At 40.6% G+C, this 144,179-nt stretch overlaps 3 protein-coding genes and 2 pseudogenes across 7 annotated transcripts in view; 2 read left to right on the top strand and 3 right to left on the bottom strand.

The window, feature by feature from the left end:
• Positions 1–1,848: 1,848 nt before the first annotated feature.
• LOC100757569 lies at positions 1,849–2,992 on the bottom strand (annotated as a pseudogene).
• A 14,907-nt stretch (positions 2,993–17,899) lies between these two features.
• Positions 17,900–19,327, top strand: LOC100764142 (annotated as a pseudogene).
• A 5,260-nt stretch (positions 19,328–24,587) lies between these two features.
• On the top strand, positions 24,588–93,513 carry Nrg4 (neuregulin 4). Of its 4 annotated transcripts, none has more exons than XM_027415041.2 (8): positions 24,588–24,838; positions 24,987–25,093; positions 25,689–25,755; positions 27,447–27,540; positions 67,238–67,384; positions 75,037–75,116; positions 82,749–82,837; positions 92,318–93,513. In XM_027415041.2, exons 3-7 carry the CDS (start codon positions 25,746–25,748, stop codon positions 82,763–82,765), a joined length of 348 nt encoding a protein of 115 aa, XP_027270842.1. In that variant the 5' UTR covers positions 24,588–24,838; positions 24,987–25,093; positions 25,689–25,745; the 3' UTR covers positions 82,766–82,837; positions 92,318–93,513. The 4 variants fall into 4 exon arrangements, with proteins under 4 accessions (XP_027270842.1, XP_027270844.1, XP_027270841.1 ...); XM_027415043.2 differs by having other exon boundaries at positions 24,589–24,838; positions 24,993–25,093; positions 82,749–82,827; XM_027415040.2 differs by having other exon boundaries at positions 24,589–24,838; positions 82,749–82,827.
• Fbxo22 (F-box protein 22) lies at positions 90,213–105,161 on the bottom strand. 2 transcript variants are annotated; one of them, XM_027415039.2, is made up of 7 exons: positions 104,930–105,158; positions 104,629–104,767; positions 100,801–100,888; positions 99,645–99,740; positions 95,277–95,441; positions 92,691–92,856; positions 90,213–91,166 (listed from the first exon to the last, which is right to left on the bottom strand). In XM_027415039.2, exons 1-7 carry the CDS (start codon positions 105,073–105,075, stop codon positions 90,749–90,751), a joined length of 1,218 nt encoding a protein of 405 aa, XP_027270840.1. In that variant the 5' UTR covers positions 105,076–105,158; the 3' UTR covers positions 90,213–90,748. The 2 variants fall into 2 exon arrangements, with proteins under 2 accessions (XP_027270840.1, XP_035299604.1); XM_035443713.1 differs by lacking the exon at positions 95,277–95,441 and having other exon boundaries at positions 104,930–105,161.
• A 1,546-nt stretch (positions 105,162–106,707) lies between these two features.
• Positions 106,708–144,179, bottom strand: part of Ube2q2 (ubiquitin conjugating enzyme E2 Q2) — a 64,541-nt gene continuing 27,069 nt past the window's right edge. Inside the window, exons 5-14 of the mRNA XM_027415114.1 lie at positions 143,310–143,366; positions 132,139–132,279; positions 128,503–128,587; positions 126,976–127,036; positions 126,229–126,319; positions 121,856–121,914; positions 118,964–119,012; positions 118,469–118,564; positions 110,925–110,991; positions 106,708–108,434 (exon numbers count right to left, since the gene is read on the bottom strand). Of these exons, the coding sequence (XP_027270915.1) occupies positions 108,403–108,434; positions 110,925–110,991; positions 118,469–118,564; positions 118,964–119,012; positions 121,856–121,914; positions 126,229–126,319; positions 126,976–127,036; positions 128,503–128,587; positions 132,139–132,279; positions 143,310–143,366 (738 nt within the window). The 3' untranslated portion in view covers positions 106,708–108,402. The remainder of the gene's footprint in view (positions 108,435–110,924; positions 110,992–118,468; positions 118,565–118,963; positions 119,013–121,855; positions 121,915–126,228; positions 126,320–126,975; positions 127,037–128,502; positions 128,588–132,138; positions 132,280–143,309; positions 143,367–144,179) is intronic.

Below are 144,179 nucleotides of genomic sequence, written 5' to 3'. Positions count from 1 at the left end.
AGAACTTGCTGCTCTTGCAGAGGACCAGGGTTCAGTTTCTAGCACTCACATGGCTTCTGACAACTGTCTGTAACTCCAGTTCTCCAAGGGATACAATGCTGTCTTCTGACTTCATCAGGCACCACACACACAGAGTAGGTATACATATATGTAGTCGAAAAACTCATATACATAAAAATTGTGTTTTTAAAACAGAACTGCTGTGGAATAATCCTGTCACTGTGAATATATTACTCTCATTGATTAATAAAGAACTGACTGGCTGGTAGCCAGGCAGGAAGTATAGGTGGGACAGCCAAACTGAGAATGCTGGGAGGAAGGCAGAGTCAGAGAGGATGCTGGAGATGCAAAGGGATTAGGATGTGTAGAAAATGAGGTAACACACCACAAGCCACTTGCCAGAAGGTAGATAAGAAATACAAGTTAATTTAAAATGTAAGAGTTAGCTAGTAACAAGCTTGAGCTATTAGTCAGGCATTTACAATTAATATTACGTTTCTGAGTGATTAATTGGGGGTGGCCATGGCACAGGAAAACTCTACCTACACAGATCTTGAGAAATTTTTCAATAATCTGAAATTTGTTTTATAAATAAAACCTTATGAAAATGACATGTCAGTGAGTTAGATGAGGTCTGTTTATGCAACACTTTGTCCCTTTTGGTTATGAGCCTATCATTTAACAGCTGAGCCATCTCTCATGACCCATTTAAAATAATTTTGTAGGAAAAGTGATGCCCAATCACTGCTTGACTTAAGTCTACTCTTCTTTATACCTCCTCCCCCACTCAATCATTCAGGGCTGAAAATCAAACCCAGGATTTCATGCACACTAGTTAAGCACTCTACCTACTGAGCTACATCCTCAGCCTGATTTGTTGATTTCTGAGTATTAGCAAATAATTGTAATTGTAACTAAAATTTGTTAAACATAAGGTAAAATGAACTTGCCAAATTCTAATTGCTACATATGAAACTTTGGTCTCTGTTTTAAGTGGACTGCCTGTGAATGGACTTTAAAAAAAAAAATATATAGGTTCTCTTGAGAGAAATGGGAACTAAGATATATTGCATATTTGAAATTTTAAAGAATTTTGTACATTCTAAACTTGGCCTAGTGGTGCATACCTGTAATTCTGTCATTTGGGAGGCTAAGGCTAGAAGATCCCTATGAGTTTGATGCAAGGGAGGGGGATGGAGGGGGATGGGGTGAGAAAGAGGGAGAGGGATGGGGTGGGGAGGACTAACTGGGAAAGAGATGGGCTTCTGAAACCTCAAGCCCACCCCCAGTGACACACTGCCTCCAACAAGGCCACACCTCCTCCAACAAGGCCACACCTCCTCCAACAAGGCCACACCTCCTCCAACAAGGCCACACCTCCTCCAACAAGGCCACACCTCCTAATCCTTCCCAAAGAGTTCTACTAACTAGGAGCCAAACATTCAAATATATGAGCCTATAGGGGCCATTCTCACTCAAACCACATAGGATCATTGTCTAATCTTTTGTTAAAAAATAAGTGGTACACACTGTTAACCCCTGTATTTCAAGTTTGGAAATACATATTTGCAAGCAGCAGTACAACAGTATTCATGAAGAAGGCATAATCTCCAAGCTTTATGAAAACATCTTTGCTACCAATACATTTCTAAATACAAAACTTACCAACTGTGTAGCTAGAGAAATTCACTTTCAAAGCAGATAGAATTCAGTCTGTAGGTGTGAATGGTATAAACGACAGTCTTTTTTTGTTGTTGTTTTTTTGTTTTGTTTCGTTTTTTAGTCCCCCTGCAAAAGCTTGGAACAGGAGGTCCCACAAAGGAGCCAGAGTTGTATTATGGCATTCAGTTAGGCCAGAGCTGGGAATACCTCCAGGTCATTTACATCAGGGCCAGAAGCACTTGACTTATCAGTCCTGCTGCCGTAGTTTGGATGCCACCATGCCCACATCTACCACGTCCTCCCTTGCCACAACATCATGGGTGGCCTAGGTCTCTGAAATTGATCTCTAGTTGAGACATTATATCGTTTGCTGGCTTCCAGAAATGGTGGTCCCTAACCGAATCTTCATCATGAGCCTCTTTATGCTCTGATTTATGCACAACAAATCCCTGTTTTCCATTGTCCATCAGCACCATCATTTGGTTTTCAGATATTCTACCTTTCTTCAGTCTTTATTTTGAATAGCTTTGCACTCATCCAAAGTCATCTCTTTTGGACCCTCCTCCTTAACCTCTTCTAGTCATTCTTATTTCAGTGTCTGCCACCAGGTGCCCTTCACCTTCATGAGTTTCCTCAGTCACATTTGATTGATCCAAATCGGTCAATTTGTCTTTGACAGCTCCCCAGTTGTGAGACCCACGGTCTCCATGTTCACCCTCATGCTTCAGGCCAGATCTCTCACTTGTGCTATGCCTATCAATTCACACTTGCCACGAGAATCAAATCGACTGCCTCGGCCCATTCCACGCCCACAGCCTCCTCGACCTCTTCCGAGACCGCCTCAGCCTCAGATAGGCCATTCAACAATTGGCCTATCAACTGAGAATTCACCTCCTTCACTCTTTTCTCCAAGTGGCTTTTCAAATCTTTTGTTCTGAGGTGGTCACCTTTTCAGTCTCCTGTCAGTTATTTTCCCTTCACCCTGAAGTTGTTGATCAGGTCTTCTTTCAACGTGGCCCTATTCCTCCCTTCTTAAGGGCCACCTGCTGCTGTGTCCCCTCCTTTTTGTCAGTCACACTGACACTGGGGGTAATGGGTTATTATGGTTTTTATGGGACTCTATGCAGCTGTTTGCCAGCCACCTTGGAGTTGGTCTGGGTCACAGCCCCTGCTGCACTCTTTGGCCCCAGGATCTCCACCACCACTCCAGCCAGTTTCTTTTTTTTCTTGTTCTCTGCTGCCTTCAGTACCCCAAAGGGTCCAATCTGTTGTCAAGTAGCTGGTTGAATCAGTTGGTGACCACACAGCCTTTCTGTAGGTGCCCAGACATGATGGTGACCCGATGGCACGTTTCTCCTCATTACAGTGGACCAGGCCTAGCCAAAAGCTCCTGCTTCAGCCCTTCCCACACGATTCATTGTCTAGTCTTCAACTATATTATTTACATTTGATTGACATTTAGTAGATGAAAGATTATCTCCTTGACCAAACTCTATCCTTTTTCTGAGCCTGTGTCTCATCTGTGCCTCAACCTAGGACCATACAGTTTGGGAAAAAAAACAAAAACAGTGACATTATCCTAACACCTCAGGGGCCATGTCTCTAAGACGCCACTAGCCACCTTCCCCCACAAAATTTCATGAAAAAAAAAAAAAAACAATGGGCTGGAGAGATGGTTCAGAGGTTAAGAGCACTGACTGCTCTTCCAGAGGTCCTGAGTTCAATTCCCAGCAACCACATGGTGGCTCACAACCATCTGCATGAGATCTGGTGCCTTCTTCTGGCATGCAGGCAGAACACTGTATACATAATAAATAAGATCTTAAAAAACAAAACAAAACAAAACCCTAAGGGATACCAAAGGAATCTCTTGCTACACAGCCCATACCTGAAGGAAGAACCCTTAAGGACCTTATTCTTTGGCTTCTGTAGGGAGATGGCAGGCTGACGTCACCAGTTGGCAAACTCAAACGAACTCTGATTTCTATAATTTTCACTCCTGAGACTTTATTGAGCTTCTGCCACCTCTTCTCTGTTTCTTCCCCTTCTCTTTAAAATCTTTTGTCGTTCCCTCCATATAATCAAAGTTCAGCTCAGTTCAGACCAGAGTCCTTCTCGATGCAGTGCTATGTAATTGATTAAAACCTAGTCTTACTGTTAAAGTGGGGTCTGACTTAAAAAAAAAAAAGGATGTGATTATCAAATTAAGACGATAGATTAAGAGGTAATACATAGTGGTACAGTTATGGTCTACTTGAGTAGCACATTTTACTCCTTAAAGACTCTGTAGCTGGGCATTGGTGGCGCACGCCTTTAATCCCAGCACTCAGGAGGCAGAGGCAGGTGGCTCTCTGTGAGTTCGAGGCCAGCCTTGTCTCCAGAGCCAGTTGCTGGATAGGCTCCAAAGCTACACAGAGAAACCCTGTCTCAAAAAACCAAAAAAAAAAAAAACAAAAAACAAAAAAAAGACTCTGTGACCTTTAGCAATTAATCATGGTGTGTGTGTGTGTGTGTGTGTGTGTGTGTGTGTGTGTGTGTGTGTGTGTGTGTCCTCACTTGTAAATTAGGTATTAATCTCATTATTCCTATCTCAGAATGTACTTTCTGTGCTTAGCCCACTACTAATTACATGATAGGCATTCATAGGCTGGATTTCCTTTGCGTGCTTTATTACTTCCCAGGGCTTTGCTTTTGAACCTCTCATTTACTTGAGGGAACTACACCAATCCACGAAGAGAATTTCTCTTTCTCCCACTTGATATTTTCAAAGTTCAAGTTCTACTTCACCTTGAGTTTCGTTAAGTGGCAATCCTTATATCTTCCTTCAAAACTGGACTCCCGTGGGGACAGAAGGCCACACCCACCACTACTGGAAGAAAAGAAAACAGACAGTGCACAGTCCTTTACTTACACTCAGGCTTTCTCACAATGCAGGCTTGCCTTCTACAGTAGACTGCAGAGCAGCTCCAATGTCTTTAGGAAATGCAACATATTTAATGAACAATAGGTCTTTAGTCATCTTTTAAAAGTGAGTCCTGAATTGAACTGTCTCTCATGTAAAGGTTTGGAAAAGGTTCTCTATTGTTACAGCAAAACATTCTTGTTAAAGACCAGCTTGAGCAGAAATGAGGAGAGAACAGTACAGTGGGTTGCTAACCCCAAGTTACTTTTGTAGCCACCAAAGCAGAGAGGCTTCCTTGCCATGCCAGCTAAAACTGGTCTGTTTGGGATTTAGCTGTTATCCTCCTCCTGATGCCTCAGAAAGTCAGATAAAAGCAATTTAATTTCTGTTTGCAGACATAGAGTTCTGGCCCATTCAGTTGTCTACTGGCTGTAGAACCAGATCTAAACCCCAAACAGTGACCTATTAGTGTTACTTAGCAGTCTGAACATGTTATCAAAATAGACATTGATTTCCACGTGTTTGAACCTCAAAAGCATACCTTATTGGGCTTAGAGGTTTAAAGCCCATCAAAAGGCCACCAGGGAGAACACACTATCAAAGTTCAAGCCACTGCTTAAAGTGAGCACTGACTAGTTACATTGCTCTACCAAAATAATAGCGCGTTACATACACGTGCATATAAAAACCCAAGTGCCAGTAGTTGATAAGCATTGCTATCTAAAAGCAACTAGAAGAGAGAGAAAAAAGTAGTTCTTGACATTCTAAAGCAAAACCCAATGAACCATGTTGAGCTATATAATACAGACAAGGTTGGAAACTGTAGACTTCATTATAATCCTTTCCATCTATGTGACTTTGCGTTGTATCCCAGTCCTTCATAAAATAATGAGCAATATACAAAAGTGGATATGATAATGCACTTTGAAGGAAAAATTAACTCATTACTTCTCTTATGTTTATTTTATTTAGTTTTTGAGACAGGGTCTCACACTGTCTCCCAGGCTGGCATGGAACTTGTGGTGATCCTCCTGTCTCACTCCCCAAAGTATTGGGATTGTGAGGTATGAGCCACCATACCTGGCTTCCATGACCTCTTTGTAAAATATCTTGTCTGTGACTTAGCAGTTCTTTAAGACCTTGGTGGGATGACTTTGCTAGTATGTTTTATCTTTCTGGAAACTGTATGTGTCTTCCATATTTCTTAGTGTTTTACAAATGGTAGCCATTTGGGTTATAAAAGTCTGCTCCCAAAGGCAACCATAATTATTGTCCTTGTTAGGGGTTCTATACTTCCATGAAACACTTTGACCAAAAAGCAAGTTGGGAAGGAGAGAGTTTATTTAGTGTATACTTCCACATTGGTGCTCAGCACCAAAGGAAGTCAGGACAGGAACTCAAACAGAGCAGGAACCTGGAGGCGCAGGAGCTGATGCAGAAGACAAGGAGAGGTGCTGCTTACTGACATGCTCAGCCTGCTTTTTTATAGAACCCAAGACCACCAGGCCAGGGATGGCAACACCCCACAATGGGCTGGGCCCTCCCCCATCAATCACTAATTGAGAAAATGCCTTACAGCTGGATCTCATGAAGGCATTTCCTCAACCGAGGCTCCTTCCTCTCTGAAGACTCTAGCTTGTGTCAAGCTGACTCAAAACTAGCCAGTACAATTCTGTTTCCATTACCATTATTAATTTTTCCCATTCTTGGGAATGCCAGATAAATTGAATCATTTGCTTGGTTATGAATGATATCATTGGCTTAGCATTATATCTTAAAGATTCATCCATGCTCTATTCTTCATAATTTAATTTTTGAAATTATATTACATCATTTCCCTCTTCCTCTTTCCTCCCTCAAGTCACCCCCTTGCTCACTCTTCTTATTCATGACCTCTCTTTATCTTCAGTTGTTTTACACACACACACACACACACACACACACACACACACACACACACACACAGGTATGCTCATACACATATATCCCTAAATATATAAATACAACATATACAGTCTGTATACAGTTACGTGTGTGTGTGTGTGTGTGTGTGTGTGTGTGTGTGTGTGTGTGTGTGCATTTTCTTGGGGCTGATTGGATAACCAATGCATGGAGGAAGGGGACACCCTTCCCTGAAGAAGACCAATTCTCCTGCTCTCAGTATTCCCAGTTGCCCATAGCAATTTGTCTAGGGTTGAGACCCTGAAAGCTTCCCCCCTTCTATGTTAGTATATCCATTGGTGTCTCATTGTTAAGGTCTAGTTCAGGCAGCCATATTGATGAAGTATCATGGGTGTGGCCCTTCTGACATTTCTAGGAGATTCTGGGGCCCAGCCTCAGCTTAGGTTCAGGTCCTGAAACAGATAAGGGGCATTGGCGCAAGGAACAGTTCTGACCACTCAAGATGTCTTTGTGTATACTTTTTTATTTACTCTTTTAAATTTCATTTTACATTTCAACCATAGTTCTCCCTCCCACCCTCCTTCCCCACTCACTTCCCCCGCCAGCCCACCCCCAGTCCACTCCTCCTCACGGGTAAGGGCTCCCATAAGGAGTCAACATAGTCTGGCATAATAGGTTGGGTCAGGTCCAAGACTGTCTCCATGCATTAAGGCTGAGCATGGCATCTCACCATACAGAATGGGCTCTAACAAGCTAGTTCATGTAGCAGGTTTGTATCATGGTCCTACGGCCAAGGGCTCCTCAGATAGTCCAAGCTCCACAGCTGTCTCCCACATACAGAGGGCCTAGTTCAGTCCCCTGGAGTCTCCACAGCTGTCGGTGTAGAGTTCATGAGTTTCCACGAGCTTGGTTCAGCTGTCTGTAGATTTCTCCATCATGATCTTGACCTCCCTTGCTCATATATTCCCTCCTCCCTCCTTCGACTGGATTCCCAGAGCTCAGCCTGGTGCTTGGTTGTGGATGTCTGTATCTGGTTCCATCAGTTTCTGGATGAAGGCTCCCAGTCTTCTCTGTGCAGTAGATGTCTGTGTGTCCTTGTTTATACTTTTAACAAAGTTTTTTTTTTTTTCTACCAGGCTTACATGAACAGTTTTATTATTGGCTTCTATTTTTTTTTTAGTTTTAAGAAATACATCATATTTTAATACATTGTAATCACTATAAAACTCCCTATTGTCCCCCTTTGTGCTTCCCCAAATATACTCCCACCCCACAACCTAATTCTAAACACAGAGTTTAGCATTTTTGCAGGGTGTCTTAGTTAGGGTTTCTATTGCTGTTAGGAAACACTATGACCATGGCAACTCTTACAAAGGAAACCGTTTAATCAGAGAGGGGGCTTACAGTTCAGAGCTTTAGTCCATTGTCATCATGGGGTGTCAAGGCATTGTGCAGGGAGACATAGTGCTGGAGAAGTCACTGAGGGTTCTACATGCTGCAGGCTTCAGGAAAAGGTCTCGGTGTCACACTGAGGGAAGCTTAAGAAAAAGAGACCTCAAAGCCTGCCTCACAGTGACACACTTCCTCCAGTAAGGCCTCACCTACTTCAATAAGGCCACACATCCTAATAGTGCACCTCCCTTTGGGGGACATTTTCTTTTAAACTGCCACACAGGGTTAACTAAATATCAAGCCAGACACATCCTGCTCTTACAGCACTATGGCAGCTGGCAGCTACTTGCGGTTACAAAGTTAAAAGGTGATGGACATGGGTACACTACTTTAAGGACAACAATATTTAAACCCAGGCAGTTCTTTCATATCTACAAGATATGCGTTTATACAGTTCCCTTTTCTACAAGAGGGTCCCTCATCTCAATCTCGCTATAAAAGGCAGACTTTGACAAAGCACTCTTTTCCCATCTCACTATACCATACTTCTTCCACAAATATAAGCTCCTGTATATGGTAAAAATTGTGCTATCCATCCCATATTTTAATGCATTGCATTTTTTCCCATTGGATCATACCAAATCCTACCATTGATTCCATATGCTTGGTGTCCAGGGAACTTACGCTCAACAGTTGGCACTATGTGTATTCCTGAGGCTTTCCCTCTATTCTATGTGTGTGTGTATATATATATATATATATATATATATATATATATATATATGCATGCCTCACTCTCCTTTCCAGAATTGTGAAGCATGGTTAATGTTCCAAGAGTTGTTTTCTCATATGTACCTGTTACTTCCTACCACTACAGTTCTGAATCTCTTTCTCCACAAGGTGGTTCTATCTGTTTTTTCCTTAGGACAATTATGAAAACAAGACCCATTAATCTTAGCTGCCTCTGTTGAGTCAGGAAAGTTCTCAGGATTAGGAGTTGTAGTCAGTCATTCCAGATAAGAAACTTGAAAAGATTAGCCTCCTGCTGCTTCTCAGGTGGAAATATTTGAGAAAGAATATAATTTCCATGGAAAATTACAGCTGTTGCTTGCGTGACTGACAAAGTGAAACTAACAACCACCAAAGGAATTAACAATATAATGAGAGAAAAGGGCCTGCAAACTGCATGAATTCAGTGTCACAATTTGTTTATTTGTTCGCCTGTTAATTGACATTTGGATTTTTCCAGTTTGGCTATTGTGAATAATAGTGTCCAGACTGTCCATTTACACTTTTTACTGTTTTCTTTCTTCTTTCTTTCTTTCTTTCTTTTTTTCTTTTTTTTTTTTTTTTTTTTTTTTTTTTTTTTTTTTTTTTTTTTTTTTTTTGAGACAGGGTTTCTCTGTGTAGTTTTGGCTGTCCTGGAACTCATTCTGTAGACCAGGCTGACTTTGAACTCAGATGTTCCTGTCTCCACCTCTTAGGTTCTGGGGTGAAAGTTGTGCACCACCACCTGTCTAGGCTTTTTTTTTTTTTTTTTAATGCAGACTTACTTTTTTAAAAAAAATTTCCCTTGGGTAAGCATATGGGAATGCAATAATTGGCTCATATACCAGGCTCATTAGTTACCTAGTGTTGCATAAGAAATACTCAGAGGTTGAAAACAACCAAAATGTATAGTCTCACAGTTTCATTAGATCAGGAATCTTGGAAAGACTCAGCCAGTTAGTTCCAGTTTAGGGCCAGTCAGGGGTCAGTAGGGAGCATTAGCCTCTCTTTCCTAACTCTCCTTGCTGTCAATCATGTCCTGACAATGCATGTGGCTTTCTCCGGAGTAAAACAGGCCAAGAGAAGACAAAGAACCCAGGAAGGAAGCCATTATCTTTAAAATACAGTCTTGGAAATACATCTGATTATGCTGCCATGTTCTGGCCTTCAGAAGTCTGTTAATAAATCCAAGCCACATTCAAAGGGAAAGGATTGTACAGGGTGTGAATGCTAGCAAGTAGAACCCACTAGGCTCAATCTTTTTTCTTTTTTTTAGGGGGGCAGGGTTTGAGACAGGGTTTCTCTATGGCTTTGGAGGCTGTCCTGGAACTAGCTCTTGTATACCAGGCTGGCCTTGAACTCGCAGAGATTCGCCTGCCTCTGCCTCTGCCTCTGCCTCTGCCTCTGCCTCCCGGGTGCTGGGATTAAAGCCCGGCATCGAGGCTCCATCTTGAAGGCTTTCTCCCATAGTAGTTATTTGCTTAAATTTCTAAGAAGCTATAGTGCTCTATTGACACTCCCATTAAGAAGGAGAACTGATTCCATGTCCTTATGCTCATTTGATACGGACAGACACTTACAGGCTGTGCAGCCTAACAGAGCTGTGGACTTCATTGTAGCTTTAAAGTCACCATTGACTGATGGCTATGGTTTTTGAGCATTTTTCCATGTGCTTATTAACCAGCTGTTCATATATCTTCCTTGGTAAAATGACTTCAGGTTTTTCCCATTTTAAAGTTGAGCCATCTTAATACTGCAGTTTGGGAACTCATTATACATATATGTTAGATATGAGTGCTTGGTTAGATAGTTCAGAAGAAATACTCTTCTCCCAATCTGTGACATGACTTTTTTTTTTTTTTTTTGTCTTAATGCTTCTATACAGAGAGCAGCAGTTTTTGTTTTGATCAAATCCAACTTACTCTTTTCTTCATAGTTCACGGCTTTTGTTTATTTTTGAGGTGCTATCTTGCTACTAGGTAGCCCAGGCTGGCCCCAGTGTGCAGTCTTCCTGTTTGTACCTCCTGCATGCTGGGTATTAGAGGTGCCAGTATACTCGGCCAGTTCATCTTCTGTTCGTTCATTGTTTCGGTTTTTCTGTTTTCACTTATTTATTTGTATATGTGGGGGGCAGTGCCTGTGCCACAGTGCGTATGTAGAAGTCTGAAGCAACGTGTAGAAGTTGAGCCTCTCCTTCCCACTATGTGGGTTCCGGAGAGGAAGATCAGGTCATCGTCAGGCTTGGCGACCAGCACCTTCATCCTCTGAGCCATCTTATTTGGCCCTCTCTGTGGCTTTTCTATCCGAACAATCTGTCCATTGTTGAAAGTGGGGGAAAGTTCCAGCCTGTCATCACATTAATCTTTCACTATATATAGCCAATATGAAAAATGAAAGAAGGACTGGGACAAGATCTCTGCTGGGAAAGTGCTTACTGCACAAAATAAAATTGCTGAGCCCACGTGAACAGGTGGGTGTGGTAATGTGCCATTTAGTTGTTACAATGGGAAGGCGGAGACAGACAGAACCCCGGCGATTGCTGTCAGTCAGCCAAGCTGAACTGATGAGTTCCAGAAGCAGACATAAGCTGGCTTGTGGACTATACCTACATGTATACACGTGTGTGTGCCTACTTCCACATACACATGCAGTTGCATGCACTAACATGTATGCAAATATACCGAAAGAGAGACGTAATAAATTGCATATGCAATGAAAATAATAACAAATATGCCACAAAATTGACAATGGTGGAATGGACCAATCTCATGAAGGATACAATCTGACTCACAGGGGAAGGAATGATTTGAATATGTCTCTGTTGAGGAAACTGCCCCAGTGGTTCATAACCATCCAAAAATAGAAAGGAACCAGCCATAGGTGACTCACTGGTGATTTCTGCCAAGCATTAAGAAGGAAACAATACTAATTCTCTACAAAAGAAGCAAAATGCTTCCTAATTCATTCTGAGGTCCTTAGAACCCTATAGCAAAAGCCAAGCATGTTTCCAGATAAGAAAAACTCTGTCCCATATCTCTCATGAACAGAGATGCAAACCCCCTCTCCATGTAATGAAGTCTAATGATGCATAAATAGAAACACACATTACAACCAATGGAATTTATCCCAGTTATATCAGACTGGTTCTCCTTCTACAATGAATTGCTGTGATCTGTAACATCAACTGACTAATAGGAAAATTGATCAATAAATACATTTGAAAAAATTCAACATCCATTCACAAGAAAGACATAACAAAAGCAGAGAGGGCGTTTTTCAGCCTATAAAGACCAGTTAACACCGTTTAAATGGTGAGAAAGCAGAAAGCTTTCTGCTGATTCAGGGATATGAAAAGATCCATTTTTACCTCTTTTCAACACAGTACTGGACATGCTAGCTGATGCATTAAGAGGAAAAAGGAAAAATTAAAATACATGAATTGAGAAGGAAGAGTTAGCCATCCTTGTGCACAGAATGATTCTTTGTAGGTATTCCAAAAGAAACAACAAAATCTTCACCTAGTAAGCAATTATAGCGAGCTTACAGGACACAAGGTTAGTCTATAAAAGCCAATCACCCTCCTATTTACTGGCATTGGACAAATATGAATAGAACTGGAAATTAAAGGGAAAACACTAACATTAACTCCCCCAAATAATTACACAGGCATAAGTAACAAAATACACATAAGATTGTATGATAAAACTCCAAAATCTAATGGGAAAACACAGGAAGAACTAATAGAAAGATTCAGTTTGTTGAGATTTCATTTCTTACCAACCCAACCTACAGATTCAATGCAAACCCATTCAGAATTCCTAATCAGTTATTCTTATGGCATTGCTAAATTGGTTCTGAATTCTAATGGAGAGGTGAGGGACCTCAAGAGTGTAGCCAGCACCAAAGCAGGACAATATTGGATTTACACCACCTAATTTCAAAACTTATTATTTGCACATGTAATCAAGACGTCATGGCTTACGTGAATAAACCCATAAATTGATCAGCAGTGGGGAAGAGAAAATCCAGAAATGGACCAATGTACAGATAGTCAACTGACATTTGACAAAGGAGCATAAGCAACACAATACAGAAAAGACATACAGGTGGGGGTTGGGAGGGAGGTGTGAGAGTCTCTAAGCCCAGAACTCAGGAGACCAAGGGAGTGCAGCCACCCTGGGCTATATGACAAAGCACTGTTAGCCCAGCGAATATGAATATGACACGAATACGAATTTGAATAGGACCAAGCACTGTTTCATCAAATGGTGCTGGAACAGCTATCCTTCCATGTGTTAGAAGGAGAAGGAGAAGAAAGAAGAGGGAGGAGGAGGAAGAGAGGAGGAAGGCAGGGGGAAGGAGGAAGAGGAAAGGAGAAAGGAAGAAGAAAAACAACCCAGACACAAATCACAGGTCATACACATCCTACACACACACACACACAGACACACACAGACGCACACACACACACACACACACACACACATCCTTCACACACACACACACACACACACACACACACACACACACACACATCCTTCACACACACACACACACACACAAACACACACACACACACACACACACACACACATACACATCCTTCACACACACACACACAAAACTAAAACTAAAAATGGATCGCACACATAATATACAAAACTGTAAAAATTCTAGAAGACAACACTGAAAAACTAGAAATGACCTTGAACCTGGTGGCAGCTTTTTAATACTGCAGCAGAGGCATGGTGCATGAAAGAAATATTAATAAGCTGGATTCCTTTGAAATTAAAATTTTCCAGGAGATGAACAAGAGAAGGAGATGATAAAACACAGACTAGGAGAAAACATTTGCCACCGACGTATCTGATAAAGACCTAAAATATAAAAAGAACTCTTAAAATTTAACATTAAGAAAGGCTGAGCAATGGCTCAGAGGCTGAGAGCACTTACTGTTCTACCAGAGGGCTCAAGTTCAATTCCCAGCACCCACAGGGCAGCTCACAACCATCCATACCTCCAGTTCCAGAGGACCCAACTCCCTCTTCTGACATCCGCAGACACCAGGCGTGCATGTGGCACACAGACATACATACAGACCAAAAACCACTCACACGCATAAAATGTAAGTTAAGAGTAAGAAAACAATCTAATTTTCCAAAATGATCAAAAGTTCTGAACAGATACATTGTGCAAGTGGCAAAGAACATGAAAATTGTCCCACATCACCAGGGAAAACTCAGAGAGGTTATTACCGTAGACACATAGAACAGCCAGGGGTCCAAAATGCTGACAACAGGAAATGCTGTAGCAGATGTGGAGCAGCAGGGCCTCTGACTGCTGCTGTGTGACACACGTAGTAATTCTAGCACCGGAGAGGTGGAGGAAGGCCAATCAAAGGTTTGAAATTACCGTGGGTTAGAGAATGAGCCCTAAATATGTCTTCTCCATAATTCAGTAGTTAAACTAGATCAGTTTTTGACTACTGAAAGATTTTGTTCTTGCTACTCAAAATGAACACACTGTTTTAATATTAAATCTTATATGTCATAGATATGTTACTAATGGAGATGTCAAAATACTGCAGATGTGTGTTCATCTTTACTAAATCAGATGGAGGATCTTCACACATTGTAGGCAAGAGGTGCTATGCGCCGAGGCTCAGCATTGTTCCGATGCATCCCTCCTTTGGAGATTCATCCATTCGTGTGGACAGAATTTATCAGTCTGTTCTTACTTTCAGTATTGCATTCTCAGCTCTACTTTTGGATCCTTGTACATAAATTTAATGTCCCATGGTTATTTTTAACTGACAACATAATTTAAATGATCTAATCTTTGTTTGTACTTAGTACCAGATGCTGAAGGATCTACAAAAGAAATAAAACACTTTCTAATCCAAAGAAAGTAGTCTTAAGTAGAGAAACATGAAAAGTTGAGCAGCAATATATGGGTGGTCATACAAAGCCGTCTATATACACTGTACATTTGTGAATTATGCAAGGCGCTTTTGCTCACTGATGCAGGATTTTGTTACAGAAATATTGAAAGGCTCTCAAACTCCTGTCAGTTTACATATTAATAAAAATAAAATCTCCAATAACATTTGCATTTAATAGAAATCAGAGATTGTGGGCTACTGTGGTGGTTTCAATGATAATGACCCCCCCAAGGCTTTTATGTTTGAATACTTGGTCCCTTGTTAGTGGAACTGTTTAGGAAAAAAATTAGGTGTATTCTTGTTGGAGGTGTGTCACTGGAGGATGGGCCTACACCAGGCCCATTCTTTCTCTCTCTACCTGCTACCTATGGATCAGACTGTAAAGCTCTCAGATACTTCTCCAGCATCAGGCCTCTTTGCTCTCCACCATGATGGTCATGGACTAACCCTCTAAAACTGTAAGCAAGCCCCCAATTAAATGCTTTCTATTTTAAGGTTGCTTTGGTCACAGTGTCTCTTTACAGCAATAGAACCGTAATTGAGACTGCTAGGGAGATAGAATAGTGCCTGCCATGCAAACATGGGGACATGAGCTCTACCCTCACAACTCACATTTCAAAAGACAAAAAGCCAGGCTTGGTGACACACACACTGTCATCTCAGTGCTGGGGAAACAGAGACAGGTGACTCAGAGGCTTGCTTGGCAGCCAGCCTAGCATAATCAACCAGCCCCATGTTGATGAGAGACCCTGTCTCAAAGAATAAGGTGGGTAGTACCTCAGGCACAAACACCCACCTTAGGTTGATCTCTGACCTCTACATGGCCATCTACACATAATAGAAATTAGCACGTATTTCTTTATCTCCTGTAGTTGTCATCTTGACTTTTTCTATTTCTGTTATTCATAACATTTACTATATGATCTGTTTTTTTTGTTCTTTCCTAGTATTTTGAAATTAGAGAATTGAAAAAAAATTCTAGCAATCAAAAGATTCTATTCTGTAACCATCAGAAGCAAAGAATGTTGGGAAATAGTTTCCTGGTTCTGATGGGCTAATGAGGTATATTAGCTGTGATCTTGTTTCAACTTAACACGTCACTAACATAAACTAGGGGAACATGGAAATGATTACACTTAAAACACCAATAAAAAAAGGAAAGGGAAGTTTAAAGTTACCTGCTAGCTGCTACCTGTGCCTTTTACCAGTATTCTGGAAGATGGAAAAAATAATGTTAGCACCTTGAAAACCAAGCTCAGGGTGTGCTATCAGAAGACTAGTCTGGTACCTTAGCGTCTTTCATTCACCAGAAAATTCAGCTTCAGTTTTACCTGGCAAGGCCTGGACAAAAGTAACAGGACTGAATGCATTTGGAGTATGGCAGTTGAAGACAGCAAGTGAACCAGCTGTGAAAACAGTCCCCATCTGTATCTTTTCCTTTGAAAAACAAGCTATGAGGGGAGCAATCCGCTTCAAGGAGAAAAACTCTGTTCCTGAAGAAATTTAATGAAATTGGACCTTCCAAATGTGATTATTTGCTCTAAATAAAGGGCCAGCAAAATTCCGGTAAGCCGTTGGATAGTAAATATTTTAAAACCATATAAGCTTAGTTCTATCCTAATTCACGTTGCTATAACAAAATGAAAGTGGCACGGATATGGCTACATACTAGATAATGGCACTTCAGTCAATATTGCACCACACACACAGTGATGGATATGCTGAGTAGCCAAACGCATAGTCGGGTATAGCTCTGTGATCTCACAAGGATGAGACCAGTGACATGCAGCTCTCAGAAGGGATGCCTGCTAGAAAGCAACACATGGCACTGTTCCCCACAGCTCTGGAGACTTGGAAATCCAGTGTCAAAGAGCAAGTGAGACCGTCTGCTCTCTGCTTCTGTTGTAGAGCCTTGTTTCTGAGTCCTCCAAAGAAGAGGAACCTAGTGTCCTCTCGAGAAGGAACAGAAAGTGACAAGTCTGGGTACTATATGAGGTGAGGCCTCTTACAAAAAAATAAATTTTTAGAAGTGCATGCACATGAAGATATCTATGGAGACCAGGAGAGGGCATTGGAACTATTGGAACTGGAGATAAAGACAGCTGTATACTTCCCTACAGTGGGCGCTGGGAGCTGAACTCTGGTCCTCTGTCAGAAGAGTAAACACTGAGCCATCTCTCCAGCCCAAATTCTCTTTTATGACTTTGGTCCCATTCATGAGGGAGGATCCCCTTTGACTCAATCACCTTGTAGAAGTCTAGCATCTTGACATGGTGCCATTGGGGATTAAGGTTCACATAAATTTTTAAGGGGATATAATCTTTCAAACAATAGCATCTTGTATGACATATTTCTGTGATTTTTCAGTGCTTATAGTTCTTAAAATATTTTTAAACTGTCAGGTATTTCTGCTTGGACTTATATACCAGGCTGCCCTTCTCACATAGTATATCCCTACAGTCACAGCACTTTGGAGGCCTAGGCCAGGAGGATTGCCACAAGTCTAAGGCCAGCTTAGACTACATAGCTCAGGCCAACTTCAACTAGGTGAGGCCTTGTCTCATGAAACAAACTCACCCCCAGACCGCATCTACCCCCCCACACACATTATACATATATACATATATATGATGCTCTTGATGAAGCATCATACAAAAGCAATCTGGCCTAGGGTATGTAATGGATTTACATCTGCTGTAAGAGACGTTTCCTTTCTTTGTGTCATCTGATAGCCAGGCTGTCTGTCAGCGGCTCCTAGCCAGCTATTCCCAAAAGCAAGGCTGCCAGTCGGATGTTCTGCCCAGGTACAGGGCGTACAGAATGCTATTGCCATCAGGGTGTGAGGTCTGCTGGGAAGCAGATGTACTTTCGCAATATCAGCGGAATCTGATCTGGAAGAGCCAACCAAGCACAAACAAACATGAGCAGTCAAGGATTCTCAAATAGTCAAGGCAAAGCAACTTGGATTAAAGAAGATCCAGATAACTAGTACTGGTCCTGGAAGTTAAGAAATGAAGGGAACCAAACAGACCTAGAAATATTTTCTTTTAAAAAATATTTTGTTTTTAATTACATGTATTGTGGGTATATCCATGTTGAGTGTCACTGCAGCTGGAGTTACAGGTGGTTATCAATGCCCAGTATGGATGCTGGGACTTGCACTCTGGTCCTCTGGAAGAGCAGCCATCCCTCCAGTCCTAAAGATGTTTTTAACTGGTATATTGGGAGAAATTAGATAAGTTATTGCATCCCTTAATAACAGATATGGGGTGCTGGAGCCTGTGTCTGTGTCGCCCATACCAGACCACGTGGCTGTTCGCCTGACGCTGCTCATCGTGCATTAGCAGTCCCAAAAAGTTCAAAGTCCAAGATGGCAACCCTCAAGGACCAGCTGATTGTGAATCTACTTAAGGAAGAACAGACCCCCCCCCCAGAACAAGATTACGGTTGTTGGGGTTGATGCTGTTGGCATGGCTTGTGCCATCAGTATCCTCATGAAGGACTTAGCAGATGAGCTTGCCCTTGTTGATGTCATGGAAGACAAGCTGAAGGGGGAAATGATGGATCTCCAGCATGGCAGCCTTTTCCTCAGAACACCAAAAATTGTCTCTGGCAAAGACTATAATGTGACTGCAAACTCCAAGCTGGTCATTGTCACAGCAGGGGCCCGTCAGCAAGAGGGAGAGAGCCGACTCAATCTGGTCTAGCGAAACGTGAACATCTTCAAGTTCATCATTCCCAACGTTGTGAAATACAGTCCAGACTGCAAGCTGCTTATTGTTTCAAACCCAGTGGATATCTTGACCTACGTGGCTTGGAAAATAAGTGGCTTTCCCAAAAACCGAGTTATTGGGAGTGGCTGCAATCTGGATTCTGCTCGATTCCGTTATCTGATGGGAGAAAGGTTGGGTGTTCACCCACTAAGCTGTCATAGATGGGTCTTAGGGGAGCATGGAGACTCCAGTGTGCCTGTGTAGAGTGGAGTGAATGTCGCTGGTGTCTCCCTGAAGAATCTGAATCCAGAGCTGGGCACTGATACCGACAAGGAGCAGTGGAAGGAGGTTCACAAGCAGGTGGTTGACAGTGCCTATGAGGTGATCAAACTGAAGGGTTATACATCCTGGGCCATTGGCCTGTCTGTGGCTGACTTGACTGAGAGCATAATGAAAAATCTTAGGCGGGTGCATCCCATTTCTACCATGATTAAGGGTCTCTATGGAATCCAGGATGATGTCTTCCTCAGTGTTCCTTGTGTCCTGGGACAAAATGGAATCTCAGATGTTGTGAAGGTGACTAACTTCTGAAGAGGAGGCCCGCTTGAAGAGTGCAGATACACTATGGGGGATCCAGAAAGAGCTGCAGTTCTGAAGTCCTCAGATACCCTAATGCTTCACTGTCCAGGTTGCAGCAGGGTTTCTATGGCGACCACACACATCTATCTACTCATCTGAACTGTAGTTAGTGTGGTCATGTTAAGGTAGCCTGGAGAAATCCTCACTTCCCACAGCTCTACCCTGATGCTAAGTGGTACTTGTGTAGCGGTGACCTCGTTGGTGTGACAGTCCCACTGTCTCCAAAACACACTGCCAATTATCTGCAGGCTTCAATTAGCCGTTAGCCTGTGTCTGCTCTGCACCCTTTACCAAACTTGCCTAGGCCAATGAGTTCCCAGTTAGTCACAACCTGGCTCCAGTGTGTAAGTCCATCATGCATATCTTGTGCATAACTGTTCTAAAGGATATTATTTTGTGTATTATGTTTCTGTAGTGTACTTTGAAATATTGTATAAGAAATAAGATCTGCATATGGATGATGCAACCAACTACCCAAGTGTCATGCCAATGAAAACACCAAATCTTGAACGGTGAAAAAAAATAACAGATAGGGGATCGACATGCAAACAAAGAGATCTTTATTGATATATTCCTAAGTCAAAGGCAAGAATACAACAAGGTACAGCTGAAAAACAGTTGAAACTTTGTCTAAAAGTGGGTCATGTAACAAAACGTAGATGTAATGGAGATAAACCTAGAATTCCCCAAGTCTAAGCTACATAGTACTACTGGAGAGGGAATAAACTAGCAAAACCCATAATGGATGGATTTTTGAAACTTAAGGAACACAAGCTGTGGTAGGATATTGTTTTAAGGTATGTGACTTTTGTTTATGCTGCATTTGTTTAACTCTGTAAAGCTGTGATTCTTTGCCTGTCTAAAACACCTGATGGTCGTAATAAAGAGCTGAACAGCCAATAGCAAGGCAGGAGCAAGGATAGGCAAGGCTGGCAGGCAGAGAGTATAAACAGAAGAAACAAGGAAGGAGAGAGGAACAGCAAGAGAACAGGAGGAGGAGGGCATGAGGGACGAGCCACCTAGACGGCCACCGAGTAAGAAGAAAAGTAAGGTATACAGAAGTAAGAAAGATAAAAGCCCAGAGGGGAAGGGTAGATGGATTAATTATAGTTAAGAAAAGCTGGCTAGAAACAGGCCACGCTAAGGCCAGGCATTCATAATTAAGAGTAAGCCTCTTTGTATGATTTATTTTGGAGCTGGGTGGTGGACCCCCCAAAAGCTAAAAAAGTAAAACCTCACACTACAACAAGCCCTCAGCCAGGAAGGACACACATGTCTATCTAGCACTAGAAAACTTTCCCAAGGATAAGTTTAGGTAACGTTCTCATGAAATTTTGGAACCTTCAGCAGAAATAAAAGACCTCACATACTCAGGGTAACTTACAAGGTTTTAAGGATTGAACAGTCAGGACACTCTGGTCTTCATTGCTGGATTCTGAAAGATAATGTACAGTATCCAAATTGGGAATTGTTTTTTCAATGTACATTGATATGACCAGCTGAGTGCTATTACATATAAAGAGAAAAGAAATGTCGTTCATCAGGCAGAAACCCAAAGCGTGTACTGAGTCCTGGTATAGGAAGTTAGGTGATGAGTTCCAACCAAAACGAGAGTGGACAAAATGGGAGACAGGGCATCTAGGAAACAGGAATCAATCCAGGGAAGAGAAGCTTTGAAATGGCAACCTGGTTGTTCAGTAGCAATTCTAGAGGACAGCCACTCAGATACAAGGGCAGGGGGAGAGTTCTGCAAGAGAGAATGTCTAAGGAAATGATAGGGAAATGCATCAAATAAACAGCATGGTTAAGAGGCTAATTGTGATGTTAAAATTAATCATATTACTCTTTAATTTCCTACCTATAAGAAGTTAAAGGTAGAGTGATTTTTAAGCCATCTTCAAGAGGGTGAGAGAAAGGTGTATTATCCCTGCATGCCTCATGAATCTGTCCACGAATACTAATTAGATAGTCTGAATAATAGAAGTACTTTTTTTTATTGTTTCCCAACTTTTAGAATAAGTCAGAGGCAAAATATAAAATAGTTTATTAGGACTATAGATCAGAATGTAAATGTTAAAATTATAATATAAGAATTAAGACCCAGGTTGGTGAAACCCACAGAAACAGCTGACCTGAACATCGGGAGCTCTTGGTCCCCAGACTGATAGCTGGAATACCAGCATGGGACTGATCCAGACCCCAAGAACATGGGTTTCAGTGAGAAAACCTTGGAAATCTACGGGACCTCCCGTAGTAGTTCAGTACTTATCCCTAGCATTGGTGTGGACTCTGGGAGCCCATTCCACATAGAAGAATACTCCCTGAGCCAAGACACACGGGTGTAGGCCTAGGGCCCTATCCAAAAGGATACGATAGACTCTGATGACACCCTATAGAAGGCCTCACCATCCAGAGGGAGCAGAAAGGATATGTGATAGGTAGGGTTTTAGTTGTGGGGTGGTAGGGGAGGAGTGGGAGGGAGAGGGAACTGGGATTGTCATGTAAAACAATCTTGTTTCTAATTCAAATTAAAAAATCTGCAAAAAAAAAAAAGAAAGAAAAGAAAAAAAAAAGAAATTAAGACACAGTCAATAAAGAAGGGGAAATGAGACCGGGCAGAAGTACCATTAGTTATAACACACAGTAAGAAGCCAGCTTGTGAGGCTGGAGAGATGGCTCAGAAGTGAAGAGCACTGCTCTTGCAGAGGACCCAGGTTCAATTCCCAGAACCCACATGGTGACCACATTCATGATCACAACCACCATCCAGATTCCAGGGTGATCCTATGCTCTCTTCTGGCCACTACAGACACCAGGCACACATGTGGTATGTACACATACCTGCAGGGAAGACATTCATATGTATAATGAATTTCAAAAGTCAGATTGTACACCGACCCTGGCTTATGAAGATGTAGAGCTGTATTTGGCCACCCTTACCTGGTGGGTTCCATGCTTGCCTGGGCTCTACAACCAGTGGGCTGGATCACCTATGGATCCATGATACTCAGGAAAAGTTACATCTGTGTTGATCTTATAGAGGCTTATTTCTTGTTATTATTTCTTGAGTAAAATCCTGTTCCCTCTATCTATATAGCATTGGCATTGTTTTGGGTTAGGTATCATAAGTCATCTGGAAAAGATTAAAATATACAAAAAAGTTTCACATTGGAAATAATGCCCACTCGAGTGCCCATGGATTTTGTGGTCTTTGTAAGAAGTTCTGGCCCCAATCCCTGGCAAATACCAAGGGACCACCTATCTCATTTGAAATTACAAGTATAGCCAAGAGGAGAAATAATGCAACTTACTAAATGTTGAAATGAAGAAAGGGTAAAGAAGTATGGGATAGTGTTAAGAGACTATGTCCATGGCAGGGACACAGACCTTGTCTAGAGTAATAGATATAGAAATAAGGAATATTTGCATACTGAATCATGGAGATAAACCAGAAATCTGCTAGGAAGAGCTCGCTTCTGGGGAGAGGGGCGATGGCTTTTCTCATGTTCTTCTGTTTCCTTGGGCCTCCTCCAACCACCAATGCTTCAGTGTGGTGTTTCACAGGAGATGGTCCCTGGCCTCTGTGTCACACAACATGTGCTTAATAAATGGCTTCAAGGCTGGGCATTGGTGGAGCACGCCTTTAATCCCAGCACTCAGGAGGCAGAGGCAGGCGGATCTCTGTGAGTTCGAGGCCAGCCTGGTCTCCAGAGCGAGTGCCAGGATAGACTCCAAAGCTACACAGAGAAACCCTGTCTCGGAAAAAAAAAAAAAAGTAATGAGTGTTAATCGTAGATTAACCCATACAAAATTATCTTTGTTCTAAGTAAAAATCTTACTTATGTGAGTTTTTGTGTCAGCTTTCTGTTGCTGTGGAAAAACACAAGAGAAGTAAAATAAAGGGGTGATTTATTTTGGCTCATAGCCTTGGTACATAGTTAGTTGGCTCTGCTGCTTTTGGGCTTGTGGGAGACAGAGCATCACCTCAAAGAACATGGAGCAAAAGCTCTTCATGATGTCCAGAAAACAGGATAGGCCAGGGGCCCTATGTCCCAGCAAAGGGCCCATCTAAAATGACCTAACTTCCTCCACTAGCTCCCACCTCCTAAAGGTCTGCTACCTCTCAGTGGTGCCATCAGATGGAGACCAAACCACCCAACACATAAATGCTGGTTAGGAGGGACATTTAAGATCCAAACCACAATAACGAATGAACCAAAGACTCTGTTAAGTTACTTGTTTTATGTTTGTGACCAATAGGTGGTATGCATTTGTTAAAAGATTGTTACCACTCGCCACACTTGTTCACAGGTAACTGTAGAAATTGTTCTTAAGTACCAGGGCTTCCATTCAGTAAAATGCTAGATTGAAAATCTTATTTTCTAAAACAGAATCACATTCATTCAGGTAGCTCACATCTGCAAACCCAGAGTTTGGTAGGCTAAGTTAAGAGGACTATAAATGGTAAGTAAGCCTGGGCCACACAGCAAGACTCTGTCTTAAGTAGTGAAATAAGGAATCACATGGCTCTCCTTGTTATTTCTAGTGTATAAAAGATACTCAGAAAAAAAAGATGCTCAGTACAGATTGTTGTGAAATGTCTCTTAATAAATGCATCTTGAATGGCTTAAGGTCACATGATTTCCCACATGTACTTTTAGTGCTCATTCCTATTTTAACTATTATATTGACATATGAAACTGTTGACAACATGGTAGTTTCCTAATTCAAATAAGAAAGGATATTTTTCATCGTCTCATTTTCAGTCTCAAATACTATATGCTAAAATGATCTATGTGTGTGTATATATATACATACATATATTAGTGACTATAGCTATAAAATTTATATTTATATGTATATAGTATATAGTTTATATATACACATATATGTAGTTACTATAGCTATAAAATTCCCTTTGAATGTGGGAGATAGTATGTAACAATAAAAATAATTCTGTAGTCAAAAGTGTATTTTATATATATATATTATATATATATATATATATATGAGAACAAATGTGTTTATTTCTGTGTTTTATACCCATGAAGTAATGATCTTGTCTAAATTGTGATTTTAAATAATATAACCCATCAAAATACTTTAGATAATTATATGAAAGGAGCACCCACACTTCATGTAGACAGATTTATAGATTAACATTTTAAAACACGATTTTTGGAACTTAACTTTTCTTAGTGGATGTGTGGCTTAGGGATCTCTATAGGAAGGAGGCAGGAAGATTGTAAGAGCCAGAGGTGATGGATGACCACAAGGAAACACAATGGGACTTACACAAGTCCAAGGAGATTATAGCAGCACACACAAATGGCTTTGTCACAGTTCTTGGGTGGCTTCTGTTATCAGACCCATTAGCTGCATCATTTCAGGTTGGCACCATAGGTGTGAGCTCTGTGACAACTGCTGTTTTCTTCAGTTTCATAAGTCCAAGTCATTGCACATAGATTTCTACATAGTTTATAAGGAAATTCTTTTTTAAGCCCTTTAGTTTCATATCAAAATGCTGTTTCTCCACAAGCTTCCAAAGCACTTGTGAGTTATCAAGACATGCAGAGATTAGTGAAGACTCTAGAGAATGTGGCTTATTTCCTAACTCTGGAGCTTGAACTGCACGGTAGGGGTGCCACTGAGTGCAGCTCCTTTTCTGAGAGAAATCCTGCCTGTTTGCAGTTTGGAAACATGTGGGAGTGGTTCCCTCGGCTGCTTGCTCCTGACCTCTGTGCACACCTTGGTCTGCCTTGACCTCGCCCACACTGAAACCACATAAATCAGATTTTTGACATGGTGTAAAGTGCAAGTCACTGCTGCCGAAGCTCTCAGTGTTCAAAAACTTGGGAAATGCTGCATGTCTAGCTAGCAAAATTTACTTTTTGTATGGGAATATAAATTTTTGTTGAGGTAAGCCCTGTTCATTTGGGGGGGTGGTCAGAATGAGCTGGTGATATACTTTGACTGTGTTTATGTGTTCGTTCTTGATTGTTCTCTCTCTCTCTCTCTCTCTCTCTCTCTCTCTCTCTCTCTCTCTCTCTCTCTCTCTCTGTAAAAGAAATAGGTGTAGGAAAAACTTGAATATTGTACCTGTTCTTATATGAAACAGTAGATTAAACTTTCCACTGCAGTCTGTGGACTACATCACAAGCTGGCAATCACAACGTAAGTACGGATGCTTCGCCTCTTCAGCTCTTTTTTTTTTTTTTTAATGCTTTTGTTTTCGTTATAATAGCAAATGTCACACACCAGCATGTCACCCGCCTTGCCAAATGTCAGACACTGTTTTAAAGAAGGGCATCTGTCAATTGATTGACAGGTGGAATGTGTGACCTCTACTAAACTTGGAAGTGCTCTTATAAAAGTTTTAAAGTTGTGACAGAGGTGCAAACATTTTAAATGATCTTTGACCGTTTTCAGCAAGTTGAAAAACTGGGAGGCTATGGGTTCTCCTGGGACATTGGCTTTCTGAGAGGCTTCAGGGAAAAGCACAGATGGCCCTTCAGATGACTCAGCTGAGCACGCAGCTGCATGTCTTCGTGCATATTTGGCAACACCAAAGCATTTCTCCAAAGCTAACCTTTTACTATTGATCTTTGTTTCCTCTGTCCAGTGTTACATGTGTAACTAAGGCTCTCACATTCTGTCATGCACATTTTCTTTTCAACATTTGGAGTTTTGCTGTTTGAACATTTGACACTTTATAATGCCCTTAATACAGGATAATTTCCCCTAAAATACAAATTTTGAATTCTTTTAGGTACTGTCTTTCAACCCTAATCCTTTTCACCAAGAATGAAGCTATTTAAAAACTAAGATGCCAACAGGTAATTTCTTGTAAGTTCATACTTTTTGTCTATGTGTGAGTTTTATTTAGCAATAAGACAACAAATGTATATTAATATAAAGCAATATTGTCCTCTATGCAAAGCCTTCCAAAAATATTATAGTTTTAAAAGACCTATATAACATAAAACTATTTCGCTTTTGACTTGCATGTTTTCTTGTTTTTGTTTTGTTTCTTACAAAGTGACAGATTCTAGCTTTCTATCTGGTATCGACTTCTCGAATACTAAGTGAATGAAATCTGAATAAGATTAGATTCAGAGATAGTAATTCAGGTCAGGTGAGTTTTCTTTACTGATGAAACACCAGGTATTACAGAATGTCTGTAATGCAGTTAAAATCAAAGACATTGATTCCAGTTGGGAAAGTCAAATCCTTAATTCTAAAACTTGTCACCTCTCCTGATTCTGTTGGAATATCATTGGCATTTTATTAGCAAAATCACTCCTAAAATATTATGTAATGTTATAAGTTAGATTATTAAGAAACATGGCATTGTATAAGAAAAGGGAATATAAAAAAACTAGTTTGGGCCAATTTGCCTTCTTTTTAAACACAAAGTCTTTGTAGATCTGTTTTTTCCCTCTTTACATTTTTCTATTTTTTATATGCTTTCCTAGTTGCCATGTGAAGCTGAACATTTTCTTTTTCTCATTTCTAAAGTAAAAGTAAAATTTAAGCTTTTCTAATTCAGCCTGGAGATTTTGAGCTCCTTGCAATTATATCTTAACAGGTATCAGTATTTTGGAAGTCATTATATTATCGAGATTTTTTTAATGGCATATTTTAAAATTCCAAATTGAATGCCACATGGAAGTAATGTCATTTTCTTCTTCATATTAGATGATTCTAGATCATGTTTTGGACAGAAACAGGAACTAGCACTGGCATGCAATCTTAAAGCAATATGACAGTCTCTTTAAAGAGAAGTTCTCAATTTTCCCATCATAAATAGTGGTTGATGAAGACTGATTGTGGAAAGGTCAAAGGTGAAAGAGAAAGTGAAGGGGGGGAGAAAAAGTAGGGAAAGAGGAAAGCAAGAGAAAATGTGATTCTTTTCCTTGATGTTCTGAGCGTTTGGCTGTATCTAAGCAACAGGTTAAGTTTTTGGTTTTCCTTAAGACCTTAGTCTTTACAGCTTTAAGCTATAACTGAAGTACCCTTGCAAATCAAACCATGTTAGATTATATTTCTTTGGGTTTTGACATTGATATGTAAGGGTTTTTTTAGACATCAGAATCTATTTCACTTACCTAAATTTTTTTCTACTACAATTTCAGAATTTTTAAAATGTATTTGAGACATAAAAAGTAGAGTCAGAATCTAAATACAGCTTTGTTCAGGAAGTGCCTATGCCACAAGAATCTCTGGATTGCTTGAGGGACAGGCCCTCATCACTGTGCTATAATCTAACTGTGAAGATTCCTTATTTCTGTCATATAGCTTCTAAATTTATTATTGTCAGCAGCCATACCTTAGGACAGAGTGATTTTTTTTTTCAAAGGGATAGACAGCCTTGCCTATGAAATACGGAATAAGATTGTTTCACTTTGAGAAAAAAAAAATCATTCTCTCATAAATGCTGATTCATTCTTAGATGAGACATTCCAATTCCTGGCAGCATCATAAGGGTTAACCGGCTTTCTCTATTTCATATGCATGTGTATTGTAGATCACGAGGAGCCCTGTGGCCCCAGTCTCAGGTCATTTTGCCTGAATGGGGGGATTTGTTATGTGATACCTACTATTCCCAGCCCATTCTGTAGGTGAGTGAAATGGACTGGGGGAGAGGGTGATTGCAGTTCTCATCGTTTGGCTTGAGAAGTGATTTAAAAGACAAAAAGTGTAAGATGGAGGGGAGTGGGCATGCTCTGTTCTCTTTATATAGGACAATTACATTCTGGAAGAAAACAAAGAAAAGTCTCAGTGTGGTGTTCATTTTCAAAACTGGCTCAGTCATTATCTGCCCAGACAGATTACAAAGAACATGCCGGAGACAGCCTTCTGAATTGTAGCAGTATAGGGAACGAGGTCTGTTCAACATTGCTAGCAAAACATCACGAGAGGTCACTAGTATGAAAAGCCCAAACAAAACATTTTGCTTTAAATTTAGAATACATAAATAATGAAATAACTAACTGGTCTTTAACCTTCTCTTCTAATAGATAGTAACTACTGCTTTAAGAGATTTGAAAGATGCCATAGTTCATCCTCCAAATTCCAATTGTTCAGTTCTGATTTTAAAGTTTTTCATTATGACATTTTTATCTATATATATCTTTGTTATAATCCCTTAATGTATAACTTAATCACATCGTGGTCAGAACATTTGAACCATTGAGCTGTCTGCACTAAATAAGTTAAAAGACAACATTAATGCCAGACACGAAGGAGCACAGCACTAAGGAGGTGGAGGCAGGTGGATCTCCGTGAGTTTGAGGCAAGCCTGGTCTACCACAGTGAGACCCTATGTCAAAACAACAAAAGGCAGTATTAAGAATACCAGGATTTGGAGATTCGTTAAAATGGGAAGGAAGCTTGGTTGCCTGCAGCTTTTTTACTTAGATAAATGTATTTTTAGTGCATTTCCAAAAAGTTACCTCAATGAATGAAAATAGGCAGTTTTCCCTGGTAAAATACTAAATTCAAGAATGTATCTAGTTTCTTCCTGATTTCCAATTTTGAACAGCAATTAATAAGTAGTCAACACCATGCTCTGAGTTTGTGACAGGTAGAGAATGAAGGCTTTGAAGGCTGGCCAGCATGTTGTATCACTGTAAGAGGTTAAGGGGGTCGGTCCTGTCTGGCAGTGAATGAACCATGTAAACCAAGAGTTGTTCAACATCCTGGAGGATGAGGAATCAGAGCTGCATGAGATGGTGGAAGGACAAGGAAGACTGAAAGTCAAAGGACAGGGTGTCTGAAGGTTTGGGGGCATTGAATGACAGACATATTTTAAATCATGCATTGTTTTATAAGAAAATAATTGCTTTCCCCGGACCTCAGGACCACATTTCTAATATAGTTCTCACTAAGAGACTGCAATACCAATATCCAAGGGTGATAAATTCATTTTCCATCCCTTCCATACTATTTCCTGTGTTCCCAAGCATCTTTCCATCAAGAAACAGACTCACTTCTGACTGGTATTGCTGGTTCAGCCAGTTGTCCATTCAGATTTCTTCTTTGCCTTTATTCTCTCTAGTCCTTTCTGTTTTTACTACTGGTCTACTAGCTCAGACCTTCCTGACCCCAGGCTTGTCCAACAGAAACAGTCTGCAAACTTTACTCCTGGAGCCCCATTCACATCACTGTGCCAGATAAATCAGGAAAACTGGGACAGACCCTTACCCTGCACATCGACTGCCTATGAAGTAAAACCTTATTGTTTGCTTAGCCTTTTACAATTTGGTACCAAACCTACCTTTGTGACCCCTCACTTCATGCTTGGTCAGTGCTTGATCTAGAAGCACTGTTTGTGTTAGACGCACTTTGATTCTGTTGCTTACCTTGAATTTTCAACTATTCTGTCTCTTGTTATGTAGCCACCTTCAAAACCCACTCATATTTTAAAGCTACTTTCCCCCTAATCCTTCAGCCTGTCACAAATCCAAGCTAACTTCTTCTTCTCCCTGTGGACTCCGACAGAAACATGTGAAAGTTGTTACTTTATGTTTGGGGTCATTTATATGCTCAGCACTCTGACTGGAATATAAATAGCCCCCGCTCCATACCGCCACCTATAGACGGGTCTTGCATTGACCAAATGACCCTTTATCCATGGTGAAGTTTTACAAATAATTTTATGTTTGAATCAGTGATCAGTATCCTGTAGTAAAATAGGTAAGTGAATTAGGAAAAAAAATAAAAGAAACACCACAATGGCGATGCCTGGATATGCATTACAAATCTGATATAATCTCTCCTCGCATACAGTAAGTGGCATTTTCTCCTTTTGTCTGTACTTTTTCTTCATTGAACTTTCTCAGGACATACTCTGGTTTTCTTTATATAACTTATCTAGTTCTTTTAAATAAATGATCTTAAGCTAACATTTTTAACTGAGGGATTGATATGAATTCTTCAGCGTTTCTTGGGCATGGTGCTCACACAAATATTCTCACTACTCAGGGTGCAGGAGACAGTAGGAGTTCTGCATGGCCAGCCTGGGAGACAACATGAGACTGTCTTAAAAAAAAAAGAAAAAAAGAAAGAAAGAAAAGAAAAAAATCTTTGATGATGGTTAAAATTGGCTTTGAAGCCTGGTTCATGGACAGAATTTGAAGTGGTCAGCCTGTGCTAGAGTGTGGATTCCGAGTGTTGGGTGCAGGGTCAGCCATGTCCATTATCCAGAGCTTCTTTTTTCCCTGATAGCCTTCCTCTGTTTTTATGTTTCGTTTGTCAATAGCTGCAGAGCTGTGCCAAAAGTTCCTTCGTCATTTTGAATCTTCAGTGTGGTTTCTGATAATTTTTGCTTCAAATATCTTGAAGTAATACTATTCAGCCCTTGTAAATAGATAATGGGTTATTTTCTGGTAAAATCTCCCTCTTACCATTATATGATAGTGGCCTTCTTTGTCCCCAATAAAGCTTTCTATCTTTGCAAATCTCATTGACATTAGAGTGGCTAAGCCAGTTGTTGAGTATTTGACTAAGAATTTTCCCTTCAACTTTTTATTAGGTGTGTCTGTAAATATACAAAGTAAGCTTTAAAAAGATCCTAAATGTTCTTATGTCTAAAATGTTTTTTTATTTTAATAAGAGTTAAACAAATTTTGTTTCTCTGGTTTCGTTACTAAATTTTTAAATCAGTTTAAACCATCTTCCCTTATGATTCCTACTGTGTTTTAAAGATTCCTTCTGATCTTTTCAGTGTGTGTTGTTTCATTTTGTTTTGTAGCAAGATCTCACACTGGCCCAGGCTGCCCTGGAACTCTTACGTAACTGAGGCTGCCCTGAAACTCTTAGGTAACCCAGGCTGGCGGGGATTCCAGGCATGTGCCTTTAGTTCTAGGGCCTTGAACTTGAACTACGTGCGCTAGGATGGATAACAGGTGTGCTGAGCCATGTTGCTTCCTGTGCCAGAGGTGTTGTCCTCTGTCCGTGAGGTACATGGCTTTGCCTATTATCTGGGAAGCCTTCTGCATCCTGTATAAAGCAGACGGACGGGCTCCTTCCTTTGCCCCGTCACACTAGCATGAGGGCTGACATGTGAAAAATTTTATAAAAGTTTTTTATTAAGTCACGGTTAAGTAGTTTTTCTTTGATTGTCATATCTAAGGATTCATTGTTAGACCCACCCTTCACCCCTCCCACCAAGCTTTCCCCTTGCTTTCTTCTAAGGCGTTTACGTCTTCTGTTAAGGACTTTGTTCTATTTTACATTAATTTTGTGTTTGGTATGAGTTATGTTTGGTTGGTTGGTTGGTTGGTTTTATGTGCCTGTGCAATTTTTCTAGCCTTGTGTGGTGAAAGGCTGTCTTTCCTCATCACATGGCCTTGCTGACTTGACCTTATGTGAGGGGTTACTTCTGGGCTCTGTCATTCTGCTCTGATTGATCCATAGTCTGCATGTACATTTTTATCACAATTTAATTTTTAACAAATACTTATATGGGGGGAGGTGTGTATGCTATGACATGTTTGGAGGTCAGAAGACAACTTGACAGGACTTGGCACTCTCTACTCTGTGGCATCCAGGAATCAAACTCGGGCTACTTTGCTTGGTGTAAACCAGACTTACCCACTGAGCAATCCTGCCAGCCCCATCACAATATTTCAATATTGTACTTTCATAGAGTTCTCCAGTTTTCTTTTTCAAGAACATTTTAGCTGATCAATGTATCTTAAGAGTCCCTAAGGGTCTAAGATGGATTGTTTTGTGGTGGTGTTGGTGGTGGTGTATAAAGAGACACTCAGTTTTGATCAGGTCACCTTGAGCACTCATACAGCTATTTTATTTATGTATTTATTTTAGACATGGCCTTACTATGTAGACCAGGCTGGCCTTGAATTCACAGAGATCCACCTGCTTCTGCCTCCCTAGTGCATCTGTGCCCTTTTCCTAAAGGTTCCATGGATGTGCATCCCATGACTGGAAAGCTGAACTTCTGTTTTCAGTTAGTCCTAGCTCCAACTTCCCTTTATTGAGATTTTCTAATGTGTAATCCTTATTGACACCTCATTAATATTAGATACCTAGGTATCCAGGTATATATGTTAATGATTTTTCCAAGTTTTTATTGTACCAAAATATCATGACAAAAAATTTATTATTTTAACCACTTTTAAATGTCCACATCAGTGTAGTAAGCATACTGTGCAGTCACCTCTATTGGCCATCTCTATGCTTACTTTGTGAAACTCAAGCTCAGCACCTATTAAACAATAGCTTATATCCAGCCATCATATCAAATACATTTCTGGAAGTCTGCGGGAGATAAAACACATCTGTGATTTTAATTGTCACTGACTTACTCTCCATAGGGCTCTTGATATGAGAGTTAGTTGAACTCCCACTAATACGGTTTTGGGGTACCTGTTTCTCCACGTGTACCCTGGAAAAAGAAAGGACAAACTTCTGGAATTTTACCAGACTGAAAAATAATACATATCATCTCAGAATCCTTTTAAATTATATTCTCCTAATTCTAAGTTGAGTCGTTGTTTATAATTAAAATATTTTATACTGTATTTGTTTATTTTAATAATTAGAGTTTTTATTCCCTTCCCCTTAGAACTTTCATTATAAGTTTGGATTTTTTTTTTACTATGATATCAGTCATATAAAATCACAGCTTATTCTTTCCTTTTAACTTAACCTATATATTTTTCCATGCGGTCATTTTGTTTTATTGAAGTCAAATTCTGTTATTTCTTCAAGCCCTTAGAGTTTCAGTCATACTAAGGAACATCCTTCTTGGTCTACAGATATAAGAAATTTGCCCATGTTTGCTTTAGGCAACTTTTTCCTCTTTAAATATTTGGATTTTGTATATTATGTGGATATGGATCTAAATTTATATTCTTTAAAATGTTTGCTTAGTGTGTTTGCGCTGTGCACAAGAGATGTCTGAGACTGGATAAACAACAGATATGTATTCCTCTCAGCTCTAGAGGTTAGTAGGTCCAAGGTCAAAGAACTGGCTCTTGGTGCCCTCACGGCGGCCTACACTAGCTTACTCTGGGTATGACGCACAAAAGCCCTTTTTAATAGCACACAGTGGGGAGTAAGTTTGAGCATGCATTTTGAAGCAATGGATTGGAAGCATAAGCAACTCTGTCCCCCCAGCATTATTGCTCTGGCTGTCACAGTTCCCATGAGCATGCTGGCCCCACAAGGACAGGGCCTGATCTACTCTCCATTTCTGTGCCAATAACCATCTCCCTTAGCTGCTGCTGAAGCTTTATAGTGAGTTCAATATACAATGAGTCTGGTCTTTGTCCACTGCCCATAGATGTCCTTGCCTTTTTTTTTATTATTTTTCCATACAAACTTGAGAATTCATTTATCCATTCATAAGAAAAAGAACATGTTTCTTGGGTTTCATTTTAATTGCATTAATCTTACTTGAGGAGCATTTATTTGTTTATAATGCTGAAGCTTCTTATCCAAAATTGAGACATGTATTTCTATTTGTTCTAAGACTCTCTCATGCACTTCAGGAAAGTCCTCAGCATGATACAAATGTTTTGAACATTTGTGAAGGGAGTTTATTCTGTACAGTTTATATTTTACTATTAAAGTCAGTTTTCTCTATGAATTTAAGAAGTAAATTATTTCTATGTTTAGGACCCTTCTGGGTCTTTCTCACTCAGATAAAAGCCAGTGGCCTGTAAAACCCCCGGGACACAGCCTCCTGCTGCCTCTGGCCTCTGGTCTTGCTCTTGACTCCTTCCATCTCTTGAGCCACAGCAGCCTCCCTGCTGTTCCCTGTGCTGGGAGGGCTCTGAGTTCAGATGCCACCCACCTATCTCTTCCTTCTGTGCCAAGTGCTTTCTCTATGATTTCTTCAGGGACAACCCCCTTACATCATATTTTTTATCACCTTCTCTGTGGAAGCTGATACCCTACTCCTACTCTTCCTTTCGCCAGACCCCTCGCCCTCTACTGATATACTTCATAACGTTGATTTATTCTTTACTTCCTAGCTCCCTCAGGTAGGATATAAGTTCCATAAAAAACATGTTTTTGTTTTTTTTCATTCCATATAGAACAGGTGTAGACTAGTTATTGAGTAAGACTGCCTTTGTTGAGGCCTTTTATTGCTTATAAAGTTTCTGATAGTTGTTGAGTTCTCATCATATAGGGGCAAAATTAACAGTGTGCTCTGAAGTTCATCCAAGCTTTCTATCCTTCATGAAGGATATATGGGATATATACACAAAAGATGCTCTACAGGGAGAATTTACCATTTTCTGTTCTATGCACTGCAGCAGAGGCTCTTCATGTCCAGTATAGATTTGTCTGCTCCTCTTCATTCTGAGTCTTGTTTGCAGTTAGGTTGGGCCCATGTAACAGATCCTTACAGTGATGATGAACAAAAGGGATGCCAGCCACTGGCAAGTCTGGCACTTAAAGCCATCTCCTGAAACACTCCAGTCCTTGCTAGTCCTTCCCATGACCCCAGAGCCATATTTTCCAGGAACCAGGTTGAGAAGACAGCCAGGTCGGCATTGAGCATTAGACTGTACGGTGAATGGGAAAACACTTGCTGCATTAACCACTAGTGCTTGCGTTTCCTTCAAGGCAACAAGTAGCAACTTAAGGGAGTGCACTGGTTTGACGCTTCTGTGATGAACACATAACCAAAAGCAATGTACGGAGGAAAGGGTTTATCTGATACATACTGGTACATCATGGTCCATCATACAGGGAAACTAGGCCAGGAAGATGAAGCCAGAAACTGAAACAGACCCTGGAGGACACTGCTTAGTAATTCACTTCCTACGACCTGCTCAGATACCTTTCTTGTACAATCCAGCCCTACCTGCCTAGGGACTGCACCACTCATGATGGGCTGGGCCCTCCCACATCAATTAGCCACTGAGGAGGTGCCTCCCATGGCATTCACACAAACTAATTTGATGGAGGTATTTTCTCAGATTAGCTTCCCTCTTCCCAAGTGACTCTGGGTTGTACTAAGTTGATGGGTGGAGCTAACTATGACAGGGAGGAAGGGCTTATCTTGGCTTCTAGTTTGTAGGAGCTTGAGGCAGCTGATCACATACCATACTCCTTTGGGGAACAGAAATTATTGCTGATGTTCAATTTCTCCTTTCTATTCAGTCTGTGACCGCAGCCCACAGTCAAGGTAGGGCTTTCCTCTTTAGTCAAACCCTCATAGATATACCTTGGGGGTATGTTTCCACGGCGATTATAAATCTAGTCAAGTTGACAATAACCACCACAAATATCTTGTGATGGTGTGTGTTTTTAAATTTTCCATGAAGTTGAGTGGGTACCAAAAATTTTCAATCATCTTGCTTTCCACTAGGGATACAAGTGGATAAATTTAACTCATAAAATTTATTTGTGATTTTGTACAAGGATGTTACCAAACGGCTCTTCACTCTTATTTCACCTTAAGACTACTGATAGGTAGTGTCCTTTGTTTTACACCTACCTCATCCTTTTTACAAATTATCTCAACCAATATGTGTGAAATGAAACTCCAAATATAGCAGCAATACTGGATCAGATGGAAGTGTGCAATCCTGGTATTTATGGAGCCTCATTATGTAGTTCCCACAAACATTTCATTGGAATTTTTTTTTTTGAGTTTTGAGTTAGACTGTTTACTTTCTCATTCTGATATAACCATTTTATTTGATTCCCACCAGACTAAAAGTAGATAAAATAATAACAAATATACTGAGATCCAGTGCTGTCATTATGTAGATAAATGATCTAAGTAAACAACTAGTCACTTGAACAATAATTTGTTGGGAAGTGATTTGGCACATTTTCTAGTTTTGTGAATGAATTTCTTTTTTTTTCCTGCATCTAGGGAGATTTATATGCAAGACTATCAGCTACTTCTCTAAATGGACTAATTAACTCAATTTCCCCAACTTCTCGGTGCACTCCTTCCCCAGCCTTATATCTTTATTCTTTTTTGTCTTCTGTGTTTAAGCACACATGTTATGTTAAAAACAAAACAAAAACAAAGCTTAGTTGTGTATAGTGGTATGTGCCTTTAATCCCAGCACATGGGAGGCAAGGGCAAGTGGATTTCTGTGAGTTTGAGGCCAGCCTGGTAGTGAGTTCCAGAACAGCAAGGGCTACATAGTGAGACCCTGTCTCAAAAGCAAACAACAACAACAACAACAACAACAAAAGCTCATTTGTTAACAATATGAAAAATGGGCCTCACTCCTCAGTGCAGTCAGGGTTAGTTTGTCTAGGGAACTAATAGCATTGCAGAGTGCTGTGAAGGACTCTGTGGCCATGATGGTGTGACAGCTCGTATTTCGACACTGTAAGTGGATCTCATCCTGATCACACATACACTGACTAGGCTTACAGAAACTCGTGTCTAAAATGAGTGTGCTTACTTATTGGTTTATAATGGATATAACTAGCAGGCTTGAGTTAATGAGAGCTAGGTATTTTCTCTCCCTATGGACTAACATAGATAAGAAGCCAAATTTGTAATCAGAACATTGTTTAGTTTAGAACATTATTGATTTTTTAAAAAGCCAACAAAGTGATCTAATTTGAATGTGTAACTTCCCTAATTTTGTTTACTTCCATGAGAGGAAAAAAATCTCATATTGGCCTGTAACTGCATTGTGTCTTCTGGCCAGAACTTGGATAGTGCTTAAATGCAAATTACTGACATTTCCTCTGTGCCCTTCCTATACCTGGGTTTCTTTACAACCAACACTTTCTCTAGGCAGACAGCTCTTTATATATGTTGATGTATGTTAAACCAGTCCCCATTATTTAAGGGAACTTTGCTTTGTTCAGCTCTGGTTCATTAACTTTGAATTAAATAATCTTATTTCCTTCCATTCTAAATATTGTACACCATATCAGTTTCTTGCTTATACTCAACAGTTAACCTAAATATGGTCAAAGTATAAGACATGTATTATTGTCTGACTTATTTTCTTTCTCGAATTTTTCTTCTAAGTCTGGCCTTTCAGGAATACTATTTGTAAGGCTAACAAACCACTCTACTTCATCCTAAGAGAAGTACCTTAATTTTACATCCCATGGGTTCTTTCATGCTTGAGCATTTCCAGAACAAGTTCTGGTTTAAACCTGTCCTCTAAGAAACAATAGCATCTTTCCTACCTTCAGATGAAAATGGTGGACTCTGCAAATCTAACAGTGTTGTGGGAAAGGCACCAGAAACAGACTGGAGTAGGCAGAAGAGGCATTTGAAAAGGGAACTGATACTGTGTAAGTTTTCCCACTTTCAATGGGCTTTTGCCCATGGACAAACCCTGATAACTCTGGGTAGAACCGTGTAGGCAGTCTTCATGTCTGGAACTTTGATGGCAGACATCTTGCAGAGACAACTTTATAGAGCAGAAATTAGATTAGCAGTGAGGGGATTAATTGTGCATGGATTGGTGTTACTTTTGGACAGGATTAAAACATCCTAAAATTAGATTGTGGGGTAATAACCCTATGAATGTACTAAAATCATTGAGCCATATATGTTGCATGGGTGAATTATATAGGAATTATGTCTCAATAAAGCTGTTAAAATGAAGGCAACAGAAAGGTATTTTTGGATATGTGAAACTGAAGATCATTCGTTGCCAGTAAACCCGCATTAGAAGAGATGTAAAACTCTCCAGATTGAGGGAAAACAATGCCTGAATCTACAGAAGGGCATGAAGAGCACTTAGCGAGTGAAAATGTCCATGCATGTGATGGTTATTCTTGGCTGTCAGCTTGACTATGACTGGAATGAACTATAATCCAGAGATGGAGGGCACACTTGTGATCCAGATTTTGAGACCAAAAGACAACCTTTGATCCGAATCTTGAGACTGGAAGGCACACCTGTAATCTGGGCCACAGCTTCTGCTGGAAGCTTATATAAGGACAATGGAAGACAGAGGGTTTGTTCTTTGCCTGCTTGCCCTTGCCTCATCAGCCCATCCATTCCTTCTTTGGGATCCCAGCAGACCAGCTGAGACACCCAGCCTCATGGCACTGAACAGCTACCAGATTCTTGGACTTTGCAATCATAACTAGCCATTGTTGAACTATAGCCTCTAAGTCATTCCAATAAATTCATATATAATATATATTATATATACACACTCTGTATATATATATATTCTCTATATATGTACACACACACACACACACACACACACACACACACACACACACACACATATATATATATATAGAGAGAGAGAGAGACAGAGACAGAGACAGAGAGGTTGAGAGAGAGATTCGTTCCTTAAGTTCTGTGACTCTAGAGAACCCTGACTAATATAATATACACTATCAGACTTTCTCTTAAGTTTCAACAAAGGTAAGATACACATGACTATTTAAACCAAAAATGTATTGTAGAGCATATCATGCAGAGGCACGACCCATGACCGTAAAGTGGAGGAGCAGGTGTCAGTGCCATAGTAGGGTGGGAAGATGGTATAACAAGTTAAGAATGAATATTGCAGGGGCTGGAGAGATGGCTCAACAGTTAAGGACACAGACTGCTCTTCCTGGAGGACCTAGGTTCAGTTCTCAGCAACCACATGGCAGCTCACAACTGTCTTTAGCTCCAGGATCTAACACCCTCACACAGACAAACATGCAGGCAAATATCAACGCACACAAAATAAAAATAAATAAATTATAACAAAAGTTTTTTTTTAAAAAAAGAATGAATATTGCAACCTCAGGAGCATAACACAGAGTTAGCTGAAAGGTTCACAGATACGTTATGAAATTCTAAAAACTAAACCAAGAAGAGGAAAAGAAAACTACATAAGAGCAGCTGAAGGTACAAAGAGAAATAGTCCAGGGTAGACCAGTATCAACCTATCAACCTTGTTAACTGTAAATGGACTAAACATGCCTTCTAGAAGAAATAAGGACAGAGAGTCACACACACATGCATGCACAAGGAAGAAGGGCTGTGGGGGAGGGAGTAGAGAAATGAGAGGGATAAAAACTTCAGTAAGACACAGTAACAGAAATAGTAGGCATTGGCTGGAATCATGATAGTGGCATCAGATGACACAAGCCTCCTCCCCACCTGAGCTGAGAGGAGTATCTTTTTTGAAGTAGAAAATACCATTTATTGTTTGAGATTTTATATATGAATATAATGTTTTCATCTAATGCACCCCCTTCTTCCCTTCCCCTTAGTTTTTCTCCTAACCCCCCACCTCTTTTCCCTCCCAACTTCATGTTGCTCTGCTCTTTATTTAAAACCCACGGGGTCCGCTTAGTGCTGCCTGCATGTGTGACGGTGTAGGGCCTTCTGGGGCACAGTAGCCTCTCGGGGATTATACCCCTGAAGAAATCAGACACTCTCTCCCCCAGTAAACACCAACTAAAATCAGCTAGGGGTGGAGCCACCCGAGCCCCTCCCCAGTCTGTGCTGGGAGTTTGCCTGGCTTGACCTTATGCAGGTCTGGTGCCAGCAGTCACAGCCACCGTGAGTTCATGTGTGCGATGGTGTGTTTCATCTGCTTGGAACCTGTCTTGCTTCAGATGTCTACTGCTTCTGGCTCTCAGAGACTTTTTAACAAAGAAGACTATTTTATAATGAAAAGAGCTGCTAAATAGGAAGGTGTAATAACCATAAACATGTATGAAACTAGCAACAGAATTTGAAAATGCGTGAAATATTTGAAAAATCATCGAGGCAAACAGATAAATCCACTAATTAGAGATTTCAATGCCCATCTCTTAGTTGCGCTGATAGTCAGAATATCTTAAGAACTGCTACCAACCACCTCACTAAATCAAATTGCTACTGACAGAACTTATAATTTACATTCTGTTAAATGTTCATGGTAACAACTGCCAAGATATAACTTACACTGAACTAAGACATCTCTTAGTAGATTTGTGATTGAAATTTTTACAGAACAAAGATCAGCAAGCCCTTGGACCAAAACTCTTCCATCACCATTTTTGTTTTTCGAGACAGGGTTTCTCTGTGTAGCTTTGGAGCCTATCCTGGCACTAGCTCTGGAGACCAGGCTGGCCTCAAACTCATAGAGATCCACCTGCCTCTGCCTCCCGAGTGCTGGGATTAAAGTCAAGCGCCACCAAAGCCCGGCTTCCAACACCCATTTTTATAGAACATTAGTTAATAATTGTTTTCCATTTGAAAGTATCTTTAATATTTTCTGACAAAGGAGATTTATTTGAAATTCAAATCTCAATGTTTACAAATACTTTTATAAACACAGACATGCTCATTTATGTATCATCTCTACTTGCTTTTCAATAACCTTGAGGTCTTCTACAGACACTATGAACCACAATGCCTAAAATAGCCACTTTCTTTTTACAGAAAACATGTTTTCTGACCCTTGCCATGGAATATGTTCTCTTACTATAAAATTTTTTTTGAGTCAAGAATAATTATTGTATCCCAGACTGGCCTGAAACTTACTATGTAGCCCAGGTTGGGCTCAAACTCACCACGATACTCTTGCTTCAGAACCAAAGAAAGAATGAGCAAAACTGCCAACATACATAATGAAAGAACAGAGATGTTTCTGTGGATATCCTGTAGGTACTGAGTCTGTCTTTTGCCTGATAGCATGATTGGACTAGATTTGCTCTCTGTTTAGGTTCCTGATGCTTTGCTAGATGCCATGACTAAAAGCATCTTAGGAAGGAAAGGGTTTATTTCACCTCTCAGGCTGCAGTCTTGAAGGGAAGTCAGGGCAGGATCCTGGAGGCAGGAACTGAAGCAAAGGCTATGGAGGAACAGTGCTTACTGACATGGCTTGTTTGGTCAGCTTTTTGTACAACCCAGGACTACCCTGCTCAAGGGCAGCACCACCCACAGTGCGCTGATCCCTCCCACTCCAGTCTGTAATCACTAAAATGTTGTACAGATGTGTGTGTGTGTGTGTTATACATTACCCATATTACACATTACACATAATGTTATACATTACACATATTATACAACAATGTATATATCATATCACAGACATATATATCCTATATTATATAAATATATGTATATGTGAGGAAGCAATGGTCCAAAAGTTAGCAGAATTAAAATATTTTGTATTCTAAAGACCTCCCTTATATTTAAATTTATGTATGTATGTGTATGACCCTGTACATAAACCATAGCACATACGGAAATCAGAGGATAAAGTGTAGGAGTCAGTTCTCTCCTTCCATCATGTAGGTTCCCCGGATCAAACTAGGTCATCAGACTTGGTGGCAAGCACCTTTCCTCACTGCACCATCTCCCTGGCTGGCGTTCGGAGATGTTGCAGATAATCTATGAATAGTCATCGTCATGCTCCCAGACTGTTAAAGGCAGCTCCTTGGCAACAGTAAACTGAGGTCAGAGGGGGACCTGCTTCTCTCTGAAGGAGCAAGCTTTCCGGTGTTGATCTGAGTCAAAACAAATGGTGTTCTTCTAATAATTTTTTCCATGATTTTACGTAGTACTGTCTGGGATAATGTCACGTTTCTAGTCTCTCCCACAGGCTCTGTGGGTTCACATCTGTCCCACTGTCTCTATCCAATTATCATCTCTCCCAGAAGTTAACACAGAAGCCTGAAGATTTGTTTGTTCAGATTAGAAGTGGTATCGCTGGTTGGTTCCTTGGATCTTGCAGTGTGTACCTTACTGAGGGTTAATGTCCACTGCTACATACACAACATGGAGAATGGATGGTTTTGCTTGTCCAGAGATCTACCAGTATCTGGCAGGAATGAGCAGAGGGCTCAGGACACAGCTTTCTCTTATTAGGATTATTTTTTAACAACCATTTCCTGCCATTACGTTAGTGTGGGTTCCAGAAGCTGTTGATATTTTTTTAAACTGAAGATAAAGTCACGGGGCTAAAAAAATTTGAAGCAATCGTGACAGGTATGCGTTTCCCCCCTTCCTTTCATGTGTCTATTTTCTATTCCCATGTGAGCAATTTTAGAAGCCTATTTCTTCTCTAGCATGAATTGATGCATATCACGGCCCTAAGTTAATGCTGGGACATGTTCTGATAAATGTGTTACTCGATTCTGTCATTGTGCCAACATGATAATGTCCTTACGCAAATGTAGGTGGTGCAAGACAGGCCTCCCAGCATAGCTTCTTTATGCAGTCAAGTGATGTGGTAAACACAAGTGCGTAATCCCACTGCTAGAGTAACACAGCTCTTTTCTTAATAGGAAACTTCACAGCTCACTGTCGATATGCTGCAATGTATAGTATAGTAAATACCTAAACCATCGGTAGGTATTTGTTATTATGAAGTATTACATACTGTATTTGGTTATGTGTTTGTGATTTTTTTAAACACTTATTTATTTTATATGTGTATGGGAGGTGGGGACATGCAGTCCTCAGTGCACCTGTGGAGGAAGACAGCTTATGGAAGTCAGTTTTCTTCCACTACATGGGTTCCGGGGATCAAACTCAGGTTCTCAGACTTGGTGGCAAGCTCTTTTCCCCTGAAACTCATCTAGTAGGCCCAAGGTATGCAGTAATTTTAAAGGACTGGCTGTGCAATCGGTTTCTTTAAAGCAGCATCAGCACGAACATGAACAACGTTGGCTCAGGTTGTTTTGTGCAAACAATGCCACAATGGATAACCCTTCTTTTCACAGATGCAAGAACATTTCAGGAAGCTGGCTGGGCTCAGGGGTAGATACACATTTGTAATTCTGGTAGACATTGTGGAGTTGCTCGATATGGCGTCTCAGTTCCTACCAACTACATATGGGAGCACCTCCATTACCGAGCAGAAAATTTTCTTTTTCTTTTTAACCCTCTATAAGTGAGTACATCTTTACTTGCAAGTGTTCATTGCAATGAGTCATTGGTCTGGTTCCAGGCCTCTGGCTTCTGCTATGCTACCGCTATTGGGCCCTCTGTGGAACTCCTCTTGGATATCCTTATGTCATGGAGATCCTGTAGCTTTGGATTTGCAGGTCCAGTGGTCCCTTCACACGTCCAGCAGTTCACAGAGGAAGTGGATGTTGGAGTAGGCTAACATCCTACTTTCCCTCATTATCTCCACCTGGGCAGCATAAAAGAAAGGCTTGTATTTTATTTGTTTGGTTTGGTTTTTCAAGACAGAATTTCTCTGTGTAACAGCTCTGGCTGTCCTAGCACTTGCTTTGTAGACCAGGCTGGCCTTGAACTCACCGAGATCCACCTGCTTCTGCCTCCCAAGTACTGGGATTAAAGGTTCACACTACCCCACCCCAGCCCTCAGCAGAAATATTTCTTAATTTGGACTTTACCGGTATGATAGAGGACAATTCTAACTTGACGTCGCTCTGACTCACAATTGTCTTGAAACAGAGGAGGTTGCCCTGTTTATTAGTCAACATGTACAGAATAGAGCTAATGTAATAGGCTTGAGACAGTTGCCCTTGAAAAGGCCTGCTTGCACAGCACTTGACTGGCATGTGGTTTTCCTTGTGTAAAACTTTCTCTAAATGGGAGGATGTCTCACTATGCAAGCAATGCAGTTTATACAGAATACCTGCTTTCTTTTTGCAAATCTGGGATGATGATGTATGCTAGACAGAGGTGAGGTTATAACTGCTCCCAGAAAAACTTGGGCATTGAGTCTCTGAGAAGTCTCTGTGGTAGACAGAACTTCACAAATGTTGTCATGGGCCGTTACTGGAGGAATTGGGAGTCTCCCTCATGCCTGCACTAGGGGAGGACCTGGGAGCATGCGCTTGGTCTCTTCTGGACCAAGTCTCTTTGCAGCTTCACTTGATGTACTTTTGCTATAATAAATTGTTGCCTTGGGGATGACTCTATACTGATCCATTCTTAAGAAGTCTTCAATTCTGGGAATTACGTTGGAACTTACCTCTACTTTCTTTCCCTTTTAATAAAGCCTTTATTTCTATTTTTAAAACTTTTTTCAGGGTAGTTTTATGTTCACATAAATCCTGAGAGTGAGGCCAGCGGCTCCGGTCCCTCTCCACCTTACACTTGCGTCACTGTCTCCTCAGGCCTTACATCAGAACAGTAATTTTTCCCCATGTCAATATTTTTCCTTGAATTTTTTCTGGTTTGAAAGTTTCATGTATTTATATAATGAGTTTTACTAGTTTTCACCTCCCCAATTCTCCCCCTGGAGCCTTCCTTCCCAACAAGGCCCCTCCTACTTCCATGTCCTCTTGTGTGTGTGTGGTTTCTTGCCTGAGCCTGGGTGGGAGGTTACTTCCTAGAGCTAGAGCAATTTCCCAGACTGTCACTAGAGACAAAGTACAAGCAGGCCCCCTTTTAAAAAGACAAATAACACACACACACACACACACACACACACACACACACACACACACACACACAAAAATAAATAAATAAATAAATAAATAAAAAATAAATAATGAACATAAACAAAAAAATCACTAAAGTCCACTATTAAGGATTCACTCTTGGTGTTTAGTCTAAGTTGGAACAGATAAGGGGTCTGTGCACACTGTTACGAGTATTTTCATTGCCCTAAAAATCCTCTGTCCTCTGCTTGCTCATCTTCCCATGGTCATGTTTTCTTCTGGAACTTTAATGGTTCCTGTTTTTAGATCAATGTCGATCTATTGTAGCACATGTTCCAAGCTTTCCTTGTGTGGGTAACTTTTACGTATTTCTTACCTTTGTTTTTACATCATCACCTCGTTTGTGTTGTGACTGAGCCTTTTCTGCCTTCCTCATAACTATTATTGGTATTAAGGAAGCAGCTACTTCATGTCTTACTGAATTCTGCCAGTGTTCCCTGGTTTTCATCACATGCTCTTGGGGTTTCAAGGTTAGTAACCATGGCATCTGTGAACATCAATTGCTTTGCTTATGGTTCTCCCACTGCTGTGCTCTTTCTTCCTTGCCTAGTCCTGTTGTTAGGACCCTGGTTTGATGGGGGGATGATCTTCTGAATGCTATGAATATATGTTTCTCTTAATGGTTGGTGAATAAATGCTAATGGGCCATTAGCCAGGCAGGAAGTATAGGCAGGGCTACCAGACAACAAGAATTCCGAGAAGGGGAAAGGAGAAAAAGAATTTCCAGGGAAATACCATGTAGCCATGGAAGGAGTAACATACTGGAGCATTACGGGTAAGGCACAGCCACAGCCTCGTGGCAAAACATAGTTTAATAGAAATGGGTTAATAATTGAGAGCTAGCCAATAAGAAGCCTGAGTCATCGGCCAAACAGTTTATAATTAATATAAGCCTCTGTGTTTTGTTTATTTGGGACTAAACGGCTTTGGGACTGGGCAGAACAGAAACTCCATCTTCACATGTCACCGAACATGGGGCACGAACCCACAACCCTGATATTAAGGGTCTCATAGGCTGTGGGACTGGATGGAACAGAAACCTTTGTCAACACTGGGCTACACCAAGTTCTATTGGAAGGTGGAGATAGAACTGAACTAACTTTTCTTGTTCTGACTTTAGTGGGTGTCCTTTTGTGATTTCCAATGGTTAAAGTTGATGCTAACTTTGGGCTTCAGAAGATTTATTGTGTTGCCAGGTGGTAGTGGCATACACCTTTAATCCCAGCACTTGAGAGGCAGAGGCAGGCAGATCTGAGTTCAAGGCCAATCTGGTCTACAAAGTGAGTTCCAGGACAGCCTCCAAAGCTACACAGAGAAACTCTGTCTCGAAAAACAAAACAAATAAATAAATTACTGTGCTGATGTAGTTTCAACCTATTTGTTTTATTGAGTTTTTCCCTGGTTCTTGAATTTCTAACTTATCAAAGTATATGTCTCTTCCAAGTCCTCCCATTTCGCCAAGAACTTTTGACGTATTATGCAAATAGCTTTACTTCAATGAGGAGAGCTATATTTGTTGCTTAAAATGTTCTTGTCTGTGAGTTCTAATATCTGGCTTATCTTGAGTTTAGAAAAGCTTCTTCTCCCTGACTCCCCTCGCCCTTCTGTTCTGAGATATGCTCAGTGTGCTCATTCTTCTCTTCTACCCAGTGTTTCATTGCTAAATTACATGCGGTGACTACAGCCATTGCGGGCTTTGACTCTGTCTTTGCTCTGCTTGCATCTCCCTTCCCAGATTCCGTAAATTGTGTAGTTTCTATTCTGCTGAGATACTCTGCGTTTTCATTGCCCCACCCCTCCCCTTGTTGTCTGCCTCTGCAACTGTGTTAGGATGCTCTGCAGCTTCCCTTCTTGCTGCTGCCCGCAGATGGAGGAGTCAACATCCCTTGCACATTGCAGTCACTTGCACATCTGGGCTCTGTCTCTGTCCCTCCCTTCCCTGCTCCCACCCCTGCAAACAAGACACTTAGTTCCTGCACTTCAAAATGAGCTGGTTTGCAGGAAGTTCATTCATTCATTCATTCATTGAGACAGGGTCTCACTACGTAGCTCCGGCTGGCCTGGAGCTCCCTATTTAGGTCAGGCTGGCCTCAAACTCACAGAGATCCCTGCCTCTCCCTCCCAAGTGCTGGGAGTGAAGGCACATGCCGCCACACCTGGCTCTGGGAGCATTCTTAATGGTGCCCACTGGCCTTGATAATCAATCCCTGGAATGTGTCTGTGGCTTGTGCTTCATCTTCACTTTTGATATTTCTCACACACATTTTAGAATCTGTGCGTTGCAGCTTTTCACACAGCATCAGGAGGAAAGGGAGGGGAAAAGAGCTAAACTCAAAAGGACGTTTACTGAAAGCTGAAGTTGTACCATCATTTTTCTTCATATCATATGGCGGGAACCCACCTATCCCATGACTTTAGCTCACTGAGAGGTGAGGCTGAGAAGAGTAATCTGCGTGGCCCTGTACCTGGTATGGATTCTAGGATTAGATAAAATAATTGAAGGGTAATGAGAATAGAAGTGATATGTAGCCTTTTCTGCCATATTCCCAGTTTTTCACTAACCCATCCTATGGAGCGTTATTGTCTAAAATGCATATCAAGTGAGTTATATGAAGATGGAGGTTTCTGTCCCACCAGGTCCTGCCACCCTTCAGCCCCAAGTAAACACACAGACACTATATTAATTATAAAACTGCTTGGCTGATGGTGAGGCTTCTTATTGTCTAGATCTCTATTAATTATTAACCCATAACTTCTTTTTTTTATTTGAATTACAAACAAGATTGAATTACACAACAATCCCAATTCCCTTCTCCCTCCCTTCCGCCCCTACCACCCCACCCCGAACTAAAACCCTACCTAATCGCATATCCTTCTATTCTTCACCTGACTCAACCTTTCTGCTCCCTCATGACCTCTGCATCCCTCCTCTTCCCATCTCATTCTTGTAGCTCCCTCCACCCCCTCTTCCCATGCTCTCAGTTTGCTCAGGAGATGGTGACCCTTTCCCCTTCTCCAGGGGACAAAGTTTTTCTCTCTTAGGGTCCTCCTTGTTTACTAGTTTCTCTGGCAGTGTGGATTGTAGGCTGGTAATCCCTTACTCTATGTCTAAAATCCACATATGAGTGAGTACATATCATGTTTGTCTTTTTGTGATTGGGTTGCCTCGCTCAGAATGGTTTCTTCGAGTATCATCCATTTTTCTGCAAATTTCAAGATTCCATTGTTTTGTTTTGTTTTGTTTTGTGCTGAGTAGTACTCCATTGTGTAAATGTACCACATTTTCTCTATCCATTCTTCGGTTGAGGGGCATCTAGGCTGCTTCCAGTTTCTGGCTATTACAAATAGTGTTACTTTGAACATCGTTGAACAGATGTCTTTGTTGTATGAATGTGCTTCTTTTGGGTATATGCCTAGGAGTGGAATTGCTGGATCTTGTGGTAGACTGATTCCCATTTTCTTGAGGAATCACCATACTGATTTCCGAAGTGGCTGTACAAGTTGGCATTGGAGCAGTGGAGAAGTGTTCCCCTTTCTCCACATCCTCTCCAGCATAAACTGTCATTGGTGTTTTTGATTTTAGCCATTCTGACAGGAGTAAGATGCTATCTCAGAGTTTTTTGATTTGCATTTCCCTGATGGCTAAGGATGTTGAACACTTTCTTATGTGTCTTTCAGCCATTTCAGATTCCTCTATTGAGAATGCTCTATTTAGTTCTGTACCCCACTTTTTAATTGGATTGTTTGTTGTTTTGGAGACTAGCTTCTTGAGTTCTTTGTATATTTTGGAGATCAGCCCTCTGTCAGATGTGAGGTTGGTGCATATCTTTTCCCAGTCTGTGGGCTGCCATTTTGTCTTGCTGACTGTGTCCTTTGCCTTACAGAAGCTTCTCAGTTTCAGGAGATCCCATTTATTAATTGTTGATCTCAGTGTCTGTGCTACTGGTGTTATGTTCAGGAAGCAGTCTCCTGTACCAATTAATTCAAGGGTATTTCCCACTTTATCTTCTAATAGGTTCAGTGTGGCTGGGTTTATGTTGAGGTCTTTGATCCATTTTGACTTAAGTTTTGTGCCAGGAGAAAGGCTTGGGTCTATCTGTAGTCTTCTACATGTTTGCATCCAGTTATGCCAGCACCATTTGTTGAATATGTTCTCTTTGTTCCAGCATACATATTTGGATTATTTGTCAAAAATAACCCATAACTTCTAATCTATGTATTTCTACATGACCTTATCTTACCAGAGAGAGCCTGGCATGTCCTATCTTCCCAGTCTCTACATGGTGTTCCACTCTCTCCTCACTCCTTCCTCTCATAGCCCTGCCTATCCTTTCTGCCTGCCTATTGGCCAAATAGTATTTTATTCATCAATCAATAAGAGAAACATACATATCAGAAGGACATCCCCCATCAGTTGTATGTACAGCATTTGTAAGGATTAGAGGCTGATAAAAACTTTCAGGCTAAGGTATGAAATAGTTCTCATTTTCTGACTGATTTATTGGGAAATGCCTTAGTTGTCTATAATGTCAACTGTAATGTTTTCCTTAAGGCTAATTCTTTCAGCAATTTTTCATTTTCTCTTTAATGAGATAAATATAGTCAGTAATTATCTGAGGGTTTTCTGAAATCAGTTCTAATCACTGTGATAAAATGACCAAGCAAAAGAGTTTAAAAGGAAGAGCCGTTCTGGCATAGCTTTAGCCATCTTGGTCCCTTGGTGTATGGAGATAGTGATGGAGCAGGAAGCCCACCATGATGGACAGGAAGCCCAGGATGCTCACACTAACAAACATCTTCATCCTTCTGCCTTTATTCATTTGGGTTTCTAGCCTGTCAGATGGTCCAACCTTACTCTGGGCATGTCTTTCCCCTCAGCTAATACTCTGTAAGGGCACATACAAGAGGCATAAAAAATTAGTAAGCTAACAAATCTGACAATAGAAACTATTAAATGCAAGATAATCAGTTTACTGACCTTTTCTATAAGTTAAGGTCTAGACACAATGAAATTGAAAATGATTGGCATTGGTATGGGGGAGTTTATTTTGTGACTTTGGTCAGAATTTTACTGATCTAAAACTAGTTATGATTCAAACAGGAAATGTAATGAAATGAACAGGAAATCTAATTAAAACTTAGTCTTCTAAACCAGAGTTTAATTTTAGCATTTTGACCTTGACCAATAGTATTTTGAGATAAAATTGTTCGCTTAAATCTTTACGTTAATATAAATGTCATTTTAAAAGCCTAATGACCCCTCCCCCAACTGGAGACATCAAAATCTGCTCAATTTGAAGAGAAGAAAAGAGCAATCTGACAAATTTTGCTGACACAAGCGCAGGCTAATGCTGTTACAGACTAAGTTTGGTCATGCTGGGCTGTCCCACTGTTACCCAGCTGTCAGCATTTCTGTGAGGAACATGTTGTGCTTAAAAGAACTGACTGTAATTTACAGTCTGGAATAAAAGCAAGCTAGTGTTTCTGAACTCCAACTGAGGACTGCTAACACAACAGGGAGAAAACACAGGACCAATTTCAGATATCTGATGACATTTTTTAGCTTTTCACATACTTAAAAAGAATTGTGGCTATCTAAAACAGAAATTTCAGAAAATGGAATAATTATTATGCCCTTATTGATTTTTATGTAGATATTACTTTTTCAAATGTTCTGTACATAGGTGATTGATCCCAGTCTTGGTCATACATTTCAGAATTAAATGAAGAATCTTGTTTAGTGTATCAAACTTTACATTGTTGAGCTGGGGTGTCATTCATGGTTAAACATGTAATTAACATGCATAAACTCTGCATTCATTCTCTGGCAACAGCAACACAAATCTTTCTGTTATCTATTTCTCTATTTTGTCATTTGTTCCCAAGACATCTCCTACTTAAATCACTCATACAATTGAGCACCTTGGTGTGCCAAGTGCTTCTGAAGAAGTTTATCTCACTGGACCACCCCAAGGTGGATGTAAGACTCCAGATGGCAGTAACTTATTTCCTCTCTCCTGTCACTCAGCTGTTTACTATGCATACCCAGGCTTGTATGTGGGAACATTCATTCTACAGACAGCCCAAGAAAAATGGCTGCTGTTAGAGACCAGCTGTGAAGAAGCAGAAACGCACCTCTTTTGTCTCTTTTTAGGTAATGATTTTTCCTTTATAATGTGCATTCTTTCTGAAAATCTCCAATTACCCTAAAGAATAAGTGCCACCAAGTAGCTTAATGTCTTTCCCTAGCTGTGAGGGTTCTGCAGGTGAACAGAGAGCAGAAGTAGATGGCAGCACCAGCTTTCTAGTCCTTCCCATAGATTTCTTCAAGGCTGATGTGAACTCTGTTGGGTCTATTCCCAACAGATTTTACCAACCTAACACTTGGTTCTTCATAAAATAGATTTTTAATTGCTTTTTTGTTTGACATCCTTTTTTTAATTACTTTTGAGATTTCTCTCATGCCCATGCTGCAGTGTACATACAGCAGAAAATTAATCTATAGAATATTGTAATTCTGAAAGAATTTGCATTTTAAATTTTATGTTCTTAGTCATTGTAGGTAGGATAGTAAGTAAACGAAACTTCAGAAGTATGATTCTTTACTAGTTTTTTTTTTTTTAAACTTGACCCAGGATAATTTGTTTTATCATGACTTCTGTCTTCTTACATTCTCATGCAATGTGTTCCGAATGTTTGAATGTGGTTTTCTGAGTCTTCGGACATATGGCTAGAAACCTGTGAAATTCCCAATTACCATGTGATGGTGTGTAGTCTCTGTTCCCTTCTCCACTAGCAGCTCAGTCAAGGAGTAAGAATTTCCCGAGTTGTGGCACCAGGGAAATTCCCAGGAATACACAAGGACCCCAGTTAAAACTCTAAGCAGTAGTAGAGAGGGTGCCTGAACTGGCTTTCCCCTGTAATCAGATTGGGGACTACCATAATTGTCATATAGAACCTTCATCCAGTAACTGATGGAAGCAGATGCAGAGATCCACAAATAACCACTAGGCCAAGCTCCCAGAGTCCAGCTGAAGAGAGGGAGGAGCCATAATGCAAGCAAAGGGGTCAAGACCAGGATGGGGAAACCCACAGAAACAGCTGACCCGAGCTAATGGGAGCTCACTGATTCTGGACTGATAGCTGAGGATCCTACATAGAAATTATCTAGTCCCCCTGAATGCAGGTGACAGTGAGTGGCTTTGACAGTTTGTAGAGCCACTGCCCATGGGACCAGGATCTATCCCTAGTGCATGAACTGGCCTTTTGGAACCCATTTCCTTGCTCAGCCTAGACACAGCGGGGAGTGCCTTGGTCCTGCCTCAGTGTGATAATGGGACAAACTTTGTTGACTCCCCATGGGAGGTCTTACCCTCTCAGGAGCAAAGTAGGGGAAGGAAGGGTAGGAGGAGGGGAGGGAGGGGGTACTGGGATTAGTATGTAAAAATTAATAATAATAAAAAGAATTTCCCAGGTTCTGGACCCCTTTAAAATATTTTTTAAGCTTAAAGCATAGTCATACAGATATTAACAAACTTTTCAAAGATTTTAACTGGTTAGTTACTTAGGAAATCAGTAAGATATTGTAAACAGCTCAAAAATTCTAACAACAGATATATATATAGGAATTCTGAAAAGAACTTACAAACAAATACAAAAATCTATCAGTATTTGCAGATTATTAATCAATTGTGTCCCACCAGGTAAAATTTACTTGTCTTTAGGTAGAAAAGAGTCAACTTGCAGTGCTATACATTACAAATTATAGATTTGTGAACCAGTTCACTGACAGTGTCCCTTAGCCCATCCTGCAGACACCCAGTACTTCCTGTGAGACAGGTTCTAGTAGCTCAGGCTGATTTTGAACTCTTGATCCTCCTCCCTTGGCCTCCCAAATGCTGGGATTATTGGTGTGCCCAGCTCCTAGCAATATTTTTTTTAAGATTTTACTCATTCCAAATTCTTTCATAATTTTTATAAATATCTTGTTTATAAATATAGTAATCTCAAAAGTTTTTTTTTCAGTACTTCAGGTTGAACTTAGGGCCTTGTTTTCATATGCATGATATGAGGTATATCCCTACCTCCTTTAATTATATTTAGAGTGTATATTTTATGTGTATGTGAGTATGTGCATGTGTGTCTGTATGGACATGTGTATGCACATGTCATAGCACATGTTAAACAGACAGGAGCCGGTTGTCTCTCTTTCCCACATGGGTTCCTGGGAGCCAATTAGGATGTCATGTTTGGCAGTGTTTCTATCAGCTGAACTATTTTGCTGTTTTTAAATTACTAAATTTTTTCTGTTGGCAAACAAAGTCATAGGTTTTTATGCTCACATCCTCACACACATTTTGCACTTTGTTCTTGGTTGTTCTTCTACCATACTGCTATCTCCTGTGCTCTAGACTTCTCTGGGTCTTTCTTCTCCCAGTTAGCTCTGACTCCTGCTTTCAGGTCACATGAATTCTGTTTTCTCAGGATCCCTCCCCCATGCATGCATGTGAGTGAGCGCGCACGCGCACACACACACACACACACACACACACACACACACACACACACACACACACATCTAGGTTCTGCATATAAGAGAACACATGATATTTATCTTTCTAGATCTAGCATGTTTTGTTAAATATAATTATTTCCAATTCCATTCACTTTCCTGCAAATGTTATGATTTCGTGTGTGTGTGTGTGTGTGTGTGTGTGTGTGTGTGTGTGTGTCTGCTCAAAATTCCATTGTGTATATGTACTATATTTGTTTTGTCTGTCCATCTGTTGATAGATATCTAAACTGATGTTATTGCCTTCCTACTGTGAATAGTGTGGCAATGGAATAGACATGCATGTATCTTTGTAGTGGGGCACAGCATTTTCAGGCATGTGTCCCAGAGTGGTATGGCTGATTATCCCACAAGTATGTCTGAGTATACTGCAGTTCTATTTTTAGTTTCTTGAGGACCTACTGCTGATTTCTATGGTGCTACACAAGGCCACACTTGAAGCAACAATGAACAGGAACTCCTCTTTCCCTACATCCTCTTCAGCATTTGTCATTCTTTGTTTTCTTGACGTCTGATGGTAGCCATTCTAATCAAGAAGATGTGGATCTCAAAGCAGCTCTGATTCGCATTTCCTTGATGATTGAAGGATGTTGAACATTGTTGAGTCCTTATTGACTGTCTGTGCACTTTCCCTGATTAGCATTTCCCTGATTGGTTAAGGATGTTGAACACTTGTTGAGTCCTTATTGACTGTCTGTGCACCTTCCTTTGAGAATTATCTCTTCAGTTCATCAGCCCATTCATTGACTAGATGATTTGAGTTTCTGGTGTTTAATTTTTGCCTGTTTTAAGAAAGCTTTACTTTTAGATTTTTAAAAATTTTATGTGAATGGGTATTTTGTCTATAAGAATGTGTATACACTACTACTATGAAACTGGAGTTACAGACGGTTGTGAGCCACTTTGAGGGTCCTGGGAATGGAACCTGGGTCCTCTGCAAGAGCTCTTAGTGGCTTAGCCATTTCTTCAACCTAGGTTTTTTGTCTATGCTTTTAAAAACTAAAACTTTTATTTTGAGACAGATGTTTTATAATTTATCCAGGTCAGGTTAGCCTTGAACTTGTGATCTTCTTTTCCGAGTCATTTCCTATAGCCAGGATTAGAGCCTGTGCTGTGCTGTGATGCTGTTATTCTTTTTTTTATGTCTTTTGTTTATTTTCTACACACCACTATGCAGGAGTCATAGATATTTTGGTGTGGGCTAATGTGAGTGAGGAAGAGTGTTGATGCCACTGAGAGTTTGTTCTCACAAGTCTTGGCCACTCAGTAATGAATTTATGAAACTTACAACACTCACTTTGCTCTGAAATATTTCCTAAGGAGTCTTGGAATAGAGTTCCAAAGGCCAAAGGCCTCTTGGCTGTCACGAGGTCAGGAAACCACACCTAAGAAACTATCCCCCTCCCTCCCCCCCACCCCCCACCCCCTGATTTCAAATGCAGTACTGAAATTTTAGGGAATTCTTCTTGTCTTGGAATCACCCATTTTCCTGAGGTTCTTGGCCTGGTAGCCAAGGACATTCTTATCTTCAGGGCCTGTAAGCCAGGAACCAGGCCATTCATAGTAAGTAGGCTTGGTTACATGTGAGTGAGATTGGCAAGTAAAAACTTTGTAGTTCTATAAGGATAGACATTAGATAATTCAAATTTATAAAAGTCAGATAATTCAAATGTTTAGTTTTAGTTTATAAAAGCAATGTTTACCAAATTTTTGTAGGATGTAAATACCTTCTGAAGAAAAAGTACTTTAATATAAAAAGACTGTGGCATTAAAATATTAATAGTAATATAAACATGTGCCTATAACAACTGCCCCTTGGTGGTTCATGCTGTCCTGTGATCTTCATGATTTTGGTTTACCAATCTGCTTTCCTAAACCGTCTACTTCTAAAGTGCAGTGGATCTTGGGAAATCCTGACTCAGCCCATTGGTTCTGTGTGAGTGTTCTATAAATACTGATCATCTTAGAATCTTGTTCCCAAGAATCTATTCTTTGAAGAATTAAGCTGTACCTGTCTCTTATTTCCCGTGTGACCCAGAGCCTTTGCCAAACATTAGATTAAAACAGAAACTGCAGTAGAGATGGCTCAGAGAGTAGAATACTTACAGTGCACTTCCCTGTCTTTCTAATTTTCAGTACCATTTAAAAAGCCAGGCATTTGTAAACCTAGTGCTGTGGTGGCTGAAAGAAAAGGATCCTAGGAGCTCACTGCCCATCACTCTATCCTAATTGGTGAGCTCCTCCACGTTCAGAAAATACAATGGAGAATTATTAAAGAAAGGCACCTGACATCGACCTCTGGCCTGTGCACACATACATGAACATATGCATATACATATGCCATGCACAAGAAGAGAAATAATGAGGCATTTAGATGGCAGATACTCTGAAATGAACTCTGGTTCATTTCCTCCTGTAACCAATAAGATCACAATGGAGAAGGGCAGAAGTCTTTACTGGGGTGGATTGTGTAACTATCTCACCTGAGTTCTGTTAAACCTTTTATGGCTGCTGGGCACGGTGGTACATGCTTATGACCATAGCTATTCAAGAAAGGCATGATCCCATCTGCAAACAAACAGGGGAACGCACAAACATGTGGAATATAGTATGTTAAGAAATCTCCAGGAGCATCTAGTGTAGCGATAACTCTTTCTGCCAGCCGTCTGAGTTCTGCCCACCATGTTAGGGTCCCAAAATAACACACAGAGTCTTATATTAATCACAATACTGCCGGCCAATGACTAGGATTATTCATTTGCTAGCTCTGTCTTAAGTATCAACCATTACCATTGATCTATATATTTTATAAAGACTTAGCTTATTGAGGATGCCAGCGGCATGCATCCTGTCTTCCCAGGGATCACATGGCGACTCCGACCCTTTCCTACATTTCCCAGAATCCTCCTTAACACCTAGCCCCACCTATCTTGCTTTCCTATTGGCCACCAGTGCTTTATTTATCAACCAATAAGACAAACATACACAGAAATACTTCCCCCATCAATCTAGAGATTTCTAACTTGGCATGTTCCTATTCTAACTACCATCTTTATTTCTATAATGCAAATGGCAGTGATTTTTTAAAAGGTCTTTTTTAGGTATAACCGATATTCTGATTTTTTTTTTTTTTTGTATTCAAGATTCAACTTTGGGAAAGCAAAACTTAAAACTTAGTGAGAAGATTGCAGCTATAGTATCATGGGTGCCTGAGAAAGAGCTCTTGGATGTCTCTTTCCTCAAAGGGACAACAAACATGTAAAATTAAAGTAGCAAGTGACAGTTCCAAAGAGCCTTAGTCACTGCCTTCTCCTTCTCTCCTTCCCTTCTGTTTGAGTTAAATTCTTTCTTCCCATAAATAATCCAGACTGTAAATTTCAGCATTAAGCACAGAAAAGCATCCTAGATAATCACTGCTTTCTGGTCCCTCAGAAGACAGACAGCAGTGGTTGATCCGTCCTGAAAGTCCTGCTGTCAAGGTATGGAGAACTGAAAAAACGTTTCATACAATACAAAAAAGAAATTCCCTGAGCAAATCTTTTCATATTCTAAAAACACTTTAGTGAGCCCCAGGTAACAGCCATTCAATCATCAGCACTGAGGTGTTATTTATATATGCAGTCATCACTCTTATTTTAAATGAATCAATAACTCCTCTCCCTTGTGTTTCAGTTTCCTGTCCCAGCAGTTCTGAGCCTGTGTTAAGTTTACCACCTTTGGCTTTGAGGTCAAAAAGCTGAGAACTACTATTTTCAAAACTACCTTTCTTTAAAAACAGAGGTGCATGTACTCATGTGAGTCTCTGTCACAATTATCCCTGATGTGGTGTCCCTGCTCACATCAGCTATAACTTTTAACCAAGTAACTGATTGCTGGTTCACAAGGAAAACTAGGTTCAGGGTCATTTGGAACTGTCTAGTCTGAGAGGCAGTTTGGCAGATGTGCACAAGTCACAAACACACACATTACACACCTTACATTCTGCCAACACACATCCTTTGACAATCCTAATTTTTTAACATTTCTTTATGTTATATGTGTGGGTATGTGAGCAGGTGCTGCAGCTTCTGCATAGAGATCAGGGGACGGCTTGTAGAAGTTGCTTCTCTGCTTCCACCAGACCAGTTCAAGGGATGGGAACTCAGGACATCAGGCCTGCCAGCAAGTGGCTTTACCCTCCAGGAACTCACTGCATGCCTTTGACCCCAGTGCTCAGGAGGCAGAGGCAGGTGGATATCTGAATCTGAGACCAGCCTGGTCTACAGAGCGAGTTCCAGAACAGGCAGGGCTGTCACACATAGAAACTCTGTCTTGAGAAAACCAAATATACAAAAATGGATAAGGGATTTGCATTATATTAATGAAGATTTTGCCACTTTAGTGGGTTGTATACAGGATGTGTGTTATGCTCAGTGATGAGGACCCACTCATCACTCAAGATGCTCTGAGGTTTATCCCTAGCATTGCTTAAAGGGAAAAAGAGCAAAATTAGAATGAGCCCCATCTCTGAAAACAAAAAGAAAAGTCCAGTGAGATGGCTCAGAGGGTAAAAGCCTTGCTGTCAATGAAGCAAACATGAAAATAATGATTTAGTCCAACAGTTTTTCATTCTTAAAAATTTTAACAATATGTAAGGGGTAAATAATAGCTTATTTGATCAATGAACCCATATAAGTTTAGAGAAAACAGACCTAAGACAAATAAGATGTATGCATGTGGTACTTAATATTCTAAATCTGAGAAAAGGCAATCTATTAAGTTGAAATTAAGCTAATCTTACTTAACAAAGTTGTATTAATGTAACTTGAGTTCTTAAAATGTTACTTGCTTTTGGGGCTGGAGAGATGGCTCAGTGGTTAAGAGCAACCAGATGATGGCTCACAACCATCTGAAATGAGGTCTGGTGCCCTCGTCTGGCCTGCAGGGATACATGCAGACAAATATATATATATATATATATATATATATATATATATATATATATATATCCTTGAATTTGAGAAATTTTATGCTCTAATAATCTCCTCTGTGGATAGATACTTCATCCTCGTGTCATCATTCTCTTTCCCAATAAAGATAATCTTGAGTGTCAGCCACCTGTCCATATGTGTGGGTAGTCCAGCCAGGGCCTTCATCATTATCTTACTAATGGGAAGCAAACTGATAAGCACAAGTGAATGAACCCCAACAACTAACAACAAAACCCACAAAATAAATTATAGAGAATGGGAAGTCCAGAATATGAAGGAACCAGTAGATCTGAAGTTCTGCTCCCTTGGGTTCACCTTTGAGAACTGGAAAACGATGCCCAGCACACAGGCCTGGTGGGCAGGTCTCCCCACTATATAAAGTCGATGTTCAGGCTTCCCTGACATATGTGGCCCACTGTGCAGTCTTCCTGGCACATAGGCCCAGTGTGCAGACCTCCCTGGTACCTCCACTCATCCCACTCTATCCAACGAGTCTGCTGAGCATTTCAACAAATACTCTCTAAAAGTCTTAACATTTATAAGAGAGAAAATCAGGTTTTTACAAATAAAAAATGAGCATGTGTCAGAGGTGTATTTGAGGAACTGCTTATTTACAAGGAAACCAAGAGCTGTTGCCACTGACTCAGAGGAAAATCCAATAATGTACACATATGCGAACAGGCATGAAATTGATGTGGACCCACACAGCGAGCTATTGTTGTATACCAAGCAGAATTTATCTGTATGCAATTTATGGAGTTGTAAAATAGTTCTAAGATGAAAGTACAGGTCTCTGTGAAGTCAGATAACTCAGTAAGTATGTTTGCCATGCATCCAGGACCTAGTTTGTGGTTTTTGTCAGTCTTTTTCTGAAGAACCATCTAGAGAAGAGCCTTCTAGCTGTTGGAATCTTGGCCAACTTAGACACAAAGGCAGCCAAGTAGAACTTCCAACCAGAACATACTAAAGTGAAGTAGCAAGAGTGGAGGAGAGGTTTGTTTTCACCTGTACCTGTGTCACTAGCTGGGCCAGGCCCTCTGGGCTGCCCTGCTTGCCTCTCAATCTGTGACTTGTCCAGAGATCACCTCAGAGCCAACCAGGACATGGTGTTCAGCCTTGTGATTGGAGTAAGTTAACTTGGCAAAGCATTATCTGGTGGAACGGTTTCCTACGGAGACTTAGTAAGCTCTTCTTTCTCCAGGACCCTGCCAAAGAGCAGATTCCTCACATGGCCACAAGATCCAACCAGAGTAGCTTCCTGGTTTTGTGACTTAGTCTGAGCTGCTGCCTACCTGTAGCAGTAGCAATGCTATTCTCAGGCAGGTGGAAACCATCTGCCATGTGATTGTACAGACTGATGGCTGTTTAGGAGACGGAGAAGAACAAATATGTAATCTGTGGAAGGCTAGTTACAAAAAAATGAGACGAAGAAAGCCTACATCTACTATGCTGATGTATTTGGTACATCAGCTCATTTAATTGTACATTATCTTTTTGTCCCAGCATTGCTGGACCCCACCTGACTTAGTGTTTTATTTCTGTGAAAAGACCACAAAAACTCTTCTAAGAGAAGGAATTTAATTGTGGCTTGCTTATAGTTTCAGATGTTTAGTCCTTTATCATGGTGGAGAGCGTGGAGGCATGCAGACAGGCGTGGTACTACAGAAGTACCTGAGAGTTTGGCACCTGGATCAGTGGGCAGCAGGAAGACAGAGAGACACTGGGCCTGGGTTGGGCTTTTGAAACCTCAAAGCCCACCCCCAGTGACCCACTTAAGCCACACCTACTACCCCCGTCTCTAGTGGTGCTACTTCCTGATGACTAAGTATTCAAATAAATGAGCCTATAGGGGCCATGCTTACTCAAACAAACACACCACCCTATGATCTACCAAATTCTTTCCAAAGGGAATTTCAGAATTTTGTGAGTCACTTTATTAATCACAGAAAATGTTAAAATTCTTAACGTCAGTTCTTAAGATCGGCTGGTTCTTAGATAAGATTCAGCCTTTGCATCTCTAAATTTAGTAGAAGGTTGTATTTCAAGGAAAAAATTCAAAAATGCCTCTGATGTTAAATACAGCAAAGTCCTTTATTGCTTTAATCTTTGACACTATATTAAACATCTGGAATTAGGTTGATCTCTAGAACACCTTTATGGAACAGAAATAACAGCCTGGGTGCTTATAATAGAACAGATGCAAATGCACCCAGCAGCTGCTCCATTTATGCATTTTGTTAATGGTTTTTATTTTAGTAACCTTTCTTCTGATTATAGACTCCCTCATTAGTGTTCTCAGCAGAGACAACAGATGAATCTCTCTCGACCTCAGCGTTTAGAGCGAAACTTAGGAGCATAAATCTCCCGCCCTCTGACTTTGCTTGATGACGGGTCTCTCACAGTGGGAGCCGTGGCTGGGAAACAGTAGGCACATGGCAGCTCCCTTTGCTCTATCACTTTTTCCAGCTGGATTTGTCCCCCATCTGTGTCACTAAGAGCTGAAATCACCCTTCACCACTGACTCAGGTCAGCCTGCTGCTCTCTGGAAAGCTGAGGGCTGGTGAAAGGCAGTGCAGGTCTTGCTTTTATTTTCTTATTGTTGCATAATGAGGTTGATACAATTATGTGTTGGCGTCTGGGTTTTGATTATCCCTTGGGTAACTGTTTCTCATCGCCATCTCCTTTGGAGTACAGCCAACTAAAATCCCATTATCATCTATAAGACTTAATTTCTACGCGGGAATACTAACAGCTGTGACTTCTTCGTAGATCTAATGCTTAACTTCTTTTGTCAGGAAGTGAACTGATGCTGACTTCTCTTTGTCTTATTCCAAGTTGGGTCATGAGATTTTCCCTGCAGCCTGGGAAGGTAAGATGCCAGCATGAAAACTGTGCATTTAAAACTGTGGTTTAACTACTCCAGTCTTTCCAGATGTTCCTACTCGATGGTCTTAATGAACCCTTAAAAGCCATGAACAGGGGAAAATCTCTATAGCTGGAAGGCCCACTTAAATATTAAAAATATAAATATTTTTACATATACTGAAAATATTACTTAAGGAAAAAAGTGACAATTTTATATATAAATATAAATAAATATATATAATATATGTATATTATATATATATGTAATTTGTTTGTTTGACACTGAGTCTCATATAGCCCAGGATGGCTTCAAACTTCACAGTGTAGCTGAAGCTACCTTTGAACTAACACACTCCCTCTCTCTTTTGATATATTTAATGTGTTTTATCGGCGTTTTAGTCTGTGTACCATGTGCAGTGCCTGAGGGAGCCAGAAGAGGGCATCAGTTCCCCCTGGAACTGTAGTCACAGATGATCATGGGTGCTCTAACTGGGGTCCTCTGGAAGAGCAGCCAGTGCCCTTCTGTGCTGAGCCATCTCGAGCCCTGCCCGTTTACCCTTCCCCCATCTAACTGCTGCTACCGCAGGCATGTGCCACCATGCCTGGTATGCATATTTATTATTTTTAGTCTTACTTTATCTTCTGACCTTTTAAAAAACAATACACTTTATTTGGGGACAGGGGACTTTTAGAATTTTCTCCCTGATCATATTTTTGAGGTAAACAAACTAGAGAAGTCAGGGACAGAGACCTTGATAAATTATGTTGTTATCAAGGAGAAAGCGGACAACATTATGAAAGCTCACAAACCACAGAGTTTTGTCTCGGGGCTCATGTGAAGTGTTGTGTAGGTCCTTCTCCCAGAGTTCACTGGGGCAGACTGGCCTGTGTGCACTCGGGGACAAAGGTTGTGTGACAGCCTGTGGCTTGCTCATTGTATGCTCCCAACACTTCTGTATTTCATTGGGCATTAGCTACTTTAAGCAAATACTGAAATTTTCCATGGTTTATTTAAACTAAACCTTATAAATCTGTAAGTAGTAACTCACCCAATGGCAAACATGATGGTTCTCTATATGGACTGTTTTGCCATTTCTATTCAAATGCACCCAGAAATGCATTCCAAATATGTGTTAGCTGGCTAACAGTCAACCCTGAAAGGATCTAAGATTTGCTTTTTTAACTAGACTTAAATTGGGCTAACCCACTTGAAGTGCTCATAATTATTGGTCCTTAATGGTACAAATGTTACACATTTGACATAAACAGCTGTTTTTACAAGAGTGGGTATTAGCTAAATATCTCTAGGCATAATCAAGACAGTAAACGTTTAGTGCATTTGTGGCACCAGGTAATGAAAGAGGCAAATATTGGGAGCCAGTCATCTCTGAATTCTTGGCCATACAGATCTGGTTGACATTTTACAGGATTCTGGCCTTGTGTTTATATATCACATAGCGGTAGACTAAGTGGATTCAAGCCATGCTGCCAGTATATTTTCTTGAACTCTTATAAAGATTTTATTTTTGGTTTGATCTCATTTTTCATGAGTTTCAGGCTGAACTTTGGCTGTCATGGAATATCAGTGAAGTGGGGTCAGCTTCGGGGATCAGTTAGAATTTTTCCTTCCAGGATATCTCTGTCCTAGTGACATGGCACTGGTGCTGTCTTCCTTTGAAAGTGACTCTTTCACAGCATGGTACTTGTGTCTTGTTTCTGGGAAGTGTAATAGTCATGTGTTTACTAACCACTGTGCTCCCAGCTTTCCACTTGTAGTCCAGCGTTGGTATACACAGGGATTTTGTAAAGACACTGTCTGCATTCCTGGGGCACTTCTAGATGTCTTGTTCAATTGGGAAAATGGCTAAGTGGAGCAATCAAGGCAGAAGTTGTTACTTTGGCTCTGTGTTTTAAAGCTTAAGTAACAACAGAAGCTAGAGGGGAGTGGAAAAGGGGACAGAGAGGTGAGGGAGGAACTGGGAGGAGAGGAGGGAGGGGAAACTGAGGTCAGGATGTAAAATAAATACTTAGAAAAACAGTACAGCTTAAGTGACACACACAGCAAGCATGGCAGGAGGGTCAGGGAACAGGCTTTTTCAGGGTTTGGAACACCGAAGCTCTGGTCATGATTCATAACTTCTTGGTTCTTTTTGTTTTGTTTTGAAAAAGGGTCATCCCCAAATATCCCAAGCTGGCCTTGAATTCACACTAATCCTCCTGTCTCAGTCTTACAAGTAAGTTTGATTCCTTTACACTTGCTGAAGGCCTTCAATGTCATAACAACTTTCCCTGAACAGTATAAAATCAGATGAACTTTTCTCACGTCCAGTGCATTAAATATGGCTTCTGTGCTTCTGGTGAAATTCATGGTGCATCTAGAAGACCAGTGTATAACGTGGATTCTGAGTTTGGAAGGTTCACACATCACTGGGCATTTGTACCCATTACAGCATGCATCTTCAATTCCAGGAAAGTCTTTTAGCATTGGTGTTTATCAAAATAGATGGTACAACCTCTTGGTACTTGGCAGCTTATACAGAAGTGAACATCGGGAATACTTAAGAAAGAGTTACTTCCATAAAGACAGCGGCTGCTTAGCTCTGTGCAAACACTTGACCTGTCAGTGTTTTTCTTCAGCTCACACCAGCTCTACTCCCAGCCAGCTGTGTCTCCACTCTCCCCACTCCCCACTTATGTTTGCTTGAAATCTAACATTTGTGTCATAACCAAGGGCATGACATTTTCATCAGTTAGCCAGAGCCTTCAGAGCAGACTCCTTATGCACAGCACTGGGCAGGCAGGGGTCCCTTGTTTATATGATAAATATCTGGAAAAATAAGATCACTTAAAGGTTAGCCAAGCAATACAATGTGTCTCTGCCTTTCTCAAAGTTCTGATTTAATGAGGTGAAGAATAGAATAACAAGGTTTTGTTTTTTTTTTCTTGATGTTATTTTGCTTAAAATTTCCAGCAGTGTTGTTTTACCTTCTCCCCGGATGTTGACGGTAGAGAACTCCATTGATTGCTTCTTTCTTGTGACTCTTTCTGTCTGCTGCAATCCTGATCTGATGACTGAACTACACACATCATTCCCAGATTCTACAGGCTAAAATTTTCTTTTCTTTTTAAAAATCTTCTGTAGGGCATACATGATAACTAAATTCTATTTAAATACAAAAATAATTTTAAGAAAATTGTGGGAAGCCGGGCGTTGGTGGCGCACGCCTTTAATCCCAGCACTCGGGAGCCAGAGGCAGGCGGATCTCTGTGAGTTCGAGGCCAGCCTAGTCTCCAGAGCGAGTGCCAGGATAGGCTCCAAAGCTACACAGAGAAACCCTGTCTCGAAAAACCAAAAAAAAAGAAAAAAAGAAAGAAAATTGTGGGGGAGTTTTTATTGTATTTTCATGCCTCTAGTACTTTGGAACTGAATTCAGAGCAGGGTTTTATCTTGTGGAAATGTACCTTACCTCTTCCCTATGTTTGTTTAGCACTGTGTGTTGGATCTAATGGGCCCGCTGGGTTACTCTCTAGGGTAGCATCTCATCAACTTCTCCCACCTACTACCCCTTTCAGCTAACACATTTCTTCCTTGACTCAGGGTAGATAAGCATGTAAAACTGGAATGCAAGCCAAGAATTTGTATTTTAAAACAATTTTTCTATTTGTTACTGATTAAAGCAAATTTACATGTCAATGAGATGCTCATGCTTACTTACTCTTTTTTTAAAAAGATTTTATTTATTTATTTATTATGTATACAACATTCTGCTTCTGTGTATATCTGCACATGAGAAGAGGGCACCAGATCTCATAATGGATGGTTGTGAGCCACCATGTGGTTGCTGGGAATTGAACTCAGGACCTCTGGAAGAGCAGTCGGTACTCTTAACCTCTGAGCCATCTCTCCAGCCCATGCTTACTTACTCTTACAGAAAGAATTAAGCCTTGGCTGGCATTTGATACTGGATGCCATGAAGCATCTTCAACACTTTCAAGTTCAAATATCCTAATAATACAGTCCAAAGACATAACTCTTTTGTTATTTTCATGCTAAGGAACAACAGTAGGAAAATATTATAGTGTTTGTTTCCTGTAATTCCTTTGTGTGCACAGTAAAAACACAGCAGTTTCTAACGTACGATGATCTTAAATCAGAGCAGAGGTGTGACAGGCAGCATCTGTCAGATTGTGTGACGACTACATGTGCAGTGTAAAGTGTGTGTTGTGTTTGCAGAATGAAGCTCCGCGGACTTGCTACCTTGCAGGGACATGAGCTCTGTCAGAGTCACCATAGATTGAGTTTAACTGCAAATTGTGCTGGGGTCTTTGCGTGTTCAGAAATCTTTTATTGTTGCCAAATTTTCATAGCCCCCACTCAGTAAATTATGTGACCTCATACAAGACTTTGAACAATAGTTTATGATGCTGTATTCTGAAGTGTGTGTGCATGCATGCATGCATGTGTGCCTACCTGCCTGTCTATTTGCCTGTCTCTCTGTATGTGTGTCTGTCCTGGAAAGTGAGAAGTAAAATTAGAGAAGAACAAAATGAATTTTCACTTATCTTTTCTCTTTTCATGTGTGTTAGTTGAGTCTTTGGGAATAATCATACATGTTGTACTCATTCATTTACTTTATGTGTATGAGTGATTGGTCGGCATGTCTGCCTATCTGCACCATGTGCATGCCTGGTGCCTGAAGAGGCCAGGAGAAGGCATTAGATCCCCCAAGGACTGGAGCTACAGATGGTTGTAAGCCTCTATGTAAGTCCTGGGCATTGAACCCAGGTCCTCTGGAAGAGCAGTCTGTGCTCTTAACCGTTGCTGAGCCATCTCTCCAGCCCAAGGAACAGATAGTATTTTAATGTTTATACTATAACTAACTATGGTTTTCCCCAACATACCTTTCACTTGGTGTTTCAGTTTGTCACTCATATCTTGTCCTTAGGTTCCTTTTCCTTGTCTCCACAGACCAATCTTTGTAGTAGTTTCAGAGAATCACTGTACTGCCTAAAGCCCCCATGAAGCCAACAGCAGTAACCTCCTGCCTTCACAAGGATGGCATGAGGCTCATAAAACATCTGATATTTGGCCAGCTAAAACTCACTCCATGTGCTAAATCTTACTGTTCTCTCCTCTTATTTGTATGTAGGCTATTAGTTATCCTATCATGTTAGCTGTAAAACCCCATCATTAGTTCACCCATAATTTTCTAGGCCTGTTGTCCTTGTTAGTACAATGTGGGAGGCAGGAAGGATATATTTCTAAATACCTGCCTAATCTGGAAAAAGGTGAGGAGGAAAATGAATTCTGCAAAATCACTCTTTCCATTTTAAAAAAAAAAAATAGCTTAAAGTGTGCGTGTATGTGTGTATGTGTATTCCCACTCATTTTTATATAGCATTATTATTACATATACATTGTGAATTTCCTACGTAACTTCTTGAGTTACTCTATAAATAAATGTTCATACTAAAAACAAAAATTACTTTTTTGAGATAGCCTGGGCTGGCCTAACACTCCTCAAGTAGCCCCCGCTGGCCTCAAATTTGAGTTGATCCTCTTGCCTCAGTTTGCCAAGTGCTAGGACTACAGATGAGTGCCACCATCTCCAGCTAAAGTATTTTTATTTTACATTCAGCTCTATCATAAACTGATGGAATGCCAAGCATCATAATTCTTTTTAATGTGTATTAATCTTTTGAACATGTTAGTGGGGAAAAGGAGCAGGCTGCTCACACCAAAGACTGCTTCTTTGTGGTATTCTTTGCTGCTTCATGTTGTCTCTGAAGAAAAATAGAAATGCTGTTAGGCATATAAAGTTGACATGTTCAAAAAGGCATTGTTGATCAGTAGGGAAGGGATGTAATACTGAATAACTCCGGATTTGAAAGAAACAGTAATTTTGAGGAAAAGTTGCATTTATTTATGCATCTATGTAAAATATAATAAGCTGTAGATGAATTTGAGTTATATGCAGAGTTACCACATTGAAAATGCAGACTTTAAAGCCCTGGTTGCATGCACCTGAGTCCTAGATACTTGGAAAGCTGAGGCAAGGGAATCACTTGAGCCAGGAGGTTGAGGACAACTAGAATATTGCAAGACACATCTGTGAAAAAAGTTGTCAGGAAGTCAGGCAGTGGTGGTGCATGCCTTTAATCCTAGCACTTGGGAGGCAGAGGCAGGGGGATCTCCGTGAGTTCTAGGCCAGTCTGGACTACAGAGAAAGTTCCAGGACAAGCTCCAAAGCTACACAGAGCAACTCTCTCTCTCAAAAAAACAAAAGGTGGCAGGAAGAGAAGCCCAACCTGCTCCCACATGGAATCTGAATACTACCCAATTCCTCTAGAGTCTAAGCTGCTGAAGAACTGTAAAAGGAAGGGAGCAAGTATAAGATAATGCATTTGTCTGTACCTATGGCTCTGTGAGCTTCACTTCAAGCCTGTTTACTCCACATTCACAATCTGAAAAGTGGAGGCCTTTCTGTTCATTCTAGCTGGGGACCTTGTGTTGTCCACATCTGTGTCCGGAGTGATTCTATCTTTATCTGAACTTTTATCCTATAGGTGCATTGAGAATTATACAGGAGCTCGTTGCGAAGAGGTTTTTCTCCCAAGTGCCAGCATCCAAAGCAAAAGTAACCTGTCGGCAGCTTTCCTGGCCCTGGTGATCCTAGTCACGCTCGCCATTGCAGCACTCTGCTTCCTGTGCAGGTAACTGAAGTGGAAACAGACCCTCAGAAAGAAGACAGCAATGCACAAGGCAGTGGCCTCTAAGTAACTAGCATCCACTTTACTTCTAGATGTTTCTCCAGATACTGTTTTATGTCTGGTATTATCTCTCTAATACAATTTTGTTACAAACTAATAAGTCACTTTAAAAGCATCTTAAGCAACTCAACTGGTTCCTTGTCACTGATGTCATCACTTGCTGTGATGCCTCTAAGCTAGGTGGACACATCCTTGCTACAGTATTCATGCTTACATCACACAAGTCTTTTTAAAATAAGTTTTGAATATTAAAGGCAAAGTGACTCATGCTGTGCTTTAGAGGCTTAAGGCACATGGCTGATTTCTGGCGTCAGCCTTTTCTTTAGCATCTGTTATGTGCCAGCCATAATGAACAGAGCGGCCAGCAAGGTAGAAATGTTCCCTGTTTAAATCTAGAGAGACAGAGAAGCAGAAAGTTAAACTGCAAAAACTGGTGACTTCCAAGAAAAACAAGAGAAAAACTTACATTTGGTAAGGCTATATACATCAAAGATTACTTGCATTGATTTTTTTTATTGCTTTTCAATGTTTACTGAAATTTACGTTTAAAGTGAATATAAAATTAAGTTTATTAGTTATTTCATATTAATAAGTATTGAGCATAAACTGGTTATACTCAGATGGTTATGAAAATGGAGCTTTTGGTCATCATAAAACAATCAGAGTTGGCTTGAGAAGTTAATATTCTAAGAATATCATGTAGATGACATAAAGTTTCATAAACCCTGATTAAAATTTGGAGGGGCTCTGCTCTTTTTATATGTGCATTATTATGTGTTTTATTTCAAAGCATCATTTAGGCAACCCAGTAGATCTTAACTCATAATCTTTGTATCTGAGTTCTTCAGATACAAAAATTCACAAGCCCATTCCATCAGATTGTGTTTTCCGTGTGATCTGCCATTTGCATGTGCCCTTCCTCAGTGTGACCTTGCCACTCAACCAGCAAGAGTTAGAGTTTAGGGCTGGGGCTGTGTAGCTCAGCCATAGTGTGTTTGTCTGGCAGGCATAAGGTTCTGGGTTCAAGCTATTGAACTGTGATAAGAAGTAGAGTGTATTTCTTTGTTTTGTTTTGTTTTGTTTTGTTTTGTTTTGTTTTGTTTTGAGACAGGGTTCCTCTGTGTAACATCCCTGGCTGTCCTGGAACTCACTCTTGTAGACCAGGCTGACCTCGAAATCACAGAGATCCACCTACCTCTGCCTCCCAAGTGCTGGGATTAAAGGTGTGAGCTTCTGCCACCACCACCTGGCTAGAGTTTATTTCTTTAGCAGGCACTATGATTGCTTTAGCCATGAATATTGGGTAAATGTTACAATTAAGAACGCAGCCTTTAAATGGACTAAAAGCTTCATCTTAGAATCAGCCAATATCTTATTAGAAACCTAAGCAGAGAAAAGAAAGAGCCCCTGTTGGACTCAGCCAGCAGTAACTGCTAGCCATTTGAACGAGGCTCCCTACATGCCCTGCTTGTTGGAACTCAGTTGGCTTGTACTATCTACAGGTTACCTGCAAACACACAGAGGTCAACCAATAGAAGAATGAGAGAGAAATTTAATCTACTGAGTTTAAAGTAGCATGTTATGAAGTAGCAGATGAGTCATCTTGGGAATTCACTCTAAATGTACACATTTTGGGGAAACTGAATAATGATCTATTCTTATTCTATCCCTTTATGCTTCCCAGCAAAATACATCAAAAGATCAGCTTGACTAATACTAATTTCTCATTATTCTCTCCAGTGTTGACTTAGAAATAGATTTTCATCTTCTATTGATTGGTTATTGAGCTAATGAGACCTCTGGCAATCTAGCTTTGACTGTAGTAGCTGTCAACTGACTATGGCTTGGATTTGTTCTTAAAATTTCACAAGTTCCCCAAAGCCCTATGTTAATGGTGTTTGAAATGTTGGCCCTTTGGGTGATGACTGGGCCGTGGGGGCTCTGTAGAATGAATGGATGAGTTCTTTAATGCATAATGGAAGAGGAAGGACTTGTCATTGGAGGACTTTGCTGTTAAGATGCGCTCTGCCTCACTTGCTGGCCCAGTCGCACAAATGTGATACCCAGTGCCATGACGTGGCCCAGTTAGATGGTCCTTACTGGATAAACAGTTGTCAATGCCATGCTCTTAGATATCTTAGCACCTGGAACAATGAATTAAATGAACATCTGTTCTTTATAAATTACCCGGTCAATGGTATTTGTATAGCAACAGGAAAAGATTGATGCAACCCTAACAGTTCAATGGATTAAAAATAGAAGTGTTCTTATTCATAGTATATAATCATTGTGGTCTAGCACATGGATAGGAGGATATGTTTGTGGCTAAACATAGTCATGAGAACTCAAACTACAGAAGAGCCACCACAAGTGCTGTTGGTTGCATTGCCAGAGTGAAGGCAAGTTTCAGAGTGCCTCCCACACAAAATGATCTGTGACACAGAAGTGACACAGACACTCTGACAGAATACCTCTCACAATTACAAAAAGTGTTAGTAAATGCAGCTTACCCATGTATTGTAAGGTAGAAAGCCAGACACAGGTCTCACATAATAACTAAAGGATTCATAAGGGGATCTAATGTTCCACTGGAACTTGCTGAGTGACTTGTGTGCATATTTTTTTTGGGGGGGTAGGGGTTCGAGACAGGGTTTCTCTGTGTAGCTTTGGAGCCTATCCTGGCACTCACTCTGGAGACCAGGCTGGGCTCGAACTCAGAGATCTGCCTGCCTCTGCCTCCCGAGTGCTGGGATTAAAGGCGTGCACCACTAACGCCTGGTGTTGGGTGTGTATTTTTTAATCTATAGAACTTTAAATATTGTTACAGTTGTTGCAACTGGATTCCTTTACTAACCTTTGAATTTGTTACTCTGCATACTGGAGGCAGAATTCAGAAATATTCTGATCTAAAGCTAGATGAGGTAGTTTATGTTTCTAATTCCAGCTCTTGTAAGGCAGCTCTTGTAAGGCAGCTCTTGCTTCTTGCTATACGTTCAAGGCCAGCCTAGTTTATAGGTGAGACCCTGGCACAAAAAGAAGAAAATTCTAATCTTAAGTTCCCTATACCATGCTAAGTGATAACTTTTGCCCAGGCACAGTGACTTACACCTATAATCCTAACACTTGAGAGACTGATGCAGGATTGCTGTGAGTTCCTGGCAAGCCTGGATACCAGGGGAAACCCTGCCTCAAAAAGAAGCCCCCAAAGCCTGATATTTAGGGTAGAAAGTATAGGCATGTAGGTATGAGGAACAGAAAATTACAAAGAAAGTTGGTGTTCATTGAAAAAGAAACCTCTAAAGCCAGAAGTGGTAGCACATGCCAGTGGTCCAAGCCTAGCCTCGACTGCTTAGAGAGTCCCTGCCTCAAAAAAACAAAGACAAAAAGAAAAGAAGAAACCTCTAATCACAAATGTTAAGTGGATTTTCATTCTGATCCCATGGTATTTCTAATGTCTAGTGGGGGAAAGGTTAAGTGTATAAAGTAGTCCAGATTGCAAATACTCTCAACTGATTGACAAAAACAAATACAATTCAGTTCTTGAAGAAGCCACTATCATTCTTTGCCTTAAAGGGCATCTCACAGTGTAAGATTACTCACTGACATGAGATAACAGGAGCACCACTAATTAGAACTAATCTTGGGAAAACTGGATAATGATCTCTTCTGATTCTAAATACATCTTCCAATATAGTATGCTAAGGAGAAGGCACACTGATTAATTCCCTCTTTATTCACTGTACTAATGATTTGGAAATAGAATGTCCCTTTGATATTGATTGTTTATTGAACAACTTTATGTAATATTAACCCTGACAATCTAGATTTGGCTGTAGTAACTATGAGTTTGCTATGGCTTAAATGTAACCTCCAAATTTCATGCTACAACTGGGAGTGGAACCAGGTATTCAAAATATTCTTTTATGGGGAGAATCAAACCCACGATATAAAACAAGTATGTTTAATATGTATGAAAAATAAATGGGAGCTGAAGGGATGGCTCAGTGGTTAAGAGTACTTGTTGCTCTTACAGAGGAGCTGGGTTGATTCTCAGCATCCACGTGATGGCTCACAACCATCTATATCTCTAGTTACAGGGCATCTGACCCCTCTTCCGAACTCCTGGGATACCAGGCATGTACGTGGTACATATACATACATGTAGGCAAAACTTCTCATACACAAAAATAAAATGTAAATATAAAATTTTAAAAAATAAATGATATATTTACAAAAGAGCAGATTTTTGCAAAGGCCAGTTACAGAAATTGAAAAAAAATAAAATTGACCTTAAAAAGTTCAATATATTTTAGTTCAATGTTTTTTAAGTTTAGTTGGTGTTTTTAAGCAGACTAGAAACAGTAAGAGAAGGGATGAAGGAAATAGGGAGAGACTAAATGAAAAACACTGGGAGAGAGATGAATGAATGAAAAGGCACCCCAAACCTAGAAAAAAAAAGAATTGTAAAATAATTAAGGAAAGGTCAAGAAACATGGCAAACAGAGTGACTATTTCTAACTCATTTTTTTTTTTCTGGAGTTTGGGAAAAAAAAGATTGGGGGCAGTGTTTGAAGAGGGTAGTAGCTGAGACATTCAGAATTTGTAAGTTACCCACAGACTCAGCAAATGTCAAGCATGTTAAAGAAAAACACACGTGCATAGCACAGCCTCATAAAAGCACAATACCCCAATCTAAAGCAAGGACACTAAAGTAGAACAGACAGCAGTAGGCAGGAGGCATGGGGCAGAGGCGAGGCACCAGCAATGTTTTCAGTGTGCTGAGAGCAGATGACCAGCAGCCCCTGACCTCTGTAGCAGTGAAAACAACTTTCAAGAACGAGGGAGAAAGGAAGATAATTGTAGATGTGCAGACCTTAGAGTTATTTCGAAGTGAACCTTCTTCCCAAGGGCTGGAGGGGAGTGGACTCTCCAGGGTGTGTGTGTGAGACGCAAGAAGGAAGAGTGAAGAACCAGTGTATAAGTTTCAACAATAAAGCTATCGTCCTATGTGTTTTTAAGAGCGGACAATCTATGCAGCCAAAAATGATCTTGACTGCGCACATCCCCCACCTCCACCTCAAAGATGCTGCGGTGGAGGTGTGTGCTTCTACCCCAGCTGAGTGACGACGCTTGAACTGCCCATGAGCGCTGTTGTTCAACCTTCTAGTAGATGTTTGATTTTATAAAAGTCATAAAAGCTAGACACTGGAAGCCTGAATATTTAGAAAATGGATACAAATTTAATTTAAAAATAGCATCTGTCTTATAAAAATAACATGTCAGAAATAATTTTCAGGTCAGACAGAAATGTGCTTGAAATCACGTTTTCTTTTGTATGTGTCCATGTGTGTGCGAGTATATGTGCACATGTGTGTATAGCTGTCATTTTCCAAGTGTTGTTGACCTTGCTTGGCCTGGAACTCACCGAGTGGGCTAGACTGTCTAGCCTAGGGCCCCAGAGATCCACCTGTCTTGCCTCCCCAATGCTTGACTAGCAAGGGCACAGCACCACACTCAACTGTTATGCATTCAGTTCTGGGCTTCCTCACGCTCACAAGGCAAGTACTTTGCCAAGTGAGCCATCTCCTCAGCTCTTTTTCCATTTTTGATGACAACTTGAGCAGAAGTTACACATGTCCTAACCACATGGAGAGAATCAATCCTGTCATTATTGCTCGTGAGATCTAGACCTAGGCTTCGTGCTGTTGTCTACTGAGTTTATGCAGTGTTTCTGGGCTTAGAAATGTTCAAGAGTGAAACTAAGCCAGAAATGGTAGTGTGTCCCTGTGACCCCAGCAATTGGGAGGATAGTAGTGTGTCCCTGTGACCCCAGAACTTGGAAGACATAGACAGACAGGAAGATTGCTGAGTTCTAGACCTACCTGGCATACAAAATGAAACCCTGTCACCAAAAATAAAAAAGGGGGTGTCTGGAAAGATGGCTCAGTAAGAGCACTTACTGTGCAAACATGAGGGTGTGAGTTTGAATCGCCAACACCCATATAAAATCTGGACATTGCTGCATGTGCCCATAACTCCAGTGTTTGGGGTCGGGTGAAGACAGGTGGGTACAGCTTACTAACCAGCTAACCTAGCTGAAATGGTGAGCTTTGGGTTCAGTGAGAGACCCTGTCTCAAGGGAGTAAGGCCCAGAATGAAAGAGAAAGACGCCTAGCCTCTTCCTCAGGTCTCTACATGAGTAAATATGCACAACACATACAAACACACACATATACAAATACATACACATATACACACACATAAACACACATGCACTCACTTAAATAGACATATACACACATGCACACACACATACATATACATACTCATAAGTATACATAAATGCACACATGCACATATATACACACAACATATAAACACACATGCACCCACTACACACACATGAGTGAGGTAGGATATTATTTTAAGGTGTGTGACTTTTGTTTATGCTGCATTTGTTTAACTCACTGAAGCTGTGATTCTTTGCCAGTCTAAAACACCTGATGGTCTAATAAAGAGCTGAATGGCCAATAGCAAGGCAGGAGCAAGGATAGGCGGGGCTGGCAGGCAGAGAGTGTAAATAGAAGGAGAATGGAGGAAGGAGAGAGAAGCAAGAAAACAAGGAGAGGAGGACATCAGGGACTAGTCACCCAGCCACCCAGATAGCCATGGAATAACAAGGAAAGAAAGATATGCAGGAGAAAGATAAAAGCCCAGAGGGAAAAGGTAGATGGGATAATTTAAGAAAAGCTGGCAAGAAACAAGCCAAGCTAAGGCCAGGCAATCACAACTAATAATAAGCCTCTGTGGTGTGATTTATTTGGGAGCTGGGTGGTGGGTCCCTCAAAAAAGTCAAAAGAATAAAGAGTAAAAAAGCAAAAATACCCAACAATACTCACAATGACAGAGAAGAAGGAAAAGAAAAGGAGGGGGAAATATTTAATAAATTAAAGAATAATGAAAACAAATAATTCTTTAACAGAACCCACTGGTGGTTGAAAGTGCTTTAACCTGAGGGCCTTTTGGATTTTCTGTGACTTAGAAAATGATCATACTTGAATGAGGTCCAAAATACCCCCCACCCTCAATGCTAAAACGTCTGCTAGAAATGTCATTTTAGGGTGGAGGCCAATGTGCTTTTAGAAAACGTCATGTTGCTATGGCTAGATGATACAGATTCATTTCCACTAATGGAAGTTATTGCACTGAGATTGGTGTATTGAAAAAGAATAATACACCTTTACATTTCAATTTTCATTTAATATTTAAAGCAGTTCTATATAAGGCTATAATCAGAAGACCCAAAGAAATGGTATTTTAATGTCATGAATTGGAATTGTCCACTGAAGCCACCCATGGTACATAAAGGGTCCACAATGATGGGATGTGATCTCTGTTACAGAAACACCTGTGGCACAGTATCTGGGCCAGACTGTAGGCTCAGCAGCACCCTGGGTGTCTCCATTGCCTCTCTGGTGGGTTGGTTAAATGTGGGTACATTAGATTAGCCCTGCAATTTTAGGTAATTCTAGAAAGTGAATGAGCTTCCAAATATTCAAGCTTAATTTCCATCTGTATTTCCTCTTTGATGTCAGGAAGGGCCACCTTCAGAGGGCCAGTTCTGTCCAGTGTGAGATCAGCCTGGTGGAGAGGAGCAGTACCAGTGCCCACCACAGTGAGTACACTCAGAATGGAATGTCGGGAGGGGTGGGTGAGATCCTTGTTCTGTGTGTGGATTTGTGTTCACAGTCATTCAATCAGGGTGACCCTAAGAATTTTTTGGCAGATTTTGTGTTAATAATTAATTTTGCACATGAGGATAAATTTATTAGTAATGTGACAGACATAGTATTTTTCCCAAAATAAATATGTGAAATTATGTGAATTTTAACCCTTGAAATGATGACATCAGCTGTAATGTGCTACAGCAGATCTGAGGAACAGGGTTCCAGAAGCATTCTGAGGTGGGCTGTGCTGGGAAGGCAGGCAGAGAGTTAACTTAGGAGTGAGAGAGTCTTTGGGGGAACTGTGGACAAATCAGTGTTTTTAAGCTATCTTGAGGTTTCCGGCTGAACTAGAACAGCAAGCACTGGATTTCCTTCCTCGTTCTTAAAAACAATGAAAAATGGACAAACTGTGAAGCAACAATTGACCTCTGGTCTCAGCATGCATTTTCATCTATGTGCACATCTGCACACACACACAAACACACAGAGAGTAAAATAAATCTTAAAAAAAACAAAACAAAACAAAACTGGGCATGCTCCTATAATCCTACTGCAGGAAAAGCAGAAACAGGAGGACCTGTGGGGTTTGCTGGCCACATAATCTCTCTGCACCAATAAGATTCAGGCTCAGCGGGAAGACCCTATCTTAAAAAATACTGGTGATCAAGGAGGAGTAATAACAACAACAACAACAACAACAAAATTAGATGCCATTCCTACCAATATGGCAAATGGGGTGGTAGGAGATTTGGCATATTTTAGATTAAATAGACAACTTTGAAGAACCAAAACTACTGAAGAAAGAGGTAATTTAAGGGCTGGGGATGCAGTCATGGGTAGAGTTGCCTGCCTAGAGTGCAAGATGACCTGGTTCTGCCCTCAACACTGCATGAATCCAGGAACATTTATGTGCTGTAATTCCAACACTTAGGAAGAAATATAGACAGGAAGATCAAAAGTTCAAGAAAATCCTCAGCTACAGTGAGGTCAGCCTGGGCTACATGGGACCCTGTTTCAAAAAAAAAAAAAACAAAAAAAAACAAAATCTGAAGAGTAAAATAGAAAGTTAAAAGTCTCTCTCTTTTTTTTTCTTTTGGTAGTTCAAATAGTTCCATATCCATTGATTGAATTTGTATAGAAGTTTTTCTTCAGTGACAGTCCAAGACCGGAGAGCTGAACTTATGTCAAACTTCCAATGAAGAAATAACTAATCTACATGAGTTCATCTAGAAACATTAGAGTATGATATGTGAGATCAGCTTGTAGTTGCAAGAGAGGGTGTTACTATTAAAACTAAAGTATGTTTCCATGTATCAGAAACTGCTAGATACAGAAACTTTTAAAACAACACACCATGTGTAACAGCATCTCAAAGTACATAGGGGTAGTGAAGAAATGTGAAAAGTGGTGAAAGCTGCTGTGGTGGTCTGGATGAGAGTGGCCCCACAGGCTCATGGTTTGGACACTTGGTTGGAAGTTGGTGGAACTGTTTGGGAAGGATTCGGAGGGTTGGCCTTGTTGGAGGGGGGGCGGCACTTCGAGGGGACTTGGAGGTTTTTAAAGATGCAGGCCATTCCCAGTGTGCTCTCCACTTCCTGCTTGTGGATCAAGATGTGAGCTCTCAGCTGTATTCCTGACAATATCTGCAGCTCGCTATCATGCTTCCCCACCGTGACAGGTTTTGGGGCATCTGGGACCATAAGCCACACAAATCCTAACTATAAGCCAAATAAACCCTTCCTTCTGTGAGTTAGTTTGGCCAAGTGTTTTAATCACAGCAATAGAAAAGTCACTAATAGAGACCTAAACAGTGAAGTCTGCAGTTGTGCTAAGAAAAAAGAGAGAGACCCAACTAAGAGGGATTGCTATGTTGAAGGGTTTGGAAAATATAATATTAAGATGTCAGTTCCCTTCAAATTGCCCAGAGACTTATGCCATCCCAATAAACCCCAGAAGGTGTTTTTGTGACAATTGACAGGGTGACTGTAACATGCCTCTGGGGAATATGAAGGCCTGGAATAGGAAAGCAATGGAGAAAGAGCACATTGAAGGGCTTGCATTATCTGACCTCTGGCTTATGGTAAAACTACTGTAATTCAGACAACATGGTGCTGGCATGAAGCTGGATATGGGCTCTAGGCAAGGACTCCTAAACAGCAGTCTAACAGGGTCCAGTGGCAATCCCATACCCACATGCAAGAAAATAAATTTATTTTGTTCATATACTAGAATAACCCAAGAAGCTTGTGAATGTAAGAACTAAAATATAAGTCTCTTAGGAGAAAGTCTTTATGCCATTAGATTAGGCAAAGATAGAACATGAAAAGCAAATCGATAAATATCTGATATACAGGACTGTGTGCAAATGACAAATCCCTATGCTTCAAATGATTCCACTGTAAAAATGAAATACAAGGCACCAAATAGGAGAAAATACTTGCAAATCAAAGATATGATGGATGGCATAAAATATACAAGAACTTAACTGAGCGTTGGTGGTGCACACCTTTAATCCTAGCACTCTGGACGAAGGGCAGATGGATCTCTGTAAGTTCGAGATTAGCCTGATCTTCAGAGTGAGTTCCAGGATAGCCAGGGCTGTTACACAGTGAATCTCTGTCTCTCTGTCTCTGTCTCTGTCTCTGTCTCTGTCTCTGTCTCTGTCTCTGCCTGTGTGTGTGTGTGTGTGTGTGTGTGAGAGAGAGAGAGAGAGAGAGAGAGAGAGAGAGAGAGAGAGAGAGAACCTGTTTAACTGAAGTTGAGACAAACTCAGGAAACAACTGATCTAAAGTGTGGGCATTTTACCAGAGAAAAGACACAAATGGCTAATAAGCATATGAAAAATACTTGACATTGTAATCCATTAAAAGATTGAAAAGCCCCTCAAAAGCCACAGAGAAACCCTGTCTCGAACCCCCCATCCCACCCCACCCCCCAAAAGATTGAAAAGCCAAAATGAAATAACAATTAACAGGCTGGAGAGATGGCTCACAGGCTCACAGGTTCAAAAGCACTGACTGCTCTTCGAGAGGTCCTGAGTTCAATTCCCAGCAACCACATGGTGACTCACAACCATCTATTAGATCTGGTGCCCTCTTCTGGCTTGCAGGGATACACACAGGCAGAATGTTGTATACGTAATAAATAAATCTTAAAAAAAAAAAAAAGTAACAATTAACACACTAACTGTGCTGTGATCTTTTTAGAGTCTGTGGGGTATGGGAAAGCACATTTCATTGTTGTAACTATGAAATGGTGTGGACAGTTTCTTAAGGAACAAGTTTGTATGGCCCAGCAATTCCCTCCTAGTCAGTCCCAAATGCTCACGACAGCATTCTTCCCTGTGACCAGGGAGTGGAAATCACCCAAAAGTCCGTTGCTGTGCCGGTAAAATGTGCAGTCATAGCTGTACAAGCACAGCATACTTACACATACTGTCACATGACCAAAGTCACTTGTGCTGTGTAGTAGAAGTTTCAGAATTAAGCCCTGTGTGCATTAATATAAAGATATTAAGATAGGTGAGTGAGTTCCTGAGGTTTGGGGTTGGAACAAGTAATGATGGCAGAGAGCCCTGAAAAATATTTCCAACATAATGGCTATGTTTAAAAACTGGGTCATGGCTGTGGCTGTATGACTGCAATTTTTTTTAAGTCAGTGAATACTATATAAAGGTGAATGTTGTAAGTTGTGGGTTATATCTTAGTAAACTTGCTAGAAGTCAGATTTTCAATTAACAATGCCCGGCTGGGTATGTGTGTACTGAAAAACGAGACTGCACTACTACCGCTATATACAACATGAACTCAAAGTGGATGAGACTGTATAAGACCCAAAATTGTAAGACTCATAGAAAAAACAGAGAAGTGCTCTACAAAGTTGGACTCGGCAATGATTTCTTGTATATAACACCTAAACAGAGTCAATTAAAAATTTAGATAAACTGGACTTCATCAAAACTAAAAGCTGATGAAATTAAAGGACACTATTTACAAAGAGTCAGTCCACAGAGCAGGATAAAAGGCTTTCAACCCATGCAGCTCCCGGATTTAATATAGAGAAGTCATTTCATATGTACACATGTGTGCATGAAAACAGACAGGAGACTTTTTGAGGGGCGTGGGACTTTCCTGGGAAAATGTAAAGAAACATCTGTTTACCTCAAACAAGAGCAGACAGATTTAAGAGAGAGTCTGCCATTTTCAGCTTGGCATGATAAATGAGTTCATTAGGGTTACATATAGGGGCCTAGGGGACACAAGCACACCAAAGAGCTAAGCCCCACTCATGGAGCTCCAATTCTGTATGGTTCCCAGTTGGCAGCAGAACTGTCACAAACCTGGGCTCAGAGTGCTACCTAGTGTTAAGTCAGGAGAGGTGACTGCAGGCTCGGGCACCAACACACAGACAAAGCAGATCTCAGAAGCTTAGCGCCCATGTAGATGCTGCCTTTCTTCTTGCAGAGCTTTGCTGGTCTCAGCAAACACTGACCAATTCTAGAAAGACACGCAGAACATTTAAATGGTATCTTACTACAAACGGAGTTACTCTGCCAGAGCTCAGGTGACTAATGTCACTACAGGCAGGAGGGAGCGGGACAGGGCAGGGTGGCAAGACATCGAAGGTAGTGGGGGGTAAATGTAAGCAACATGCAATGATGTATATACGTATGTGTGTGTGTGTGTGTGTGTGTGTGTGTGTGTGTATAATATTGATTGATTATATATTATATATATAAATGTATATATAATCAATGCCATGGTGAAACCTATTGTTTTAATGGAAACTTAATAGCAAGAAATAATCCTGAATAAATAACCCATAACAGATAAAAACAGCCAAGTTTGAAAATTGGCAGAGGATTTCAATAGACATTTCTCCAAGAGTGTGTGATGTGTTCAGCATCACTGACTTCTAGGGTCATTAAAAGGGGAGTGTGAAAAAAAAAAAAACCAAAACTGTAAAAGCCAGGCGTTGGTGGCGCACGCCTTTAATCCCAGCACTTGGGAGGCAGAGGCAGGTGGATATCTGTGAGTTTGAGACCAGCCTGGTCTACAAGACCTAGTTCCAGGACAGCCTCCAAAGCCACAGAGAAACACCTGTCTCAAAAAAAAAAAAAAAAAAAAGAAGGGCAGGGGAGTGTGGACCCCTCACACATTAGGGCAGTGGCTGTTTAAAGACCATGTGTTGGCAAGGATGCATAGAAACTGGAACCCTTCTGTGTTGCTGGTAAGAATATAAAATGTTATAGTCACCTTGATAAATGGTATGACAATTCTTAACACAAAGCCACAGAATCACCATTTTATCCAACAGTTGACTAATGGGGTTACACGCACAAGCAAATATCTGCACACTCACATTCACATTCATAGGAGTCGAATTAGCAATAGCCAAAAGGTGGAAAACCACTCAGATGTCCGGTGATACATGCATGTATAAAATGTAAGTGGATGGCACATAATTGGAGCATTTACTTAGCCTCGAAAGGGAATGTAATTCTAATACTGAAATATGGACGAACTCTGAAGACATTACGCTAAGTGAAAAGCCAGTCACCAAAGCAAGCACTGTGTAACTCACTAAGATGAAATGCTAGAGCAGTCAGACCCCCTGAGACAGAAACTGTAACTGTGGTTACGAGGGACTGTGGAGAGAGTTGTTTAATGTGTAGAGATGATGGTCATTCCTATTATGTAATTTTACATAAAGTCACTGAACTTGACATATTTCACAATGAAGTCAACCATTTAGAAGGACACATTAATGATGTTTTCAGATGATGCATTGAGCTTCCATGTGTTTAACATGATCAGTTTCAAGACATAAGAGAATATATTCCTTACTGTGTCACTTGGTGGCAGCTCTCCTTAGTGGTTTGATGGTTGATTGGCCTTGGCTTACTCTGGAGTGATGTCTGGAGTCACACTCTTTGGTAAAGTACTTGATGGTGACCCGACCAGTCAAAGTCCTCAAAGAAAACTCCAGGGGTTTATCATTGTGCTCTTAGCTTGGAAAGTTAACACAAACAGGCCAATCCAGAAGGGTGGTGTGGGGAAACAGCGCTCTGCATGTATGTCTGGGTGAGAGCATCGGATCCCCTGGAACTGGAATTAATAGACAGGTGAGAGCTGCCGTTGTGGGTGCTGGGAATTGAACATGAGTCCTCTGGAAGAGCAGCCAGTGCTCTTAACCACTGAGCCATCTTTCTAGCCCAAAATTAATAATTTTAATGGAAGAAAAAAAGACTATAACAACAACCAAAAGTCAAGGTAGGATGAGTACTGGGTTAGTTTACAAAATTAACTTATCTGACCAGATGCTTCTCTGAGGCCAAATGACATTAGTTCTAAGGCTATAATACAGCAAAAGAGATGAAGTCTGTGTGGTGAGAAAAAGGCTGGACTCTGAGATGAGCCCATTATAGACAGTAAGACATGCTCAACAGCCTCAGCTCAGACCTGTGCTGTGAAAATTATAAAGGTCAGAGGACATATTCAACCACAGTGAAGCCGGGCGTTGGTGGCGTACACCTTTAATCCCAGCACTCGGGAGGCAGAGGCAGGTGGATCTCTATGAGTTCGAGACCACCCTGGTCTATAAGAGCTAGTTCCAGGACAGCCTTCAAAGCCACAGAGAAACCCTGTCTCGAAAAAAAAAAAAAAAAAAAACAAAAAACAAAACCACAGTGATGAAGGACACCCACCCTTAAAGCCTTGATTCAGTCTGTAGGGGACCAGAATGGGTGTATTTTGGGATGCAGACCTCTTGGGGACCCTCCTTACTAGTTTGGTTAGAAAACCCAGAGCTTCATGTCCCAGCACATGTCATTGTTCATGTCCCTGACACCCATGACTTAATCATGAGCTCCTGTGTTTCAGATGTATCAACTTCCAAGAGTCTGAAGTGGGTAGTACTTTGTATACAGAGGAAAATGGAGGCTCAGAGGTCAAGCTTTTGCATCTAGACACTAGTAGAGCAAGAATTTAAGCCCAGATGTGTCTGGCTTCCCAACCTGTGCCTTTCTTCCTTTCATTTTTAGGAGTGGGGGGTGTGTGTGCAGAGGTCACAGGACACTAGTATGGAGTCAGTTCTGCTCCTTGCATGGCTGGGCTGTGTTGCTGGCCCCCTCACCCACGTTCCCTATTGCACGTGGCCTTCCACAGGTCCTGGGGATTGCTGGTCAGAGCAGCTTTGTGCCCAGGCCTCTTCCATCCTTGCGTTTCATATTTCTGCCATGTTTGGTGTCTGCTTCTGTCTTTGCTATCAGTGACTCGCTCTGGTACTCTCCAACCCTAGGCCTTTGTAATTGTGACTATTTTAGACCAATCACTAAGCTTGTTAGAACCTCAGGCAGCAGAAAGAGTGCAGGGAGGCAGGGACGTGCACTTGAGAGACTACCATGGGGATGCTGACACACTGTGAACAGGTGCTGCAGGTGTGGATGTCTGAGGTAAGTTCACCTCAAGTCTTCTGCCACAAGCGGAATAGGTGCACCGATTTGTGCATGCAGATAAGAGGGTGGTTGGGTATGAGTATGCAGAAAATCGAGTGTACAAGTACAATCTTACTCTCTACAGGTCACAGAGATCACTGAAGACACACCCAGTGAAGGTCACTATTTCGGTTACCTCACAGAGGCAGAAAGGGAACCACACGGTGCGAGACGGTAACACCTTAATTCTCCTTTCCTTAGACATAGGCTTGGTAAGCGGTATGTCTACCCAAGGTAGCCTGTTTAGGGGAGAGGAAGCAACACACTATGCAAGGTGTGGAGGCCCAACACAATTTATCAATCATTTTGATTTGGCAATCAAAATGGCCAAAATCCTGAGCAATGTCTAAAGAAAGATAAAAGATGAAAGTTTATTTAGTGAAAGGAGTACTGATTTAGAGCATCATAAAAACACCTCCCCCCCCAGAATTTGAGGTCAGCCTGGTCTACAAAGTGAGTTCCAGGACCACCAGGGCTGTTACACAGAGAAACCCTGTCTTGAAAAAATAAAATAGAACACCTCACTTCACTGTTGGTGTTCTAAGCCCCCAGCTTAGACAGTTTGACTCAACGGTGGCCCCACTAGCAACTCTGCCACATTAGTGTGTAGCTGGTACTCATTCAATAGAAACTGAATTTTTATCTTTTCCCAAACTCAAAATACATGATAAGATCTGCCCATTGGGTACTGGCCATCAGCAGCAAACTTATCTCATGCTTCCTTTCAGCCTACCATCAGGACAGTGGTGGATGTCATGGTTTGCATGGCTAAGCTACGAAGGTTTGTTAGGTGATTCTAACAAATTTATTGAAGTGTGCATTAAATGTCTTTTGATTCATGAATATTCTCAGCTTCTAAAAGGTTTCTCAAGCTGTGACTCTATAGTAAGGGGAGGCTTGCTCAAGAAATCTGAGCAGACAGTGTAGTTTATACCCACCCCTCCCACTCAGCTCCTTTAGTAAATGCTTTGCCCTAGCAGGGCACATCAATGCTTTAGGATTAGCTCAAGCCCAAAGGTTAAAGCTCCTTTTTGTTGTTGTGTTTTTATGCATTTTTGCCAAATGCCTATTGTGTATCCACCATTACAGGTTACCAAGTGTGTGTGTGTGTGTAAACACATGTATGTATACACACATGTATATATGTAAATGTATAAATACACACATGCACATATGAATATATAACCATACACACAGACATACATACACAGTTATAAATACAACGTGCCAAGGTCACTTTGTGTTGCTTATATATGCTTAGGGATGACCTCTTGGGATTGGCTAGCCTGGAGAAAACAGATTCTCTCTCAGCAACCAATAATTGCTTGTATCTCTTCTAGGAGTAAAGGTTTTTTAAGAATTTCCCCATCCACACTGCCATCTCGAGTGGTAGTGCCATCTTAAGGTCTTGTTTAATCAATCATATTGTTGAGGTTTCTTGGGTGCACTTTCCTGTCACATATAGAAGACACTATCTCAAAGCAGATGTCCCATTCCCGGTCTTGGGTTCTTTCCTCCTCATCTTCCTCCATGTTCCCTGAGCCTTAGGTGAATGGGTTGGGTTGGTCACACAGTGGTTCTCTGCATTTTGACCACTCTGTGGATTCCTGTAATGATCTCCATCTACTGTAAAAAGCTTTTTGATGATGAGTGGCATTTATTGGCAAGTATAAATATTTAGAATGCAGTTAGAAATGATACTGGTCTTGTGAGATGGCAGTAGAAGGCCCTCTTCTAGGGCTCATGGTTCATCAGCCACAGGGTGTGGGCTAGGTTTGCAGTGCCAGGCATCAGTCCCCTGTTGAGCAAGCCTTAATTCCAATTAAATGACTGTTCCTGGGATTTAAATGCTGCCATTGCACCTTTCAAATATCTCCATTCTGCTCGTTGTTCATATGTGCTAAGATGGATATGATCATTGACTGCCTTTCTCCCTAGGCAGCTGGCCTAGGACCTTCACTACTAGAGAGCCAGTCCTCAGGGAGGACTTCCAGGGCACTTCAGCTCAATTGCAAACCTTTAAGATTTACTGATAGTTGGGTGTGGTGATACACACCTTTAATCCCAGCCCTTGGGAGGCAGAGACTAGGGGATGTCTGTGAGTTCAAGACCAGCCTGATCTACACAAGGAGACTTAGTGTTTTAAACCACTTTGAAGAGTAAAACTCAACAGCATTGGAATGCATTCAGTTTGTGCAGGGACATGACCGCCATCATGCCCAGAACATTCTTATCATCCCACGCTGAATCTTTGTACTTCTCCAAGTTCCCTTTTCTATAACTCCTCACCCCCCAAACACCACAGAGAGTAACTGGAGGTACATACTCCTTGTCCTTTGTAACTGGCTAATTTCATTCAGTGTGTTTTCAAAGCTCATCCACACTTAAAACCAAAATTCCATTCTTTAGTTCAGCATTACTCAGTGTGGAGATATTCCATTCTGTATGCCATGCAAAGATATTTGGATTATTATTATTTTCTGTAACAGTGATGTTACACTATATACCACCAGACCCCTGCTTTTATTTTAAAATACTACATTTCAAGTAGAATTTCTGTATCAAATTTTTCTGATTTTTGCTTAATTTGACAAGGATCATACTGTCTTCTTTGACAGATCCACCACATTAGTTACACCAGCTGTGCAGGGTCTAACGCTTCTTGTGCATCTGTGTTACTGTGTATCCAGGAGGAGAGTGGAATATAGAGACAGGGAGAAGGAAGACACCCACCATCTTAATGGGGTGATGTCTCACTGGAGTTTAACCTGCATTCCCCTGTGCATCAGTGAAGTTGACCACCCGGCCTGTGTTTTTTAGTCATTTATGTATCTTCTTTGGGGACCTGTATTCTGGACACTAAGTCCTTTATCGTGGGCTGCAAATATACTTTCCAAATCTTTATATGACCTTTTTTTTTTTTTTGCTCTTTAAGTATGATATATTTTCATGCCACACACAAAATTTTAATTTTAATTTTATTTATTCATTTATTTTTGGTTTTTCGAGACAGGGTTTCTTCTCTGTGGCTTTGGAGCCTGTCCTGGAACTTGCTCTTGTAGACCAGGCTGGTCTCAGAACTCAGAGATCCTCTGCCTCTGCCTCCCAAGTGCTGGAATTAAAGGTGTGCACCACCAACACTCGGCTAAAATTTTAATTTCTGACTAGCCTGGTTAGGTTTATTTTTTGGTCCCTGAAAATGTGGTAACAACACAAAATCACTGTAAACTTCATTATCCTGATGTTTTCTACTGCTTTCTTCCAAGAGTAGTATTTTTTTAGCTACTAAAGTTTTTTTTTTAATCTATTTTGAGTTATAATGAGTGGATTACCAATACAGAGTCAGGTGAAGATATTAGGGTATATTTATTAGGGAGATGCCTTAGTTACGGAGCAACCTAGCCAGCTGGCAGGGAACGAAGGAAGTAGAGCAAGTCAAGGGAGGAAAGAAGGGGCCACAATGTGTAGTCCCTCACTCTTACCCCTCACTCTTACCCCTCACTCACATCACCCTGGCCACACCCTAGGGGGCGTGGCCAGGTAACCTGTAGCCAGCCCCGAGGAGGCGTGGTTAATGTGTCCCCTACAGAGTTAATTTTAATATACGGCATTACTTAAGGTCCTAGCTCCAGCACTGTTTTCTGGAAGATGATATCTCTTCCTTATTGAAAATAATCTTGGTCCTTTTGTCAAAATTCATTGATATAGATGTCCCTTTCCTATGGCTTTCTGGTCCATCCATTTATCTTGATGCTAGAATCATTCTGTTCTGGAATCAGATGACTCATCCTACTTTATTATTCAAGATTTGACTATTCCTCATCCCTTGAGAATGTATCTGAACTTTAGGGCGTTTTTTTGTTTTGTTTTGTTTTTTTTTTTGGTCTGGACAAACAAAACTAGGACTGAGGTCGTGGTTTAGATAGGGATTACACCAACTCTGCAGATCACCTTGGGTAGTGCCAACCTTCTAAAATTCCCAGCCCATCAACACGGATGTGTTCCTCATTTCTTCGGCAGTTCCCACCTCTGGTTAATTTCCCAGTATTTGACTTTTCTTGATGCTGTTGTAAAAAGAACTGCTCGTTGTTCAAGTATAGAAATCTTGCTGGTTTCCTGGGTTGACCTTGTGTCCTGCTACTAAGAGTAGTTTTTTGGTTCTTACAGTCTTCTGTGGGATCTTTAGTTTCCTGCATGTAAGATCATATAATCTGTGAACAGATAATTTTACCTTTTTCCAGTTTGATGTCTTTCTTTCACTTGTTTAGCTGTGCCAGCCAGTCCATGTTGACTAGCAATGGTGCAAGCAAGCACCCTTCTTCCCATCCTAGAAGAGACACTTCCCCACTAGATAGAAGTTCGCCATGGGTCTTCTCATGGTGGATTTTATGTTGACGTAGTTCCCCTCTACTTCTAGTTGTTTTTTTTTTTTTTTTCAATTACAAAAAAATGATTTTTACCAAATGGCTTTCCTGTTTTTCCTTGAAAACAAAAGTGCTCCACTGTGCAGTGGTTTGTCTATCTGTCTCACAAATCCTCCATGCTGGATTCATGTGTATATACTCTTCTTATTCCAGCTTTCTTCCTCATTGTTCCTTCTGTCCCCATCAGCCTCTCAAAGTCTCTGGTGAGGTTATTTTTTTTTGGGGGGGGTGGCTTTTCATAATTCCGTTCTTAGTGGACACTGATTCTGTCCCTTATCACCTTCTTGTAGCTCCTGTGAGCATACTGAAGTCTCTAAGACGTTTAACGTTGGACTTCATTAAAGAATGCACCATCTTATCTAGCTTTTCAGTTGTCTGTGTTCAAACTCAAATGCATGCACCAGCGTGTGGGAGTCAAAGGACAACCTTCATCAGTCAGTTCTCTTCTTCCATTACGTGTGTCATGGACATCAAACTCAGGTTGTCAGTGTTGGAGGCAAGCACCTTTACCTGCTGAGCCATTTTGCTAGCATTTATCTTTCTTTGAATGGACCTTGTTTCTCTGTTCCTCTGAGTGCCTGTTACTTTGCATTTTGGGTATGTCATTATTTTAACAATATCAGCCCCTACCCCACCCCACTCTATCTCAAGGTTTGCTGATTTTTTTTTTTTTTTAACAAAAGATATCATCCACTTGCGTTCACTCTCCCAAACCTTCTACAGAAGTACCCTCTTTTTGTGTGATCCTTCATTTACACTCCCCCACCCCAATTTTTATTTACACAGCAATCCCCCTTTAGGACAGTTTCCTTTGACATGCAGTTATTCACTGAGCTTAGGGAGCAGACACAGTTGAAAGGTCAGGGTGTTAGGTCTTTAGAACAAGTGATGCCAATCCTCTGTACATGTGGTTGCTTTGGAACATTCTAACTTCTCAGTATTTCTCCTTAAGGGGGGCAACTTTATGTCTCCACCCATCTCTTGACTCTGGCATTTGTGGATCCTTGCAACCTTTTACAAGCAGTGCCCACCAAATCCAAAGAAATCCAACCAACCAAGCACCTTGTATTAGCACCTCAGGTACTATCTAAACGGGCTACAGACACATTCAAACCTACAGATAGGGTCACTTCCATGTCATCCAGTTTATGAATGAGAACTGGGCTTCTGCAGGCTTAAGAATCACAGTTACAAGGGAGAGGAGGGGCTGAAAATATCACAGAACCTAGCTACCATTTTGAAGATGGATTTTCTTGATTAGGCTTTCCTTTTGTTGGATGTACCTGTTTCCTAGAGTTCCGACAAAACTGGCTCCACAGCTGGCTTGTACTTGTGCTGTCTCTGTTAAGGAATAGAGCTAGGAGTTTATTTTTTATTTTTATTTTTATTTTATTTTTTTGCTGATGTCTCTATGGTCAGTGTGCTTCACTCCTGTAATTCCTAGTATTGGGAGACTGTGGACTACATATGTTTACTGAGTAAAATGCAGGGTAACTAAACCCTGAACAGTAAGAAATATGTTAAAACAATGGTCTCAAATAGTTTTTCAGTCTAATCATTAACTATTAAAACCAACACCATCATGCTGTTTGTGTCTGTTACTGACCTGAGCAAAAAAATAGTACAAAAACTTACTTAAACGAAAGTATTCCACACTCTCCAAAATGCCCATGACTTTACTGATGATTTCTGCCAGGTGTTTCTTACTTTATACCAACACATGTTCTAGAAACTGACCTCAAGATGTGGCACAGGACAGAAGTGACATATCCACAACAAAAACAACACATCTGGCAGGTCACTGTTCACCTCTGAAAGGGGCCAATGCTAAAATAACTTTAGTAACTATACATATAACATTTACTTGTTAATGAGGCATAGTAGGCTCCATAGTAAAAATCCTGTTTAATATTTCCAACCCAACATTAACCCAATTCATACCCAGTCAACAACTGAAAAATCCAGTGAATCACCTTCATTTTCATTGTTTTGTAGTCTTCTGCTTCCATCAAAAACTGAATTTACAGTGATGCTAATTTGAGCCAAACTTTGTGGGTATAAAAGGACAAAAGCACTTTTTTTTCCAGTTGTCTAGAAAGCGCTCAGATTTCTAAAAGTATTTCTACTTAATTCTTTGCATGTTTATTTTGAAGTACAAACCACTAACTTGTTACTGGCCTCCTAGATCAAGATCCAGGTTTAAACAAAATAGAGAAAACTAAGGTAATAAGGCCTCCTACTGGACAAGGCCCTCATCACACTAGTATTCTGCCTGCTGGATCATTTCTGCACCTCCATTCTAAGGTCCCACCTGCCTTTTCTTGGATCAAGGGAATAGAGATGTATTTCTCAATGTAACCCTTTTCAAACAAGCACCCCAGCTACATTTCCATTTGAAATCAGTGCTTTCAAAGCCTTGCTGGTGGATCATCTGAGCCTTGACTGAGAAGGTAGCTGTGTGTAAACAACCTTCACTGTGTGCTCACGTCAGCTTTTTAATAATGTGATGCTTCTAAGTATCTGTAGCAGTTGCCATTTCTAGGCATTGTTGGTTTTTTTTTTTTTTTGGCAAACAAGCAATTATTTAATAGTTGTATTTGATTTTACCTAACAATTATCTAGTGTCCTTTTAGTACAAACCACTGAACATTACAGAAATGACACTTATCAGTTTCCCTATAAGCATATCCTACAACAAAGACCTGGTGCAAATCCAATGTTAACTTTGCCCTGTAGAACACTCTAGCAACAGGCAGCATAGGACCATTATGGAAAGTACAAACAGAAGTATAGACACCTAGGATTCCTGTGGTTCTCTCCACAATGGGGTACTGACTTCTCTGCAGTGTCCAGGGTGACTCATGACCTGCCCATATTCCAAGCAGTAAGGAGAAAAGGGCAAACAAAGGTCACGCCACCATTAAGAACACACAACACAGGAGTATTGAGAAATACACACATGTGAGTAACTGAAGATCCAGGTGTCCGTCACAGAATTTCCACAAGCTTTGATGCTCAGGGAAACTGGTGTTTTCTCACATCTCTCTCAGTCCCTCAGCTCCAGGTTCTCACTGAGAAAGAAGTTTATATCCTTCATTCTCTCATCAAAAGCAATAGACTATGAGTGGGATTTCAAGTATATTTTATTGGTATAAAACCAAAATATGGTGATATAGTTTTCAGAAGTATGTGAAAAAGACTGTTTCCTTGCAGTGTCTTTACTGTGAAGAGGAAAATGCTAACTTACCTAACAAGAGCAACTTTATACAGTATGAGAACAAAGAGTTCTTTATCAGACAAGTAAAAAGTCAGTAATATTTGTTACAGCTGCCAGGAAAGACTCAACCATCTCTTTAAAGTTTCTCCTTTATTAAAGGGGATAAAGTCATCATGATTGTGCTAAAAGTTCTCCCACCACAACCTCCATCTTCCTGGTGGCCTCTTCTATCTCCCAGAGTGCTTGGTCACAATGGCTTTGCTTGTGCCTGACACCAGCCTCTCTTCTTGATCTGTGTGTATTAAACGTGATCTCAGGGCATGACTCAAAGCTAAAAAAAACACAAGGAGCTAGTTTTGTTTAAAATACATCCCAAGTCTCCATTTTTCTGAAATAAGGCAAACCCCCAAAGTTCCATCCTGTGAGCACCACTCTCAACAAGACTTATTTAGAAGTCCCCAGGTGAATGAGCACCATGATGGTTGTATAGCTATGGAACAGGTCCTCTTCCTTTACCTCATTACACCGCCTCAGTATAAAGTTCCCAGTGACTATCCGGTCACAACCAATCTCCCCATTTCCAAAGAAGCCAAATAAGGGGACACTGGGAAAAAACTTTCTGAATGCATCAGCCTCCACATTGCTCTTGGCTCTGTAGTACTGGAAGCCCCGGCCAACGCACGCGAACATGAAGCCGATGGTGTTCTGTTCGGGGATGTTGGCTGCTTTGAGGCGCTGCATGGCTGCCTCTACAGTCTTGTCATCATTCACATCCTCGTTGAGGAGAACTGTAGCACTCTGGATTCGGTGCCCGCTAAAGGACAGTCCAACCACACCTGTGGCATCAATATCCAGAGGGTTCCTGGGAACAGAACAGAAAATCAACAGCTCCTGATTAACTAGGGAGGAGAGATCTGCAGCCTTTGGCAACTGTGCTTTAAAAGTATGAGATATATCCTGTCACACAGGGATTAAACAAGACAGTTATTAAAAACAGGCAGATCAGAAAGAGGTGAACAACCGTCTTTTTCAGCCACAAGTTACACAAAAGCTCTTCCTGGGTTAGTACCCAGTAAGTACCTTTCTGGGACCTGGCAGGCTTATGTCGAGGTGGTGCTAGCAAGCACTCTAACACTGATATCCCCATCTCATGACACCTACATAAAATATGATTTGCATCATAGCACCTTCCCCCCCGCCTCACTGAATCCACCGTTTATATGGGCCAGGTGTGGTGACACACACTTTTAATCCCAGCACTCAGGGAGGCAGGTAGATCTCTGTGAGTTCGAGGATAGCCAGGACTGTTTCTCAAACCAACCAAACAAAAATATAATCATGGAGGATAATTTTCAACTCCTCAGGCTCCATGTTGACTAACCTTTAAGACTATGATTGCAATGCTTTCCATCTTGTTTATTGCTCTGAGCTTGAATTTGAAACTTCACAACTGGGGGTGGGGTTGGGTGGGACTGGAGAGGTGGCTCAGAAGTTAAGAGCACGTTCTGCCCAGTTTGATTCTCAGTACCCACAGCAGGCAGTTCATAACCATCTGTGACTCCAGCTCCAGGGAATCTAATACCTCTGTCAAGGGCACCTGCACTCATGAGCAGACTCATATACCACATAACCAAATCTTTAAAAACCTCTTTGTTACATTGGTGAGCATGCACGTGGCACAGCATATGGATGGAGAGCAAAAGAGTCCTTTCTCTTTCCACTTTGTGCGTCCAAGGGTTGAACTTTTTGTTTTGTTTTTCAAGACAGGGTTTCTCTGTGTAGCTTTGGAGGCTGTCCTGGCACTCGCTCTGTAGACCAGACTGGCATCAGTCTATTCTCAGCTCATTCAAAATGACTGCCATACAAGGGCCACTGAAAACTTTAAAACAAGCTGTTTCAACCTCACCTCAGTTCCCCTTTTCCTTATTTAATTATTTAAACAACTCAACTCTATATTGAAATAAAAGCAATGTGCATTTATTTTAGCCTCATGAATGACCTCTTCATTTGCAGGAGCAACATCACAAGGAGGACCAGACCGTAAAATATATCAACAGGCAATGCTGACAGAGCCCAACTCTGATATTCTTAGTTCTTTGACTGCAAGCAGAATTGTGTTCAGACAGCCCCTTGGCAATAGTAAAATGAAGGGACTGGTTCATTAGCAATACCTTTCCTTTTTTTTGAGACAGGGTATATTGCTTTGTAGCCCTGGCTGGCCTGGAAGTCATCAATGTAGACCAGGCTGGCTCTGAATTCAAGAGATTCACCTGCCTCTACCTCCTCAGAGTACAGGGTTTAAAGGCATACAGTGCCACATTCCTCCAATTTGTAAAAACCCCAAGTAATGAGAACCTGAAATTGTTTCCATTCACCCCAGACTTACTTCTCAGAAGTCAGTGAAGACAAGTTGTCCACCTGGCCTCCAGCTAAGATGATATTCATATTGCTGAAAGTACTGACTACTCGCTGCAGATAATTACTCGCTCCCACCTTACAGCAGTTATAGCCAAAGACAAGGACCACACGAAGCTCAGGGTTATCCAGAAGACCTGCAGAGAAGTAAGACACAGGACAGTCTTAAAACACAATGACGGGCACCAGTGTGTGCTGTGCAGCAGTCAATGCCTCACACAAGCAAGGACGCAGTTCTAGCGAACCATGTGAGGGGGCTCCACATTCCAATTCCATGCATGCCAGTGACCTAGAGGAAGGCTCAAGGGAGCCAGTAGCATCTAATTTCCAGAGCTCCAGGCTTCCTTCCACCCAAGTCTCCGGCAGCCTGTTTTCACAGCATTAATCTCCGGTGGCTTCTGGGACAGGAAGAAAATGCAGCTCCTAATATACCAAATGTTTTCATTTAACTCAGCCACATGACTTCCATCAGCAAGACTGAAGCTAGATGGGAAGGGAAAGGAGCCCTGCAGACCACAATGCTCAGGCTCGGCCAATGAAGAATCAAGAATCCCAGTACATTAACATCTAACCCCATGCTACTGACCTAGAGTGTTGTCTTATCAAATGTAAGCCTGTCCTGCAACCAGATTCCAGTTAAATCTATTAGCAATCTTTTAATGACAGCTTTTGTAAAGACAATGATGTGACTTTTTTTCTGAGCTCACACCTACTTTCCCTGAATGTCTCTCAACCTCCATGCTGAAATGTATATTAAAAAATCTCTTAATAAACTCCAATTCTGTTACACAACAGCTCATCCTGGAATTCTTTTCTGTGCTGAAATCTAAGAAACTTGACCTTCAGGTTACTGCATGGAGCAGTATCTCCACCCTAATGCTGCTGAGAAGACAATTGATTACTGACAACACTTTAGACTCTGCCCCAGGCCAGTTCTAATTTTCCATGTAGTAAACCACACTGTGCATCCCAAGCCAGTTTTGAAGGGTTCTCCCTCTTACAGATGAGCCTGGCACATTGAGAGAAGACCCTTTTCTTTTGCAGAACAAATCTTCTGAGTAGGAAGAAGCCTGTGGAACAGTTAAGTTGTTTAGGAAGAAGAGTGTCACTTCTAGGGAAGTGACTAGCTTGGGACAATGGCATGACTATTCAAGAGAAGTCAGTGTGAAGAGACTCTGCAGGAGGTATGCACCTGACATCAACCTCTGGTCTCCACACAGATGCACCTGCAACATACATGCACATGGAGAAGGAAAAGTAGTCTCAGTGAAGTCTGGAAGCTACCGCAAAGCCGGTATTCTAAACAGTCCCACCATGGGGACAGAGTGCTGGCACCTGTCCAGCCCTTTTGTACACTGAGGCCATGTGCAGAGCTCCCAGCTTTAACTACCCACACATCACTGCTCCCACCTGTCACTCTTACTCTCCTCTCCTGTTTACACTGCTCAGGACAGTGTAAAAGCTATTCTCAGTGTGTATATTCCATCCGATGAGCCATAAACCCAAACTTGCCTTTGCTGTTTGTTACAGCATTTTTCTATTACTGGTCTTTAAGTTGGGACAAGCTTAACTTTTCCAAACCCATTTCCTTGTCTGTAAAGCAAAACTAACCTGTAGAGGTACAAGGACTCAACCATCATTGACTTGTGGAGAAGTGATCTGAGGAGATTACTAAGTGACATGCCTGAGTGATGATGCATAGTATGCCTTCAGGCTAGCTCGTCTACACACAGATGATGCGGAGTTAGCACTAAGTAACTTTGATAAGCACAGTGATAATGTAAGCCCAATCATCTACTCTGCAGACATAGATGGTGAAAACCCTTTCCACTGCTTTGCTGGAGTAGCTAGTTGTCTACTGCACCAAATAAGTTTTCCCACCAAAGCCTACTTCAAACTCAACCACACTTGCTTTCTCAAACTCTGGAGCAATCTTAACTGTTCATTTCCTAACACATCACCAAGTTCATGCCTATCTCTCCTAATGCCAACTTTTTTCTTCTAAAAACTTATATAGTAAATGGCTACTAGAAATCTTTTTAAAAACAAATAAGGCAAAATTATCAGTAAGAACCTACTGAAGATCAAGAATTCCTTCAAATTTCAACTAAAATTAAATGCATGCATGTATGTACCTTACCTCACAACTGTCTACACTTCCAGTTCCGGGGAATCTGATGTTCTCTTCTGCTCTCCATGGGCAGCAGACACACACACTGTACATACACAAGCTTACCAACAGAATACTTATCAAAAAATGTTCATGTCTGGTCATCTAGGACTTCATGGCAAATAAAACAATTTAAAACCAACTCTACCAATCACCAGCCTTGTCAACAGTAGCCTAGCAGCTGCTAGCTGGCCAGAATTAGAACAAATTAATCAACAAAATGAGCGAATAATAATAAACAACAATGCCAGGTATTGCCATGTTCCTTTAAACCCCCAGCATTCAGGAGGCAGAGGCAAGAAGATCTGAGATCAAGGCCAGCCAGAACTACGTAGTGAGACCCTGCCTCAAAAACCAAATAAGTAAAAGCAGTAAACATCAACTTACCCACTTCAGCAAGCTGATGTCGTTCGAGTGTTGAATTCTTGGGGTCCTTAATAAAATGAAAGGGCTGAATTTTTATTCCTTCAATTTGAGGGAATAATAAAGCAAAACCAGATTCTCCAATTTCTATTTCCTGAGGTCGATTGCTACCTGATCCCATTGGAGTCACTAGGGAGAAAATGACAGCTTCATGAGGACATCCAATAGAAACTGGAGTTAGTAAGAGCCATAATCAACCCATTGCATCCTCCTAACTGCAGGATAGGCTATTATCAAACAACTGCTCTTAGAGTAAACAAAGTTCTATGGCAATTTTAGGGTGGTGATTCCTGAACCACACTCTCAAATATGTTCAGAAAGAGATGCTTTTATAAACAGAGAAAAAGCAAGTGTCCAAGCTGTCTGCAGTTGCTGAGTCTAGACGAAGGGAACTGCTGTTCTTCCAGAGGACCAAGGTTCAGTTCTGTCACCAACATGGCTGGCCACAATTGTCTTAACTCCAGTTCCAGGGGATCTGATGCCCTCTTCTGGCCATGAGCACCAGGCATGCACATGATGCAGATATACATGCAGGCAAAACACCATACACATAAATCTTTTTAGGTGTTAAGTTTCTAGAAACCCAAGCTACAGTGTGTGTGTGTGGGGGGGGGGTATTCAAAGAGAAAAACCCAGAAGACAAATCCCACATGGTATACTGTGAATTAAAAATATGAAAAGAAAGATACAAGTTTATGATAAGGCCTGTGATGGTGTCTCGGTGGTTAACTTGACAGGGTTTAGGACTATCATGTACTCAGTGCACTGTGAGGGATCTATATTAGGCTGAGAAGACACACCTTTGACCTCAGGCAGACCATCCCAGAGCCTGCAGTTCCGCAGTCAAGCAGCAGCAGTCATTCTCTGCTCCTTCAGTAAGGACAGCGTGACCAGCTTCCACAAGCCTCTGGCACATGACTCCCTTACTAAGATGTACTCTTGAACTGCAAACTAAGCAAGTTCCCCACCCTGACTGCATGTGGCAAGTATTTTGTTGCAACAGCAAAACAAACAACCCTACAAAGCACAAGAGGAAAACCTAAAGTGTTTAAATGTGAGTAGATGCACCACAGCAGAGGAGCTAGCCACATCACAAGCCAACGTATAGTACCCACTAAGTACACAAATGGTATTCAATACAACTAGTCATTAGATTCAAAGAAAACACTCCAAGAAGTAGCTCCACACACTAGCCTGGTTAATATTCACACACTCTGACCCCAGTAGCAAGGATGCACAGCAACTGCAACCTTCATGTTTATAACTGAAAAACATCGAGAGAGACAGAGACTCACACCATGTGACAGGGCTCACATGGAGGGTTCATTTGGGAGAGGGGAATGGAAAGAGGGGGAGAGAGACTGGCCTCTGGAGATGAGAGCAGGAAGAGGAGACAGGAGACAGGCCCAGCCTTTTATGAGGGGATGTAGCACATGTGCCCAGAGGTTACTAGCCACATAGCTGATGATGTTGTTTGTCAGGGCCCCGAGCAGGTCAGAGTACTGCCTGAGTACTGGAAAGCTCATGTGTACAGGGATGAATCCTGCCAAGTCCTCAAGGGGCAGGCCAGCATAATGCCTGAATGCTAACACCTCAAACATTGCATACAGAGTACAGGATGGTAGAAAGTTGGAAAACTAGCTGTTTCTTTTTTAGTTAAATATACTTCTGTGCTAAGACCCAGCAAGTCCACACCTTAAGTTTCAGAGAAACTTAAAACTTACACAAAAAGTAATAGCCTCATTCACAATACCTAAGACTGGAAAAGCCATAGTCTATCAAAACAAGAATGGGAAAATAAATCTTGTCCCATTTATATCATAGAATGACGCAAACGCTTAAATGAAGGGCTGGAGGCATGGCTCAGTTGGCCAAATGTCTACTGTACAGGCATGAAGACCAGAGTCTTCTCTCCACACCTACCTGACCCCTAGACAAGCACTACGGTCAGGCAATGGGGGAAACAGAGAAAGGAAAATCCCTGGAGTTCACTGGGCAGCCAGTCTAGCTAGAACAGTGAGCCTCACGTTCAGTGAGAGACCCTGAACAACTGAAAGGCCTTCTCAAAAGACCAACTCAAGAAGATACTTGATAACTTCTGATCTCCTCATGCACATGCGCGTGCGTGCACAAGCTTTAAAGGAACTACTGTAATAATTACAAATAATTACATTATTTGTAAATTTAACAAATGACTCTCAAAATATGTTAAAAATATTTATATTGAGAGCCAAAACACAAAAAGAGGACCACCATTTATAAGACACTGACCAGGGAAAAGTAACCTAGCACCACAGAAATCATTATAGGAGTTTTGGCAGGGGCTGTCAGGAAAGAGTAAAGAAACAGGCTCAAAGCACCAGCTGTGAAGACCAGAAACCCATAAGACCATTGTCTTAGTCTCTATTCTGGAAAGAGGGGGAGAGAGACTGGCCTCTGGTGGTGAAGAAACACCATTGATGTGGGATGTCCTTCTATATGCTATGAATGTGTTGTTTTTATTGGTTGATGAATAAAGCTGTTTTGGCCAATGGCCAGGCAGAATACAGCCAGGCAGGAAATCCAAAAACAAAGATGTATAGAGAAAGAAGGAGTCAGAGAGTTGCCATGTACCTGCCAGGGAAGCAAGACATGAGCTAACAAGCCACGAGCCTCACAGTAAAATACAGAATAATAGAAATGGGTTAATTTAATTGTGAGAGCTAGTCAGTAATATGTAATATGTCTGAACCATTGGCCAAACAATTATAACTAATATTAAGCCTTAGAGTGGTTATTTGGGAATGGGTGTTGAGACTACACAACATGACCAAGGCAATTCATAAAAAGAAAGCATTTAACTCGGGGCCTTAGTCCATCCTGGCAGGAAGCATGGAGGCAGGCAGAAGTGGTGCTAGAGAAGTAGCTGAGAGCAGAGGAGAAGACTGGGCCTAGCATGGGCTTTTGAGACCTTAAAGCCCATTCCCAATACAAACCTCCACCAACAAGGACACACATTCTAATCCTTTCAAACAGCTCCGTTCCCTGGAGACCAAGCACCTATGGTGACCACTCTTATTTAAATGACCACAACCAGCATGTAAAGGGTGGGGCAGGCAAACACCAGAGGCCACACCCTGACTGGAGCAGATGGAGTGGTATTTTAGCCCTGAGGACATAAAGCAGCACATAGTCAAAGCTGCTTCAGAACTGGAAAGGCTGGCCTTTCCTTTCCCGCCCCTATTCCTACAGCAGAAAACTTAAGGAGAAACATGGATGTGTTCGAGAGCCACAGTGGATATAACAGACTGACAAGAAAAAAGATGTAAGGAATGAGTGCTCTGACTCTTCACAAGCATCCAAAAGTAACCAGTAATGACGGCTACCAGCTATTTAATGCCAACTCAAAAGTTTGAAGAAAACCACAGCCACTGCTATTACTTTATTAGTCCAAGCATGTAAGGAGCTACAACAGCTCTGAAATAAAGAGCTGGTAAGTAGAAAGAAGACCAACAACCCCCATTCGTTTACAAACACTTGGAGTCCTTTGGGTTTCATTGCACAAGGCTCTGAAATGCAAACAAAAAGTCAGGGTGCTTGTGTGGGGGTCCAGGGGTGATGAGGCTCTTTATGTTTGTGCACCAGGCACTTCACCAACTGAGCCACCTGCAAGGCTCCAGAAGATAATAGCTAACACCTTCTCGAAGCATGGATTGTTGTAAATGCCACAAATGTGTTAAGTCACCACATCTTCACAGTCCTCCAAAGAAGGTACTAACATCATAGCATCATCATCCCATTCATGGATGTCAGGGAAGCTGTACAAAGTAACACAGACACTCAGTGGTACAGTTGGAAGGAATCCTAATGGTTATTTTAACCACTGGACCACTGTTACATTAACAGGAAACAATTCAATAGTAACAGCAAAAATTCTCTAGCTATGTGCCATGGTGGCAGCATGCAGAGAAACAAGTATCTAGGTAAGACACATTCTAACTTGTCTCTCTCAACTGCTCCTACCTGAAAGAAACAAGAGTGGGTGAACTGACCAGCCTGGAATGGCTGCAGGTCTTTCTTAATCTAGGGAGGGTAGAATGAGATCCTTCCCTCCCCGTGAAAGACTTAAGAAGTCAGGGATTACGTGTTGCTCTTAGGCAGCCTTGAGATCTGAACTATGAACCTCAACAACTTGACAGATATTAAGTACAATGCACCACCATGACAAGGATGACTAATACTATAGTTTTTAGGTGACCAGAAATGTAAATGTGCTTTTCAGTTATAAATACTTCACCAATCCATAAGATCCCACATCAAACTAAGCAAAAACAAATTGTTAATTTCTCTCACCTACAATTCCTGGGGTCACAATCCCAAGGACTTGACACTGCTTGGGGAACAGCTTCTCAAGGGCAACTGCCGTCTCCATAGTGGTTCTTTTCCTTGCTGTAATAATACAGTAGCACAATTATTAAATATCCATTTTTCATTGTCAAATCTGAGTGTTAAAAAAACAAAACACAAAAAAGCAATATTTAACAACCAAGCAGGTTATGAGGCTGGAGGCATAGTTCAATTGGTAGAGTACTAACTAGCAAGAAGCCCCAGGATCGATCATCAGCCACAGTGCTGCATAAACCCCCAAATGGTACATGCTATAATAGCACTTGAAGGTGGAAGTTCAAGGTCATCCTTGGTTACACAGTGAGTTTTGAGGCCAGCCTGGGCTACATATGACCTTGATTCAAAGAAAAGGGAAGAAATGAGGGATGGAGGGAGAGAAGGAAGGAAGAAGGAAGGAAGGAAGGAAGGAAGGAAGGAAGGAAGGAAGGAAGGAAGGAGACACTTTAAGAAAGCCTGAACGTTTTGATTAAAGTAATAGGTTTCCCCATTTTTGTGTCTGTTTTATTCAAATTCTAAACCTACCCGTCGCCATCACTGGTTTGCTCTTGCTTTTGTTCATATAATACTGTTGCCCAAAGGCATCAAATTTGGCTCAGCACTGAGTAAGAGAGGTGCTGTTTATTGGATCTCTCTGTTCAGTGGCTGTCACAGCACAACCACTACTTGACTCCAGTCAGAGTCAAGTCAGACAATGTCCAAATCAAAGTCTGGGCCATAGGGCCCCATCTTTGATTCTTGGTCTGTATTTCCCCTTAGCAATCCAAGAATACACAGTGTCTGTTAATAGCTTTGGAACCTCATAGCACTGCATTATACATGAATAGGCATGGATAACCAAAGCCAGGCTCTTGTTTTAATAAAGAGAAGAACACCTGGATGATTAAAGTATTTCAAAAGCAAGAAAAACATCTGAAAAACCTTGCTCCAGTTGTACCAGAAAGTCAGACATTAATCTGCACACAAAGGGCTCTGCAGCTCAAGCCAGATACAGGCACGAGTACTAGGAGCGGTGCCCAAAAGCATCAGAAGGGCTTGCTCTCAAGTCTAGGACAATGTCGAAACAAAAACACACACTAAAAACCCAACCCTTTTCTCTCTATACCTCTTTTATGGCCGCGACACTCTTCCAGGCTAATGAAGGTTTCAGAATCTGCCATATAAAGAACTGTCCGTGGTAAGATGCGAACATTCTGTAAACAGAGAATTGGATCCTAAGTCTGTGAATGCGGCTGGGCTCCCTGGGTGTCCATACCCGAGTGCAACAAATCAGCTGCCTCCATAGAGTCCTCTTGTTTCTCAGGATCACTCGACTCTTGTCAGCTTACTTACTGAGCAGTCCTTTTTTTCATGTCAAACTTATCTCCAGCTTAAGAAATTCATTTACTCTTTTAGAACAGACATTTGGTGAACCAGCTAAAGCTGCCTCTCACTTTACTGAACAGTCATGGCAATAGGAAGATCTCAACAGAGCAGGGGTGCACAGGCTGTCCCCCCTCCCCTTTTCTGGCTTTCACTGCCAGCTTCCAGCTTAGTATTACCAGACCTGCCCACAAGTGAACAGTCTCCCTTGCTACCAAGCACTTTGAACTTGTTCTCTTTTTTGTTGTTGTTGGTTTGTTTTTCATGACAGGGTTTCTCTGTGTAGCTTTGGAGCCTGTCCTAGAACTCACTTTGTGGACCAGGCTGGCCTCAAACTCACAGGGATCCACCAGCCTCTGCCTGGGACCTCCATGTGACAACTTTTACAGCCCTGCCTTTCTTGTTTGTGCTGTCTCCACTCTGAGCAGGCTTCTTTAGACCACTGGCTTTCCTAAGCCTCACGTTATACACAAGCATCAGAACAGCTGAAGTAAATGGAAGCAGAGACCTCTTCAAAGTGTTTTTCCTATCAGAATGGAATAGAGTGCAGCCTATGGATCACAACTTCGATGCCTTGCATTCCAGGGAGGTTTAGATGTTTCAGAGTAGGTTCAAGAGAAACTAAAAGACACTATGATATGGGCTGGGTAAGATTTATGGCCTATGTATACAAATTCTTGGTTTCACCTGACAGTTGCCACAATTTAAAATGCCACAGAATTTTTACATTATTTGGCAAATCCTTTTTGATAAAACCCTGGCAACACTCAGACTGCTCGCCTTTCAGCAATGGCTATGCAGACCTGCCAGTACCTCCAACTCTTATCACTGGATATACCTTGTAATTTGTAATTTGATGACTTCTTTTTACTAAACAGCAGGTTGTTTTAAGCTCCCTCCATGGACATGACACTCCAAAGAACACTTCTGTGGAAAAGGCTTTGCTAGTTACTATTTTGAACTTTCCCACATAACAGATTTTGAAAACAACAACAAAAACAGACTATAGGGGTTTGATCAATGTATCAGAGAAATAGTACTCCAACAAGCCTGGGACATGCAGGCTAGCTTTCTGGGTATGAGTTCAAGAGTCCAAAAGAGCAAAGAAAACCTACACAAGACAGCATGGAAATGAAGACACCAAACTCAGGACAGGCATATTAAAAATAAGAGTCCAGACTGGAGAGATAAAAGTGACTGCAGTTCTTTCAGAGGATAGAGCTCATACAGCTCACAATCAACTGTTAACTCCAGCTCCAGAGGATACAATGCATTCTTTAGGCCTCCATGGGCACCTGCATACATGTGCACATGTACAGTCAGACAGAAAGATACACACACACACAATCTTTTTTCCTTTTTGAAGAGCCAGGTTTCCCACTATCAAAAAGAGAGATAAAAATATGAGCAGAGAGGAAGTAAGACAAAAATCTTATTTGGATTGGATGCATATAAGGGAAGAAATATAGTTCCAGATACATCTGGCCTTTCTGCATCTCTCTCCATTCAAGGATTCAAATGTGGCCATTAAAAAAAAAAAAGTGGGGGCATCTGGACTGAGCATGTACAAACTTTTTTCTTGTTGTTATTTACTAATACAGTCTACTTAGAGAAATTAGATATAAATAATCTAGAGATTTGAATTTAAATGTGAGGGTGGGCTATACAGGTTAACACAAACACTGAGACTTTATAAGGGACTTTAGCATCTGTGGACTCCAATACTGGACAACTAATACCCTGACAATACTGAAGAACAACTGCATATGCAAGTACATACATATATTCCTATCTGGGCTGGAGGTAGCAAATCCCTCAACATCAATGAGTACTTACACAGTACAGACCTTAAATTCAAAATACCATGTTCCACTAAAAGAAACCAAGACTATTGGAGAAACCACTCATTTCTCCAATGAAGCAGGCAAAAAAAAAAAAAACAAGCTAAAAACATCTAACACCAAAATAGAAAGGCCATCCCTAAAAGACTATGAAGCTGAATTGAGAGCTGACTAGCCAAACCAGACAGCGTGAGCATTAGATACAGTAACTGATGTATCTTTGAATAAGAGAGGAACAGCATGTGAAAACATTTATTCATAGAAAGAAAGTCAAGAAAGAAAGAAAGAAAGAAAGAAAGAAAGAAAGAAAGAAGGAAAGAAAGAAAGAAAGAAAGGTTTCAAAGTTTCTATCCAGAAATACTTATTAATTCCAACAGGACAGAAAATTTAAAGGCAGATGCTTCTGGCAGACACCACTTGAATCAAGTAATTTAACAGGACAAATGAAAAGTGGAGGCCACCTAGAAAGATGTTGGGATCTAACAGAGCTCAGTTACACTCAGTTTGTGAATGTTCTACAAATTAACTGTCCTTGAATCGTCTTAAGTGTTGAAGCTGGTAAAGTCAAATCAAAGACACGGGCCTTTTAGTTAAAATCACTGGGAATTGAATCCTTTTGCTACGAAGATCTGAATGGAGTCTGAAGACTAGAGAGTAGTATGTTTGCAGTCTCTTACTGAAGGATGTATTCATTACCATCAACTTTTATTTTGGTGCTAAAATGATCTCCAATTAGACTATTGAGAGTCTCTTCAGGACAGCTTCAGATGTCCTTTCAGGTAATCTATTATCTGGGTTTAGTTTCTGTTGCTGTGGTAAAGACCATTACCAAAAGCAGGATTATTTGGCTCACATATCCGTGGTGATAGTTCACTGAAAAAAAAAAAATGAAGGCAGGAACCTAGAGGCAGAAACTGAAGCACAAGGCATGGAGGAGTGATCTTCACTGGCTTGCCCAGTGTGTTTTCTCTTACACCCCAGGACCACGTGCCCAGGGGTGGGCTGGACCTTCTCGCACCAAACATTAATCAAGAAGATGCCCTACAGACTTGTCTATATGTCAGTGTGATGAAGACACTTAATCACTTGAGGTTCCCTCTTTCCAGCTTGTGTTAAGTTGAAAAAACGAAAAACAAAACAACTTCTAATCAACATACGTATTGATAACTTCCTAATCTGGAGGCTACTTTCTGATTAAATAGAACATTCATGTTTGCTTGTTATACATACTAAGGGATAAAGAGCAATAGACCCTCAAGTTGGCAATTTCCTCTCAAGGACCCCTGCCACTCTGAGATACCGGAGCTTCACTGCCAGCTCTATGATCAGTCTTCACCTCCCGGTACACTGACTGTCCTGGATCCAGGGACGCAAATGAAAAGAGGACTGTGGCTTAAGCATTTAGGTAGAAGTTTTAGTTGTATTTCTAGTGTGTGACCCCGGGCAAGAATGCCTTCATTGCAGAACAGAGACAAGTGAAGGGTCTTCAGAGCCTTGCAATATTTAACACCTGTAAACTTCAAGTGCCCAGCATCTAATAATGAGTGAATAAACCGCAGCACGCCCTTACAAAACCTGACGTTTATTACATAGTCCAGACCACGAGCAAAGGTTCCCCAAATTAACAAAATCAAAGGCATGTCTCACAATCGTGATTTTAAAAAAAAAAGTTCTCAAAGATGGCCCACCAGCCCTGCAAATGACTGTCCGCGGCACACACCCATACTTGCCTCAAGCGCCTCTGCTACCACGCGGAGCAAGCAATGTCCCTCCAGGTGGCCGGCCTCCGCCACGCCCGCGGAGATCCAGGTCACGCAGCGGTGGGTCCGCAGGACTCTGCGCACACACTCCCTCCATAGGCGGCACACTCTGGGGACGCAAAAGCACAAAAGGTTGCCGCCGGGCGGGTCGTTCCCGCCGCCAGCAGCGCTGCAGCGGCCGAGCGCTACGAGTCCGGTGCGGGCATGCCGGTCTGGGCAAACCTGCCACCCACGGGGACGAACAGCCTCCTCCCGCCCCGTCCTCCCTCACCCGGCTACCCGCAGCAGCGCCTTGGCGGGCAGGAAGGTGAACACACGCTCCACCACCTCCGCGAGGTTACTCAGCACGTAGGTACTCCGAGGGTCAGTGAAGGAGGAGGAGGAGGAGGAGCCGCCGCCGCCGCCCACCAGCTCCATTCCTCGCCTACCCGCCAGAAACGCTACGGAAGCTCGCTCGCAAGAACCCGAGCGAACCGGCGCACCGCCGCCCACCCGAGCCCACTGCGCAGGCGCGCGACCCACTTCCGGCGGGTAGCTTCCGGCACTAGACTTACGGCAAAAGCAGAGCGCCAGGTTGTAACCCCTGCAATGTTCGGTTCAGAAAGGTACCGTGCAGTCTGGCCTTTGAACCGGCGCAAACACTTCGTTTATTCGGTGAGTCTGGTTAACACGTTAGCCCTTAAGTTTTAAACGAGTAAGCATTTTAAATTGCACTCGCCAGTCTTTGGCCACTAACTATAATTGATGCTAGAAGCACACCCCAAACCAGACAGACATTTCACATAGGAAGTATGACGCTTTGCCAGATCTTCGTCGCAGGGTTACTAAATCACAGGGGCGAAGCCCAACAATCTGTTTTAACAATGACTCCGGTGGTTCACGTACATAGTCTGAACCACAAATGAAAGGAACAGCAGGTGCAGCTTCATTCCAACTGAATTCAGTTTCCTCACTGAGGGGGCTTTGGTCACCAGCTACTTGAACTGACCGACCTGTTGCTTCTTGTTTTGGCCTCATGTGGGCGTGGTGGTGCATGTCTGGAATCCAGCAAGCTGGAGACAGGAAGTACACAAGTCGAAAACAATCTGGGCTCCCCCAACCCCAAAATATTTTAACGTAGGATAACCTAAACACATTAGCAACTTAGTTCCCGCCCCCCGCCCCCCGGCCAATATAGAAAAACTCTTAAAAGCTCCCTGCCCTCGGTAACAAACTGCCACTTTATTCTGGAAACCTTTTGGCTACTTAATAGCAAACACATGGATGTCATAGTCTCCAAAGACTCCACTGCTAATAAAAACTCTAGCAGATCTCAGGGTCCCTGGGAGTCCTCAAGTCCTATTTTCAAGACTACTGGCCCTAAACTACTCTATGGATCCATTACACATACAGTGACACGTGATGAGGACTAGGGAACAGCGAGGCCTGTGTGTTTTAAGAGGAGGACACTTCCACACCAAAGGGGACCTTCAAAGAAGACCACTGTTTCTGAATGAAGTAGGGTGGTTGGCATCCCTACATAACATGCAAACCAAAGATAAAACTGGCATAGGAAATTTCAATCAAGGAGAGAAAAAGATTACTATCCAAACGTACTGAGCCTAGAGCTCAGGGCTTCTTATGAGATATACTGATTGTGGTATATATAAGGGCCATGAATATACAAGAGGGGGCCTGCTAGTAGCGTCCAGAGGAAATTAGGGATATTAATTAAAATAGCACTTGAGCCATAAGTTGCCAGCCAGCCAGCCTGGGCTGGAGAGTGGGACAGTCAAAAACAAAAAACAAAAACTCACAACACAACAAAAAACAACCAACAACAAAACCCAAACCCATATGTATCTGAATTTAAAGATTGTAAGGGCTAAAGAGAAACTGAGTGCACTATGTATGTACCAATTCTAGGTTGCCTCCTCTCATTAAATCAGTCTTCATCTCTGACCCTGAAATCTTCCCACACCTATCTTCTAAATACCCTACACTAGAAATTCAATAGAGCCTAAAGACACCTGAATCATAGCATTTCTTATGAGGGAAAGGTGACAAAGCGATTTTTAAATGGTTCTTTATTCATAAACTTGATGCAAGTTTACAAAATTTACTGTACATTGCCAAATAAATCTGCAATGAAAAATAAAATCCAAAAAAACAAAGCATGCCAAATGTGCAGCTGTAAATCTGCTAGCCATTAGGATATTAAAGAATTCAATAATGTATTCAAGATTTTGCCTTAGGCTTAAGGAACTTTCTGATGCTTTGAAGAGTTCTGCCTTGTCACTTGCTATGTGAGCACTGGCAATCACTTATTTAAAGGGAACCAAGTGAGCAAGAATACCAGGTTTCATAACCTGTCCTCTTAACCAACAGAAGAGAATCATGAGAAATTAAAAACACACACAAAATGCACAAGTGCCAAGTTTCCTGAATGTGGTTTACAAAGTTAAAAAAAAGAAAAGAAAAAGCTCTAATCAAATGTATAAAAAACACCTTTTGAGCTGGGTGGTGGTGGCACATGCCTTTAATCCCAGCACTCCTCTGTGTGTTCAAGGCTACAAAACACATTCCAGGACAGCCAGAGCTGTTTGTTACACAGAGAAACCCTGTCTTGAAAAGCAAAAATCAACAACAACAGAAAAGGAAACAAACTTTGTACTGGTTTGTGCAGGAAAATGTGCTTCTGGGCTTCTTTTTAAAAGTGCTTAAAATAGCTGGAGTTTATATTTAAATCAAAGTTGGGATTAAAAAAAAATTACCAACCAAAGAGGGCTGATTTAGGTAAGGCAATAAAATGGAAAGTACATTGATTTGTATCACATTTTATAAAAGAATTAACATATGCTGAATTCCTTCTGGTCTTTTGATGTAAAAGCCACTGTATGACAACAGCAAAAAATTTCAGAATCTCCAATTTAGGTATCTTTTATACTTTGGCTCAAGGAGTCCTGTCTTTGTGCCAATCACTTCACAAGTGTATTAGTTTATCAACAATTGCAACACCCCGTTAATAAGTGAAAAGGTAAAATGACCTCATACTTTAGACCTTCAGGCTCTACACTGTGGCTCTTCCCAAGAAATGCTGAACCAGCAAGAGGCAGGTTCAGCCCAGCAGGACTCTGCCACCCCAGTGGAAATTACTGCTCACAAATGGCCAGCTTTACCTAATATGATACAATACAACTAAGATCATACTTCCAGAAACAGTTCAAATCTTCACACAACCATGAAAAAGTTAACAATTTAATGAAGAGGCTTCCTGTCATAATTTTGGCAATAAAAAAGATTTCAGACCTGAAAATGCTATGGTTTAGAAGACCTAGAATTCCTAAACCAGTATTGACCATCAGTTAAACTTTTATTGGCTCTAAACGAACAGGATTTTGCAAATCTTCATACCCCATAGGCTCAATATAGGAAGGTTACTGTAAATTCACAGCTGCAGTAAACTGATGCTGACTTCCCTGCTTGCTTAAAAGATTTCACTTTTCAAGAAAGAGGTGGTAGGGAGTGGCTACTGTGTGTACTTATCAGGAAAAATACAGTAAAGGCCCCACTGTTCAGTCCAAGATACCTAAAGTGAGCAAAATGAAAAGGCTGTATCTGGATGTCAGTTGACAGATTATCCACTAAATGATCTATTAGCTAATGTCTTCGGTACTGCTGTTATACGGGCACTCAAAAGCTTATGTCTGCACGTTGGAACGATTTTCTTTAAAGCAACATTGGTCCAGACATATGTCAGCGTAGTTAGCCATCTTCCTTTGGAGGTGTGTACCAGCCTGAAATAAAATAGAAAGAAAACATTAACTACTTCAATCCCTGACACAACTAGGAAAAGGCACTACTGAGATTAGGTCTAATCTCTACTCATAATTCTGTTACTTAACACTACTGTAGAAACATAAAATTGTTTTTAGTTATTAACCCAGCATTCTGATATGTTCACAGTATCAAGTCATTGCTTATAAATAAAGCACACTTGTTTTCAACATCTCTATATGAAATGGTATTCCTAGGTGACAGTGACAGTATGGGATAACAGTAGTCTAATGCTAACCTTCTATTTCAATTTTGTATTTAAAAGAAACCTGGCAATTAGAATTAAAGAAACATTGATAGGTAAAGTGCTGTCATCACATTAAAATTCTAGCTATGCAAGACAGTCCATCACAAAGTTAGTAATCTCAGAATGTATGTTCACACATCAAATTACACATGATAAACACACAATTTTATTTGCCAATTTAAAATAAATAAAAAGATGTAAAACTTCAGAAAATAGAATTGCTTTCTGATTCTAAATCCACTGCTCTTTCATCAATGCAATGGCTCACACTCACACATTTTCTATAAACATCTTCAAATGCCAATTGTAGGGTTTGCCTTAAGAAAGAAAAAAGAGCCAATCTAGTCCAGAGAGTGAGTGCCAGGATAGGCTCCAAAGCTACACAGAGAAACCCTGTCTCAAAAAACCAAAAGAGAGAGAAGAGAGAGGGGGGGGGAAGAAGAACAAGAAGAAGAACAAGAAGAAGAAAGAACAAGAAGAAGAACAAGAAAGAAAAAGGAGAGCTAGAGAGATGGCTCAGCAGTTAAGAGCACTGGCCGTTCTTCCAGAGGACCTGGGTTCTATTCCCAGCAACCACATGGCAGCTCGCAACTCTCTGTAACTCCTATTCCAGGGGATCCAAAAACCTCACAAAAACATACAACTGGGCAAAACACCAATGTACATAAAATACAAATAAATTATTTTTTAAGAAAGAAAAAGGGTGGAAACACCAATGTACATAAAATACAAATAAATTATTTTTTAAGAAAGAAAAAGGGTGCAAACATGGCTGTTGTTCCATACAAGTCTAAACTCTCATAGAAAAGCAATTGGATGCTCAGTCATGCGTGGTACAAAGCAGACTTTGGAACATACTCATCTGATATACCAGAAATGATTATTGTAAAAGCCTGGACTTAACCTTATATTGGAAAACCTTCTTTTGAAGCTTTAAGATTTGGTTTTGAATATTATTTCTAAAAGGAATCACTGAAAAAGTGGCAAGTTGGCACTGTCATTAAAATAAAACTGAGTGTTAAGACACAAATCTAAACTTACAAATGTGTGTACCCCTACATTTGAATGTGCATAGGCCAGAGGTAAACATCCTGTGTCTTCCTCAATTGCTCTTCCCCTTGCAATCTGGAGCTCTCAATAATTCAGATTGGCTGACTGGAGAGCCCCAGAATCTTCAATGAATTTTTTGTTCAGGGCACTTGGTTACAGACTGCTCTGCATAGGCACTATTCTTTTTCTTCATGTTTATTAAGAGACACTTTGCCAGCCTTAGAGGTGAGGAAACTGGGGCAAAAAGAAATCACAGAAGCTGGCAAATGGCTCAGTAGGTGAAGGCATTTGCCACCAAGCCAGACAACCTAAGTTTGATTCTCAGAACCTACACAAAGTATGTGGTGGCAAAAACATACACAGAAAACAAATATTTCTTTTTGTAGGACTTATTCAAAGCCACAGAGCTAGGAAGTCACATAAATGGCACTTGCAAATAGGTCTTCCAAGCCAGGCAACTTAGGCTTATAATCCCAAGCTACTGAGGAGACTAAAGCAGAAGGATTCAAAATTTCAAGGCCTGCCTGGGCTGCAGAGTGACCTCAGAGCCAGCCTGGGCAACTTAGTGAAATCCTATCTTAAAAAGTGAAATGAGAGATGGGGGGGGGGATGGGGGAGAGAGTGGGGGAAGGGAGCAAAGCAAAGCAAGGGCACAACAGATGACTCAAACAGTAAAACTGTATCTCGGTAGTAGAATGCTTTTGCCTAGTGGGGTTCTGGATTCGATCCTGAGGGAGTAAGGAAAGGAAGTCTACCAAAGTATGAATCTGAAGATGTTTCAGAAGCAGATAGTCATGATCCTGTTATGATTGCTCAACTACAGTGAGAGTTCCTACACAAAGTTGCCTGCACAATTCCTTTACTTACAGAATACATTTCAAGTGAGCAAAGGGATTTATCCATTAAACTAAATTCTTAACTCTGATTCAAAGGCACTTAGGTCAAGTCTTCAGGGCATAGGAAAAAGCAGTGTTAAGATTTGTTACAAGATTGTGAATACAGCAAAAGTTAAGGTTTTTTTTTCCCCCACTGTAATTAACAGTATTTGATTTAAAAAAATCTAAGACAAAAACACAGGATTGGTCAAGGCAAACATCAGCATGCTGTGTACAACTTCATGAATGGCAATAAGTACTTCTTGAATTAAACATACCATTTTTCTCATGTATCTGTACAATGGAATTATAGGACTGTTGGGCCCGTGCTAGATTATACTGATTCTGAAAAAGAAATACACATTATTAAATCAAAACTGCAGCCAGATGAAAACCATCAGAGTAAATTTATGGATGCATCATTACTGTGCTTAAATGGACATTTCCATTTCCAGAGAATTTGTGTTACTAACGTTCCATATTTGCTACAATTTTATAAGAATAACAAAACCAAAATTGCACTTCAAAACCAAAATTGCACTTCACTAAAACTCCACAAACTTTAGAGTTGTTGTTTATTTTTAAAGTCTTCCTACCAGTAGTTTATAGTCCTAGTATGCCTCACACTGTCAGATCAAGTCAAAGGAAACACATATAGGGAGTAGTAACACCCCAATGCTTCCTTCTCCTCACATCCAGTGGGATAGCCCATGAGGTGCTGCTTTCAGATCAGAAGACAATGAACTCAGGAACCATGCATCTAAATATTTGTAGTTAGAAATATAAAGAATGCCCACAATTACCACCCAGTTACCTCCTTAGGTTAAAATAAATTTTCTCTAAGGAGCCAAGTTCAGACTGAATTTTGTCCCATAAGCATGAATGGCTTACACCTTAACTTCAATTAGTATCAGACATGCTCTCAATAACAGCTCGCCCCACCTACAGCAGCACATCATACACCTTGTTGCATAACAAATACACAGTGCAGAACAACAAAATAATGTAGAGACAGTCTCCCTTACCATCCCAGCATCCCCTACTCACATTAGCTACATTTACTAGTTTCTTGTACACCTCTTTTGAAAGAGTTTGCAAAGACATTCATGCACAGCTCTTGTAATTGCCAAGTGTGGCAAAAACCATCTAGCATAGAGCTGCTGCAACAAGAGCAAGCCTTTGTGATGCTGAGGCTTGGGCTGCCAGGGCCATCTGTGTGCTCCTCCAAGTAGCTTCCCCGGAGTCCTTCCCCACTGTTTAAAGCCACATCCTTCCTGTGGTTTCAGTTTGCTGGTCTACCACTCAGTCCAGCTGTGCAGGTTTCCATGCATTAGTGAGCCAATGATTTTCATTTCTGTGCCAGTTGCAAACAGACCCTATTTTCTACAGAGTAATCTTCTAAAGCCCTGCCATAAGGCACCTAAGACACACACACACACAGAAACATATGGCAGAATCATCTCAAAGGAAAATTTTAAAATACTTCCATGGGCTGGAGAGATGGTTCTATGGTTAAGAACACTTGCTTCCTGAGCACCAAGGTCTGATTCCCAGCACCCCACACAGTGGTTTCCAACTCCAGTTCCAGGGATCTGATGCCCTCTTCTGGCCTCTGAGGACACCAAGCATGCATATGGTGCATAGACACAAAAGAAATCCAGGCAAAAACATCCATACACATTTTTTTCCACAAAGAAAAACAGTCTAAACATAATAACAAATACACAGCATACTCTCAGATGACCATGAAATACTGTGCCCACTCCCCCAAGCCAATTATCAGCCAGCCTCCACCATTTCAGACAATTTACACAGTTCAAAGAAGCAGACTTCTGCTTACACCTTCAGTAATCTTTCCCTTTTCTTTCCTGTTGGTCTGAGTCCTTTCTAACAATGAGTTGTATTTTTGATCTGTTATTCTGTTTTTATTTTTGTAAAATAGCATACAAGAAAGCAGACATCCACATTTTTGAACAAGGTGTGTTTTGGTAGATTCTGCTCTCCCTCACATTCCCTACTCTAGTAACTTCATGACCTCCAGCCTCTCCTCTTCCTCTTTCATGTCCCCAGATCATTGTCTTTCTTCCTCTTCTTGCACTACTGTTCTAGGCCCTCCTTTAGTTTCTGACTGCACTGTCGCTGCTGTCCCAGACATGGCAGAATTTTATTTTCAAATTCCTATTAATCAAACTGTTGTATAAATCTGAAATTCCACAGAACACTATGTATACTGGCATACTAACTTACCAGTCTTATTTAAACTAGGATCAGAGAGTATCTGTTTCCTTTTTTTCTTTTCAATTATGGGTCAGCTTCACTTAACTTTAGGAAGGTATTTTAGAATTTTATAGTAATAAATCTGCTGTGATGACTTCCGTTCCCATGTATGTCTGGGAAGGATACAGGCATCCATCCAATGCTGGGCACAGAGCTGTTGGTTCAGTCCACAGACCACCTGTTCGCTAGCACTCAAAACTCACATCCAGACCTCTTCCTTTGTTGGCAGACTGATCTATTTTTCCCTGTGTTTTTACCAGGGTTTTTCTCAATTTTAAGCTATTCTGTATGTTCTGTTAAATTCTTCTTCAGATCTCACTCAACACCACTCCTGGTCTTAATAAATGATCAATTTCACCACTCCCTTTTTAAATGTTTTCTTTTCTTTGTTTTTTATTTATGTATCTATTTATTTATCTGTTTATTTATTTATTGGGATAGGGTCTCATGTAGCTCAGGCTGACCTTGAACTCACTGTGTAGCCAAAAATTACCTTGAACCTCTGATTTTCCTGCCTCAATCTTCTAAGTGCTGGGGTGATAGGCATGTGACCATGTACCCAGCTTCCATTTTCCAGCTCTGATATTTCATACAACTATTGTATCACACTTCAAATAACTAAAGTCTATTTTGTGTTGTTTTTGTATTTTGAGGTATTGGGGATTGAACACATGCTAGTAAGCACTCCACCACCTTGCCCCTATTATCTTGCGATCTGGTGCCTGGGTGGCCTAGTTGTGATCTTTAGCTGAACTCCCCATTTGTTTGATTTTAATCTTTGGGAAGCCTACAAGCTTCAGTTAGAAACACTTCTCTGCTTCTGTGAGAGTTGTAACTGCAACTAACACGATAGCCCATGAAATCAAGGTTCTTCCATTTGGCACGGCAACTTGGCTCACTTATAAATACAAAATTAGGCTGCTTAGTCACTCCCTGGCACCAGAAAAGATGAAAGCAAAACACATCTCTCCTGGGCATGTCAGCACTACTCAGGATTCTGCAGGCAATGACAGCAACAGAAGGACACCTGTCCTGAGTTTAGAAACAGGATCAGCACTGCTCCGAAGGCTGTGTGCTCCAGGACTTCACTATCATTCACTAGTGCTCCCTCTGTAACATGCACGCTTCCAATATTAGCTTGCTTTATTTATGATTTGGAGATAGGGTCTCTTTATATAGCTCAGGTGAGCCTAGAATTCACTGTATAGCCCAGCTGACCTCAAATTTGCAATCTTCCAGCCTTAGCTTCCCAAGTGCTGAGAACTACCTTTCCGTGAACAGGCCAGTACCCTGGAAGGATTTATTATTTGTATAGCCTCAAGTTAATGCTACAGTTTTTATTTCCTAGTAATTTAACAGGAAACAACCTGGCTGCCATCCTTTTAGGCCATAGCTTGTTCTCACTCCTGCTGGCTTAGCACTGTCAGGAAGTGCAGGAGCTGACAAATGACTGTACTTCCACCTCTCCATAGGCTCCTGCCTGTACAGAGCTACCAAGTTCTCAGCCCATTCATCCAACCTGACCTTGATCATGTCTGCTGAGAGAAACTGTTTTCCAGCATATGTGTAAATTTATGTCTGTCAGCTCAGCTTTTTGAAAGCACACACATTCAATTACTTTGAACTAATAGCTGACAATATCATTTAAAATATCCTATTTTGTATTTTTGACTAAGACCAAGTATAAATATTCAAAATATTCTAAAGTAATAAATATATGGCAAAAAAAATTAGAGCACAAAATTCATATCTCATCTCTAACCTGACCCCACCAGTATTTCAAAAAACCTTTATCATAAACAATAGCTATTAGCATTTGAATGTTCTTCCAAAGACAGTCTACAATGATACAAACATATTTACATAGCTCTCCTTTCCTCCCCACTGCTGCTCCCACTGCATATACATGCACACACAAATCAACAGCATATTTTTAATACTATTTAAAATATTATTGCATGTGTGACAATCAGAAAACAACTCTGTGAGTTGGTTCTCTACTTCCACTTTTACATGGCTTCTGGGAATCTAACTTAGGTTGTCAGGCTTGCCTACTAAGCACTAAGTGTAATAAATTTCTTTTGGTTGAATGAGAGACAGACAGTGTGTGCTCAAGAGAGATGGGGGGACAGGGAGGGAGGGAAGGAGGAAAGGTAGGTACAGGCACATGGAGATCAAACCAGGAGACAGTTCTTTCCTTCCTCTGTAATTTAGTCTATTCATCAGGCTTACATGACAAGTACTTCTACCCCATAAACCACTTGCTGGCCCTTTAATACCATTTAGCATCTTTTAAAAAAGATTTTTATTATTTTTAATTATTTGTGTATATTTATATATATTGAGTATGTACACGTGAGTGCAGATGCCCACAAAGGCCACAGGCATCAGATTCTCCCTACAGTGAGTGGGAGTTAGAGGCAGTTGTGAGCTGGCTGACACAGATTCTCTGTAAAAGCAGCAATCACTCTTAAAAGCTGAATCATCTATCCAGCCCTGTATCTTCCTTGTGTGTTGCATTTATTTATGTGTGTGTATGTAGGGAGCAGGGGAAGACACACATGCCATAGCATGCATGTGCAGGTCAGAGGACATCCTTTAGAAGTTGGTTCTCCCCTTCCACCATGGGTGCCCCAGGGATCAAACTCAGGTCCTCTGTCTTGGTGCCAAATGTTTCTACCTACTGAGCCATCTCACTATCCTTTCTTTCTTTCTTTCTTTCTTTCTTTTTTTTGTTTTTTTCGAGACAGGGTTTCTCTGTGTAGCTTTGGAGCCTATCCAGGCACTCGCTGGAGACCAAGCTGGCCTCGAACTCAGAGATCCACCTGCCTCTGCCTCCCAAGTGCTGAGATTAAAGGTGTGCGTCACCAACGCCTAGCCTCCATCTTTCTTTTTTAATTGTTTGAGGTTTTGCTTTTTATGAGACAGGGTCTCACTATATAGCACAGGCTAGCCTGGGACTTGTGGTCGGCCTGACTCAACATCCCAAATTCTACAGTCATAAGCATGCACCACCATGTCAGGCTTTTGTGGTATTTTTTTAAGTTAATGTTTAGACTATCCCTTCAGAGTTTAGAATTCAGGAAGATGAAACTTCTATTATATCGTGCAAAGAAAGTTTCCACTTTCTTTTTTGTTTTGTTTTTCCAGACAGGGTTTCTCTGTGGCTTTGGAGGCTGTCCTGGAACTAGCTCTTGTAGACCAGGTTGGTCTCGAACTCACAGTTTCCATTTTCTTAACTGACAATATTTTTTAATTTAAAAAAAAAGTTAAGTTTTACCCTAAAAGTTCACTGAATTCACCTTCTAATGCACGCACCTTTAATCCCAGCACTCGGGAGACAGAGGCAGATGGATCTCTGTTAGTTGAAGGCCACACTGAGCTACAGGAAATTGATCTATTCTAAAGAGCTCACACAAAAGTGATCCCAGCACTAGAGAGGAATATAAGGCGGGAGGAGACAGGAGCTCATTGCAGTCTGAGGAGCAGTGTAGTCTGGAGATGCAATCTGAAGACAGGATTGCCCTTTTGGTCTGAGCATTGGTAGAGGTGAGAATTCTCTAGGGATTAGCCGCTTTGCTTCTTTGATCCTCAGGCTTTAACCCCAGTATCCGTCCTTGGATTTTTATTATTTGTGCTACAACTAACCATATAAAGACACTTGTGTCAACTATGAACAAAAGCCAGCACACAAGATGATGGCCCCAAAAGATTCTATCAGCTATGTCATCACAGCCATCTTAGCGGCTATATGCTATGTTTTACATGATAAAACTGCAAAAAGATCTCTTAATGTAAGCCATGTATGAATGTTTCAATGTACAGAAGTACTCAGCAGCCTGACACAGAGCCTGATGGATAATGCTTTTTTTCTTACTTGCCAAGAAAACTGCACATCATAGAAAACAGGTATTTTTTAGAGCAGTTGAAATGAAATCTAAGATTTATAGCACAGAACAAAGAATACTGGTATTCTAGAATTTCAAAACTAGAGAACTTAAATTACCCTGGCCCACTGTATTTGATACACATCTCTCAGGAGAAAAAAGTCTGCGAGTGTACTGACAAAATTTCAATTACTCAAAAAAGAAAGAAATGAATCACTGTCCTATGCCCTTACTTCTTTTCTCTTTTAAAATGAAAAACATGTTAATTTTTTAAAAAAAAATTAAGTTTAACATCAAATTTAATATATGTATAGGCATTAGGAGAAAGCACTGAAGACTGGGGCATGCTAATGCCTAGTGTATTTCTCTAGACATTCAAAAGTACAAACCACCATCTTACATTTTTGTGATGTTATCTGCTTTAAAAACATTGCATGAGGAAGCATATATTTCATCCTTAAAAAGTTTTCAGGTTATACTACATAACCATTTTATTGACACATTAAAGTAAAAATAAGATTTACATATATTGATAACACATGCTGGTTCAATATAAATTCTTGAACACATAGTTAAAGTAACACTATCATCCCAAATAATGATTTTTTTTTTTTACAAAAATGACCTTTAAAAATTTTTGCTTTCTCTGTGGATTAACTTTCTAAAAAAAACAAAAAAAAAAAAACAAAAAAAAAAACAAAAAAAAAAACACACATAATTTTAAGTGCAGTATTGAGTATATATCTCTTAAGTTTTAAACTACTTGAACAAACAGTACAAATTCACAGAGAACTTTAGGGAAAACATTCACTGTTTAAAAATCATCAGATCAAGGTTATTTTCATCACACAAAGTTTTTTTTTTCTCAAAACAAACATCATATAAATATCTATGAATGGTTACAAGTCTACCTGGAACAATCCTTCTAGTACAGTAAGTGAATTCGGCATGCAACTCAGCAAATGCACAAACTACACCTCCCTGGCTGAAACCCTTGTTTTGCCCCCTGACCCTGTGTGCCGCAGTTTCTTCATCTATAAAATGAAGACAATGGAACATTTCATGTAGATTATCAAAAGGGTTGAAAAGCTAATGATTTAAATTAAAACAGTCCAGCATGTATATTCTGACTGAAAATTAGTGATACTAACATGACCTCAGTTTGGAGAAACCTCAAAGTACAGCAAGGTTTTCCTTTCATTAACAGTGAGCTCAAACTAAACGTTTCTGGGAATATCAAAGACTAAGTGGGGTTAAGTGACTGCAATGAGCATATTCTCTTACACATCTGTGTTTCCTACCTTCACTTTTCTAAAGCATGAAAATTAAAGTACCTCAAAAAGAATTGAGACAGGGGATGGAGAGATGGCTCATCAGTTAAGAGCATCTGTCCTTGGAGAGGACCCGAGTTCAATTCCAATGGCCCACATGGTGACTCACAACTGTCTCTAACTGTAGTTTATCTCATGCCCTCTTCTGGCCTTTGAGGGCACCAGGCACACATACGGTCCACAGACACATACATCCAGGCAAAACACTCATAGACATAAAAATAACTAAAATTTAAAACTATAATCAAGACAGAAATATGCCTGACACGTGACCTCCACTAGCATTGGGACACCTCTGCATGTCTGTGGAGTTCTGAAGAAAAGTACCTTATTTGCTCCAAACTGCACTCGGGCCTTGCCTTTCACCAAGGTGGCGTTGATCTGCATGATGACCGATTCTATAGAGTAGGCACTGCTCCAGCCCTACAGGAAGAAAAAAATACAGCAATCTTCACAATTCCCACTCTGGAAAACCTAACAAAATATCACAGAGGAACTCAATGACAGCAAATCAATGTTAACAAATTTGTAGTGAAGAGGAAAACAGTGGACCATTTCTAGGATCTCGAAACAATCCTGGGTTCTAAACATCTAAACCCGAGTGAATTATAATTTTAAATAAACATTACTTTCAGTGGTTGTTCCAACATGGACTGAGCTCAAAATACAATGAATTTTACCAGTTTACCTTGGATTTTTGTTTATAAAAGTAGATACTACAAAAATTAAAAAATGTAAGCTACTACATTTAAGAACTTTGATCTTAGAATTCAGCTAACAAGGAAATAATCCACTAGACTGAGAATTGTGCACAAGAGTTACCTGTTTTGTAAGAAGTTCCATACATAACGCTCCTCCACCCAACACATACCTTTAAAAAAAGAAAACAAACATACAAAATCCTCTGAATATCAGTATTCCTTAACTTCTCAAGCATTACTAAGAAAGGTAACATACAACAATGAAAGTTGTATAGGTCAATTTCAAATGCTTACAGTCATTACTTTAATACAATCAACTTGTCAAACAAATTAAACAGAATGCATGGGTTTTCATATTTTACTCCTCTTTCCAATCTTGTTACTTCTGTATCAATTTAGGTTTCTGTCACTTGACTGTAAGACAGTAGTAGCATGGGATCTCAACTGGTGTCACATCATCATCCTATATTCTTTGTACTGTCACAGAGGATCCATCTCTCTAGAATGCTTTTTCCTTTCTTTTGTGTCTATGTGGTGTGTGTCTATTATGTATACATGTCGGTGTGGAGGCCAGAGGTAAACCTCAGCTGTCCATCTTATTGCTTGAGACAGGGTTTTCTCAATGAATCTGGAGCTCATCAGTTTGGCAAGACTGGCTAGCCAGCCAGCTTCAAGGATTTCTCCTTGCCCCCACTTTCCTCAGTGTTAGGATTATAGGCACAAGTCACCATACCTAGATTTTATTTGGGTTCTGGGGATTTGAGTTCAAGTCCTAGATTCTCAACACACATTTTACCAACTGAGCCATCTCTTCCATTCCTAGAACATTTTTTTATAAATTGTTATTTCCCTTTTCCTATACCTGTTAATGACAGATGAATCCAATATTCACAGTTAAATATGGTATACCAGAGGAAGGAGGAAATTATTGACTTGTTACACTATTTATAATGTTATATCAACACTAATTTTGAAAAGTTTAGTGTTGCTATACTTGGCTAGGAAAAGGCTGGTATTTTGAGCAAGATATACCAAAGTTTAAAATTCACCATATTTCCACCCTATGTTTATTTTGTGTATGTAAATATTTAACTAAGTAACCTAATATTCTCCTTCCAAAAATGGCCACATACTTTATGGAAGCATGTAGGGAATGTCCAAAGGTAACAACAGGAAACTTCACAATTCTAAACATCTTCATTCTCATGATCTCCACTCATTCTAATAGTATCTATGAATAGCACTGTAATAGTGCGCCAAAACCAACAGCAGGATCCCTAAGGGATTACTTCAGCTTTGCTGAACATCACTCAGAACTCTGACAGAGCAACACTTCTCAAACAGTGAAGCAGAGGATGCCATCTTCTGAGATGCCAAAGGGAGGTGGGGAAAGACTAAAGAAATTCAGAAGAAGTTATTTAGCATCTTTGTGGAAAACAGATTTAGAAGTTATTTAGTGTCTCTGTGGAAAATCCCATCAAGTCTCCAAGAAGGCCTTTTGAAAAGATTATCATTGAGTCTGCTGTCCAAAAAGCCTATTAATATACCACCGAACATTCTGGGAGATATGGCAAAGGACTGGGCTACAGACATCAGCCAAGCAACTTTTAAAGATGTTGTAGAGATCTAAATGGCTCAATACATCATAAACAGAGATTTGTTTAAGGGCACATTTTTTGTTTGTTTGTTTACCTGTATTTTATAGACCTGATAGCCATTCTGCAGTATTCTGCAATCCCAACATCAGTTCATATATATTCTGTCTATACTGAGAAGTCTTAGTAGGATATGATCTCAAAAACACAGCATTTATACTTATATTTGCTTTGCACATCTATTTCTATATTACAAGAGACTAGTCTAAGAAGTTCTGAAGTCTACCTTTAGGAGTCACCAGTACTTTAACAGAAATGTAACCCACTACTGAATCAAACACAGAAATGATTATCAGCCTGGGACAATATTTTTAGATTTTATTATTACAGTAGGAATCATCTCACAAAGTAGAAAGAGTACTTGTTTTCATTCATGTGTGTGCACACGTATGCCTGCAGAAGTCAGAAGAGGGTGTTAAATCCCTTGGAACCAGAGTGATATGTAGCTAAAAGACACCTCACATGGGTACTGGAGACTGAAGTCAGGTCCTTAGGAAGAGAAACAACTGCTCTAAAACTGAGCCATCTCTCTTGCTCCCCTACAAGCAGTTTAATCATTCCTATATGGGGGACTATGAAACATTTCATAGTTAACTTGATCTTTTCCATGCCTCCCATAACCTCCAAACCACAAAAAGAAGCAATATAAAACTCAGTATGGCTGTATGACAACCACCAGTCACCTGTACTAAGTGACAACCATTTATGCTGGGATCAGCTCCAGTCACCTCAGGTTTCCCAATTATCCCTATAACTACACTCTGCATCTCAGGCCTATGGAGACCACAATAACTAACTTTTCTTGAAATCCTCAATGGTTTATATTTGAAAAATGCTTTTTTAAAAGGCAGGATCTTGATAAATATTGACTATATTACCTAATATCCGTATCTATAGAGGGAGGGAGGGAGGGAGGGAGGGAGGGAGGAAGGAAGGAAGGAAGGAAGGAAGGAAGGAAGGAAGGAAGGAAGGAAGGAAAAATCTCACTGGCAGGCCCAGACCCCTATACAGCCAAGGCTAGCTAGCTTGGAACTCACAATCTTGCATCAGTTTCTGACAGTCTGGGATTATAAGCAGGCACACTCAGCTAAAACCCATTTCTTAAGGGTCAATATCTATAAATAAACTCCATTAAGATGTCTACTTACAAATAATTTGTACCAGTGTAAATGTGGTGCAAGCTACTGCTATTAGTTTCATTTGGGAACATCTTAGAAATGGAAATTCTCTGGCCCCCTCAACCTACATGACACAGAATTCTCTGGTGGCAATCCAGCAATCCTACCTTCCCAGGGTCCAGCTAGTCCTACAAAGGACCCTGACACACACAATCACAAAAAAGTAAATATGTAACTTACCCTCCTGAGAGAACAGGTAACACCACTCGAACAAATGGAGGATCAAATGGAAAATTATCCTAGAAAAGTGTAAGTTTAATCAATTTTAAGAACATCATTTTTAATTTTTCATTATTTAGAAGGTTTTCAAATAATAAAGAAATGTATCCTTCTATTATCTGGAAATATAAAAGTCATAAAAGTGAAATTAGTACCAAAAGAAAAATGAGAAACAAGTAAATAAAAATGTCAAATATGGAATTCAGGTCAGGACAGAATAACAGTGCTGCATTAACTCACATTGTACACTAAGTAGCATGGCTGTGGGCAGACCCAGGAGAGGCCTTTTTTTCCCACTACAGAAGAGGTTAGCAAATAGCAGAATTCAGACTCACAGCCAGGGAGGCAAGATGTAGAGCTGCAACACACCAAAGAGAGGCCTGGGGCCTTCTGCATGTCAGGCTGGGCCCTGAGGGAACCACAGCCATTTGCCATCACAGGGAGTCAAGTCTGGCTCTCAGCCCTCTCCATCACTGATTCTCTAGGTGTCCCCACTGTCTGTGGCCCTGGCAGGGGCAAATGTTAATCCTCCCCTGGGGAATAACATGATACCATAAACCCCTCTTCAATCTTTCAGACTTAAGATATAAGGACAACACAATGAGAAGACAGAAGCAGAGAAACAAAACTAGAGTCAGAAGGTACATGTTAGAGTAACTGAACATCTGGAAGGAAGACAAGAAGAAATCAAACCTCAGCAGAACTGCACATAGTAAGACAGAACCCACTGGATTCTGCAATCTGGAGCTACAGCAAAAAAAAAAAAGAACCTAGTAGGTGACTGAGACTATGGCAACAAACTGCAGAAAAAGAGATTCAGTAAATAGAAAAATACATCATGCATCCAAAATGAAGTTAGGAAAGGCCAAAAAAAGGTAGAAAAGGTGGGAAATGCATAAAATAACAAGACTCAAGGTTTATCACATGTGAGTCTTAGAAAGAGGAGGGGGCAAGAAAACTGGATGGGAATTGTTCAAAGATTGATTCCTCAAGGTTTGGCCACTGTAAGCACTTTCAGAAAAGACTACAATCTTCAGTGATGAGAAAGGTATCTTCAAGGTGCTGAAAGGAGCTGGCAACTTGCCAACCTAAAAAATTTATACCCCTCAAAAATGCAATTAAAGCCAGTCAAAGTAGCACATGCCTGTAACTCCAGCAATCAGGAAGAGAGTAACAAGTTTGAGACAGTCTGTGCTTCGTAGCAAGATCTTGTCTCAAAGAAAAAGAAATAAAAACAAACCTCTTTTCCCATCTGCAAAGCTGTACTAAAAAGAAATACTAAAAAGAATACCCAACAATATTTTTTAGGCAGGAATAAGATCATGCTAAATACAACCTGGGAGAATAAAGAGCTTGAAAATTCCAAATTTGTCTGGTCCCAGAATCCAAGTATAGAATGTAAATGCATGTGTTGAGTAGATGAACTCAAATGTTCTAAGGCTATGAGATTACAAGGGCAAAAAAAAAAAAAAAATACTGGACTTTGACAATTCAAGGATATATATGGGATGAGTAAAAGAACATATAATCACCAAGATAAAAAGCAGGAAACGGGAGTCATAAGAAAATCTAAAGGGGCGGGAGGCATAGCACAAGAAAGACAAGTAGAAAACCACCTATATTATATGGTAGATTGAAACCCAATATTAGTAGTAACATTCAAAACAATGGCTAAGCGGCTTCAAAAAGTCAAAGGTACAAGCACAGAAATATGAGTTCTAGCCTCAGAACCAAAGAAAGCCAGGTGTGTCAGCACATGCCTGTGATTCCAGCACTGGGGAGAGACAAGACAGGAGGAACTCAGAGCTCACTGACGAGCCAGCCTATACAAATTGGAGAACTCCAAGGCTAGTCAGAGAATCTGTCCCTTCTCCAACCTTAAAAAGGTACAGAGCCATGTCATATCATGTGGACAGTGGCTAAAATAGCCAAGAGTGTTAGACGTTAGTCCCCAGACAACCAGTTCAGGAAAGCTGCCAGTAACATCCCTACAGCAGCTGAATGGAGAAATGGCTTCCTATTCCTGTTGAAGAGAGACCAAGGGAGTCTAAGAGAAATTATGTCCAATTTTTATGTTCAAACAACATGGTTTAAAGGAAAATAATGCTTTTTTAAAAATTCATTTTGAGGGCTGGAGAGATGGCTCAGAGGTTAAGAGCACCAACTGCTCTTCCAGGGGTCCTGAGTTCAATTCCCAGCATGGTAGCTCACAACCATTCGTTATGAGATCTGGTGCCCTCTTCTGGTGTGCAGATATACATGGAAACAGAATGTTGTATACATAATAAAAAACAAAACTCATTTTGAGGCAAGATAGGAACAAATATGCTTCAGCCACGTATTTCCAAGAAGACAGAAAGTCCAAAAAACCCCCCAAAAAAACAATTACCATACTTTCAGTAACTTCTCCTGTCTGCTCACAAGATTCCCAGGAACATAAAGATTATGAAAATTCAATCCTCCTAGCAGAGGCGGCATGTTTCTAGTGGCTAAAATGGATCATCTTAGATGTCTACTGCAAGATAGAAAGACACCTGCCTGCCATACATACTGCCAACTTAATGACTGTTGAATCTACTTTCAAATCTATCTATAATTTTTAACAGTATAATGACAACACAGATGCATAGCTTAGAAGGGCAGAATGGTTATTAGACTAGATATCTAAACACATGATCCCAAATGGGTAATTACAAAATCTCTTTTGATTGCCTGAGAACCACATTAAGTTTCATAAAGTAAGTCAGACTTTTCCATAAACTGTGCTCTGGGATTCAACTAATAAAGATCTTTACAAATTCTATATATAAAGAAAATATTCTTCAATGTCTTTATTTTCTTCCTTAAAACATCTTAAATCCCTGTTTCACCGACTGTACCACCAATACCATACACTTCTTGCTAGGACTACAATTAAAGCCTCCAACTACTCTCCCAGAAATCAACTATATGCTATCAACTAGTGCTATTGAAAGCATGATGAGTGTTCAAGACAAAACCAGAAGCTGAACAGACCACCTATGCCTTTAAATAAAACCCTCCATGGATGGTTTACATCACAAAGGGCAGATCCCAAAGACTAGGCTTTTCAGCATGTTCCCCAAAGTCCAATAGCCAGCTCCCTTATTCCCCAGAAGGGCTGCAAATCCAAAGCCTTGAATAGCATGAGACAGTTCAAAGTCACTTGAGTAAACTAATGTGAACAAACACTGTAATTGCAAGACAAGAATCCTCCTCTTCAACTCACAACAAGGCAAAGAGAAGACCTGCATCACTTCAACATAAATCCTCAAAACACCTCAATCTAGTTGAGATTGTCAATCATTAGATTTTTCCATATTATATATTAAATCACTAACATTTTATCTAGAGTCCATTACTACTCTTTAACTTTTATTTTTAACATCTTCACAATTACAATGTGTAATACAAATTCAGAAAGGAACATAAATATACACAGATACCTTTACAAATTATTGTAAAGTGGAGGCCCACGTGACCAACACTCTAGTCAGTAAACAGTCTGCAAGCAGGAAGCCTGGCAGGTGTCCTTTTCCACTCAGCAACTCTTTGCTCTAATATGCATAGTGCCTAATTACACCTTTGCTCTCTTGTTCTGCTGTCCAGGCATGAACACCAACTTCAGTGTTTCTGAGCTTTCTTCTCTCAGTGTTGCTTACCTAAGAAGTCTTCCTGCCCCACGGAATTTCAGCACAGTAGAAAAATGTATGTTTAGTGTCTACAGACCATTATAATGTCGAAGGATCAATTTTCACCTACCTGCACTGACAATGCATATCTTACAGAATACTAGTTTTACAAATTTTTGAACTCTATATTAAATAGAACTAAACAAAATAGGTAGGAGTCTAGTCTAGTTTCTTCGGCTTAACACTGTATAGAAGACTGATCTATTTTCTCAAATATGGATTCCATATTCTCCACTTTACTGTAACTTGGACTATTTTTGATTTGGGGTTAGGACAAACAATGCTACTCTGAACATTCTTGTTTGTTTCCTGGTGTGTCTAAGCACTCCTATCTTGTGGAGTATATACCTCATCAATTCCAGTAACCAGCCAGGCCCAGTATCAACATTTAATCCCATCACTTGGGAGGCAGAGGCATGTAGAACTCTGTGAGTTCTAGATGGCAAGTTCTAGGCCAGTTGAGGCTACACAGTGAGACCCTAGATAGTTAACAAACAGATCGATCCTTAACTAAAGGGTATAAATATCATCTACTTTCCCAAATCATACCAAATTGTTCTCCAAGACAGCTGAGCTAATTACACACTCCCATTAGAACATGGAATCCCATTTCAATGTTCTTACCTTAAAAGAGAAGTTAAGCAAAATATATTCTATGCCTTCTTTTTCTTTTAAAATCTGAAGATCACTGTGCAAAGGACTATCAGAGTCAACCCTAAGAATAACAAAACAAAAGCCAGTTCAAACAAGTTTAGAAAAAAACTTTCTTATTAAACTCCAACTGAACCAGTTCAAGAGGGACAACAGAGCCCCCAGGTAAGTTCCAAACAAAAGTTTCAAAGTGTTCCACAGTCCCAGAAAAAATGAATCATGATTGGCTCTAGCTCCTTGAGAAGGGAATTTGAAATAACAGTCATTTCGAAGAACAACAGTTGGATACAATCAAAATCTTTTTGATGATTTGCTTTCCTAAAATTGTATTTTTAATTAAGAAGTTTAGGGAAAGAAATTTACCACCAATAAAACCATGAAAAGTAAATCAGTGTAAATTTTTTTTTCTTGAACTCTTCCATATGTACTGCCTAAATCTCCTTACTTCAAACATAAACAATATACCACAGTCTCATGTTACCTGAATTCATTGTTTGTAAATTGTCACTGGCTCAAAACATTTTATGCCCCTCTATCACTCACCTTCCTTTTTAACTTTACTAAGAAACAGCTCACTTTAATAATCTAACAACTACTTCCAGAGTAGGAATGATCAAGTAAATACCAGAATAAAAAAGCATAAAACTGATGAGAAAAAACAAAAACAAAAAAAAACAAACATTTTATTATAAAAAGTAGGTCAGCATAAAAGGCACTTACTTGTGTAGTTTGACATGCCAGTCATATAAGCTGTCATTTATTAGTTCCACTGAATAAATCCCTGTGGAGATATAGGGTACACTGGTTACTCTTCATTTGATTATGCATTACTCTGGTATAAGTAAATGTATATGCTAAATATACTAAAATAGTAACAGCAAATTTTTACTATGAAAACAAAGCTATCAACTAAAAGACATTTTAATGAATAAAAAAACTGCTTACTACTCACTTTCACTGAAAAGCATACATTATGCAAATATTTCTATGTATATAGTACTTCTAACAAAATGGAATCCTCCTATATAAACTACTTTAATCCTCACCTTTATGAGATGTCTTTTTTTCTCTATCAATCTTTTTACAGCATAACTTTATTTTCTGTTATTATTTTATATGTGTGTGTCAGTGTATGCCACTTATGTGCATGCCTGTGGAAGCCAGGGGGTCAGATACCCTAGACCTGGAGTTAGAGACAGCTGTGAAACTCTGACATGAGTGCTGGGAATTGAACATGGTCCTCTACATAAGTATCAAGTGCTCTTAACCACTTTCTAGCCCTTACTGCTAATCTTTAAAACAACTCTACATTATTTTTTTTTTGATGGATCCAAAATAACTAAGGCAATTATTCCTAAATTGGTTATTTCCTGCTTATTAATACTACAGCAAAACATTTTTTCCTGGAACTCTACAATACTCAAATTTTCCTGGATAAGAAAAAAAGGTTTTTTTAAAAAATCATGCTGCTGAAGATTGAATTCCAGGACTCCATTTCGGGGCAAGTGTTCTACCAATGAGCTACATCTCCAGCCCTGAAAAAGAACATTTTCTCCATGGATTTATGAAATGGGGAAATCCATCAATTTTTGAAAAGTATACACTCCTATGGTTAAGTTTTGTAGTTTCAAAATAAGAAAACTAAATTCACGCCTTTAATCCCAGCACTCGGGAGGCAGAGGCAGGTGGATCTCTCTGAGTTCAAGGCCAGTCTGATCTACAGAGTGTGTTCCAGGACAGCTTCCAAAGCCACAGAGAAACTGTCTTGAAAAAAAAAAAAAAAAAAAAAAAAAAAAAAAAGAAAGAAAGAAAGAAAAGAAAACTATATTCAGCAAGTTTTTTCTTGTACAACAAAGTATATTAACCTTACTTATTTTAAAAAGTAGTATTATATTTTTGCATGAAGATAAAAATCAGGAGGGTAAAAGAAAAATTATGGTGTATTTATATTATTTTTTAAATACAAAAAATAAACTCACTTTACCTCCTACATGCTTAGCACTTGGTAAACCTGAATTTCACATCTCTAAAATAAAGTCAAAGGAGTTTCCAACTCTGTTTACCTATACTGCATCTATGCTGGTGTGCTGGCACTCTTGTCTAACCCCATCACGTCTAAACAGAAAAACCGTGAATCCAAAGCCAGTTTAGGGAAAATGGTCCCCATCACTTCCCAGAAGAAAAGCAAAATAAAAAAGAAACAACACTACCTGAAGAAGCAAATGGGCATCAGAGCCAGGGTCTCACCTGCCTTGTAGCTCTGTGATCTGTAGACGTCCCTGAGCTCCTTCATGAGTCTATCTGATGCTTGCACTGACCCGGACACTGCACCCTGAAACATCCAGTAATTAAAAGCTTAAAGTATCAGAGTTTCATGTAAAACTTTACAATGACATGAAAATGATCACCACTCAGCATTAAGAAGTCCAGATGTGCCGGGCAGTGGTGGCACACACCTTTGATCCCAGCAACTGGGAGGCAGAGGCAGATTTGAGTTCAAGGCCAGCCTGGTCTACAGACTCAGTTCCAGGACAGCCAGGACTGACTAAACAGAGAAACCCTATCTAAGGAAAAAAAAAAGAAGAAGAAATCAAAAAACTCAATGGAATAAAAAATTATGAAGTCAAGGGAAACTGAAGACATGTCCAGCATGTTCATATCACGAGGAGACCTCACAGTATGTCCAGAGCATCCCAGACTGACAGTTTAGAGTTCAGTATGAGTCTATTCCAAACCACAACTTCTCAAAATGCTAGAAGGCCCTCACAAGGACACAGCATTACTGATACAGGGTTTCAGTTAATAAGACAAGAGGCTATACTCAAGGCCTAGCTACATGGTAAGAAAAGAGCACACTGTCTTCTTCACAGCACTGGGACATTTCTGAAGACGAAGGTGAATGCAACTCTTTTTTTTTTTTTTCACTGAATAAAACTAAAGATTTTAGAACAAGATAGCTCAACATGTAAAGGCACTGTTACCAAGTCTGATGACCTTAGTTTGCTCCCCACACCCACATGGTATAAGGAGAAAATTGACACCCACAAGTTGTACTCTGACCTTCATGTATGCTGTGGGAGGCACCCTTCCCCCATCCATTCACAGAAAATAATTTTTCTTAAAAATCACTAAACTTAAAGGTTATACTACTCTGAGTTAAAACATTTACAAAGGTCTATGTGATCGTGAATGAACTACTTTTTAAAAGTATGTATGTGTGGTACATGTGATTTGCATACTTGCAAGCACACTCATGTGTAGGTGTAAATGTACACATGCATGTACAAGCCCAAGACTGATGCGGATACTGGACCATCCTTGATTGCTGTCCCACTTATTAACTGAGGTAGGGTCTTTTTTGTTGTTGTTGTTTGTTTTACGAGACAGGGTCTCTGTGTAGCCCTGGCTGTCCTAGAACTAGCTCTGTAGATCAGGTTGGCCTCAAACTCACAGAGATCTGCCTCTGCCTCAGCAATGCTGGGATTAAAGGCGCGCGCCACCACTGCCTGGTCTGAGGCAGGGTCTTTTAACTGAACTACTGTGTAGTGTAACTAGCCAGCTTGTTTAGGGAATCCCATCTTTGCCTTCTGGGTTAAGGAGATACAGGCTGGTCACTGTACACACCCAGCACTTATATTGGTTCTAGGGATCCAAACACTAATCCTAACACTTTCTCCTTGGGAGGTAACAGCTTTAACCATTGAACCATTTCCCAGCCCTTGAATTGGTTTTAAGCCCTAGTTTTTACATCTATAAAATATGAAGAGTGCCTATTTCCTACAATGGCTATGAAGATTCTATGAAGATTAAATGAAATGTAATATAATGCACTTAAGTCATATTTATTATTTCAGAATATCCAATAATTTGTAGCCGTTCTAACTACAAAGCACACAAACTGGAATCCATTATGAGACATACAAAGTAAAGTATTAGTTCAGATGCTACAAACATACTTTAATAATAAAGATCTGAGCTTAAGTTCTCTGAAATAAAAGACTTGCCAATTAAATTAGCATATTAAATAATGATTGAAGGATTAGAATTTCTTGTTACAACTCTTGATATTAACTTGCATAACAAGTCATTCACTATGTTTGCCCAAGAAAAAGCCGCTGGCACTGAGTTACAAAGCTGCTCTAATTCAAGGCAGTAGGTATCATATAACCAGAGTACCATTGTATACTCCCCTTGCCTAGGCAATACACACATACACATACACATGCACACGCACACGCACACACACTTTCACTTTCACTTTTCGCAAGTCATACACTGCCTACATTTTAAAGCTGAACAATCTAAAGTCATACAAGAATGTTTTGTCACCAAACAATGAATCTCATATTGCTATGATGCTTCTCATAAAAGACATGATATATCACCTGGCATGGTGATGCACACCTTTAATCCCAGCACTCAGGAGGTAGAAACAGGCAAATCTCTGAATTGAAAGCCAGCTAGCCAGAGCTACATAATGAGACTCTATAGATGGTGAGGGGTACAGTTAAGTAAATCCAAAGAGAAGTTACTTCTCGATTGATTAGACACAAAAGACAGAAGTCAAATTTATGGGGAGACAGTGTCAGCAACACTCAGTAGGAGGCTGATTCTAAACATACAGAAACCATGGTAGGGAGTAAATAAAGCAAGAACAACAATAAGATGCCAAGGCAGGGTTCTTCTAGGTTCCTTTCTGTTGCTGTCATAAAAATACTGTGACAAAAACCAACTTAGGGGAAGTGTGGTGATACTCTGTTTATGATCTAATAAATAAAGCTTGCTTGAGATAAGAGTGCAAAGTTAGCCACACTAGTCAGTCATAGAGGCCAGGCAATGGTGGCACACACCTTTAATTTGAGACGCACTTGGGAGACAAAGGCAGACTTATCTCTGTTAGTTCAAGGCCACCCTTTGATACATGATATTGATTCAATCTAAAAGAGAAGCAGAGCTCACACAAAGGTGATTCCAGCATGTGGAGTGACACACCTTTAATCCCAGAACAAAAGAGGTGGGGACAGGATGGCTAGACGGAAAGATGAATATAAGGTGGGAGGAGACAGGCAGTCTAGGCAATCAGTCTGAGGATTCCTGAGACAGGATCGCCCTTTCGGTCTGAGGTAGAGAGGTAAGAGCTAGTGGTTGGCTGCTTTGCTTCTCTTATCTTTCAGCCCCCTCACCCCATATCTGACTCCGGGTTAGTATTAAGACCAATTAGAATTCTTAAAACAGGAAAGAATGAAGTTTATTTCAGCCTACAATTCCATGTCACAGTCCATCACTTTGGATAAGTCAAGGAAGGAACTTCAAATAGGTAGTACACCACACCCACAGTCAAGAGCAGAGAAAAACGAATGTGTACACTCTTATCTACTTGCTTGCTTGTGGTTCAGCTTTTGTCTTCAGACTGACTCCCTACCTAGGAAATGGTGTCACCCACAATGGGCTAAGTCTTTCCACAACATTTAACTCAATAACACAGTTCCTTGATAGGTATGTCCATAGGCCAATCCAACATAAATGACCCCTCACTGAGACTCTCTTCCCATGTTAATTCTACATTATGTCAAGCTGACAATTAAAACTATCAGAGATTATTATACAGAGATAGCAGCATATCTTTCTAAGATGTGAAGAACAGATGAACAGGGTAGAAAGTAGCTGTCAACAATTAGAAGCAGCAGCCTAGGTCAACAAAGCAAATGACTGAATCCACCACCAAGACAGGATGGAAACAGAGGGCAGCTGAGAATGGTATATTATTATACCACTGGTATAATATTGGTATAATATACCATTGGTATATTATAATAAATGGTATTACATTTATCTGTAATTATTTAACCAGTATACAAATTCTAGATACTCAGTCACACTTACATTTAAATGGTCTTGCCTTTGAGTCTTCCTAATTTTCTCCAATATTGCCAAATTTTCTTTTTCAATTCCTTCGTCCTCTGACTTTTTCCCATTAATAGGTTCTTCTTCCTTCATCTCATAGTGATCCAAATCTTCTATATCCTACAAAGAAAAAAAAAAAAGAGGGGGGGGCTCATTCAGGTTTCTCCTCTCCGCCAGTTAAGAAACTAGAAGAACAATAATTTTTGAATGGAATAAAAAGAGTACAAGAAAAGATGGCTGCATCCATTCTATGAGGAGGGAACCCCACATTCCCTTCAGAAGATTCTCTCCTGTAATGCCTTCTGCTCTGTGGAAAAGCTGGATAGAGTACAACAGATTCCACAGTTTCATAAAGTCCTGACTACTGCCAAATATGCCATCTAATAACCTCCTATTATGAGAACTTCAGCTATTTATACTTTGTTCTAGAAACCTTACTTCTAGAGTTTTATTCTCAGAATAAATGTGAACACTAATTTAGGTTTAATTGTATCTATTTCATTCTAATAATTACAAAGACAAAATACACATACCAAAAAAAAAGCAAAACAGTTAATTCAATGGATCATCCATCATGGGGTCTTTAAAATACTAAAAACAATCTAATTCTCTCTGTTTTTGAGACATAGTCTATGTAGCCCAGGCTGGCTCAAACTCCCTATGTAGCTGAAGATGACCCAGATCTTCTGATACTCCTACCTTTACACCTCCTGATGCTAAGATTACAGGCAAGTGCCACCATGCTGTTTTATATGGTGCTTGGGGACCATATGGTGTTGTGGACTGAATGGATTATATGGTGTGTCTTGGCAAAAGTTTCACACCACACAACAAACCTCACAAGAGACTTAAGCAACTTATTTGAAGGAAAATTCCAGGAGGGTGGCTGCCTCCAGGGTAAGAAGCAGCAGCAAACTGAATAGGGTACAGAGCTTATATAGGATTTCCTGGAGTAGCGGGAGCTCTCCAGGGTGGCTTGGAATTAGTAAGTTTTGTAGCCTGATTCTGGGACTCGCGCAGGGATTGGTGGGATTTCAAGCCAAGGTCCTAGGGTCATGTCAGGGTCAGGGTGTTTTCCCTTGGTCCTTTTCACCATACACTGTTTTAATGTGGTTCTCAGGGACCAAGACCAGGACCTTGCACAAGCTAGGCAAGTACTTTACCAAGTAAGCTAAAGACGGACACATAAATTTTTTCTATTAAGATAATTTTTTGCTATTAAGAAACACACTGAAATAAAATACAAAAATGTTGGGCCCCAGCCCCCATGGGGTCTCTGTGAGTTGCTTGTCAGCCAATAACATACTGTTTTCTAGTCCTGGTTTACAGCCTTGGCCTTGCCCACTGGCATCAACCACACCTAGGAAAACATGAGCTCCTACACCTGGGGTTTTTCCATTGTGCTGTAAGTATATATAAGGCTGCTTTCTCCCTGCAATACAGATGCACACACATTCTCTTAGCACAAACGACCGAACGTCTTGTCTTTCATTTAAATCTCCAGGCTTTCGCCCAATACTCAGACTTAGTCATGGTTCAGACGCCTTTAAGTGAAGGTTCCATTAGACTTAGTCGTGGCTCAGATGCCACACAAAAAAACAAAGTAAAAACAAAACAAATGAACAAACAAACAAACAAAAATCCATAGAATATACAGGCTCAGAATATCAGAATAAGAACTGAAACAGAAAATGCTAGAAAGGTTTTGAGATCTACATTTAGTGTTTCAAGTTTTCTGTGGTACACACCTATGAACTCCTGTAAGTAGGTGAAGTTTTTAGAAAAAGGATTTTAAAAATATTCACACACCAACACCTCTCCAAGCCCATTATGCTTTTTCCTGTATCATCTCCTCTTACATATACAAAAATCTATGCCCAAGTTTTCTGATCCTAACTCTGTTCTAAGTTCCAATTAGCAATTTTTCATGCAAACTGACTGAAGGTCAATGACCACCCCTTCAATCCAAAGCAAGCTCAATGGGTCTCCTTTAGTCTATTACACTCTATTCTTAATCAGATTCCACACCGGGCTTCATACTCTGAAGCTTCTCTCCTATCCTATTCGTGTTTTCTTCAAATCTTCAATGACTGCCTCCTTAGTCTGTATCGCCACCTCCTCCAACCTCAACTTGTTTCCATCCACACACTTTACCTGAATCTTCATCAGCAAATCCTAATACCTCAGCATTCTTTCTAAAGCAACACTCACAGCACACTATTCTCTGCCTATGGTCTTCTGAACAACCTTATGAAACAAAAATGTTTGTCTTTAGCTCTCTGCTTTTTTATCCAGGACTCCACTTCTCCTCTCCCTTAAAGGATAGCATCCAGTACCCAGGAAACACACCATACTTGAGGTTACCCACACTAATACGAATAAAATGGAAACCTTGTTCTTTTTACTTAATCTGACATCTCCTAAGTCACTTCCTTAAACATCACTGTCCCTTGTAAATCTTTTTATATTTTTCAAGACAGAGTTTCTCTGTGTAACAGCCCTGGCTGTCCTGGAACTCAGAGACCTGCCTGCCTCTGCCTCCCTTGTGCTGGGATTAAAGGTGTGCGCCACCTGACCCCTGTCAATCTTATGAGAAGAAAAAGAAAAAGTACACAAATTCTGAGTACTAAGTCTATTTCCCTGCATAACAGGGAATGTTCTCATGCAATTTGTTCCAACTAAGTTAAACTGCATGAAAACAGTAAAGCGAACAGCCTACCCATCAAATTAAATAATTCTAAGAATTATTCTATTCCCATATGCAAAAAAGGGACAACTTCTTTAGCTTTGACATATTCTCAAAGTACATTTTAAATAGATTCTTTTCAAGTAAAGTCTGAATAAATTATAATATCCAAAACAGAAACCAATTTCTTTGAAGCTAAAGATCATGAAACTCATATACATTTTATCTAGTCAATGGAGCATTGGATCTTCATTTAAAAACTTGAATTTAACCAGGTAGTAGTGGCACACACTTTTAGTCGCAGCACTTGAGAGGCAGAGGCAGAAAGATATCAGTGAGTAGGAGGCCAGCCTGGTCTACAAAGTTCCAGGACAGCCAGAACTGTTACAAAGAGAAATCTTGTCTTGAAAAACAAAAAAAAACAACAAAACCCAACAAAACTTGAATTTAAATTCAAAGCTTCAATTACTTAATTCCTTGGAGAGTTGCTCCAAAATGTGTTATTTGAATGTATCCCCTCTGAAAATTAGCAATGGTGATATGATGGTATTAAAGGGGCCTCCCATTTACTGACAACACCACACACTTAAGACAGAGAACCCATAAGGTCTGAGCTGGATCTCACCTGGAAGCCTCTGTCCTGTCTCTGGATCTCACCTGGAAGCCTCTATCCTGTCTATGGATCTCACCTGGAAGCCTCTATCCTGTCTCTGGATCCCACCTGGAAGCCTCTGTCCTGTCTCTGGATCTTACCTGGAAGCCTCTATCCTGTCTATGGATCTCACCTGGAAGCCTCTATCCTGTCTCTGGATCTCACCTGGAAGCCTCTGTCCTGTCTATGGATCTCACCTGGAAGCCTCTATCCTGTCCTGGATCTCACCTGGAAGCCTGTCCTGTCTCTGGATCTCACCTGGAAGCCTCTGTCCTGTCTATGGATCTCACCTGGAAGCCTCTGTCCTGTTCTGGATCTCACCTGGAAGCCTCTGTCCTGTTCTGGATCTCACCTGGAAGCCTCTGTCCTGTTCTGGATCTCACCTGGAAGCCTCTGTCACGTCTATGGATCTCACCAGGAAGCCTCTGTCCTGTCTATGAATCTTACATGGATGGCTCTGTCCTGTCCTGTCCTGTCCTGGATCTCACCTGGTACCTCTGTCCTGTGTAGCCTCTATGGTTCCAGTAAATACTATGCAAGCTGCCAAGGAAGTGGAGCAATCCTCAGGTGCAAAACCTATGAAGCACAATTTCTATCATGGTAACATATGCATAAAGGTGCAATAAACTGCACTGGAATGTTGGTGGCAATCAATAGCTGTCTATCTGAACTAAAGGCCCACCCATCAGGAAGGAAATCATGCCTAGTACTAGAAACCTAGTCAGCTTTCCTAGGATTAGTGAAGTCATGGACTTTAGAAAAAGAATCAACTACAACAACTTTACTAAACCATTGTAATTCCTTATTACATTCTGAATCCATTCCTCTTACCCACACTTGTAGCTACCACCCCTCATCAAAACAGCCTTTCTTTACAGCAAATGAGCGAGGCCATTCAAGAAAACCATGACTGGACACAATGCAAAGATCAATGGATCCTGGGAATCCCAGCCCCAGTGGAAACATCTACATCACAGCTTCAGCATCTCTGGCTCAGCAAACATCACAGAAAAGGGGGTAGAAAGACTGTAAGAGCCCAACAGAATAGATGAATAAACAAGACTAGAACAATGTCAGTATCAATGGACATACAATATAGAAGGGGAAAAACTTCAGAGGGTCCCATCCCTAGACAAAGAACTAGAAGGAACTACTGACTGCTAGGAAAGGGAAAATTAGCCTCTAAATAGGGGTGAGCCCCCTCACTGGTTATCCAATGCAGAATGGTCAGCCTTGAAACCAATTATACACAAATAACAAAAGAAAATTTATATTTATATATATATTTTATATACATACATATATATATATACATACGTGAAACACATACATATATTTGTACTCAGCAAATATATGTTAATACAAATACATATTTTCAGACATACATACATATCAATAATAATAAAAGAAAAAGAAGCTATCAACTTGGGAGTGGGGGGACACGAGAGGGATTCAAGAAAAAGTAACTGGGAGGGACTGAAGGAAGGAATGTGATGTAATTCTATTTCAATTAAGAACACAGTATTAGCTGGGCGGTGGTGGCACACGACTTTAATCCCAGCACTCGGAGGCAGGGGCAGGCAAATCTCTGTGAGTTCATGACCACCCTGGTCAACAAGAGGTAGTAGTTCCAGGACAGCCTCCAAAGCCACAGAGAAACCCTGTCTCGAGGGGAAAAAAAAAAAAAAAAAAAAAAAAAAAGCACAGTATTATATAAACATTAAAAAGATTAAAAAAGATTAAAAGATCCAGGCAATGGTAGCTCATGCCTATAATCCCAACATTCAGAAGGCAGAGGCAGGCAGATCACTGAGTTGGAAGTCAGACTGGTCTACAGAGTAAGTTCCAGACAGCTAGGGCTACACAGAAAGACCCTGTCTTGAAAAACACAGGATAGAAAGAAATATGATCTATAACAGATGATTAGGCACAAGCCCTCCTTCCTCAATAATGGAATCAAACCCTCTATAAAGGAAGCTTAACAGATCATCTGGCTAGGGTGGTCTCCTGCGCTTTTGCTTTCTATCCTTTGAAGACACTACACTGAAGTCCTCACAAGATGCTACATGCTAGTTAGTAACCTGATTCTAAACTTCTTAGCTTTCAGAACTGTGCAAACATTAATTATCCAGTCTTGAGTATTCTAATTCCAGCAGCACAAAATAGACTAAAAGAAAACCCTTAATTTTCAATAAGAGATAATGTCACTGCTTCTAGCTAGCAGTCCCGGTGATGCCCTCAAATTTTCCTTTCATTCAAATATAAAACTGTGGGTGTGTGTGCATATATACATGTGTTCATGTGTACGAAGGCCAAATGTACTGTGAAATTTTCCTTTAAACTGTGTGAAGATGTATCACTATGATTGGTTTAATAAAGAGCTGAATGGCCATTAGCTAGGCAGGAAGAGGTTAGGCGGGACTTCTGGGGACAGACAGCTCTGGGAAGATGAAAGGAAGAATACCAGCCAGACAGACACAGGAGAAAGCAAGAAGGGCAAAATAAAGATGAAGTAACAAAAGTATGGAAGAATATAGATTTTTAAATATGGGTTAATTTAAGTTATAAGAACTAGCGGGACAAGCCTAAGCTAAGATCAAGCTTTCAAAATTAATAAGTTTCTGTGTCACTTTTTTGTGAGATGGTGGCCCAAAAAGAAAAATCCATTTACAAATGGCACACAATGTGGGGCTCAAACATCTAAACATAGGGCCTAAGAAAGCTAAGACAAGTTCTGGACAAGGAGTTGAATGTAGCTTCCTAGCCCTGCAGTCTCTCAAGCGGCTGGTGCTCGATGAATACAGAGGCACAGAGAACTACCAGCTGCTGCTTGAGGACCTGCGCCACCCGCCAGCACCACGTGCCAGTGCCATGTGCTAAGCTGAGCCATGCAGAAGCTGACATATCCGTTTAAGATTGTCTCACATCATCAGAGAATATTACAGATGCTCAGAAAAGACAGATCAGACGGGAAAAAAAAAAAAACAAAAACACAACAACAAAACCCTCTGAACAACTACAGTGTGCTTAAAAAAAATGTGGGTGGGCTTAAAAAAGAAAAGAAAATGGATATAGACAATTATAGAAAAAAGTGGTTTATAAATAAGATAAAAAGGAGAGAATAAAATAATGTAAAAAGGATTAGCCACTTAAAGATGGAAAAATCAGAGTCTGAATCCTATATGGTGTCTTGCTGACTTTGAATGTTTTGATTGCTAATGAACAAACAAGAGCTACTGAGAGATACTGGATTATGGAAACTGCTAAATTAAACCAGCCTATATATTTTTAAAATGTCAACTTCAAAATGGAAGTCAAAAAATATGCTGCATTGGAGAAGAGGTTATGCTTCTGTTTCCACAGAAAATGAAAGGCTGTAGAATTTTTCAAGGCTGACAAAAATCAGATTTGATTGGGGGAGGACCCCCCCCCCAAATCCTGCCTACAAGCATAAAGAAATAAACCTAAAAAGGGAAAAAAAGAAAAAACTACAACACAGGTGACATATATTTTACCTGCTGAAACATAAAACAAAAAAATCATCTTTGGCTAGTTTGTGTACAATGAACAGTCCATACTTGTGATTAATGCAGATATGTATGTTACCTATAAAAGTTTGTATGTTTTCAGAGCAAGGGGACCAGACACTAATGAAAACAGGTGGCCCAGGTGTATGCCTCTCAGAGTGCCTCAGAGTTTTGTATACAGACCAGCTTCAAGTCTGCTGGCTGAGATGGTCCAGCCTCACAGACTATTCCAGCCAGGACTTCAGAAAAGCCTTGCATTATCCCATCACACCAAGACTGGACAACAGCTAGCTCCCCTAGGCTTGACTATTATCTTAATTTTCTCAGGTTTCATAAAGATGCTGTCACCCACAGACAACAGGAAGCAGTCTAGTGAACATGGCACCCACATTCTCGAGAGGTAGGATAGGTGGTTTTTGTTCATCTGGTAGGATGACTGTCATCACTTAGGGGATTGGTTACAAATTGTTACTGGTCATGGTCAGGGAGAAAGCTAAACAAAAGAGATTAGATTCAAGGATCTCTTTATAAAGGGAAAAAAGAGAATATAATACAGAAATGATGAGATAAATGCTCAATCAAACCACAAGGACACTTGCTCATAGCAGCATTATTCATTAACAGCCAGAACCTGGAAACAACTTAGATGCCCCTCAACCAAAGAATAGATAAAATGTGGTATACTTACACCATGGAGTACTATTCAGTGGGGGGGGGGGGAGGATATGACATCATGACATTTGCAGACAAATGGATGGAACTAGAAAAAAATCATCCTGAGTGAGGTAACCCAGACTCAGACAAACACAGTATGTACTCACTCATAAATGAATATTAGATATAAAGCAAACAATAACCAGGCCACAATCCCCAGCCCCAGAGAAGTTAGATAACAAGGAGGACCCTAAGAGGGATGCATGGATCTCCCTGGGAAGAGGAAATAGATGAAATGCCCTAGGTAAGCTGGGGGTGGGGGGAGGGGAAGCACAGAGGAAGGAATGGAAGAATAAGAACATGGAGGATCACCTTGCCAAGTTGGAGGTGGGATAGAGAAGGAGAGTAGTGAAAGAGATATCTTGATGGAGGGGGCCATTATGGAGTTAGGAAGAAACCTGGTGCCAGGGAAACTCCCAGGAACCCACAAGGATGACCCCAGCTAAGAGTCCTAGCAATAGTGGAGAGGGTGCCTGTAATCAGATTGGTGACTACTCTAAATGTCATCATAGAGCCTTCATCCAGTACCTGATGGAAGTAGATGCAGAGACCCACAGCTAAGGACTGGGCTGAGCTCCAGGAGTCCAGCTGAAGGGACGGTGAAGAGATTTTGTGAGCAAGTGGGGAAGGGTCAAAATCATGACAGGAAAACCCAGAAACAGCTGACCTGAGCTTCTGGGAGCTTATGGACTCTGGTCAGACAACTAGAGATCCAGCAAAGGACCAACCTAGGCCCTCTGCATCTGGGTGACAGTTATGTAGCATGGTCTTTTGTGGGGCCCCTAGAAGCAGGACCAAGACTTGTCCCTGATCCATGAGCTGGCTCTTTGGAACCTATCCCCTATGGTGGAATGCCTTGTTCAGCCTTGATACAGGGGGGTGGAGCTTGGTCCTGCCTCAACTTTATATCCCATGCTTTATTGACACTCATAAGAGGCCTTATCCCTTCTGAATGGAGACAGAGGAGGAGTAGATTGGTGGGGGGAGGGGTTAGAAGGGAGACATGGGAGGGAATGGGAGGAGAGGAAGGAGGAGGAACTGCCATTGGTATGTAAAATAAAATTTTTAAAAATAAATTTAAAAAAAAATGGGGGCTGGAGAGATGGCATAGAGGTTAAGAGCATGGGCTGCTCTTCCAGGGGTCCCAAGTTCAATTCCCAGCAACCACATGGTGGCTCACAACCATCTATAATGAGATCTGATGCCCTCTTCTGGTGTGCAAATATACATGGAAGCAGAATGCTGTATTCATAATGAATAAATTAATCTCTAAAAAATAAAGAAAGAAAGAAAGAAAGAAAGAAAGAAAGAAAGAAGAAATGATGAGATAGGTGGATTGTTGAGTCTACTTTTGAACAATCACTACTCTCAAATATTTTACATTGGTATGGATCTTTGCATATTGATAAAATTTTCAGGCTATTTTTGTTATACTGTACATACATTCTACTCTCATTTAAGGTATTGTACCTATGTGGTTCATTTAACATGTAATGTAAATTTCTAGCCCTCAGAAGTTATTATTACAAACTCTTTAGGATAATAAAGAAATGCAGGTTAGTAGTTAGTTACCTATAACAATCAAACTTAGCCAGGCGTTGGTGGCGCACACCTTTAATCCCAGCACTCAGGAGGCAGAGGCAGGCGGATCTCTGTGAGTTGGAGACCAGCCTGGTCTACAGAGGGAGTTCCAAAACAACCTCCAAAGCAATACAGAGAAACCCTGTCTTGAAAAACCAAAAAAAAAAAAAAAAAAAAATCAAACTTGTAGTCATGTTAGGTATGTTTTCAGGGTCAAACAGATATATTTTAGACGGGTAGTCTTCAAACACTTCAGAGATCTACAGAATATGGCATTTAAGATGTTTTAATGACATAAGGCTTTTCATGACAGTGAGACACATCCACTCCCAGCAGCACCAATCTACTTAAAAAAGATGGACACCAAGGAACCTCCATATGGAGTTTGTTTTCCTTATGGCAAAAGCTAGACACTAGGCAAAGAAAGTGCCCTTGCCTCAATTACTGACGATACACTGTCCAAATTGGACCAGCAGGACATAAAGGAAAGCATCTGACTAACCGCCAGGATAGGACAGTCCTTCAAAAATTTCCTGCTTCACAAAAAAAAAATTCTGTCAGATATTCTAGGCCCTAGAGTGACTGTCCAGATAGCCAGATGTCACTGTCGTTTCATAGTTTTGGAAGTTGCTTGCTCTGTACTTCCTGTTTACTCAGATAATATTATATCCTTCAGGGGTCTTTGATTGAGTTATAGTTTTCCTTAGTTTAGTTATGATAGAAGGTAAATTAGGTACAAAACTTTGGATTCACCAAGATAGTATTAATAATGGAGTATTTTCTCTGAATTTGACAAATGCAAATTACATTGTAAATGCAATTCTTAACTGATAATTGTTCTTATCGTATATAGTTTTACTATGTTAGAGTTACAACCTTTCCTTTTTATTTAGACAAAAAGGGGGAAACGTTGTAGAATATTCCTTTACAGTGTGTGAAGATGTGTTACTGTGGTTGATTAATAAAGAGCTGAATGGCCATTAGCTATGCAGGAAGAGGTTAGGTGGGACTTCTGAGTTCGGAGAATTCTGGGAAGATGAAAGAAGGAGTGACAGCCAGACAGAGAGGGAGCAGAAAGGGCAAAATGGAGATAAGGTAGCATGCACGTGGAAGAATATAGAATTAAAAATATGGGTTAATTTAAGTTATAATTGCTAGTGGAACAAGCCTAGGCTAAGGCCAAGGTTTCAAAATTAATAATAAATCTTCATGTCATTTTTTGTAAGCTGATGGCCCAAAAAGAAAAATCCATTTATACAAATGTTAAACCTTCCTCAATCACTCTCTACCCTATCTTTTTCAGACAGTCTCACTGGGTCTGGGTATAGCTGATTGGCTAGCTGAAAGAGCCACAGGGATCCCTGTCTCCACCTCACCAGAGCTGGAGTTACAGATGCAAGTCATACCACCCAGCTTCTTTTTGTTTTAAATGTAAGTGCAGGAGATCTGAACTCAAGTCCCCATGCTTGCATAGCAAGCACTTTCCTGACTGAGGCATCTTCCCAGATGTAAAAACAAATGATAAACTTAGTAGTTCTTCCTAAAAATAACCAAATTATAAGCTAAATAAATGTAAACAGATTTTTACTGCCCTCAGATAAAATAATTTGTTCACAGGTATACCATTAATTATATGCAAAGCCAGGGTTTAAAAAGCATATCCCATTTGAAATACAAATGTTATTCAATATTAATATTACTCCAAAGAGAAGATTAAAGCATTACCACAGTGTCTCAAACATTAATATATTCATGAGATGTGAACCAGTGAGATGTATGGCTCAGGCCCCAAGTCTAATGACTTGAATTCAATCCTTAAACCCACACAGTGGAAAAAGAGAATGGACTTCCAAATAATCCTCTGACCCCTAAGCTCATGCCATAGTACAAAAACCCTCCCCGACACTCGCACACACACCAAAAGTAATAAAAATTAAATGGAGAACATTTTTAAATATTCATGAAATATTATTCTTACATAAGTACCTACTTCAGCCATCTCTTCCTCCTCCTCTTCTTCTGAAGTCACCTCTTCAGTTGTACCATTCTGAAACAGAGAAAGAATGTGCCAAAGCTACACAGAACACAGACACACAGAACACATCAGAAAGCTGACCACTATTAACCACTGTCACTGCAGTCCCATGAGCAGGGCTTATTAAAATTAAAGATTTAATTTTAAGTCAATCCAATGTAGCAGATGCTTTAATAATAAACAAAGGTAATCAAATATAAAGGAAATTCAAAAACTAAAATATAACCTTATTTTGCAAAATGTTTACTTATATAGCTATGTGTACATGGCCAAAGGTTTCTGCATATAATAAATGCTCCAAATTGTTCTTTCCTTTATCTATCTCTCTTTAACCTGGGAAACCTTAATCTTTAAATAAATTTACATGCCTTACATTTTAAATGGTCAGGTATGTCAAAAAGACATGGACACTTTATAAGGCTGAAAGTGACTGAAACACCCAGTCTACGTGCTACAGAATACTCCCCATAAGGCAGTTTTACTACTCATTCACAAAGGAGTCAAATGGATTTTAGAAAGGGTCTTCATACATAGTAGTACATCAAGTCTCCTGACAGAGTTTGCCAGCTCTCAATATGAAAATATATCTATATTCATAAAGGTGGGTTTAGTTTGGGACCCAGGATATCTAAGATATCAAAAAACTAGGACCCAGAGATCAAATCCGGCCAACCAGGATCTCAGCAGCCTCAAGGTATCTGTTCTTAGATGCTCTGAGAGCACAAGTCATAAGAAAAAAACTCATTATCACAGAGTGAGAAATCCTTCACAATCAGTGAGTTGGAACAATTGTATGCAGGCACAAACAACATAAGCTTGGGCTTA

This window comes from Cricetulus griseus, chromosome 4 (assembly GCF_003668045.3).
Source record: "Cricetulus griseus strain 17A/GY chromosome 4, alternate assembly CriGri-PICRH-1.0, whole genome shotgun sequence".
Taxonomy (NCBI): Eukaryota; Metazoa; Chordata; class Mammalia; order Rodentia; family Cricetidae; genus Cricetulus; species Cricetulus griseus.
Note: the sequence above shows the minus strand (reverse complement) of the source record. Positions and strands in the feature narration are given on the sequence as shown.

Coding starts and splice junctions, on each gene's coding strand:
- Nrg4 (XM_027415041.2), top strand. Junction 27,541..67,237: donor ATTCCCAGCCCATTCTGTAG/GTGAGTGAAATG, acceptor TTTATCCTATAG/GTGCATTGAGAATTATACAG. Junction 67,385..75,036: donor GCACTCTGCTTCCTGTGCAG/GTAACTGAAGTG, acceptor CTTTGATGTCAG/GAAGGGCCACCTTCAGAGGG.
- Fbxo22 (XM_027415039.2), bottom strand. CDS start 105,075: ATGGAGCTGGTGGGCGGCGGCGGCGGCTCCTCCTCCTCCTCCTCCTTC. Junction 99,741..100,800: donor GTGTCGCGGCCATAAAAGAG/GTATAGAGAGAA, acceptor GTATTATTACAG/CAAGGAAAAGAACCACTATG. Junction 91,167..92,690: donor TCTTCACTGACTTCTGAGAA/GTAAGTCTGGGG, acceptor TTCTGTTCCCAG/GAACCCTCTGGATATTGATG.